General features: G+C 41.0%; 7 protein-coding genes, 1 long non-coding RNA gene and 1 pseudogene across 11 annotated transcripts in view; 7 read left to right on the top strand and 2 right to left on the bottom strand.

Annotated features, from left to right (window-relative positions):
• The window catches only part of LOC131701697 (uncharacterized), an 8,552-nt gene extending 2,627 nt beyond the window's left edge, over positions 1-5,925 (top strand). Inside the window, exons 3-5 of the long non-coding RNA XR_009308954.1 lie at positions 4,745-4,850; positions 5,249-5,352; positions 5,532-5,925. This is a non-coding gene — a long non-coding RNA (uncharacterized LOC131701697). The remainder of the gene's footprint in view (positions 1-4,744; positions 4,851-5,248; positions 5,353-5,531) is intronic.
• Positions 5,926-42,018: 36,093 nt separating this feature from the next.
• LOC117430177 (xaa-Pro aminopeptidase 2-like) lies at positions 42,019-52,642 on the top strand (annotated as a pseudogene).
• A 5,559-nt stretch (positions 52,643-58,201) lies between these two features.
• LOC117430332 (SAM and SH3 domain-containing protein 3-like) lies at positions 58,202-71,910 on the top strand. The gene is made up of 8 exons (XM_034050280.3): positions 58,202-58,661; positions 63,259-63,354; positions 66,390-66,536; positions 67,393-67,534; positions 68,051-68,208; positions 68,312-68,518; positions 68,932-69,082; positions 69,902-71,910. Exons 1-8 carry the CDS (start codon positions 58,605-58,607, stop codon positions 70,075-70,077), a joined length of 1,134 nt encoding a protein of 377 aa, XP_033906171.1. The 5' UTR covers positions 58,202-58,604; the 3' UTR covers positions 70,078-71,910.
• A 4,019-nt stretch (positions 71,911-75,929) lies between these two features.
• On the bottom strand, positions 75,930-94,413 carry LOC117430785 (palmitoyltransferase ZDHHC9-like). Its single transcript, XM_059000656.1, has 9 exons — positions 93,272-94,413; positions 85,331-85,491; positions 84,164-84,322; positions 83,504-83,641; positions 82,396-82,442; positions 81,656-81,760; positions 79,298-79,401; positions 78,299-78,392; positions 75,930-77,804 (listed from the first exon to the last, which is right to left on the bottom strand). The coding sequence occupies exons 1-9, from the start codon at positions 93,436-93,438 to the stop codon at positions 77,613-77,615; spliced, it is 1,167 nt and encodes a 388-aa protein (XP_058856639.1). The 5' UTR covers positions 93,439-94,413; the 3' UTR covers positions 75,930-77,612.
• Positions 94,414-99,101: 4,688 nt separating this feature from the next.
• Positions 99,102-102,627, top strand: LOC117430509 (tRNA wybutosine-synthesizing protein 2 homolog). The gene is made up of 7 exons (XM_034050585.3): positions 99,102-99,427; positions 99,769-99,937; positions 100,404-100,602; positions 100,703-100,853; positions 100,944-101,053; positions 101,174-101,331; positions 101,634-102,627. Exons 1-7 carry the CDS (start codon positions 99,366-99,368, stop codon positions 102,102-102,104), a joined length of 1,320 nt encoding a protein of 439 aa, XP_033906476.3. The 5' UTR covers positions 99,102-99,365; the 3' UTR covers positions 102,105-102,627.
• Positions 102,628-103,433: 806 nt separating this feature from the next.
• LOC117430803 (synaptotagmin-like protein 4) lies at positions 103,434-114,651 on the top strand. 2 transcript variants are annotated; one of them, XM_034051292.3, is made up of 17 exons: positions 103,434-103,642; positions 106,888-107,218; positions 107,607-107,822; positions 108,276-108,385; positions 108,648-108,753; positions 109,369-109,479; positions 109,585-109,693; positions 110,042-110,135; positions 110,354-110,475; positions 110,624-110,710; positions 111,043-111,221; positions 111,497-111,599; positions 111,947-112,108; positions 112,455-112,554; positions 112,925-113,030; positions 113,323-113,531; positions 113,758-114,651. In XM_034051292.3, the coding sequence occupies exons 2-17, from the start codon at positions 107,100-107,102 to the stop codon at positions 113,895-113,897; spliced, it is 2,073 nt and encodes a 690-aa protein (XP_033907183.3). In that variant the 5' UTR covers positions 103,434-103,642; positions 106,888-107,099; the 3' UTR covers positions 113,898-114,651. The 2 variants fall into 2 exon arrangements, with proteins under 2 accessions (XP_033907183.3, XP_058857054.1); XM_059001071.1 differs by lacking the exon at positions 103,434-103,642 and adding an exon at positions 103,773-103,915.
• A 98-nt stretch (positions 114,652-114,749) lies between these two features.
• LOC117430804 (sushi repeat-containing protein SRPX2-like) lies at positions 114,750-127,364 on the bottom strand. Of its 3 annotated transcripts, XM_059001073.1 has the most exons (12): positions 127,278-127,364; positions 125,820-125,944; positions 125,327-125,438; positions 121,268-121,336; positions 120,806-120,997; positions 120,112-120,288; positions 119,196-119,322; positions 118,575-118,696; positions 118,055-118,234; positions 116,687-116,820; positions 116,251-116,372; positions 114,782-115,778 (listed from the first exon to the last, which is right to left on the bottom strand). In XM_059001073.1, the coding sequence occupies exons 3-12, from the start codon at positions 125,394-125,396 to the stop codon at positions 115,598-115,600; spliced, it is 1,374 nt and encodes a 457-aa protein (XP_058857056.1). In that variant the 5' UTR covers positions 125,397-125,438; positions 125,820-125,944; positions 127,278-127,364; the 3' UTR covers positions 114,782-115,597. The 3 variants fall into 3 exon arrangements, with proteins under 3 accessions (XP_058857057.1, XP_058857056.1, XP_058857055.1); XM_059001074.1 differs by lacking the exon at positions 127,278-127,364 and having other exon boundaries at positions 114,750-115,778; positions 125,327-125,420; positions 125,820-126,094; XM_059001072.1 differs by lacking the exon at positions 127,278-127,364 and having other exon boundaries at positions 125,820-126,093.
• Positions 127,365-127,876: 512 nt separating this feature from the next.
• On the top strand, positions 127,877-136,397 carry LOC117963445 (tetraspanin-7-like). Its single transcript, XM_034903588.2, has 8 exons — positions 127,877-128,199; positions 131,129-131,317; positions 131,532-131,606; positions 132,220-132,315; positions 133,208-133,363; positions 133,767-133,850; positions 134,211-134,295; positions 134,531-136,397. The coding sequence occupies exons 1-7, from the start codon at positions 128,113-128,115 to the stop codon at positions 134,277-134,279; spliced, it is 756 nt and encodes a 251-aa protein (XP_034759479.1). The 5' UTR covers positions 127,877-128,112; the 3' UTR covers positions 134,280-134,295; positions 134,531-136,397.
• Positions 136,398-137,384: 987 nt separating this feature from the next.
• LOC117430361 (mid1-interacting protein 1-like) lies at positions 137,385-139,598 on the top strand. Its single transcript, XM_034050335.3, has 2 exons — positions 137,385-137,567; positions 138,692-139,598. The coding sequence occupies exon 2, from the start codon at positions 138,737-138,739 to the stop codon at positions 139,199-139,201; it is 465 nt and encodes a 154-aa protein (XP_033906226.3). The 5' UTR covers positions 137,385-137,567; positions 138,692-138,736; the 3' UTR covers positions 139,202-139,598.
• The last annotated feature ends 3,657 nt before the right edge of the window (positions 139,599-143,255 follow it).

The raw sequence follows: 143,255 nt of genomic DNA, 5'->3' as shown, positions 1-143,255 counted from the left end.
GCTTTTCCCATCTATAGATTGCAAAAACTACTGATTACCACCAAACCAGGGCTAGGAGTCTAGTCTCCCACTGAGACTTCATTAGACAGTCTAGGATGACAGACTCTAACTTAAGATTCCTGCTACAGTCAGTGGAATTAACTCTATAAGGTAAGGGCTCCGGTAATCACAGGGATGTGACGGGAACCTGCTAATTCTCCTTCTCGTTTCATTATTTCTTTTTTTGATGTCTTTTCATGCTTGCCCTACACTGTATAATGTAACAGATACACAACGAGGCAGATTTCAAATGATAAAACACCATACCCTGAGGCACACTAAACAGGTTAATATTTCAACACCTTCCTTTGCTATTTAATCTTGCATCAGTGCAATTGCTCTTGTTTATTCAGCATATAGACAAATGGGTTTAATCTGTCATAAGAAGTATGCCAAAGAGTAAATATTTCTAGTACAATAAAAGCCTCAAACCACTAAGATGACAGTTAAGGCGTTTAGTATAGACTTATAAACTGTTGTTATAGCACATGCATTATAATACACACTGCTGCATATTTATTTGCCAAAATCGTGACTCTTTTTTTTTTTTTTAAAAACCTAAAGGAAACCTAGTTGCAGGACTGTGTAGTTCTCTGATTTACAGTTATGACTCTATATATGATATAGTAATCTCAGTAAAAATCATATTTAAATAATTTATGAATTATTGTGCTGCCGAAGTCACACACCAAATCTACTGTACAGAATACTATATACTACAGAAATACACATACGACATTACACTTGTGGTTAGACTGCATCTTTACTGCATTATACCTGTTGCTGAAGATTTATTATAGTGATCTTAAACTGAGCTACGATTGAGCTACAGTGCTTCTGAACTGCAGTGACACTGTAGTCTAACTAAACCCTGTTCACAACCTCTTTCCTCAGTTTCTGTGCACATTTACATCTATACAGTGTCATTATTTCAAAGAGAGCAACTGCATAGCAAGTGGCTTTAATAGGATTTCATGACAGCAGAAACATCTTTAAAAATCAGACAAAAACAAAGATCAGTAGAAATTGCCTGTTGGTCATATTTTTTTATGGTTAACTATCATGTAGAAGAAATAACCCTTGTCCATCTATTAAACCCCATTACAAAAATCAAAGAGACCTTACACCAGTAAAAGCAAGTTAGGAAACTAAGCACTCAGTTGGAAAAAATACAATCACTGCACTGCAGCGAACGACCAGGTGCTGACACAGTGAAGTTTGCCACATTGAAGGCTAACCAGTCCTTGTAACTGATTAACTCCCAGCGCTTGGCTAAACCTCTGTTCTTAGAATCCAGAATGCATTGTAGCAAAGCAACAGAGCCAGAGCTCACTCACTTACCCCCACTGACGGAGCACAGCATGGACACCAAGATCAAAATCACCAGCGTAAAAATCTTCACATTCATTTTCTCCTTTCCCCTCTGGCACTCCGCTAGCTGTGTGGTGTAAAACAGCGTGTGTGTGTGTGTGTGTGCTCCTGAATGGCAAGGGATATATATATATACAGTGTATGTATGCAAGCGTGACAGCGACACTCCGAGACAGAAGGCACGTCTTTCTCTGTGATCTTCCGAGGAGGTGTGTCTCTCTTGAGAGGCAAACCAGTGCCAAGTTCAGTAGAGCTGTGAATGTGCTGAGAAGCTGCCTGCAGCAGGTTTATGTATGCGAGCTGTTTGCCTTGGATAAGAACCCCAGTCGGTCATGTGGCTGATGTGTCAGGGACTCTGTGTGGGTTGTGGAAAAGGGGCCTCCCCCATTGACCCACCCACATGAGACACTGTAGAAAGGGAGGGGGGAGAGAGTGAGCGCTGTTCAGGGGTATTGTAACTGAACAGGCAGCCTTGTTAAACAGACTCTTTCAAAGTTTTTTGGGAAGCTTGTCAGGAATAAAGGTAAATTATGTATGGGGGGGGGGTTAACCCTTTCCTGCTTTTGTTTCCTCAACATCTGCATGGGAAATAGACATGTTTCTGCAGTGAATCACTTCCCTGCTCTCCAGAGGAGTTTTGTGTGCGTGTGTGTTTGTGTCTATGATGTGTGTTATATTCTTTTGTTAATTACATTGACCTGTAGGGTAATCCATGGCCAAAATGCATCAACAGTTCAGACAACCAAGCAACACTCCAAACCAGGAGCCTTTTAAATGAATTAACATTTTGGGTTTAATTTGAGATATTTTGAAAAATGACGATTTTAGTAAGCTTTGCTTTGGAGTTAAACTTATGTAAGTCTTGTCCTTTCACTTTATGAAAGTTTTTTTAATATAATTTACCGTACTTGGCTATTCTTTACAGTTCTTACCTGTGCTGTCCCATGCTTTCACTATGCTTTATTACACTTTGCTATGCTTTTACAATGGTAAACCTGTATAAGGCTTGTACCAGATACTGTGGTCAATTGTAGGTTTGTTTTAAATTGGGTGTGACACATAATTTTGTTGAAATTGTTTCCCACAAAATGCTTCATTTAGCTAAAGTCGTGTGAGTTTGAATCTTGTGTTGATTTTAGATGAAGAATCCACTCACAATAATAACCAAGTGGTTATCTCCCCAGGTGGGCTGTTCAGATAGTTGGACAAAAAAAGATACACAAGTTTCAATAATCACAGGACATTAAACGATATTTCCCACACATGAACACAAAGAGAAATCGAGTAATAGCTCAGTGTAAGAGCTGCAGAAGAGAATGATGAGTCAGTGCATCTTCAGACAAGCTTTTACTGAGGTGTCCGGGAACTGTATAATGTCCTTGAGAAAACGGAAGCTCTTGAACTACAAAAATGATAGTTCTTGGAAAACCTAAGGAGCATTTAGAAAAAAGATTTTTAACGTGTGCAAAATGCAAAGATATAGATGATGAACTTCCACAATTTTAATTTACAATGTTTTAGAGCAAGTTTTGTGATGTGCACTGAAAATGTTTTTTGGTATGGATGTATTACTTTATAAAACGTTGTAGTGCATGGGGGAGCACCAGATATATTCTACGTCACCTGAACTGTGTAGCACACGTGCAAGTTGTCCAGTTACTGTATTTTGGTATGTGTGAAATTAAGAAAGGTGACGTGAGTTTTCAGAGTGCACATGAAAGCAGTAACGTGATAAAAAAAAGTAGAGGGGGTGTTGGGAGTGTCTGTGTCAAAGGAGCTATTAAACAATGATGTTGTGCACATAATGCCAGCCATCCAACCAAAACAAAGCATAAAATGTGATCAATCAAATGAGGTAAAACGACCAGGACAAGGAAGACAATATCACCCACTTAAAAGACTGAAGTGCATGAGCTCCTGACAGGTTTCCTGTGCACTTTCAATCCCTGACTACATGTAAACTAATCAAGTACTCTCCAGGCCACTGAATCCCTCGTTAAATAAAGATGCATATCTCTCTGTTTGTTTAAAGCACTACCTGCAAATATGTGAGCCACATTAGAGAAACAAAGAGCTGGAGAGGAATTGAAATTGCAATGCTGGTTGTCGAATTAGAACAGCTTCTCTGCTGTTTTCAGCAGTCTGTCGCAGGCTTTTCTTTGTAGTGTTTTTCTCTGCTTCTCTTTGTTTCTAGCAGTGGGGTATGTATGTGTATATACAGTGTATATCATTATATACTGATTTTCAGTGATTTCTGTAGATTTTAGCCCCTTTGACGCTTGGGAGGCGGGTCTGATTAGTAGTTTAAATCATTGCGTTTAACTTGAGTTAAAATGATTTTCTGTTTCGACGGCATGTCGTTGAGAAAACATGCATTAACATCTCATTGCCATGTTTAACGCTCCATTTAACAGCAGACTGATCACTTTAGGATGTGCCTGTTTTGCAGGCACAGTTTCAAGGCTGTTTAACGGTCAGGAGTGTAGGAATGCTTGTGTGAACGTAAACGTGAACTTTTATCAGTTTGATCCACCATCAGACGAGCTTAGTATTCTTTCTCATCTTTCAACTCCTCTTAATCCGTGTAGGCATGTTTAAGCACGCCCCAAAATTCTTAGTTTTAATTGCAAGGGACATGCGAATGAATAAGGTTTCGTGAAAAACATTCTGTAGCAGGAAAGTTGTAAGTTAGAGCTCATCTGAAAACGTTTCATCCATTAAACTCATAGACAAGCCTTTTGGAAAGTGTCTTCAAGTGAAAGTCTTATTTGTGGTTTTTCAGATAAATTACAAGTGTACAGCAGAGTAAATTACTTGAAACACGTGCTAGTCTGTACTCGTTATAGCTGTTTGCATGTTCATCACGCGACACAACTCTAGAGTGGTAGAAGCCAAGAAGACTCTCTTATGCAAACCTGTTCCAGTTTCAACTCTGTGCACATGATTACCGACTTGATGTACAGTTGTAGTCATTTGAACTTGCACACATATTTTCTAATTCTGTGAACTGGATTTTATACATGCAGCAGAGCACATCAACAGGGGATACTTATTAAAATAATTGCATTTACAATTAGTATGTACTGTATATTCAAAAGTACACATCTGCAAGGTGCTAACTCTTGAAAAAGGGGAGGTTTGCCAAAGGAAGTGTTTATTGCTGCTCCAGTTCAAATATGCACAAATGTTTTTTATTTCTCTATTATTCCTGATGCAGAATATACAAATATTATTGCTTTTCTAAGGAAAATGACATATCGGCATGATATCCTTGTGCTATAAATCTTAGTGACCCAGCCTGGGGCTTTAGCAGTTACTTTCCTACATCATCCAGGATACCGCGACAGCTGGAGGAACGCAGGAAGCACTTGGATGTTTGCGGGAAACAGGGCTGTAAAATAATTCCAGCTGCCTCACAGTCCAGCCGAACGCTGAGACCGGTAAACACATTTTTATTGTTGCTCTGACTTTAATTTTTCCTGAATTGATCCCTTAAAAGTAGTCTCAACATGTGCCCTTCATCAGGAATTTGGCAAAGGAAACCAAGGTGTTTTTGTGTGCGTGGGTACAGGGCTGAAACGGAATAAGAGAACACCCGTACAGTGTATTTAAACACATTTAAACAGGACAGTTCCATTGTGTTGTGACATCTCTCATTCAAATGTGGCCCATCCTAAATGTTGGAAGTTGAAGAATCAACGAAAGTTATTAACGTCGATTTGCTTAACGTATCCCAGCCCAGATGTTTTTTTTTTTAATGTATTGGAATGTTACCAGCACACAATTGGTTTATTTTTAGCCACTTAAACCAACTCATAAGATGTTTCCTATTCCTCAGCTGCTGACATCTAATCAGATAAGGATCCCACGCTACAGTTTAATCTGAAATAGACAGACAGACGCTCAGAATAACTTTGGAATCACATGTGTTTCAATGTCAAGGTAATCAAAAGCAGGCACAAATCTGTTATTGCTTGCAGTAGAATTAAATTTCCAGCAATATAATTATTCCATATCCATGATCCAGAGGCTGAAGAATTCTCTGCTGATGTTTCGCTGTAACAGATCAGGCTTGATGTTAACAAGACTATACTAATTCATATACTTTTCTGTTGTTCCAGGCATCACAGTATGCGCACTTCTGGGATAAGAGTCCGGTCAATCCTATCAGTCAATCAGATGGCAACAAAAATATTACAGGGAGAATGGAGTTCATTTCTGAATCAAACCTGCAAAAAGACCCGTGTTATCGTATAGCAAGGTGGGAGGCATACTGTAATTGGGTAATAACATCATTCATATCTGCTTGTTCACTCAACACCCAGCAACATTTTTACATTACACATGATTCCCAGCTTTGAAAACAACCTTTCCCCAGGAGAGATATTCATTTGAAGTTTAGTCTGTGGACCTTAGAAATAACAAACTAGTGTTATCCCCCCTTTCCTGGAAGTAGGCAGAACTGGTCTGGCTGTGATTAGCCTGAAGGTCGCACAGGGAGTCCCCGTCCCCCCAAATCCCCACTCCAACTTTCAATCAGGGGGCAATATTGAAAATAATCTGCATTCAGCCCCAGCAAGATAATGATGTTTGCCCAGTAAAGTAATTATCCAATCAGAACTCTGTTTCTCGGGGGTTCTGTCAGCCTGAAATGACCAGAGAAGCAGTGTGATTATGAAGAAGAATGGGATTCCTCCTTGCCACCCAGTCCTGCAGTTCAGAGGGCTAGTGCAGGCATTGATTGGCAGTGCGTTTTATTTACAGCAGTTGCATGTTGGCTGAATTGTTGTATAGTAAGGGGCCTGTATTATGCGACTTGCTACCTAACCTGCAATTTTCTTTTTTCTCTGTGCAAAGCTTATATGATGACTTCCTTTTAACTGCCCCATTCCCCTCGAGTGTCTGCCTCAATTAGAAATAATAGGCGTTTACAGTACAGTCACGTGATAGCAAAGCGTTGGCAGCAGCTGTCTTTGTGGCCTCCATTAGCAGGAGCTTCACAAGTAGTAATTGCATGTTAGTTTGGAGGTTGCCAGCGATGGGCAGCTGTTGCTAGGAGGAAAGGATACATAGGAAAGTCACCACTGCAGTCGAAATGCAATCGATTGAGACTGAGTATACAGTATTTAGACTGCAGTTTCTCTGCACTGCCTGTAATGACAGTAAATTAAATTACCTCTCTGCTGCCTCAGTTTGGAACACCCTACTGTATTTATAAAGGTCACTGACACGGACTCTTTATACTATGCTTTGGCGAACTTGTTTGCCAAAGAAGCACAATCTTGATTAAGAAATAGAGGGGTTTTTATTAGATCAAAAGAGAGAAAGAAAACAGATTTTGCATTGCTGGGAGCAGTTCACTGATCCTTTTTCTTACTTGTTCTTTGACACTGTTGTTGTCCTTATCAGAAGTTCAGTCTTCAGGTTTGAAAAACTCTTGCCCATTCTTTTGTACACTGGCAGATAGGGAGGGGTGCACTGCACCTGTGCTGGTTCCTTTCCCATTGTATTTTCTCTGCTGATTCTGCAGAGGCTGCAGGTGAGGGGTGAGGTTTGGAGGGCTAGGACACCCAGACAGGGGCTGCAGCAGAAACACCGCTTTGTCTAGGCAGGTTCTTCTGAACTGTTGGGAGCAGAACACTGGTTATCAGCAGTTGAGTATCTGCCTCTTTGTATGGAAGCTTAGATCACTGATCTGGTACACAATGCACTGCTGGCTTTAAAGTTTTCTTTTTCTTCTATTTTTCTATTTGTACTTTAACTGTGGTTTTTAAGAACATCAGATATACCTCACATTTATCAAAACCAACTGTTGTGGGTGCCAGAAATGAGAGAGGGACCTGATCAAAGTGTCTGGACAGAGTGGAGAATGAATCCTGGAATATGGGGACATAGATAGCAGAACGTAATATAGTAGGTAACACTGTACATTAAGTGTCTCTAATTACTATGTTATTACATAGCAGTCACCTAGTAACTACATGTGTACTTGTGCACAATTACAATGTTAGTATGCATAGTTACAATATACTTAATGTGTACATTTTTTTTGCACGATATATGTAAGTACAGAATTGTATCAGAAAAGGGTTCGGATTAAGGTTGGAGGCATCAGAACAAATAACATCAATAGTAATCCACCCTAGAGGCACGGTTTAAGACTGCTAATGCACGCTACAAGCATGGGGATGATAGCCAGGCATCAATCGCTAATGCTCTCCACCCTGTTAAAAACACTTCAGTTTGCTTGCACTGTTGTGTGCTGGAGCAGAGCTGAGTCTGGGTTGATTTGGATGGTAAAGTGATGTAACCGAGAGAATTCTAAGTGCTGTATTTAAACCCAGCCCTTCATGCACTGTGCAGCACAGGGTGGGGATGCATTTCCCTTTATAATAATCAAGAACCATCGCTCTGTTTGCTGTCAATTCCTATAACATTCAGTGTATATATTTCTATAGTGTATTGAGAGCTAAGATTTATTAATAGTGTATGTAGATAAGGATGCAATTATGATATGGTCTTGTTTGTTGCAATATATCTAATATGTACATACAGTTTATTGAAAATGGTAATAATGTATTGAAATGATTTCGAGATCTAGACATAGATTTTATTACGATGTGATTGTCCTATCCAATGCACATATATCTGTAACATCTATCCCTTTCCACTATTTATTACAAAACTGAAGTTAATTCAAATGATTTATGATCCATAAATGTTGACACAGCTAACACCTGTTTTTTCATGGTTTTTAATTGTTTATTTTGCACATGGTTTATGCCACATTAACTGATTTAAGTTAATGAAGCTAATTGCTTAAATATGTGGATGTTTTTTTTATTCTGGTTGCACACTGACTGAAATGTTTGCACTTTGTTCTTTCTGTACAGTTTGTCAACTGTGTTAGCCTGTTTTGTAAATAAGTGACCTGTTGGTTTTCACTCGTCTTTGGCGTCGGAGCGTTTTCTTTTCTTCAGTGTGCGGATCGGTGTGAGGCTTATAATCCCTATATAATAACTAAAGTGACTGTAGACACATATTTGGCAATGGATGGGCCCATCATTGTGGCTTTCAGATATGTTACGGAGGTATGATAAATCCCATGGCGTACAGGGTTTGTTTTTGCACGTTCTGCACATTTCATAACCCTTTCTCGTAGCGCATCCATTGCACTGTAGAAGACTGAGATGCTGAAGGTGGGTTTTTGTATCCTACTGCTTTTCATTGTTAGATTGTGTGACTATACAGTGGTCTCGATGCTTAAGACTATTTACGCATGGGTTCAGTGAAAACTTCCTGCACCTGAATATATTGCAGCTCGGGTACTGGCATTCAGGAGATCTGAACATTTTGTCAGATTCTGTGATGGTAACCCTATGTCAGGGCTTGTTAATTTGGCATGGAAGGACCCATTGCTCGGTCATGATCCTTTGCCCCAGAAGCAGTCTTTTGATTTATTTATCAATGCATTGATATTTGCTGGTCCTTGCATCATCTTCTGGCATAATCTCTAAATAGAAATGAAGATGAAAATGATATTAAAAAGAACCCATATAAGATACGCTTAGCTGTTAATAAATAACCTGGCACTGATCTGTAGTTAATTACCTGTAGGGGTTATTGGATTTTGGAGACCCCATTCATGAAACAAGAGCCAATCGGTCCCAAGCCAGGTATAAACTTTTCCAGCAGCCTACAACTAACTAAAAGAACAACAAAAAAGAGCAATTTTGTGAATGACCCATAACCCTTAATGACCGTCTGGGAGCCACAAATATTAAAATCATAAATCACTGCTTATCTTAATGGAACCCGCCCCCCTCCCCACCTAGTGACCTCAGCCCTCCCTGCACAGGCACAGCTTCTAACAGGAGAAAACACACTGCTTTATTGCATTTTGGAAGAACTCCTGCTGCCTGAAGCTGTCTCCTAAGAGTTTTTAATGTGGCTTTTGCTTTCCTTTCGAATAAACAATACATTACTGTCTTTTTCTTACTTTCTGCGTGTGGCTCCAGTTCTGAAGTATAAATCACCTGACGTTATCAGGCCCTCAGCATGATACACCCCCGTGTTTCATTGTGCTCTTGCCAAGCAGCAGTGCGCTGGGATGCAATATAAGGAACTTTAGCACAAGCAGCTAGAGACTGTGACTTCAATTAAAAAGCTGATAATAGGGAAAATAGACGAGTGATAGATTAATATTAAAAGACAGTCGCTGGGGAGCTGAATATGCAGAATATTACAGAGTAAATGGTTGAAAAAAAGGCAGGGGAGAGGGGGAAAGGGAAACGAGCCAATGAAAAATCTGTTGTGCTTTGTAAGTTTGGCAGGTTAGCAGCGCTTGATAAATGGAGTTTAAGAAGAGCTTTTTCCTTAACACAATAACACTCTCCTCCCCTCACCCCCTCCCCTGTTTTCTGTAGCGTAGCAACTAGCCTATCAATTCTAGGAACGAGATTTCATTTCCCAAATTGCTGTCATAAAACTGAAGGTCAGCAACTCTATTCCAGGCTGCCTCTGTTTTTAATTTCATTTTAGATTTTAGGGGTCCCATTTCCAAATAACGCTGGTTCTCTCAACGAGTTGCGAGGTATTGCTTCATACTGCACCCCGTTAACCCGGTTCCTGGCCCTGGTGAATAGCCAGTCCTATCGGAGAGGGATCACTGTAATTAATTCCTGGATTTAACCATATTCCCTTGTGTCCGTCGCATTACGTCATGCCGATTTCCCGAGGTATTTGCTGTGCCACTAAGCTGTGTTAATTTCCTAACCTGATTAGCAAAGTTTAGCTTTAAATCCATGATCTTCTGATATAGAGAAGCAAAATGTAATTTTATGCAAAAAAAAAACCACTTCCTGATACCTGGCCAAGTTTCAAAGTTCATATTATAAAATCAAACCGTTTTTTTTTTTTTTTTTTTTTTTTTAATTCTTATCGGAACTTTATCCTATCATTTGGAAACATTTGCTGGAATAAAACGTCATGATCTCTTTAATCTACTTCTGTGAGTTGATAAAGAGAGTTCTTTACAACTGCGCTGATGAAATCTTTATAAGTGTTTTGGTTTAGGGTCTTGTATGGTTTGGCTGAACTCTGATGTGTTCATAATCACCTCGATCTGTCCCTAGATAGCTTAGATTGGTTTTCTGAATTAGCGAATGGATGAACTCCGCGTGCCGCAGTTAAAAATAAGACGAAAACTGTTTAAAGTGGTCATAATATTCCGCGAACTGCAGAAACATAGAAAATCTCTTGACAGTTAATAATTTTGTACTGGGATACTAAATAAGTAGTGCATTGTTATACATTTCTCTTGATCTGTTATGGTCTTCATTCTCTGAAGACTTACTACTACTAAAAAAAAAAAAAACACAGAAAAGACTTGCATGAATACTACTTGACAGTTAATAAGAGTTACAATTTAATAACAACAGCATAGTTTGCCGTTGGCAATCACAGCTGTCTCAGAGCACTGTTTGGACAAAATAAAAAAATGATGCCTTTGAACACTGATAAACTCTCCTGTGTCTCGATTCCAAATGCTGCTTAGGCCCAAAGCAATGCATCTGCTAACTCCATGGCCTCCACATTAATAACCTCATTTGAATGCATGAAAACAAACATTCTGTAGTTATTAGTTTTACTGCAGAAGCTAAAGAACTGTGATGGATTGTGGTGTGAACATTTTTAATAATAACGATGCATGGGTATAATAATAACCAGGTTCTCAAGTGATACTAAAACGAGTGCTCAGTTGTGCTGTGATGTGAGGTAAGGCTCTGTGGTATTTGCACATCCAGCATTGGTTATAAGCCTAGAATAGGAGGCACAGTCTCACTGCTGTGTCCTTCTGACTATCCTCCCTCTACGCTGGCCGTATGTTTTTTCCCAGCATTGGGTTACAGTAAACAGGGTCATGTGGCATACTTGCTGTGCCATGTCGATTGGAGCTACACCGCTCACCGCGGAAAGAAACTGGGCTTCACAGGGCGAAGTGTGGATGCTATGGAAACTATCTGCTGACATCACAGCCAGGATCAGCCTCCAGTCACGTCCAGGACTGTGGTGGGATCTCACGTAGGAACGCCAACTCAGGAGTCAGGACGGAGCTCTCCAGAGAACAAGGGACACCCCTGGACCAGAGCTGGCAGGCAGGGCAGGCATTAGATATGCAAACTCAAGAGATTGAGAGCCACCTTGAAATGCTATCACTCCTCGTGGCAGACTTGTTACACAGCAGATTGGAAGGGAATCTCCGCTCCTTAAAATATATTTAGTGGCGTGATCAGTGCTTTGGCAGTACACATCTCAGTGGCCACGCCAAATCCGTAACCCTTGCAAGCCCAATTTTGATAACTGAGCATCTTTGGAAAAAGTAATTCATTTTTATTGAGCTTAAAAATATTCAATTATGCAATCTAAATAGATGCATTATAATGTGATATGGCTTATTTATTAATTTGCTATTGTTATTTTTATTGCTAAGACATATGAATTATATCACCATGAATGTGATGTATATATTCAGCACGTAGGCTTTTGCTAAACCCTAGCCTCATTACCAGGTAGCAGTCAAATTTAGAAGCTTATCAACAGTTATTTCTGCTAAGCCTCCTTGAACTATTGAATAGCTCCGGAAACTGAAACACTGACAGCCAGGTCTGACCCAGACGTTTTTCTGTGAGGAGGGGGGCGGGGGGTGTTATATTAGGTCATACCGTCTTCTACAAGCACAGGCAACTGTTCCAGTGAAACAGCTGTAGGGCAATGAAGAGAGATCTGCGGAGAGAACGAGCTTGGAAACTCGTTCCCTCGCCAAGCCTCCTGAATCCGCTGCCAAAATATTTCAGCTTCCATTCGTCCTTTTCCTTATCTGCCTCATATTTGGCTGCGTTGAAATGCATCATCCTGGCACTCTCAGCTGGCATAGCCACCATAACCAGTTTTCCCACAGCTTGTCTTCACTTGTTTGTAATGTCTTTTCTATGAATTCCTGTTTGAATAGGTATATATTTCAAAATGGAAATATTTGAAAATTATGACAACTATGCCTGTGAATGTGGTTATTGGAGTTACATTTTAGCATATATGTGTATTGTAAAAATGTATTTTAAATCTAAAGTACCTAAAGTTATTAAGACCGCAGGTTAAGGAACAGGTTATCATGGTCTTACTAGAGAGCTGATCACAATGGAGGGAGATCCACCTGTAATCTCCATGTTGAAGCGATCTGACACAGAGGGGTCTTAGACCTTTAAATACAAACTGTTGGTTGAAATCTGAACAAATTCACTGAACAAGTTGCAGTATGTTCTGTTTTGGATGAAATAATGCAATTAAGGCAGAAGTTTAGACTTAAAAAAAAAAAAGAAATGAGAGAGGTGTGTTGCTTTTGAAAATGAAAACTATGAGAGCCGATGCAAATGAATCCTGAGCATGCCTGTCCCATGCTGCTTCACTTCGGGGTGAGAATCCGCACGCTTCTGCAGTATATCACATTGTCAGTTGTTACACCTCCTTTGGTTCCATTCTGAATGCCTTGCGGCCAGTAAAATCAAGTTGTCTGATTCAACCTGCCTTTGGTGTCACAAGCAGGAAATGGTGTGCTAATATATTGGCCGAGGGCATTTCCTGGGTTAAAGAATATTCCTGTCTACCAAAGTAACCCTAATCATGTGAACCGCTTCCTGTATATACTGCACATGTAGATATAAAAGAGAACGCTGAACTGCAGTACACAATTCAAAAATTAAAACTGAACTGCATCTATTTAGTCTGGAACAAAGAAGAATCAGAGGGGAGTTGACATTGTTAACCCAAACCATTACTTTAAGCACACTACAGAAACCAGGACCAAAGGACACAATTGGAAATAAAGTGGAGATAGACAGGACTGATTGAAGGAGACACCTCCTCACAGAGAGTGGGGAGGGTATGGAATGGGCTACCTGGTCATGTTGTTAAGGCAGAAATACTTGGATCCTGTAAGACCCAACTTGTCAAAGTTCTGAGATGAGTCAGCTACTAGGAACAAGACAAGCTTTGATGGCCCAAAGTACATTTTCTTATGTTCTTATGTTTTTGTAATGTTTGTCATCCTCAAATCAGGCGTGTATTAAGGATCGGTTGCTAACTGTAATTATGCAGTTCAGTATTTCAGGAATGACGGAATGGCTTGAGTGATGCTTCTGACTTCATCTTCATCTCAACCACTTGATCTCTTGACACCCATTGCTTTAAGAACGGTGTCAAGTCTCACAGTGGAGCCCCCTTGAACTGTCTAGGGATGAAATGATGACATCTGCTAGCTTTACAAGCCCTGTCAAAATTATGTAATGGAGTCTTATTTTTTAGTCTTGGTAAGGCACCTTTGCTCTCATCTTGAATAAAACAGTATCCCCTCTGACATGGGTTTGAATAGAGAAATGAGGACACATTGTCTGTGACTGCATTTCAGGTGGTGTGTTGGTGTGACCTCATTGTTAAAAATCCCCTGTTCTGAGCATGACCTCACACTTGAAAGTGAGCGGTAGGAATGGGTTGATTGTGACAAGGAGGGTGGGCTGAGGGAGAGCTGCCTGAATGGCTCTCTGTAGAACAATGATAAGATTATCATATGGTCATTTCATCTTGATGTATCCTTTGAGTAGAGCTTCTGCCTGCAATAAGTTTTGACACATTTTCAGAGTGCTGTTTGACACATTTCACCCAAGGTGTATTTTTCTTACTTTTTGTAGCTTTTGTTTTACTGCTGGCATTTCGATCTAAACTCAGTTGATGTCGACAATCGTTGATAGTGTTAAAAAAATAGCTGCCGTCTTCCAAACCAGTCCAGCACTGTCAATGCCAAATTCCCCGCTCCTTTGTGTAAAGCAGAGTTAAAGAATTTCAAAAGCAACCCCTGGCCTTTCTGTCTGGAGGTGTTTGACGACTTAGAAAAGATGTCAGAATCACTGCCTAATTTAAGAGGGATAAACCATCTGATTGAATACAGCAGTTAGCATCCTGTATCCCAACTAAATTAGATTGTAAAATATTAGCTAAGGTGTTAGACTAAAAAAAAACCTTCATTATTTTCCATACCTAGGTTTTTGTGAAAGGGGAGTAGGGTCTGGATTATGCCTGCCATATCCAGTTCAACTAGGACAATATGTGTGGCTGTGTGGTCCAATGGTTAAAGAAACAGCCTTGTATCCCGGAGGATCCCGGTTCAAATCCCACCTCGGCCACTAACTCATTGTATGACCCTGAGCAAGTCACTTAACCTCCTTGTGCTCCGTCTTTCGGGTGAGACGTAATTGTAAGTGACTCTGCAGCTGATGCATAGTTCACACACCCTAGTCTCTGTAAGTCGCCTTGGATAAAGGTGTCTGCTAAATAAACTAAACTAATAATAATATGGAAGTCAGGCTGGTTAACAATACATATTGCATATCCAAACCTGTAAACAGTGAACCTAAGCTAAAGGCTGAACTTAATGTTGCAAGCTTAGTCAGGGGTGAAGAGGCACACAAATGGAAAGGGACTTTACTGTGTGGAGTATAGGAGTCCCATATAGCTCCCAGACAACCCAGCAAGTGTTGTTATCCAGGGGCCTCATGTAAAAACAAGACTTACAAAAAGCAGGGAGTATATGTAAGTGATTTGGATTTGGTGTTTCTGGATAGTAAATCACTAAATGCCCATGGCAGTGGGTCTCTCTATCTTAAAAGTAACAACTGAAAAAGCCAGACAGCATTATCTGCTTAATGTAGCATGTCTGCCGGTGAGTAAAAAAAAATGAGACACAAAATCACTCCATCTTTGAACAGGAAGTAATTGCGCAGAATAAGGTACTTGGAGCAGTCAGTCATTTCAGAAAAAAGTGTATTTCTCCAGTTTTTTTTTTTAGCTCTTAAAATAAATGAAACACTCTTGTTTAGAATTGACAATCAGGCTGTATGCTGACTGTGTGGAGATAATCTTTCACTGATTAAAAAGAAACATTATCATTTGTTGGCTTGATGACTCCTCCATTTGGAGGAGCATCATTGCAATGCAGCTGTATAGTTACACGATCCAATCCTTTGCAAGCTGAATTTGATTATCTTGTCGTGAGAGTGCACTCTTTGCTTTCCTGGGTTTGTAGTGTACAGTGTGATTCCAGTGCTTCTCTTAAGTCAAGAATAACCACAGCTCACATTGAGGGACGCTGCCCTGTCATTTACTGCATCTCAAACACAAACCACACTGCACTGGAGGTATTCCCAAAGAGATTAGTGTTTTCAGTACAATTTCAAATGCAGCAAATATCTGTACATTGAATACAAAATAATACAAACAATGATTTGCCAAAGTTATCAAAATCTTTATTAAACTTTTGTTGGACCTTTATCATATGCATGGTTATTTTTTCTTCCAGTATGTTTTGGAGAATACTTAAATATACTAGATATCAAAATCACTGTATTAAAATAATGAATGCCGTATTGAGGATATGTTACACTGTTAAATCCATTGCACATTAGGCAGAAAAAAAGTTATTTGTAAATAATCAATATACCATTTTAAACTTTATCAGAGAGATGCTGCAGTACAGTCGTCTTGCAGACACAGATATTTGATAAGGAAATGAAGAATCACCTGGCACCTAAATACACATGTTTTACAAGTAGCGTCAATGGTAATACATCATCTGCACTGGCATTACTCTGTACTGTATAACATCACATTTGTGTTGCAGTGTGGAAACTGCCATTGACAGCTCGCTTGATTGCAAATACGAAATACAGCTGGAAAGGTAAAGATATCCCTTCTCTGGACTTCATGAGAATAAACTGCAGACATGGAATAGAGTTGAGGTTTGATTAATACTAATCCTTTTTTTATTACAGTTTTTAAATACAGTATACCGGGGACTATCACTGCTGAGTCAAAGATGAAATTAAAACAAAGCGACATTTGGTTCTCTTCCTAAAAAAAGGCTCTATGCTGAGTAAATGAGAAAGAAGGGGGAAAACCAGTCTGGGAGCAGTCCTTGTTTAATTCTGTCTAAAGCCATTCTCTTTGTAATTCAGCCAGAGACATCTGATTTAGTGGACGGGTGTCACAGTGAATGGGATTGCTGCTGGCTGATGCAGTGTGTAGTACATGAAATGAATATTAACTTGCAGATAAAAAAAAAAAAATAGCAGTATGCCATTTAGGTCCTTCTGTAATCGAACCAGTCTCATTCCAAAGAAGGCTTCTACAGTACAGTAAAACTGGCTTTGAATCTTGGAAAGGGGGCAGAGACTAAAGAAAAAGTGGGTATTCAACACTAGCCCCTGATTTTGTGTGAACACTTGTGGCTGCTTTAGAGTCTAGACGTTGCTGCCACTGTAATTGACAAGGGTCCATTGTTTTGTCTTGGATCCCGGGGTACGACGTGGAATCTGTGGACATGTGGGTTTATTGAAGAACAACCCATTGTTTTGTTACTATTTTTCATTTTTTTTTAGTATTTAGTATTTTAAAATTGCTTGCACAGAATTATACATTTACTGTAAATATCCATTGAATAATAACAAAACCACGAATGGACCACAGTGAAACAAGACTGTACTGTAGCTGCTGTAAAACTGAGCCCCCCTGCAACACTGCAGCCCTGCAGCCCCAACCATTTACAACTGCACAAGAGCACAGCTATCCGAAAACTGTTCTGTAAAGCCATAAACTATCTAAAGCAGTAATTACTGGCTGATTCATACAATGAGGCTAATTGTAGATTATTGGTTGCTGCTAAGTGGTTTAAGTATGTTGTTGTAAATGACATGTAGGATTAATGTCACATTGTGTGGGGATATGAAGACCACGCCCTCCTATATAGTTCCATACAGGAGCAATCAGATCAGTACTGGTAATGAATGAATGTTATTTAGATCTTGGCTTTCTTACACAGACTAAATGCAGTTGGTTCATCTGTGTCCCTGGCTGGTTCCTGTGGTTTCTTTAAAATTACATCTATTTATAAATGTAAGCAGGGATTTTGTTTTCCAAATACCTGGAATTAAATATAGTAAGTGGAGCATTTAGAAGTACTGAGCAAAGTCTATTCAAGAGCTTGTTTTCTGATGTGCCCATGCCTATTGCTTGAGACAAACCACTCAATTGGGAACATGGCTGTGTGTTCATTCAAACTGTAGCAGAATTGACACCCCACTCAAAACACAATGGACAACATGCTGTGTAAAGATATGTAATGCAACTATGGTGTGATCCCTGGGCATTGAGACACCCTTATAATTGGATAGGTTGCACATTAAAGGGATACTAAATATGGTCTACATTTTCATAAATTCACAACTTCTTACCTGTTTAGTATCATAGTATGTGTGTTCACTGTCATTCCTGCTTCGATTTATTATTTACCAACTAGACCTTCTGAAGATTTCTATATAAAAAGCTGCATTTCTGAAGTGAGGTGGTTTGAAAAATGACCATTAGGTGTGGCTAGCTGTAATCCTCTCTGCAAGGGTGAAAAAGTGACGTTACAGCACACAACACATTAATTATATAGGTTCTCAGTTTCAGCAAAAAATAGCTTTTGAAAAACAGTTGAAAAACAGAAGAAAGCGTGCATTATCTTGAGGCAGGGGCTGCTTGTTTTTGAATGGCGCTATCCCAGCATGCAAGCAGAGCGTGCTCCGCTCAGGGAGTGGTGTGTTGTGATCCGAGTTCTCTTGAAGTGGAATGACAGGGGGCTGACTCACAGCCCTGCGACTCGCACGCCCTGTGTTTCAAAGTGATAACGGGAACCGGAGGAAAGATCTTGACATGCACAGGAGCTGTGCGGCTAAAATTACTGCTCATTAGTTTAGGATCTCTAATTAGGAAATGGCCCCTGAATATGTAATCATGCAATCAATTTCCTGCCCTGAGGTAAGCTGAGTAATATCGCATATTGGTCAAACCCAGCTGCCAACCTGCTCTCTTCACACTGCAGGGGGGAGAAAAAAAAAGAGAAAGCTCTTGGACAGAATTAGGTTGACGACATTATTTAAAGGTTTTTCAATTATTCGGTGCAGATCAGACTGCTGGAATGAAGGACTGCAACCCAACTCTTAATGACTCGACTAAATTAGCTGTTCGCTGTTCCATATCCCTTTCTGCTTTATCAAACTGACATTCCCAAGGTCAGAACCATTGAATAGCACTTTCATACTTCCTTGATCACCCCCTCTTCCCTCCTTTCTTAGGGTTTATACAGTATCTCAATGTCTGTATCATATTAGTATTACGATCACTATTGCACAATGGTTGTACATTTTTACAAGATTAGCAAGAAGTTTTAAGATTTTTTTTTTAACCCAAAGGCACTTGTTTAAAACTTTTTAAATGTATGGACCCTTAAAGTTTACCACTGTATTTCTGCGGTTTTCCCGTGCTTTTCCCATGGTTATACTATGCATTTACCATACAATGCTTATCAATGCTTTCACTATGCTTTATTACACTTTGCTATGCTTTCATAAGGGTTGTAACAATTGTTGGATTATTAGATTTTTTTTTTTTTTTTAAGTTTTTTATTATACATAATAATGAATTTCACAATTACTGTATAAATATTTTAGGTTATCTCTGACCTACTCTTTGGAGGCTAGAACGTTTCAAAATCAGTAGGATCCTTAATCAAGCAGACCAATCTTAAACAATAAAGAGTGTTAAACATGCTGGTAATAATAGTCCTTGCAATTATATTCCAAATAATAATTGTGGTAGCTGAACAAACTAGGAAGATAAACATCAAGAAACTGAAACAAGTGTTGCAATTTACTGTGAATGGAGGCAGCCATCTGAAAGGCACGTTGTTAAAAAGCTGGCAGGGGGCCAGAAGCTTGTTCCATATGATCCCACTCTATAATCCGCTGAGCGTCTGATTTATAGTTGTCATTAAAGTGTTGACTAAACTTCCTGATGAAAATCTCTCCCAACAAGCAGAAAACCAGTGCAGCCATGCACTGAGTGCAAATCTGTGAAGAGAGCAGAGCAGCACAGCTGCAGGGAACAGGGCAATGCAGTCTGGCTCTTGTATGGAGCAGACACGTGTGTGTCATACATGAGCTACAGGCAAGTTCATTCAATCATTCCCCGCTCCACTCCACTCCAATCCACTCCACTCCAGACATCTGCTGATTGTTCTGCTTCTGGGGGTCATTTTCATTAGTGTTTCTCCATGTTGCATGGCCCCTTCAAGGTCCTTCAAAAGCCATTAACAATTCCACAGCAGGAGAGTTCATTTAGATGATTTGGCGTAATTACTGTACGTTTCTTATTCCGGAGGAACAATCCTGCTGGGTTCTGAGAGGAATATTTTTTCAGATGCCTGCTTTAAAAGCTATAAATTATACCTTTCTCCTTTTTGACTTGTTTGAATTTTAACATTACCCAGCCTGGACTGACTTGAAACCAAAAAGCTTTTTGGGGTTTGGGCTCAAACTTATCTGGCATTAGACTTTGATTATTTTAAACATGATTGCACAGTTGTGCAGCTCATTTTCATCCTAAAAAAAATGTATTATTACTTCCCATAAAATCTGTATCTGATACTGTAGTACAACTACATAGTCTCCCAATATTCGAACTCGATAAAGAAAAAACTTTTTGTCTAGCACGAATAAATTCATTATAACTGTACATACATGGGGAATGCATCAGCCAACGTTGACAGGCTCATTCTTGTATGTGGCGTGCATATCCCATAAGAAAACTATATACACATTGCTTTATTCTTAAAACCAACACATGTCCCTTAATAAAGGGTATGGAATAGGTTACTGAATTACTGAGATCCTTTAAAGACCCGGTTTTACAAAGTTTTGAGTTCAACTACTGTACTGTACAAGGAACCGGACGAGCATTGCTGGGCTGATTGGCCTCTTCTCATTGTTACATTTTCTTCAGTTTTTACCACAAGCTTTTTATTATCAGTTTTGATTATAGCAGGACCCGTATCCTATCTGCCATCTATTTAAACAGCTCTGAAACAAAAAGCGTTCTACCTGTGATGCCTGGTGCTTGCGAATTTGGGGGTCATGAAAGGTGAGGGGTAATGGCATTGGCTACAGTTGGGTGCAATACAATCCTCCCCTCGTAGCTCTGTGAGTGCACTTCATTACTGATCTGAACACTCCTGCCGTCCCCCACTCCTCTCCCAAGCCAGACTGACATCTGTACAGAATCGGGGGCTGGTTTCGTGATGCTAAGCTGAGACCACCCAGCTGATTTCGGTTGTAACCCGACACAGATTTGAACCCACACCTCCATGGATGAAAAGTATTTTTTTTTTTTTTAATTAAATAAGATAATAAGTTGGGTTCGTACCTGAACATACTTTGACCGCACATGTGTCACATGGGCTCTACAGGATATGTGAATCAACCAGTCAGTATTTTTTAATGCTTTCATGTTGGGCCAGTAAACCTTACAGTATCTGCCAATCACCTCTGTTTAGTTTGGAAATGAACCGGCAGACGTGATCTGATTTGCCTTGTGTGGGGTTTTTCCATACCAATGCACTGCAGGTGGCATGTTTATCAGCATCCAGTACCATGTAAACTGACTGAAAAGCAGTTTAGAAGATTTCGTCAAGCAAGGTCTGTAGCGTTGAAAGGAGAGTACAGTATATGGTTTCAGTCACGGGTAAACTATGCTTTGCCTGGATTACAGAACTTTAAAATCTTCCTGCTGCCTCAGACCTTAAAAAAAAGACACAACATAATAAGGGAGCAAAGGACTAACTACCTCAAATTGGAAAATGTGAAATGGCTGTTTAGTTTAGTTTAATAGGCCCCCCCATGTTAAATATCAAATATCCATCCGTTTTTGTTACCCTGTGCAGTTCTGCTTGGGGAATCCAGATGTTGTGGAGCAGGAAACAGATCTGGCGCTCGGCCATAGAGGAATGAGTGGAGATAGTTCACAACGGCTCCTGCAAATGAATTCCCAGGTGCTTCTAACTGAGGGATTATAGCAGACACAGGACTAGAAACCGCAGGCTGGTATCAACATGAGAGGAAAACATCAATAGCTGTGTCGCCTGAGCTCACATGCATTGGAATAAGAGGTCTAAAAACGGTGTATGTATTTAATGGCATGAAAACATTTCTATGAAGTCATCCTTCAATCGTCCTGTTGATTTTGATTCTACAATTCATCTGAACACTGCGGATTCATCAAAGAAGTCACAGTAAACCATGTATTTGTTAAAAAAAAAAAACAGTAAATAGATCTGCAGTGGTGTCTTACTGAAGGTAAGTACATTAGAAAGATGTAATGCACGTACAGTGCTATATTTATTCATGGGATACCAGGGCCTTAATAAATAACGTTGTCTTGGATCAGTGCCATTACTGTTGTTTACTGAAATTTAAAAGATCCATTACATCTTCATAATTAATTCAACGTCGTTCGACAAGCTTTTGTTTGAATCCAAAAATATTTTTAAACTTCTGATCTGATGTTGCCAAGACCTTTCTAAAGATCGCAGCGCTGTTTTAGAATCGCTAAACTCCTACCATCCTCCCTTGATTTTTTTCACTGCTGGGTTCAAGTTCCTCCAGTTTGTGAAGAGGAGGCATTAAAAGTTTAAAGTCCAACTATTAAGAAACCCCGGACACGGGCGGGAAGCATCCACGGGAAACAAAGACCCCTTCAAGATGAAGATGTGAGATATTCAAACCAAGCTAACGGCCTTCACAGTAAAGACCCACTTTAGTTTTGAAAACTTGGAATGAAAACAGCTCAAGGCGACAAGGGACGTTTTCAACATAAATAACCATTTCCGACAAAAAAGAAAAGAAGAAAAACTGCCACTCAGGTTTAGCATTGGCCCTGGAACAAAGAGCAGGACAGCCGCTCTTTTAACTTTGTGTGGATTTTCTTATAACTTTTTAAAGACAGTCAGTCTGAGCTGAGCCAGACAGATAGCCCTGACACTTGTAGCCGCTGTAAAGCGATACGCCTCAGGGAATGTCTTGCAGGGACCGTAATCTGCATTGGAACCAGGTGCTGGAATCCTCTTTCTCCACTGACCACCTTCATCACTGTAGCAGTCATGTTCAGTCAAGGTCACAGAAAGATACTGTATCAGCACTTTGCTCTGAAAAGAAAGAAATAAATGAATTCCAGGCGCAGAAGATTTTGGAAACTGTCATTTCTGGCGGATCAAACTTCAATTTTTCCAGTTGGGATTAGCAACTGAGGCTTTTGCTTGCAGGTTCACAATAAATTGTCCTGTTGATATGACCTCATGAATACAGAAATTAGGACTCGTGGGAGGAGCAGACGTTGCCAGATCTTCTACAAAATCTGCCAAGAAAAACTTGTAGCCCGAGGAAGAAAATCCCATGTACTCCCCCCAAGGCCAGCTTTGTCAGTCTCTTTTCCTTTTGGTGCCACTCCTGTTCACTTGGGGGTTGTTTTCCATGAATGTGTTTTGGCTCCCCAGTCCAGAAACAAATAGGAGCAGTAAGAGGGTTTGTTTTCCAATGCTAATCCAGAGTGGGTCAATGAAAGAATGTAATAACCATGCAAGTGCAGAGGTTCATTTGCTATTCAGTTTTGGAAATTAATTTCTGTCGTAACAGTACATGTTCTATCAGTATGTCTAACACACTCCTGATTTTAAATCTAGAAGGAATAAACAGGTTGTTCATCTTGACCCAACATTTTACTTAATCATCTGACCAATGATCCTTCTAGAGAATTGCAAGGACTGAACAAAAGTACTGATTAAGCACACTTGCTGCTCTGAGTGTACTCATGGCTGTTACAATAGTATTAGTCTTATTATATTGGTTTCACTGGTTGTGTTTTTCCTCATTCTTCCTCAGTCGCTTCAGCTCTTGTGTTTCTGAGTATTTCCCCACTGATTGGCTGCACTTTGGACTGCTCAGTAGGCTTTACCAAGTAGAATGAGTGTAGAATGATTAGAATGATTTTGACAGGCTGTACTAAAAATCAATCCCTCAAAACACTGTGACCCCCTTTTAATATATAAATTGTGATTGGTTGAAACTGATAACATGTCACAGTTCCGGGAAGCTGTTTACTTGCATCCTGCGGTTGATAATGTCTAGAGTTTGCTTGGTTTCTGAAGACGTTTTTCACTGTGCTTAATGTTCGCTGGGGAGGGGGGGTCACTGGTTAAGAGTTAGTTCCCATATGAAATCTATAACAAAATCAAACATGTTGATAATAAGATGCAGATGTTTTATTGGCTTACCCAATGCATACCTCTGTATTTGATTTGATCAAACATGGCATAACGTCCAGTATATTTCTATTTGAAATGCAGGCAGAAAGATAGACAATTCAGATAAATGCAAAGCTTATCTGTTGATGGCAGTGTTTGTTACAGTGTTCTGATTCCATACCATCTGTTTCACAGGCAACATGCCAACAGTATTCCAGCAGACCTGCATGCTGTAGTTATGCAGTGGTTTACATGGTAATTACGGCTTGTAATACAGAGGTCTCCTTAATGCATCCCGTAGACACACAGACAGGCTGTTTTAGCTCCTGGACTACAACCCAGATTCTCACCATTGATCTGTGTTTCCTAGCTTGGTGATCTCTGCTCAAAGTATTCCTGAATGAACACCTGTTTGGCAGCAAACTGTATTTATAATAATAATCAAAACTAAACAAAAATGGACAAACCATTCAAAGACTTGGGATAAACTACAGTACGTTAACACTAATTCTTATGGACACTCAAATGGACAGTTTGTGAGTACAATATATTGGACAATAAGCTAATATATATAAAACACATGACACAGATCATTCTTGTTGAAATTACATCATCCCTTTAACCTTTGTGTTAAACTTGATCGAATAATGAATCTATATTCCGCTTACCGAGTCTGTGCACAGGGTTAATTTGAGATGGTCTTGTTGTGTTTAATTGCCACTCACTTTGTGGTCTGCGCTGACGGCCCAGTGCACACAGCAGTGCTTTGCAGTGATATGTTGGACTTTTAGCTGCGCGACAAATCAGTGGGAGTGAGAAAGTGAAACGCTAATAAACTGGAGGAAAACATTCCGTGGGATTCCTGTCTCTCAGTTAGTGTGACCCGATTGGAATTCCACTTACCCTCCCAGTGTTTGTTGTTTCAGAAACACCATCTTATTTCTGTTTGTGTGTGTGTGTGTGTGTGTGTGCATGATATATAGTATTTAAACAACAGTGTATATTCTTTGTAAAGATGCTGCAGTTGCTTGAGCACAGGCCTCCCACCTTGACTGTGGAAATGTTCCTTTATACATTCAGTAAGGCATTGCTCTCTTGAAGCTAATGGTCACTGCCTTGACCCCCGGCACTTAAAATGAGATTTGAGAAACTGAGAAAAATCCAATTTGCTAGAGAGGGTCAGACTCCAACCTATGGATTTATTCATGTGGTTCTCAGTAGTTGATGTAATTGAGTTTGATTTGCAGGCCAGCTCTTACCCTGCTTTGCAGAGTTCATTCTAATTGCTTGGTTAATTAGGTATACTAAACGGATTAAAACCAGGGAAAGGATATTCCTTGCCTCGTGTTTTAAACATTTATTTTTCCTACTTGATTTGATTTTGACTGAAAAACTAAGACTGAGATCTACAGGAATGTAATTAGAACTAATGCTTTGAGGTAATGCTTACTTTGCACTGTAGTTGATGTAATTGTTTAGCCTCAAGTTTCGTTGTTTTTGCAACTTTCTCTTTCATTTGTAAGATGTTTGCTGTCAAACATCTGTTGCTCCCCATATTGAGTTCTTACTAAGAAGTTATTTCTTCAGTAGTTCAAAGAAGTTACTTTTAGAAAATATAAAGGAATCTTTCAATGTTTTGCTATCTGGGATTCGATTTGCCAGCATGGATCACTCTTGACAGTCACTGTTTATGAGGTCTGCTTCTGTGTCATATGGAAGCCATTATAGGGCTTTGTTCCCACCCTTGTCCAAAGTCTGGCTGCCCATCTCCTGGCTCCTGCAAGACATTGAACAGGATGGGAATTATCTGATGCAGAAGATCTATGTAATTCTGATTGAGAACAGCACGAGACGATCTGCATGTACTGAGGGAGGGGGTGGGTGGGGTGGGAGCACAGATGTTCTGTGTTGTAAACAGAAAACAGGTGCCCAGCTTTCTGAAGGGTTCATGGGGATCAGTGTTCCACACACATTGTAAAGAAATGCTAGCAGTGCTAATCCAAGAGATATTTTAATAATCCAGAGTGTACTTTATTACTTTAAACGGTAAAAAATAAATAAAAAAACATGCGCATTTAATATACACCAACCTGCTTTTTAAAGAATTGTGACGAATACATGTGCACTTTCTTAATATCTGTAACAACAGATTGGGGGGTAACGTGGGAGGGTGTATGTGCTGTGCACTGTTGATGTATGTGTGTGGCTGTTTGAATTAGCAATAGAAGAGCAAACATTAAAATAACGCTTTTCAGGAGAGAAGTGTTCTGGATTGCAATTTGACAAACATTTTAAAACTCCATTTTCACTGTAGGGATGCCATAAAACAAGTGTGTGACATCCAAGAGTCCTGCAGATCTGCATCTTGAGAGCCCTTCCCTCGTTTTAATGTCTGAAACACCAGCTGTTTAAAGCTACTCAATAGCAAGGCAAATCTGTTCATTGCTTAAGCTGTAACACTGTTGCATTTCTGCAATTTTGAAAGCTTTTGAAAAGTCTTTTGGTGCTTTTTAGATAATCTTATTTTGGTCTGAGTGTGTCTTTTATTAAGGATTCTGTTATGTTATTATAGTACTTTGTAGGCTTACCTCACCGGCATAATAACATTTGAACATACGCAGCACATGCAGTAACTGTTTTATAATCCCATTCCGGTGATAGAAAGCTAACGCAATACCTAGTCCGAAAGTCAACTATTTGTAAGACCTTGTGAATTAAAATACAGCCACATTTCAAATATGAATAATTTATTACAGGATACCCGGCTTTTAAGACCTCTTTTCACAGAACACCTGACAACAGAGGCCACTTCTCCCTGGGCCCCGAACCCCAAAGGGATATATTATTTTCCATGTAACTGCAACCTGTCTGTCCAGACTTCTTGTTAGGCCCAAAGGTGGTCTTTAACTAGCAGTCAAAATATGTGTACATGTCATCAGTTACACACATATGTATACATGTCATCAATTACACACATATGTGTACGTGTCATCAATTACACACTTGGTTTACTATTACCAAAAACAGCTCTGGAGGAAAGGGCTAAGTTACCAGTGTTCAGTCCCAGCGGACTACTCAAGGGTTTTGATCTCCCAGTGGACGCAATATACTAGTCCAACATTTCCCATTTACAGACACACTGCTGCTTCCTAGAAATCGCTAGCAAGTTAGCTGCGACCTTGCCAGGGGATGAGTAACCTCGCGCTGATTTGACCCGAACCCCAGCCGTCCCGGGTGGGTTGGTGGTTTGGAGACTGGAGAGTGGGGGAGAAGGATCTAACTACTCCCCAAGGAGTTGTCACCTGTGAATGATTTGAGTGTGTGAAAGACCCAGACAGCAGAAACAGATGTCAGCGTCTTCTATTTGTTTTTATTTTACAGGACATCGACAAGAGAAAAAGTAACATTTCTGCACTTAATCCCCTCCTACCCTCCTCACCTGAGAGCATGCCGTTCTGGTAATCCAGCCTGCCCCAGATGCAGCTTTCCCACCCGTTGTCTAAACTGGAGATCAATCAGTTGTCACCCCCGGCTGGACTGTGGCTTGGGCTCGTAAACTGAGGATTGGGTCTGCAGGTGAGAACTAAGCCAGCTACACAAGCGCCGTATTTAGGCTGGCCATGTTTCAGCTGTTTCTCAGCACATCTCAATCATTTGCACTGATTTAACTTGTTAGCATGCAGGCAGCTGCCTTATGCAGGTTTGACCTTCCGATAGGTTAGTAAATCAGGACCATACATCTCAAACGGTACAGGGCTAATCTAAAAAGGAGCCGTAGCTGATTCAACAGGAACTGCACTGTGCACAAACGTGAGAACCTCGGATGTTTACTTGCTACGCAGGATAATTAAAATCTCTGTTACCAGGATGCTGTGGAAAGTGACGTGGATTGTTTTGAAATGGTATTTGTTTGCATTCATCTTTAAACAAATATAAACGTACTGTTAATTAAAGCCGCTAGGATGCGGTAGCAAGGTTATTGGTATTGGAATGGAGTATTGGTAGTTCTTGGCTGCCTTTGTTTTTACCTGTATAAAGTTTCACCTCACTCAAGTTCTGTCTGGACTCCACTGGAAGATCCTTCATCTTACATTTGAAACTCTTTACAGCGTAGCGACTGTCTGTTTATGAGCCAAGTACCGGGTCGCAGCCTGCACTCTTCTGAGGCGGACCATCTCTGCTACCATTTTTTCTTGCGGCCCTCTTTGGATTGCGTTCTTTGTACTTCATTCAAAGGGACATTAACTATAGTGAGCCACTAGTTACTACTGTCATTGATTACTGTTGCTGTTATTATTTGGTTATTATTTGGTTTCATGCTGCATTTTCCCTCTTACATTGAGTATACAATGTGCTCAAGGATTATTGTTGAAGCCAAGTGGTTGGTCTCCATGTCTGACACGCTTGGAAATTAGTTCCAATTCAAGAGTTTATGCTGGTAAGCGAACTGTTATCCTATTGTAAATTACATGCTCATACTTTCTAATTTCATGTAGCAAGTGTAAAGTGATTAAAACAGCGACGATCATTTGGCATGACTTTCCTAAAGCAAGCCCCTTGAGAAACACTGTATCCTACTAGAACCTAATCTCTAAAAAACAAAGCCACAATAAGAGATTGTGAGATCTATTATAATCTGCTATCCTGACATAATACTGTTACACCCTATACAATACAATACAGTATTGCATTAGTATAGAAGAAGGCCAGTCCTGGATTCATATTCTTTGTAGATATAATGTATGTCAACACATGGGTTACTGAGAGTCACTTTCTTAAAATCAAAAAATGAGAATATATTGTTGTTCACCATGATGATTCAGTAGTCTTAATATTGTCATAAGCTCAAATGCATCTAATTTAGTTTTGTTTTTATATTGAATAAAGCCCTTTATTGGGAGCTGCTGTCGATATGTAGCCTGGGTAAGGATCTGCTTATCTTTATGTTTTAATAAACAGAAAAGCATAGAAGACCTGGAGAGTGGTTTACGTCTGCAATGTGGTGAACCAGTGGGGTTAAGAAACCATGTGGCACACTTCTCCATTCCACTTGACATGGATTCAAACCACAGTGGGATGCTGGTGAAAGCTGTGGCTTTAAGACCCATTGAGGGATTTTCAGCTCACAAGCAATCATGTCATTCTCTAGCAAGACTGTGGCTTATCAGGGTGTCATAGAATCCCAAGTAGTTATTTACTGCACCTTAAATGATAGCGTCCAAAACATAATATGGTAAGCATGTACTAGATCTGTACACTGAACATTAGGTATGGCAGAAAGAAATAATTCGCTAGAATATATAAAGTCATTTATTGTATTCAGAGAAGGTTATAAGGGTGTGAAACAGAATAGGATCTCTAGGATCTGTCGTGCAAAACAGAGGATCATGCACAGAATCTCGAGACATTTTACAAACACTGCCACTCATGGGGGGTCTATTATAAACACCTTAGCGTTTTAATATATTTAACTCTATGTTAATACGACCGATACACTCAGGTGATATATTGACCGCCTTATTAACATCACTAAACACCATACAAAATAGGTGAGAGGTCCACACAGTGCCAGGTTTATAGATAGGAGGGTGGTGGTATCAGGATCTGTCGCTGTGTGGATTGTTTAAATAGAGATCACGGAGTGACGGCCCACTGCTGTGCAGCTCCTGTACTTCTGCTGGTGACTTGTTCCATTCGTTTCACACCTGCACAATACACACAACCGCTTACTTTGTAGATGAATGCACATGCCCAGAGGGGGTGTTTATTGTAGAATTGCTGCTTCAGTGAGTCTAAAGGAATCAGTTTAGGGTTAAATCAGTGCGATGCCCATTCGTTGAATTATCTTCACGGAACATACTTGAGTGGAGAGATTGAGCAATTTGAGTAATTATGCTTTTAAATCCATCTCTGGCAGACACACTGGCTATATTTAAAATGTGATTGAACTCTTGGCAGACAAGGTATAAAAAGTCTTCTTTTACTCATGAACTCTACACTGAAAACAATTTAAGGATGCAGTGCAGTTTGGTTTTGGCTTTGGTTAGTCGTTCCAAACCCCCCCCCCCCCCAAATCCCTCCAAAAAGACCTACCCAGTATGTTACGAGATAAATTAATGAAACAGTGGTGGTCATTTTGTTTGACCTCTAATCTATTGACCATATCTTACCAAACTGGAACAAAAAGCTAAAAATGTGCCAGGTTTGGTAGTCAGTATGACAGAAACCCATTTTGGAGGGAAAAATTAAGAATGATGGGCCATATTTTCAAAGCGTTTCGTCCATTCTTTAATTATACAAAAACACCTTGAGAGCGATTAAAAGTGCTTGAAATATATCACTTAGTTGTTCCGTTCTAGTTTAGTGAAATTTAACAGTTTAAATATATTAAATATTTTACCTCTTTCAAAAAACAGGAGTTAAAGACTGCAGTACACTAATTTTGGATTGACATTGAAGATTCTCTGCACTTTGCTTATTTAAATATTTGAGGGAACAATTATAATTAGGGATACCAAGATGTCTAGCAGTGAGGCAAAACTTAAAATGAATATATTATGGAAAAATCTATGAGAAGTTAAATAATTGTCCATCAGCTGAACCCCAGATATTCATCAAGTGAACTTAATTCGGAGTACAGTATCTGACCCCTATAAATCATGCATTATCTTGACCTTCACATCCATACAGCACGTGAACAGCAGCAAGTCAAATTCCATTCCTATTGTCTTCTGCAAGAGGGGAAAGCCATCAGCAGAACTTCGATTTACTGGACATCCTTGGAAAGTTCATCTCCGCCTCACACCTGTTTTCTGGACCTTGGAATGCCTTTTTTTCGTGGTGAAGGAAGCGTCAGTAGGAAAATCTACAGTAGCATTCTTGACTGTCAAGGTAAAGGAGCGTTCGCAGAGGAAGCTGCCTGGAATGTTAACCTGGTCATCATTTCCTCTGGATTCCAACTGCCAAGAATTCAGCCATTGTTTATAAAAGATATTTATTTAACGCCTGCAAACTTGAGCTTTTTCTAATTGTTTTATTGTCTTGTTTTTTTGCATTATTCTTTTGGCTGATGTGCAAGAATTCAACTCCCAAGTTGGCTATCAAAGACCGTCAATGGTACAGTAGCATTAGCCTTGAAGTGTGTCAGTGATGTGCTTTACAGAATGTACATGCAGATGTGCTGAACTACAATTGCTTGAATACTAATTCTCTGCGGCACCGTTCCTTAACACTCAAACCTATCAGCTCTTGAGGCCTGGGTTTGAATCCGACTTCAATCATATACATTAAGTGCTTCACTTCACCTGTCCATCACTGCTTTGATGTTGATCTATTGGCTGGAGTTTGGCTGTTGTACCACTGGTTGATTTATGATTGCAATATTGAATATTAACCTAACTGGGGTTAAACAAAACAGATTTTAATGACCAATAAAGGGAAGCAGTGGGATTTAGTCAGTCCGGACAAATATGCCAGTGAGACCAGGGCAAAGCGCAGCTGATGAAAATTGAGTGTTCTGACATAAATTTAGTGCAGGAAAACAATGCTTGACAGCTGTTTTTATTGGACTTGAAGATGCAGGACAACAGTTCTGGAGATCTGAGAAAGATCTTTGTATGGAGCACAATGACAGAGCTTGAGAACAAACTGCCTGTGACGATGCAGGCTTGAATAGTGATGGCAGTTTTAGTGCTTAGTAAAGTTATTTATGACTGTGTCAAGGTCTATTGTGTAATTTAATACATGTAGATGTCAGGGATATCCAATCATATGCAATCATATGTTTTGCATTGGTGGCATACAAGTAAAACTAAGCTGGTGTTGCAACAGCACGTACCAGGCAAAAAAAAAATCATGTCGTTTAGTTCAGATACAAAGAAGTGGAAACAAGTTAAAATCTGACAAATTGCATTTGTTTTCGGTGTCTCGTTTAGCCCCCTCCGTGCTTCCACCCTGTCACCCTTGTGTTGAAAGCAGAGATAGCTGTTTGCTATTTGAGAACGTGCTGACATGTTATATGAGGGATCGCTGAATATCCTGCGATGGGTTTGAACTTGCTAAAAGGAGTGGGGGGCTCTTCATGGAGAGATTTAACCCTTTCCTTCTGAACCAGGGTGCATTCTGCAGTGAAAATTCTGCGTGCTGTATGGAGCGGCAGGCTTTTGAGAGCGTCTCTGGTTAAAGAAGTCTTAAATCAATGCTTTGAAATCCATTTTCCTGCCTTTTATTGGCTTTGTTAACATTACTAACCTTTGCTAAGAACTTGTGGTTGTTCACTATTTTTGTGTTCATGCAGGGTATGCAAATATTATTAAAAAAAAACCAATATACTCCTGATTGTTCTGATGGTAACTCCACCATTGAAGTGAGTTTGAACTTCAACACATGAAGTGGTTAAGCAACAGAACCTTCAATCTACAGCAACAGCCAAAGGTTTACCATCACCCTATAGAACAAACTCCTTTTGCTTCATAAAGTCTAATGAAGCCTGCTGAATAATGTTACATTAACATATTGAATTACATACTGCTTTGTAGTTTTCCATATACTTAAAAGAAAATGTGACCTTTCGAAATCTAATGTGAAATACTGTACTACTATTATGGTTTCCAGTAGACTTTTGCAATATCATTTTGTAGTTTCTTTGATTACATGATGTTAAATAAAAGATCTAATGTTCATATCATTTTTTTTTTTTTATGATGTCTAAATCCTAAAAGTCTAGGTCATGCTAAACATTTGGCCATAGCTGTACAGTGTGATCTTTTAAAGAACCAAAATAATTTCAACAGAAGAAAAGGGATATTTACTAGTGCTAGATAACATATATTAAACCTTGGTTAACACTCCTTAAGCAACTGTAACTTAGTAGACCACCTTTCAGCTGCCGTTAGTGAAATGGAATAGGCTAAAGTCAATATGAAAATGTTACAGGCGAGTGCATAAGAGGTGCCCCCAAGATCCACAACCCTCACCATCACCCTGTGTCCCGATACTTGTAATCTAACAATAGCCTGGTAATCAGGACCATAGCAAGAGAGTTCTTCCAAGGGTCATAGAGTGTGTGTTAACTGGGGATCTAAAGGTGGGGGTATGTGGGAGTCTGTGTGTCTGCGGTTAAAGAAAGGGGGTTCCAGGGCTGTAGATGTCATGAGACAGGGCAGAGGCTCACACCCCTGCTCCATTGAGAGTTTCACCCTTGCAAAAGAAGTGGGCAGAGCAATGAAAAGGGTGACTGTCAGGCTACCCTCGCAAGTCAAGAACCCAGCGGGGTCATTCTCAAAGAGCAGCTCCGGGTCACGAGGTCGCAAGTCATTTCGGAAAAGTGTTTTTTAAACTTTTTTGAGCGCCGGGTTAAAAGTGACTTCCTGGCTAATACCAGAGTCGCCTTTCTTAAGCTATTGTTGGTTCTCAAAAGATGAAGGGCAACATTCAGAAAGGTTAGGAGGTTAGCTTAGGCATTCTGCAGCTTCACTTCCTGCTCAGCCAATAGCAAACCGTGAACACAAAGGCTGTAGAACGGTTCTGGGTTCACTAGGCAGGCCAATAGAGTCTGAGCTGTAGGGTGCATTCAGCATTGATATTATGTTGTGCAAAAAGCTAGGATGGTCACAAATAGGCATTGGGTTGCAGGAAATCATCAGCACACTGAAGGTGATTTTTTGCTGATGGTGGCCCAGTTTTGTTTATCAAAACCTGTTGCATGTTGATTCTGGAAGACCTTGCTGATGATTCTTCTGAGCCAATGTGAACAACCACACATTATACACAACATAACTCCTGTTAACACACAGTTCAACAGAACATTTCCTACAACCCAAAGCGACTGTGCTAAAATGACGACAAACAAACACACTGCAAGAACTGCAAGGCATTTTTGTATATTTTCGTAAGTCATGTTCCATGAAACGAATGCAACACTGCTAATCTAATTGAACTCAGATTGGGTCCTGTGTAATTTAATCCAAATGAAAACAAGTGGAAGTACTATTGTAATTAATTTAAAAGCCTGCTGCCTTCCTCCACCTCTGCAGCAGGCTCTCTCCTCTGGGGCTGGCCTCACACTTGGCACCCGACTCTTTATTTTCACTGAAGCTAATGGGCAGCACCAGAATGCTCCAAGGGATGCTGCTGTGTGCCACACCTCTATTAGCATTTCTAATTGTAACTCTACTAAAAATCACTATTGCAACTTTACAGCTATTCCTTCAATGCATGTATTCATCAATCTGTATTGGGCTCAGTTATAGAAACACATTTCTTCCATAGACCTGTCATTTTGCATGCGGTACCCACACCTGGCAATGCTGTGCTTTCACTGCTGTTGCAGTAGGCTCCTGGTTAATGCCCATTCCCTTTCTAAAACTCTAAATTTTCTAAAATTGTCTGGAAAGTGTTATTCAAATGATATAGAATAAACTGCCATTTCTCATTCATGAATTATCAGTGGGATGCTGTTGAATAACCTGGGGAATGCGTCAAGCAATTCAGCACAGAGGTAGCAAGTGTATTTGTGTTTAAACAGCGGATCATTAAATCAGATGGTGCCCAACAGTCACATTCCTCAGTGGAGGGAAACATCCTATTCTGTTAAAGGACAAATTCCAGTGACTAATTAAGGGCCATTAATAGCCCTCTGCGGATAAAACACACACACAGGATGCTACTGTAGATGGGTGACGAAAAACAGCACGAGCGAGACTCGAATGGAGGAAACTGCGTTCAGAGTTAGGAAGCAACCCAGGAAGGACCAGAAAGCTGGGCAGACGCACGCTTGAACTTGCCCTTCCTGGCTGTGTTTTCCTGTTGACTGCCTCTGTTGTTTGTTTGGATGTTTTCTTTTCTCTCTGAAGACAATCTCCGCTCGGCGAGCCTCGGATGTTTGCCGAAGCCGGGCCTCGTTCCGTCGTTTATCCAGGATGTCATTAACCGCTCGGGATGTCGACCCCCCGGAACTTCTGTTTTAGCTGATTGTTTGTTTTGACACCCAGCAGATCTCTCCAGAGGGCTGCACATCGGCTCTCTCCAGACACACCGCTTCCCTCCCTAGCCTTGCTTCTAAAAACACAAAGGCAGCTAAAAACAGTAGCTTTAATTTAAGTACTTTAAAGGATTGATTCCTTTTCCTGTTGATGTTGTGTTCTTTGGCTAGTTGCCTGTATTAACTCTGAAACATGTCAACGATAAAAACTCTTTAAATTTGATAACTGAAGCAGTCGGTGCCAGCATGTCAGCTTTTCAAAAGCTTGCGAATACTGGAAGTGGCTTAAACAGTTGGGGTGAAAAGGCAGTTTCACGTGACAATGTATAAAACCCCTCTTGGCAGTATTTACAGTGTCAGGTCAGAGTAAGAGCCTGTGAACTGTAATGCAATCACAGCCTGTACAGAAACTTCAAACACTTTATTCCTTCAGAAAGCGAGACTCGTCAAGCAATGATTGAATAATGACATCCTCACGCTATGTCTTTTCATTAAAAAAACAGTGTTTTTTTTTTTTAAACGGTGGTATACCCAGGTAAACGCATGTACAGTAGTTAAGTCAAGCGTATTGGTAAAGCATGCTTTTACTCATAGGAAACTCTAAGTGCTGTAAACTCCAGAAGAGGCAATGCTACTGGCCTGCTGGCAATCTGCTGAGCCACTCATCCCCTCTGGACAGCCTATTAACACAGAGCCGTGTCACCTTGGCGCCCCATGATTGAGTTACTGCTGTTTTTTGGCCTGAATCCTGGTGGCCTCTGAACTGCTACTGCCGAGGGCTTCAGTGCAGGCCAGTGTCGGGAGCCAAGAACAACCAGCCCACGCGCCGTGCTGCAGCTTCCTGTGCGTTGTTAATCCTATTCAATTACACTTTGAATGGAACTGAAAATCGTACCCCTTGCTTTCTAGACAAGACAAGAGGAGTACCCCCCCTTCATAACGAGCAAGCCTACTGATGAGTCGAATTCCAAGATAAACGCTGACAAATGAAAGAGCACTGGAGGAGCATTGTCGCCTGTAAAGACAAGCGGCAGCGTTTAATTTCAGAGACAGACGATACTAGAGTGGAGTTTTCCTCTGATCCAGCCAATCCAGCGCAGGGAAGAAATGCTGGCAAGTCCTCCTCGGCAGCTGTATTGAGATGATCTATGGCCAACATTGGTAACATGAAAACATTTTACAGTGATACTAGAAATGCATATACCATTCGAAAGGAAAATACAACACACTTCAATAACTGAGTTGGAATCTAAACTTAGCTTGCTAAAAAAAATGATTCATGCAAAATATTCAATTGGGATTCTAAAATGAATCCAGAAAAGACTGCTAATAGAATGCATTATCAGTTCAAAACAACCGACTGAGATTAGGTGCAGGAATCTGGTTTATGATACTGTTATTTGTTTGTAAGCTGCACAGAAAGCTAGCTGTCACTGTTCCATTGTGTGCTGTGTAAAAGGGGCAGGGTGACTTAAAGGGAAGGGTGCATTATATTGCCTTAATATTGTAATACCTTTAAAACAGCCAACAAGGCCCTCATAGACCCCCATGTGAAATAAGTGCCTCTTGAAAGTGATACTATCCCCTGCCTGCCCTTGAGAGACTGGATTGTGTGGGAAGCAGTTTCAAACAGCACTGTGCCAGCTACAGCCCTTATAAAGAGTTTGACCCATTCAGTTAACTCCTCCGTTTCGACCCCTCGTGAAGTTCCACTCATGTTTTCTAGGAAGCGGACGAGGACAGTTCTTTTAGAATATTGATTGATTGGCCAACCTGTGGTTCAACAGGTTCTCAAAATAACCAAAAAATGTCGGCTCGATGTCCATTCTTTCTGCTCCAGTGCAAAGTTTGCCCCTTTTTGTTTTTTTGCTATTAGGAGAAAATCAACACTTCTTCAGAAAGGTCATTCACCTTACCTTGTGTTTCTGGAAAGAACTTCTAATTGGCAAAAGTTTTTTTCTTGAAATTGCCTTTTGGCTCTGTGAAACAAGCTGTGAGTGTTATAGCAGTTATATAATGAAATGTGGACCCTGTGTTTCCTTATGTTCAGTATGAACATATAATATTCCATTTATTATAAAATCCCATTCCCTAAGGGGGATTCAAGAGGGAACAACATCCCATGTTGACTTTGATACAATGCAGATTCACTGTGTGTCCATGCCAGATTCTGAGTTTGTTACCATATGTTCCTCAGACACACTGAAATAGTTGCTGAAAACTGTGGATTTCAATCAGCAAAACCCTGACTGAAGTGGTTCCCTAACCCACACCCGATTCATTCACTTCCCCACTCCCAAGCTGCTGCTAATAAAGACCTGGCCTTTTATCAGACACCTTCAAAGCAGTGACATCATCCATCAGGGACGAACGTGAGAGCAGTCAGCCCAGATGGATCAAGGGTGCCCGCTGGTTGGCGTCTGTTTTGTTTTCCCAGCATTCCATGTGTAGGAGTCGGGACGTTTCTTGAGGCTTCAGGTTGGATTCAGCCTATTAAACACTTCAATCAGAGAGATAAGATTCGTGCTCCAGCGGCTGGCATGTTCACTGGCTGGTTTATCTGTGTGAAGCTGTCTGATGGGATACCTGTGTGTATTTCTATTCACTTTAGAACCTGAGCAAATCACGGGTTCCCAAATCTTTTTGGCTGCCCTTGATAACATCAAGCATCCGCACTTAGGATCCCCACCAAATGAATCAGTAGAAATGTGAAACGCTTCTTCTCACAAGCACTTCCTTTTTGTTGTGCAGTGGTACAATACTGTTAGCCAGGCATTGGAAATGGAGATAATAAAGTTACTCTAGAACTGATGTCAAGATAGTTTAGTGTTTCATTTAAAAAATGTTTAATTAAATTTTTTTTTAAAAACATTCCACCTGCCTAGGGAAACTTTAGATGTTAGTGTCATTTGAGAGAGAATTTTTCTGAATTTGTTGTGGCCGCCCCATAGAACAACAGACAAGTTGTAAAAACAGTCGGCCTCTTTTGAGGGCTTAGTGGTGCCGTGATCTCACGAGACGTCGGTAATCCGGTGTGAGGGTTAAACGCCCGAGTGAACCATTTCTAAAGGTGACCTGTGAATTCTGTTTATTTTAATCTGAGATGAAGCCAGTGTGAATGAGGCAAGGCTGGGGCCTGGGTGTGTGGATTTCGAAAGTTCTGCTGAAGAACCCTTAAGGAAATCCTGATAACATCAGCAAAGCATCTTGTATCAATATTTATAGTGCATCTTTGAGGTAAGCACACACATGGAGAGGGCTTGCTCTTCACAGTGACCCTGTTATCTTGCTGTTCTGTCTGCTCTCCATTGTAGCGGTCTAGTGCATCTGAAAGCACACTAGTTTTTATTAGGAGAGCGATCAAATGATAAGTAATTTTTTTAAACCGCGCAATAAGTACCAGTTAGAAGTATTGTTACTGCAATAAGAAGGATTGCCCTTTTTCTGTGTATTACCTCCGCCTAAATCCTAACTTTAACCGAATCCTGTTTACCCGTTATCAGGAAAACTAAACAATTGCACAGAACCGCCCTGTTAATTCCTGTTAATTATTTCTCAATTAACAGTGTAGTGTTAAGTAGAATTCTGCCTGTCCTATAATTGTTATGGCAGGTGACGAAATATTTGTGTCCCACACCTGTATCTGACATGTTGGTGGGTAATTTATTGAGCAATCTGGCACAAGAGCTAAACATTGCTGTTATCAGCAAGGGACAGTAGTTTTCTAAGCGATATTGAATGTAGTGTTTGTGATAGGTCAGCTGTTCACAGACTGGGGGTCGGAAATCCCTGAGGTTGCAGGAAGGTTGTATTATTTATATATATCCTGTTTAGTCTAGATTAGATTTAGATATTGAAATCATTTAATAATAACAATATTTCAATGGGGTGGGGTCACGCTATGAAAAAGTCACTTTAAAAAAAAAAAAGAACTAAAGAAAGCTGAGGAAGTTGAGAAGCAATGTAATAGGTTATGGTGAGAACTCCTACCAGAGGTCAAGTAGGGGGGAAGAAAGTAACCAAGCTGGCACTGAAATAAAAGGCCAGATATGTCCCTGCCGGGTACAGTGTTTACTGTTTCATTGAATGTTGACCTGGCATTCATTTCCAGGTTGCAGCTCTTCACAGTACAGTACGTGACCACAGGCACAAATTCACAAAGTGCCCCGTGCTGTGAGCACCGGGGACATCAGTCTCCCATTGGAAGTCTTGACTGTTTCTTGCACTGGGCTAAAACACACACATTTCAGACCGGTGTACAGTGTGAGGTCTAAGCATCCAATGGAGAGGAATACTATAGAGCAGTTTTTATCTTTGCCAGTTACCAAATGGATTTCATATCAAAGCCTCATTGAATTTGTATAGAATGGGGGTTTTTGCATGCATGTCTTCTAAGGGCGTAGGTGTGAGGTGCATTGCTCAGGGGGGGGTGTTTGAAGACCTTCATAATGTGGGGGTCTGTGGTGGTGTTCCTATCCTTACTTAGGTTTATCAATTCTGAGTCAGTCGTATCAGCGAAAAGGGTTGCAGTTCTGAAACTGTAGTTCGGCAGCAATAAAAACCAAACTAAGCCGTGAGTCTTTAAATTAATATACATTCTTAATGAAAACATGCAAGTGCAGAGACAGATTCAGCCCCAAGCCCCATTAGCTTTTAAAATGATTTGATAATACTTAACTAGACCATCAGAAACACATGCTGTTTGGGGTCCTGCTGCAATAGCACTCCGTCTCCTGATTTCAATGTATTAAGGATTCGTGATGTAAATTTCTCCCTTTCCGACTGGTATCCGCGTGCTTTAGTGCATATTTTCATGAACAGTTTTACAGCTGTACAAATTCCAAGCTCAGAGGGGATGAAAGACATTTAATACAAAAATGAGCATATCTTAAATATGGATGGGTTATTTATGTAAACCCAACCCATGTGTGTTTCTATGATATCCTTCAGCAAGCTGTCTTCAGCCACCAGTGAATTATATCCAGTTGTAGTACAGGCAGGATTTTACTTAATTGTGATCAGCAGTGCTATGATAATACTAATTCATTGTAATATTAAGTTTATTGATTACAACAGTCAGCCTGTGCCATGTACTGCTGGCCCTCTTTGTCAAATGAGACTGCTGTCTAACACTGCCCCATACTGTTCACCTAAATGAATTGCAGTAGCTTATTTTATTTACTTGAATTTCGCAGTGGTTTTAATTGTGCAGGATTGTATACTGCAAAACACAATGCAATAATTTAATATTTGCCTGAATAATTAATTTTTTAGTTGTTAAACATCATGTGAAAATGTGGGTGTTACGAATTCACGCTTGAATCTATTTTGTGGAACAAAGGCACTGCCTTGTGGTACAGTTAGGATGTACAGGTTTTATCAGTCTGCAGTACAGTACATATCAGTGAGTCTGTCTGCCTCTGGGGACATGTTATTTTGTTCAGAATGCATTCTGAACTCAAGAAAAAGAAGATTAACAAGACTCAGACAGGCACATTCAAATCACAGTTGTATCAAGTGGGGTGATTTGTTACAGATTTTATCTTGAAGGTTGATGATTAGTTCGATATTGAAAGAGCTTCCACACTTCAGTAGCATCTCTTCTATAGAGAATATATCTGTATTCACCCTGCTGGGAGACTGAATAGCAATTTTGCAATCAGACACTGACTTGAAGTTTAGGATTAGGTATATTGTGGGGTAGAATTGTGTGGATGTTCCTGGAGCATTTACACCCAGAAGAATCTACTTTATAATTGGCACCCCCTGGTGGTAATAATTGTAATTGCATGTCGTAATTGCTTATCTTGAAGGAAAAGTCTGATTCCTTTTCTGCATCCCCTTACAGCAACCCGACTACAAAGAGGCTGCTGTCCCAGGAAGTCTGTTGGCTTGTTCTTACATCAGCGTGATTCATTATGTAGGCTTTTATGTAGGCTCTAATCTTGCTTCTATTTCAATCACGTATCATTATTCGGTGCCTTTGCGTGCGCTACACTGTTCAGATCAATAAGCTGCTCAGGTTTTGCCATTATAAGTTTCTGCCACAGTAGGCTGCTGTTGAGAGATTAAGTGCAAACATGTGGTCCAAAAAGTTGTTTTTAATACCACTGGCCATGTGATACAAGCATCTGTGCAACAGTGCCCCCTACTGTTCATATAATGCAGGTAAAAGATTGAACAACCTGCTGCACAGGTTTCATACTGTTTTGGTTCAGTTTGGCTTAGAATTTATGTTCAGTAATGCCTAGTTTTAAAAATGTAGCTCACTTTTAGAATGGGAGAAACAAACAAACAACATGACTAACAGAATGTTGGTCCAGTAAGTTTAATGTTACAAATGCATGCTTAGTATTTTTCACTGTATTTCAGTTTAGTTTTCTAACTGTTTGGTATTGAATAAGTCAATTTTTGTTAATCCCTTTGCAATTCGAATCAGACCTTGTCTATGTTAATATTTGATGTATATTTTGTAGTATTAACATTTCATAGGCAATGCAGCCTAGATGGACACTGCAATACTATACTTTACATGCCACACAATAAGAGAAAAACAAGTATTATTGACTGGTAGTTTACAAGGCTGTTTTTATTAAAATGCACAATACCACATTTGAATACATTTAAATACATTTACTAATCGTACTGTATCAGCCATTCCGTTGTACTGAACTCATAAAAGTAGGTTAACAATCTTAAAGGCCTGCCAGATTCTTCTGGAATTTCATTTTGAATACAGTTTACTGTTGCTTGCATGGGTGTATGTTTACCTTATTTGAACCTGGAAATATGATGATAATTCAAACCTGGTGGAGTAATAATTCAAACGAGAGTGAAGGTAGTTTTGAAAGAGCTGGTAGGGTTGGGGTTATTTCTTAGTCCTTTTTGTTGCAGAACAAAGTAGTGGAAAATGAGCGCCTGTTGCTTTAAGAAGTATGCTTTATACTAATAATGCAGATGGTTCTGATCATCCCTCCATCCAAGTGTCTTTTTTTGGCCTAATAAGGAAGTCTGTGTGATATACAGAGCGCTAATATTTAGTTGAAGAAAATAAGACACTTGCCGGTTTGACCTTAGGACTGCAGTTCAGCGAAGACAATAAATGCCATGTTCAGAGTGTCGAGCCACTGACTGTTCTGTTTGAGTACGTTACTGCTCTTCAGGAGACACACAAGCATTTGTGGAAGATACAGTCCAGATCCAGACTTTGCAAGCTGGGCGCTTGAGCCTTTTGGAGAGAGAAGAACGAGAGCTATCCCATTGTATTTCAGGGAGGGGTTGTTACAGCAGTGTTTAGCGCCACCCCTTTTCTGTGCACAGTACAGCAGGACTTGCTCTCAGTGTGGGGGAGAGGTTGCCCTTTACATCCCCTGGATTGCCCATCTTCCTGTCCGCGGGGAGAGTTAGCATGGGGGAGAGCGGCTGGTGTCGATGGGCTGTCCCATTGTGGATGTTCACGTTGGCAGGTACAGAATGTGTTTTTTGAGTGCACCACATTGGTAAACCGAATTTTACACAGGGTAGGAGTGCAGTATGTAAAGAATAGGTGTCAATATATATATATACAAATTTGCTTAGTAAATAGCACATTGTTCTTTTCTTTTCATTTCTGTCTTTCTAAGGGTCACTTATATTAATGTTATAAATCCAGCTATTTCTTATACTGGCTGCACCTCTTGGTAAAAGCTCAGATATTCCTATCATGTCATATATTATCAGATCATGGCTCAGTTGAGGGATTTAAAGAAAGAATTCCGACCCATTTGTGTTCAAAGGTACTGTAGCATTCACTGTATTCAGTTTGAATGTGTTTTTTAGAAAGGTTAGGAAAGTGTTGTCACGGAGGATAGTAAAAACAAAGCAGTCTGAGTTCTTGTTGAGTGAAAAGTTGAATAAGCATGTTTTCATGGGAAGCAAATTTAGATGTTACACTGTTCCCAGAGTTTACTGCAGTATAACATGGTAAAAACACAGTTTTAGATGCATCAGACTTTGATCTTTTGATCGTTTCGTTAGGGTCAAAGCTAACAGTAATTCATTAGCACATTGCATCTGTAAATTACACAGGTTAATGAATTACCATGGATTTGCTCTGTTTGTTTTCTTCTGTGTATGTACAGTATATCTATATGGTAACCTGTCACAGAGATTGTAAACCTGTTTCAATAGAGTGAGTGAGTGAAGTGCTCTCGTTTTCCTCTCAACATGTCCTTCAGGCTCTCTTAACTACCCACTCTCCTAATGCATATTGCTACCATGGAATTAGCTAATGTTCTTGTCTTTTACTATATCCAGCATGTCACCTTCTCTCAGACAAATGGATAAATGATGCAGTTAACACAGTTAACCTGAGAGGCGTCCGGTAGATGTCCCTTTATGACCTGTGTTTCACTCTTGTAATCACACTGCTCTTTACTGGACTCACTGCTCCACTGCAGCACTGCCTCTAAGCACCCTGTGGATGCTGGCTGCACAATCGGTTTTCTGATCATGAAAAGGCCAGGCTTCAGCAATGCAGCTGAATCCCAGTTCTATTACATTATTGGATCATTATGATTTCAAATCCAGGAAGTATCATCCCCTGAGGTAATACTGATCGTTGTTACGAGAAATTTCTGTCTTTAAAAGCGAGAATTCTTATTGGGCTGGTCAATGGTTAGCAGCCATGTGGCTGAGGGGGCGGGACTTCATTAAATGTGGTACCTTGTATTACATTCACAGAACAAGTCCCTTACAGCTCAGAAGTTAAGGCTTATTTCTTGGTTTTTAGTGTGTAGCAGGTGTTTAGCATGTGTGCTTTACAGATGTGTGCTTTTCCCATAGTTATGCCATTACCATGATTTTCCATTTTTTTTAACATGCTTTACCATACATCTCTGGGCTGTAGAATGCTTACAGTACCTGTGCTTTACCATTCTTTCACTGTGCTTTATTACACTTTGCCTTGCTTTAACTATGAGGAACCTATAAGAGATACATGAAAAGAAGCCTTTTGAATTCAGTTTAAATCCAGGCATGATCTTTGCCGAATGCTTTTTGAATCGAACAAATTGGTACTTAAGAAGTTCAAGGGTATTGTTTTTATTTTTTTCTTGAAGGATTTCAAGAATGTTAAAACGTGTGGTTTATTCCTCTTTGTGTTACAGTACCTTCCTCCAACCACCGTCAACACCACCAAGAGACTGGCAGACCTGCGGCTGCTGATGCCCGCTCACAATGTCAGCGCCTACATCATTCCAGCCACAGACGCACATCTGGTAGGTTCATGCTTTCCAGGTCCTCTTCCATGCAAGCCTGTGCAGTGTTGTGTGTAAGGAACCACTATATGAAATCATGCAAACCTTGGCTGAAATATAGGATAACATACTGACAGGTCAGTGAGATCGGTCCTGAACACTGTGTAAATCTATCTTGTTACATCTTTAGAAGCGTTATACAGTATATAGACTGTGACATGTTCACGTGCTTGTACTTGTCATTCCTGGGTACAATGCAGCTTTGCATTTGTAATCTGTTCATTTACTTTTTGATGTCTTTATTGCAGAGTGAGTATATAGCAGTTCGAGATAAGAGACTAACGTGGATTACTGGATTCACAGGGACCGCCGGTAAGGGACTGTGGTTAATAAAAGGAACATTTTTATATGAAAAACTGTGTAAACGTCTAAGCAGATCACAAGAATAACATTAATAGAACACCTTAAAATGAGAAGATATACTAGACATGATCATTCTGTTTTTGCACATTCAGAACTATAAATAGCCCTTCACAATCAAGGACAATAATGAATTTGGTGGTCTGCAGTTAACTAAGAGGTTCTTGTTCTGAAATATTTTTTAAACAACTAAGCCATTTTTAACTATATAAAATAAAGTTACCTTCTTCAATTTACAACCAAGTAGTTTCTTCTAAGATTGATAGCATTCATGAGATGTGCCGTTGCTTTTGCAGAGGCAGCTAAACAGGGCCCAAAATGTATTCAGCTGATGGCTTTTATTAAGATCAGGCCAATTCCCTGAAACCACCATTGATTCAAGATGAATTCCACACGTCTTCAAGTTTAAAGAGCTAACGAATCCCACTCCTTTGTGCTCCCCAGGCACAGCGGTGGTGAAGAACACCAAGGCTGTTTTCTGGACAGACAGCCGCTACTGGATCCAGGCAGAGAGACAGGTGGACTGCAACTGGGACCTGATCAGGGACTGTGAGTAGACAAGGCAGAGCACTCACGGCTGAATCAGGAAAATAGCTTAGCAGTTCATGTTTCGCATCTCCTGCCTTGAAGTGAAGCACAGGGGGAGCAGGTGGTTAGCTGACCACTAGGACTGCTGGTAGTTCTGATGCTGTGTGCTCATCTTGTTGTTTGTGTCTCTCAGCCTATGTCAGCAGCATTGTGGACTGGCTGATCAGGGAGATTCCAGAGGAGCAGCAGATCGGAGTGGACCCCTTCCTGTTCTCTATAGGTAAGTGCTGTATAGGAAGGAGCAGGAAACCAACAGTGTACAGCTGCCTGTCTCTTGAGTGTAGGTGTAACTTGAGACATTTACATTGGCAAAACTTATTAAAACTTTTTGACAACTCATTCAATGTAAATAAGTGCACTCAGTTATCATTGCTTTTGTTATTTGGCCCTTATAAATGCCACTATAAGGATAGCAGCACTATAATTTAAATGTAATCCAAGCATAATCCAACAGAAATGTTTCATGAGGTGCTCATGATCTTTACAGGATTCCGATGTTGTGTTTTTTCTCAAATGGAATAGATTATGCCACTATAAGGATAGCAGCACTATAATTTAAATGTAATCCAAGCATAATCCAACAGAAATGTTTCATGAGGTGCTCATGATCTTTACAGGATTCCGATGTTGTGTTTTTTCTCAAATGGAATAGATTATACACCATCACAACATTTACAGCCAATCAGATCGCGCCGTTGCCATTGGATATGTCACAATACATTACAGCTTTTGATTTCTGTAGTGTATGAAATAGAACAAGTTGAAGTCCTTAATTAAAATGCAGAATGTTTACCTCCTCGTAAATTATCGCTTGATTCTAACCATTACTATTCTGATGTGTATTTCATTATTTTTCAGATACATGGAATAGTTACTACCACCCCCTGGAACAAGCCAAACGGACTTTAATATCCGTCCCTCAGAACCTGGTGGATGAGGTCTGGACTGAGCGCCCCCCTCCCCCTTCGGAGGCCATCGAGCGACTCCCTGACTATGTGATAGGTATCATCGCGGGTCTCTTTGAAATGATGGGCATCCACTGATGAGCCATGGTATCCTAACTGAGGATTATCCCACCTCATCGCCATTGAAAGTCATCATTAGCATGCTGAAAAAGACGTCCTGTGTTAAATCCAATGCTATATGAATACAGCGCTGCATAAGCCCTTCTTGGCATTTCTACTTGAATAAAGTGCACAGAAATAGATTTGCTTGCTTTGCTGTTTTATGATCATGAACAATGGACTGTTTTTTATACTGCAGGTCCAAACTTCAACACTACACTTTGGGAAACCGCCCAGATCCCGGTTTATTAATTTGCAACTTTGTGACATCAATGTTGGCATTCACTGGGATACAATCTTTGTGAACAGAGCCCCTTTTGGGTTTATGACCCAATAGTACCACAATGCTAGCAACGCCACTGCTGTACCACATAAATATCTTGAAGAAATGGCACTGTGTGTCTCACAAGTTGTTAAACTATATAATGAACCACTCTCTCAAAGTGAACAGAGGGTGGGACTAAACCTATAAAACAAGTGTTTGAGTATAAGACCTGCCGACCTGTTTGCCTGTGTTTTAATACGTGTGCTTGTTTCGTCTCCAGAGAGATCCAGGCAGGATAAGGTTGAGGAGATCCAGAAGCAGATGATGGAGGATGCTTACAAACCGACGGCTGTCCTGCTCTCTGCACTCGATGAAACCACGTGTAAGTGTGTCCACGCTGGGCTCAAGAGCCGCTTCAGTAACAGCGCAGTCTAACCTGATTGGAAGCTGATACTGTGGGGCACTGTCTCAACCTACTCTGCATAAGGGACAAGCTTATTACAGTTTATTCAATAACAATGTGGGAGGTGCATCTGTCATAAACCTTTACCCACAACTGTATATTAAAGTTCAAAATCCAGCTGATCAGAGTGCGATGCAGACATCAGTCATGTCAAAGTCATGTCGACATTAAAAAAATCTGATGCAGCAATACCTGTCATTTTATACCAAGAAGATACTTCTAAATCTAAGTTTGTCTTGCTGATAAAAACTGATTGATAACACAAGAGGTTTGGGAACTGATCATTCTGCACAGGAGGCTCTAAAGGAGGCTCATGTAAGTACAGAGGACATAACTCACACTCCCCTTTGTCAGTCTGTTACTCCAGCGCTAAATCACAATCTCCTGAGTCTTCTAATACATACCTGCTGCTGTATTTAACAATCTGTATTGTACTGGAACTGCTGTGTAAGTGCAAAGCTTCATGTTTATCGATCCTCTTCCCAGGTGAGCCGAGATGAGTGCTGTTTAGTACTTTGAACCTGTTCTCAGCAGTAGCTCAGTGATGTGGTTGCATTATTTATACCACTACAGGTGAGGGATGCTGTCGCTGTCATCCAGCTTCTAGTCTGGCTGGAGAAAAGCGTCCCTAAAGGAACAGAGGACGAGCTCTCTGCAGCACATTTTGTCGACCAGAAGCGCAGGTGAGCGAGGCTGTCATCAAGCTGTATCTCATCAAGACAGACAGATAAAGGGGCATCACCTGATGTGTCCAAACGGTGCTTCCATTGTACTGGTAACCCTCATTGGGCTGGTGGTTTTAACATGGATTTAGAAGCTAACCGAATCCACCTTCTTTATTATGTAAAGCTATTTTTAAAATGGTTTGGGGTGCAACACCTTGGTGTACTAGGCTGTTGAAATGTACTGCAAGATGTCCATTTGTTTTGTTTAGTGCACAGAAGCACTTCAGAGGACCGAGCTTTGAGTCTATTTCTGCGAGTGGACCGAACGCAGCGCTGGCTCATTACAGGTATTCATTCATTTAGGTATTTATTAATAGAGAATGCATTGGAGGCTTGTGCATGCTTACATTTAAACTACCTTTTAAATGTCATTTTTTTATCAAACCAAACATCAGCATTCCTACTGAAACTTGCAAAGGTAAACATAAAACGCACTGATGTACTTTAGTAAAAAGAACAGCGCTGTGTCGAGTATTCTTTTTCATCAGATTGACCTTAAAATGCTCTTGCCTTGACTAAAAAAACACGCTCTGTCCTTCCTGTTTGACAGCCCTAACAATGAGACAAACAGGAAGTTGAGCGTTGATGAAATGTACATGATTGACTCTGGAGGCCAGTACTTGTAAGTATGTAAATGACTGCGATGATCTCTGCTTGATCATCCTCCTATCATCCTTAGAGCTGCTTCAGCCTGCCGAACTGCCTTTGAGCTCCAGCTTCTGGGTCTCCTGTGAGCCAGCTGGTGATCCATGCACACGCTTTCATTTTGAGCTGAATTTTCTGGTGGTTTCATGTTGTATTCAAAACCCAAGATTCTGGGTTTTATGTTTGATATATTCTTACTTAACAGAAACCAGTTGTTTCTATGGTGCAAATGGTGGTACATGCCATGAATGCATGTAATTCAACTGTGCAGTAAGTTGTGAATGTAATGCATGCTCCTGATTGGTTGCAGGGATTTGTATCCACGCTAGGCAGATGTTATAAACAGGGCAGCATGTTCTTTTAGCACTAGAATACTCCAGAATACAGAAACATGGAGAACCTACCGTTTTGGAGAGCTGTTGTTAACTACTGAATCAGATGTGGGTGGCTGATCTCCCATTTACCTTGTTGACTCCTTTCTTACAAAGGTAAATAGACAACACCTTGAGTGTACTAGGCTGTTGGAGTAGTGGTTAGGGCTCTGGACTCTTGACCGGAGGGTCGTGGGTTCAATCCCCGGTGGAGGACACTGCTGCTGTACCCTTGAGCAAGGTACTTTACCTAGATTGCTCCAGTAAAAAACCCAACTGTATAAATGGGTAATTGAATGTAAAAATAATATGATATCTTGTAACAATTGTAAGTCGCCCTGGATAAGGGGCGTCTGCTAAGATATTTTTTTTTACACAACATTGGGGAGTGGATTCAATTATATAGCATTGCTTTCACATGTGCAGTTACTCAAAGCCAGAGGATCCTGTCTGTCTGTTTCTAATACACAGGGATGGGACCACCGACATCACACGCACAGTGCACTAGGGGGTGCCTTCAGACTTTCAAAGGGTATGTGGTTTGGTAGGGTCCTGTCTGTTTCAATTGCTGTGGGTTGCACAGGAGTGTGTCAGGATAGGAAAATGTGAAGGAACTACCAGCAGAACTTTAGTGCAAGTGTCTTAGGGTTTGGAATACTTATTTTGTGGAATACGATGAATATATTTAGAGCTTGTTTTAATATATGTATGTGTCTTTAGTACAGTATGGGATGTGATTGGAGCTTTATGCTGCCTTTACTTCAATATAGGAGGCATTCACCCGTGTGCTGATGGGAAATATTGACCTGTCAAGGCTCATCTTCCCTCCTGGAACAAGCGGTATATATTACTTTTCTTTCTTTTTTTTCTTCTTTTTGTTTTAAGACGGAATGCTGATGTGTGGCAAGAAAAGTCCCTTAACAGTCAACCACATTACCTAAAAAAAAAAAACGAAATCTGATTCTTGTAAACATATAATAGTTGGCCCACATGGGTTGTTTTTTTAATTGAATACGGTACAAGGCTCCCCATTAGGGGCCACTGTTTCCCATTATACTGTTTGTTTCTCAGAAGGGAGGAAAGCTGTCAAGCTTTGTCTGTCTGAGAAAATAAATTAGTAAAAAATATTTATTTGTTTTCAACAATTTCCTGAAACGCACACTTATATTAGAGTACAGTAGGCACCCATCTCAGATAAAAAGAAGATGTTCAGATTTTAATATGGAGAGTGGGGATTGACAGTCTCCTGTATTACGATAATGTTTCTCTAGGCTCAGGAGCAGTTCCTCTTACACCTGGTTCAGTCTCTGTTTCTTTTCAATCACAGGTAGAAACATAGAGGTGCTGGCCCGCAGAGCACTTCTGTAAGCACGAATGTAAGCAACCGTTATTTTTTCGCGGTTCTGTTTTGCAGTCAAGCTACGAAAATTGCATACAATCACATGCACACGCAGACCACACAGAAACTCATACTTTACAGTATTTCTCCCTTATTGGTCATAGGCATCTATCTAGCTGAAAGGATAGGACATTTCAAATATTCTTGAGTTTATAAATACTGGAAAGCAAATTTTAAAAAGGTAGAAATAATAGGATGTGCTGCAATGGGGTGTCATGTGCCCTGGGTCATGGACAGTGCATGAGAAGGCTCAGATGCATATGCACACACTGTAAAGGAAACTGGATTACTGTCAGCAAACAAGTCACGCTTTGATTTCCCCTGCAGGGCCTGTGGGATTTCAGTCTAACAACATTGCATTGCAGGCAGGAATGTTCACCTCTATAGGTAAGGAACGGAGTAATGAAATCGGAGAAACCGGAAAGCTTTGGATGTTGACTCTTGAAGAGTCTGTTTAATTATGCCACAAGAACAGTGCATTCAGAGTTCTGTAGCATGCTGGCACTTATTAAAGAATTGCTTACCATACTGCATACATGCCACCATGTAGGCACAAATACGTTTTTTTAGTTCTTCATGCTATCTAATACAGAGTTATCAAGGTCTTAACATTGGAGTGCTGTCGTGCCATTTTACGTAGAACGCTAATCAAGCTGTTCATGTTACAAAACTCTTGTTTTTTGTTTTTTATTTCCTCTTTGCTAATCTGACGCCTGCAGTCTTGATGAACCCTGTGTTTTTCAGAGCCTGGATATTATCAGGAGAATGATTTTGGAATAAGAATTGAAGATGTTGCTGTTGTGGTGAAGGCAGATACAAAGGTAAGAATTCAATTTTATGTCCTTTTCTTTTTAACCCTGTTTATGTTTTTTTTTGGTTTTTTTTAGCACAAGAAGGCTTAGAAGTAGAATGCAAAGGCTCCATCATCTCCGTGTCCTTACTGGCAGAGTAGGAAAGTCTAAAGCTGATCTTATTGAAGAAATTCATAGAAGAGATACCAGTGCGAATAGCAGAACACCAGCATGAATGGTTTGGGTTGCACAGTTTGAATCAATGAACTAGAAGCATGCGTGATCCTATAAAGAACCCATCACCACTGTTGCAATGGTAAGAGGTCCTCTTTAAAATATGACACGATCCGAGGTGTGCTCAGAGGGCCTCTTGGATTAAAAAAGCGTTTTCTTTCTTCTTGCAACATCAGTTTGGAGGGAAGCATTACTTGACTTTTGAGACGGTCTCGTTGGTCCCATATGACAGGACGCTAATCAACACTGCCCTCATGAGCAGAGAACAGGTAAGGGGAGCTAAGAAACCTGATGCTTCATAGAAGATGAAATCTGCATAGGAAGGAATCAGGTCGTATCCTGAATAAAACAACTCGATTAAGGAGTAAGTAGTGTCGAAATGTCATTTGAATTCCCCTCCCATTACCATTTTTCTCTAAATATATGTTGAGTAGGTTGGGCTCTGCAAATATATGTAAGTAGCAGGTGGCAGAGTTGAAAGGTCACATGACTTAAATGGAATGGGGAGGCTGTTCCGTGCTGGCACTCAGGATTCTCCAGATAAACTCAAAGCAGCTCAAAGACAGCCAGAAACATGGGAATAACAACATTGGAGCAACTGAACCCTGAATCACTCAGAATGACAGCAAACATCATAAAACAGCAAGCCAATGTCCAAAAAGCAGTTAAAATGACATTTGAAACATTCAGTTTAATTAAAGGAGCACTCTGCTGTTTCAGATTGAGTGGTTGGATGCGTACTGCCAGAAGATCCGCAGCGAGGTGGTCCCCGAGCTGGTCAGGCAGGGGTTGAAGGAGGAGCACAGCTGGGTAATGAAACACACGGAGCCCTTTGTCTCAGGAAGCATCCTGGCGACAGCCTCCTCGCTCACACTGACCGCTGCGCTCCTGTCCAGTACCCTCCTCCAGCGCCTGCAGTTCTAGAGCCCAGCAGGGAGACTGTGGGATGGATTACCAGGGGCGAAAGAGTCTGGATAACTATTGACTCCGCAATTTCCCAAAATGCTTTTTCCTAGCTAAAAATGAAATCAGGCCCCAAGGCTACAGTGAAACTGCATGAGTCAGAAAATCAGTTTAAAATGATCTGTATGGCTATGCAAATTCTTTTACATTTTTAGGTCCAGTTTTCATATGCGTGTGTGTGCTCACAACCGATATGCAAGAGGAAGTTTATTTTTTTAACACAAAACAGCTTGCTTTCATTCTGAGCCCTAGGACATTATTTATATGCAATAAAAAAGAATAATTAATTCTGAAACAGGAAATTGCTCAAATTGATACCATCCCGGGAGCATTTTTTAATGCAGTATAATGCTTTTGTTTAAATATATATAAAAGACTTAACAGCTGAAAATATTTTTTTGACATTTCTTATCAGGATTGTGAATTTCATCAAATGAAATGTGTTTCTGTGAATGCAGTGTTGTCATAACTGTCACATTAGGAACATGTGTAGCAATCTGCTTTGTCCATGTCTGTGAGGCCTCAATAAAATGAATCCCTTTATTGATTGTTTGGGCTGAAAATCTAGGCTTCCTTAGATGTTTGTGTAAAACAGTTCTTTTACCATTTCAATAAAAAGGGACACTATTGACTTTGGTATTTTACAAGCATTGGTATCAAATGTACCATTGATTTTGACATACAGTATTAAAGTTGAGTTGTGTATCAAGAAACCAAATAGTAAAATACAGTACAAATTACAGGGAAGTCCTTACAAATGAATGTTCAAAACAAAGCAGGGAGTATGTCCCTGCATGAAATGTATTGCTCTAGTTGCCATGGTTCCTGTCCTGAGAGGGAAGTGTAGTGTGCAAACAGGAAATAAGATGATGCCATTAGGGGAAGATGACATCACAGATCAGGCTCCATGGTGCTTATTAATAACAGAGCTACTCACTTCAAACAAAAGCTTGTTGACTTTTCCTATCTAATAGTCTTTTGTATATTGCATTGCCCTACGATATTGTAATATAGGAGCCTTATCTGTAGAGTACATATTAACATGTGCATCCGGTTGTAAATTAAAAAAAAAAATGCAGTGAAAATGTTTCTTGTATAGCAACATTTAGTCATTTCTGCCACAGTTACAATTCCCTATAAATTACCCCATTTATAATCGTGAAATGTTTCAAGATTATATATTTTAGTCACTTTAAAGATTATGTTACTTGATGCAAATTTGATCACAAATCATACTGTCATTGCATTTGAATTATTCATCCCTATTACAAAAAGTACTTGTAAAGGCATACATATCATTTTTCTCCTTGCATTCCTAAAACCTATTATGCACATTATCTTTTATATTTGACAGAGGATTTTTCCTTGCATGACTTCTGAAATCTCTTTAACAATATATATATGAATGTTGTGGGTGATAGCTGTTGCTTGCTTGTAAGTGTTGCAAGTCTCTCTTCACACCCCGATGCACCCAGCTAGCTTGTCTGTCTCCAGAAAATGCTTGTCTGCCAGTACAGCAACAGGATATCCTGTCATGAGCAGTCAGTCAATGTGTGTGCACAGCACAGGTGCACATCTTTTTATAAAAAGTTAAAGCTATATCAATTTTGCATCACAAAGAAATGCTGTGGTAGGTTAGGACCCCCAGGGGGTGCGGTATTGGCCTCTGCGCTGCAGCGGGTTTTGGCTGAACAATCGTCTGAGTTTGCAGAGCCCTACTGGTCAGACGCCAGTTGAGTCCAGGCAGAGACGCCTTTCTAAAAGCTGTGGGAACACTTTCCTCCAAACAGCAAGGTGGGCCCACAGAGCTTTCCTCCAGAGAGGAATTGTTCCATTGCCTCTCTCCATTTACTTCTGTCCCAAGCAATTCCAATAACCTTGTCCAGTTAACCAAGACAGCGTCGGAGTGAGAAGACGAGACCAACGCTTTACTTTAAGGACACAGAGCTACGGTTGCCTTTTTACCCCTTCCTTACGTGTTTATGATGTTTTTAATGATTCTGAATGGGTCCATGTGCCTGCCGTTTGGTTCCTGGTACATCAGAAATCATGTGATGTGATGATCTTGGAATTTATTGTGGCGCCACTCTCCTTGCAGTACCCAATAACAAGACAAAGAACTCTGATAAACAGAGTTCGTGTTTTGTGACAGCGTATGCTGTGCACTGCGGCCTGATTGTATACACCTACAGTATATCCCAAAAGATTAAGTTTCAACTGGATTTTTTTTAGAGCATTTTACAGTATGAGAGAATCCACCTGAATTGCTTCAACAACTTGATCAAATCAGCCCATCACTCTCTTTAGTTGTACCCTAAACAGTTTATTATATTCTGATGAAACCTCAAAGTATAAGATCGGCAGCAGTCATTTAAAGATGTAGATATGCAATTACAATCATGCACTTATAGCTCCAGAAAGGGTGCTTAAAGAATTGCAGTTTGCAGACACTGTTAATCTCTGCACTGGGGAGCCAAAGCTGTACATTATGTCTGGTTTCACGCAATCCGATCAGCACCAATCTTGGACCACCTTAACTGAAGCAACAAATTGATTTTTTTGAGTTTTTTCTACTGTTTTCTTTGAGGCTCGAGTTTTTTTTTTTTTTTAACAAAAGCGTTCAAGGTTTTATAAAAAAATGAGCAAGCGGATGCTCGTTCTTACAAGCCGTGCTGCAATAAAACTGCTCTTGCCATCTGTGGGTTCTGTTGCTAGGCGACTCAGACGTCGCAGGCACGGGAAGGTATGTGTGTGTGGTTTCTCACACTATTGTAGCGGTTTGAAGCAAGTCTCTTTCCTACACGCTTAGTGTTGCACAAAAATTAAACTGATCAGATAACAAAAAGAACTAACCAGTATGCCTTTAGTTAAGGCTGGCTGGGGATAGGCTCCCTCATTGCACTTCAGTGATCCCTGTGACTGCCTGTTGAAACAGTTATTTTGTCATCAGGCAGCCACCAAGGGCCTCACTGTGGTGAGAGCTAGTGGTCTCCAAAATGTTCAAGAGGCAGGAGACTGTGTCAGAGTCACACCATAGCTCTAATTAACATATGTAGTACCTCGACCTGAGACCGAAATGTGAAGCCAGGTGGGTGGAGAGAGAAGGATGATTCAGCAGCTAGTGGCCAAGGTTCACAGGCTGTTAAAAGGTTCAGGACAGAACATTGCTGCAGGTCTTTGAATGTCATTTATGACACTTTTTTTTTTTTGTTTACATTTCCCTTATGTTTGCAATCATTGTGAGTGGTTCTGTGTTCCGTTGCTCCAATGCTGAGTTCTTGTCATTTTTCTCCATTGTAACTGCTTTGAGCTGGAATCCTCAGTGCTTGTACTAAACACAAGTCTTCTTTCCATTCAAATCAAATCAACAATGTGAAGTTCAACTTCCACTGCCCCACCTACTCTCTCTCTGTATATATGTACAGGTGGGGCTCGTAGATTGAAAGGCCAGAGTGTCACGTGATTTGAATGGAAAGAGGAAGTCTGTTCAGGATTCTCGAGATAAAGAAACAGCTTATAGTCATGCTTTTACCATGGTATAGTGGAGTAGATTCTTCTACGTTCATGAGCTCTGTGTTCACCGCTGTCTGTCGCTCAGTTCTGCAGTGCTGCTTCTGAGTGTGCACTAAGCACCTCATTTCTACCTGGTTATTTCCTTCAGATCAGTGAGTACACTCCCGTAGAAGTAATCTAGATTATCTTCAACCTATGTCATGTAACTCACTGCACTAGGGAAGTTCCAGGCAAACCATTCATTTGGAGGGGGTTTCCATGCTGAGAGTAAAGTTTAAACTGTATATAGATATACAGGTAATTTATTTCATGAATATACAATATATAAAAGGGTCATTTTTTATATGGCACTTGTAGAGAGCCTTAATAATGTACATATCTGAGCATCGTTTGGATTTAGAAACATCATTTTTTGTGCTCGTTCCTAAATTTGGAACCAGTTCTACTTTGCATTCGACTTTGTCTCACATTCACTGGTCATGTTGCTCACAAAATGACTAACACCAGCTTTAGTTCCACTGATTAAGTTTCTTCCTCAAACTGAAAGTTATCACATAAAAATGTCGTTTTTTTTTGTTCCCTATTGGAAATTTCAGGTTGTTTTTTGGTTTAATTTTATGACGTACAATATCTTCAGCAATGACAGCTTGGGTCAGACGTCTGCCAGTAAGGGGGTTTGTGTTTTATAACAAAAGCACCTGGGCAACGGCAGGCTGATAGAATATCTCCCCCTTTGATGGTTCAAATGTACTGTAGTTATGTACTGATCGAGAGTTTCCCCGTGGCTATCGTGCATGTGGTTATGTGTGCGGGGTATTAGCTTGTATGCAGGACTATTTTAGAAAGAGTTCAAGAGAAAGCAAAAAGTGAATACTACAGTGCTTTAATGTGGTCTTTTATCAGTGTTACTGTCGCAGCATACCACGCTGGTGTATAGCAATGCACATTGAGCCCTCACACCTTGCATTTACATGTATCTTCGGCTGCAGAGACACTTATACTTGGAGATATACATGTACGTACAGACTTGTATATGAAAGCAAACAAGGAACCGTGTTTTCTCAGAAAACAGTGTATACTCAAGTGGAAGCCCATGTGCCTGTTTGTATGATTATACCCATGCAAAATGGAATTCCAGTGCATGCCAATTCATTATTGAATTATCATACTCCGTATATTATTGGGCAACTCAGTCTTCACCAAACACCTTGTGAAGATGGGCTGGGTCAAGTTCTATACACAAGGTTTAGTGCAATGTGAATGCAAAAGTACCGAGTCCTTTAGTCCAGGGGTTTTACATGATGAAAGCAGTATTAGGTGCTTGATCGGGAATGTTTTTGCATTCCTAACTGTTCTATGTGAGTTCCCCAGCCTCTACGTCAATGCTTTGCCCTTTGCTGTACTGTCTCCATATGGTCCCCTTTTTTTGCTGATGAGATGTTTTTGTACACAAGCTCTTTCTTCATCAGACAGTGACATTACCATGAGCTTGCAGTCTGGTTGTATGAGCTTGCAGAATTGTCTGATACTAAAAACAAATGCAATTAGTTTCCAGTAATTCCACACCTTTGCAAAGTTTTCATGTTAAAATACAAGGGCAGTCTCTTTTTAGTGTGTAAAACTTCAGAGTGAAAGGTGGACAGAGGATTAGGGTTGTGGTTAGGGAAGGGTTGGGGTTAGGGAAGTCCTGTTATGAGTCAGGTGTACAGTAGAAAGTACAGCTAGATAGGGTATTCTGAGGTTAGGTGATCTCTGACCACATCACCTCACCAGAATGTACGCCAAAAAATGATAGGTTACCAAAAACACATATGAAGGGGTGACAGTATTTCGCCTGTCACACAGTCAAAGATGTGTATACCATTTCTACAGTCTTAACCAATCTTAGAAAACTGTACTGTGGTAAAAGCATTGCAAAGGATCATATAATTATAGCAAATAAAAGTGAAAACATGGCAAGCACATGCAAGCATGGTGAATCACTGGGCAATACGGTAAAACATTGTGAAAACCTTGACAAAATGGGGTAAATGAGTAACACACAATATTACCAAGCAATTATACTGTTGTGAAGTTTTAGGGTTAATGATGTGATGCGCTTCATAGATTTCACACTTGAACCTTTTTCTCTATAAAATGTTTCTTGGTTCAGAAAAAAAACTAGTGTGTTAACCAATGTGGGAACTGAAAGGAAACTTCTAAGAAGCTTTAGCTGACACAGAAATAGCATTTACAAGAATCGCAGCATAAATACACCCAGTGTCAACTGGGGTCAAAAGTAAAAGCGATTGGAATTAGGACGACCCAACATATTTCTGGCTGGAAAAAGGAGAGATCTCTTGTGGTCGTTTAGAAGTTGAGCTCAACAAGAATCATAGAATTCTAATTTACCCTTTCGCTTGATCATGAAATAAAAGATAACAAAAGGATTGACTGAATAAAACCGTTAATTTGAAGTTCTGCTACTGGTAGAAGATGTGTGGTTTAAGAATTATCAGCTCAGTATTAGAACCCTTCTTGTAAAGAGGATGTTGCATATCGGTGTGGATCTATCCAACATCTCTTCATTTGCCTTAAGACTTGCAAACCAGGATCCTAAAGTGTCAAGTCTTTAGATAAGATCACATGAAGAGCTACAATGTTGTTCTGGCTTTGGAAAGCTGACTGTTCTAGACATGTTGCGTCACTTTCTTTTGTAATTGTATTGCATTATTTAGAAGATTTGTTTTGCAAAGACTAGTGTGCAGCAGTTCTTGTTTTCCAGTCTGTGGCACGCAAGAAGGGCCAATAGACAGCGTCTCTACAGCAGCAGAGAAGCCTAGTCCAAATGCACCAGCTGATCATTCCATTGATTGGACTGAGCTCTCCACAGCAAGGTGAGAGCCACTGGGCTAAATCCAACTGAAACAATTCAAGAAACAGCAACTTCAATCTGCGGATTGCTGCTCTGCACAAAGACATCGTGTTTGAGGGACTTGTTAATTATCGTGTTGTTTGACTGTATCTATTAAACGCTTAGGGACATCTAGAAGTGTGACACTGTTTAAAATGAGGTGTTTTTATTCTACAGAAGACGAGAAAAATCCCCTCCCCCTGTCTAAACGCAACCGTAAAAAATCTATGAGAAGACACAAAGAGGTGCAAACTTCCTGCTTTGTCGAATAGCACGGAACTGGCCATGTGACTTCCTCCCTCCCTCGCAGTGCTCAACTCTGTGCTGGGCTGACGGTGGCTTATCTATTGCACAGGATACCAGGCTGCCAGCTTTGTACTTCTGTCAAACTCTACCTGGTATTTTTCCAACATACATATGTAAAATGTTACGTCGAAAACCTTCCAATGCTTCGGAAAAGGAGCAGGTGCAGAAGAAGAAGGTAAGCGAGCGTGGCTGGGGTGAGAGCGGGGTACCCTGGGAGGTGGGGTGGGCATTCTTTTGACCCAAGAAAACACGTAAAACAAGAGAAAGGGGGTGTAAAACAGTCAGGGAATGTGATAGAGGATACTCCTGAACCAAACAGCAAACGTACTGATCGCTCAATTCATGGGTTTCAGTTTGAAGAAAAGTGCTCACAGGCACTAGCTACATGCCAGCATTGTAGAGAATGCAGTTAATGTCAGTGGTGTCGTCTGGTGCTCCCTTAATAGACAAAGCCCTCTGTACACAGTTACAAGATTAATATCAGTGGTGTGGTTTAAAAAATGCCGCCTTCTGGTCTACATTCATGTAAAACTCAAGCTAGTGTGGTGTACTAGTAGTGTCTCTTTGGGCACTGTTTAGCTATACTGATACAGCTGAAATCTAATAGAAGCTTTTCTGTTTCTTATGTTTTTGACAATGTGCTTGTGTTGTGTAATGGATAACTCCCTAGATTTTATAATATACTGTGCATTAGACCCTGATATTGAGCCGTCAGAAATGTCTTTGTATCGTATTGCATCAGATTTCAGCTTGTGTGGTTGAGCACACTGTTCTATAGTGTGTGTGTGTGTGTGTGTGTGTGTGTATCACTGTCCTACTTGCTCTCTGCTGGTCATCTGTTACACACAATGACAGTGTTCAGCATAACAATGGGATTACTGAGGCTTCCCCCCTCAATCTTTCAAGATATCTTCTCTGGGGAGCTTTAGGAAAGGTCCTGGGAGCTGAAGCAATTACTCTAAGTGGTATGTTGCGTGAGCTGAACCCAGAACCCAGCAGAGAGCATGGCTTTCAAGTCTTACCTGAAGAATATAACCTTAAAACCTTTTATATAATGCTTGGGGGTTGATTCTTCCATTTAAATATGGTTTACAGTATCCTGGTTTTCTAACAAAGCATGTGGAAAGATTTAAGTGTATTCAATTGGCAATAGTTAATCTGGGGTAGCCCATGCAGTTGGCCACTCACTTAGCAGTTTTTATAACCTTTTCTTTACATTGTCTTTCAATGTGCTTAGATGTTAAAAAGCAAAACGACAGCTTTCAAAACTATACTACAGCTACCCACAATCGTACTGGACATAGTTGCTTTCCTAACGTATATTTCATCCTTAAACTGTCCCTTATAAGAGACTTGCAAATCTTAAGAGCAGTTAGTCTGATTTGCATAAACCCCAAAATTCATAAACAGGGAAGAACGATAGACTATTTGCAAGGTGCTTCCTGCCAAACTCTTGCAGTAGTTGGCTGGGCACAGTCACCTGACCAAATCCACTTCCTGTGGTTCAGCTCAGGAGCTGAGATGGTGTTACCAGATTAAGCAAAGTGAGGATGCTGTGTGACTCTGAGATACAGTATGTTTCTAACAGGTTCAGAAGCAAGAGACACAGGACCTTATAAACAATACAGAAACTTCACATGTACCTGGTGCTGCTGCTGCTGTCATATTGGTGATTAAAGGGTGTAGGGATACCTAATGTTTTAGTTACCATTGCTTCCTCGTATGACTAAGTAACAACCAAAAAAACAGAAAACAATAAATATGTGTTGTATACTTGGGATTACCAAATAAATGCAAGACAAATGAAACCTAACCAGTTTCACTTCAAAACAGAAGATACTGGGTAACACCTTACAGGAAGTGTCTCTAATTACTGTGTATTTACATAGTAGTTAATTAGTAAATACATATGCACACACATAATTACAATGTTATAATGCATAGTTACAGTGCACTTACGTGTAAATATTTTTACACAATATAATCCAAACCCTTTTCTGATACAATTGTGTACTTACATATATTGTGCAAAAAGATTTACACATTAGGTACATTTGAACTCTTTGCATAATAACATTGTATCTGTAACTACACATGCATTTACAAAGTAACTTCTATGTAAATACACAGTAATTAGACAAAAACAAAAGCTGTTTTAGCTTCCCTTTTCCAGTAAGCTTTGTACGGGGCCCTTTTCTTAATGTTTTCTGCAAAATGACACCAGGGCAAGCAAAATTCACAAATTGGACTCAAAATACTAAGCAATGCAATACATATTTGAAAAGGAAACATCATTGTTTTGTATGTAGCACAAGAATACACAATTCAGAAGTTTTAATGGCTTTTAAATTAATTTGATTTTCGCCTTGATAGTTGAGTCGAAAGAATAGAACTGGAAATAAGACTTAGAAACTAGGAGCCAAGATATTTGAATTAAATCTAATTTAAAGCCATTATAAATCTGAAGTCAAAACAATTTCTTACAAATACTTAAAAAAACAAGCTGACACTGTAACATGCACTTAGGAGTCTTGTTGGAACAGTCCTATAAATAAATAAAATGGTACAAAGTTAGTAGTGGAGCTAGATGTTTTAGTGTTTGATTATCCGAGCACCTCTGTTATCTAAACAGCCCCTTTGGTGACCTGTACTGTTGTGTGCATTGCTATTCTACCCTGGTGTCATATAAAATGTGCTAGTCAGCCCTCGGTCTCTGCTATTTACACAGCAGTGTAGTGTAGCCTGTATGATTTATGCTTAAAGATATAGGGGTAGTATTGTATCTGAAGAGGTTTCTTGATTGGGAACATCATATAAACATTTGTAATTTGATTTTAATTCAAAATGATTACTGGTCCCAATTAGTTTGTATGATGGAGGTTTGACTGTAGTGCTTTAGAAGCATGTCCCAGACTGCCACCTGCTTGAGAGTACCTGTCCCAACCCCAGAGAGCATTCCTGGGTGTTTAGTTTAGTAATTAATAAGCGAATAGAGCAGGCAGTGGAGGATACCTCTTTCCTGTGCTTGTTAGAGACAGAAATAGCAGAGATAGCACAGCTGTGAACACACCAGACCACCAGCACACACTCGAGAGATGATTCTTTCCAGACCACGTTACCATCATCCAGCACACACTCGAGAGCGACGATTCTTTTTCGGATTTCTAACAACAGAAAGTACAGTCGAAGGCTTGGAATTGTGCAGAGACAGGGGTCTGAATGTTTCAAACAAAAGAGACACTTGGAAATATAAAGTCCTTGTGGAAGCCTGTTGTTCACTTTTCCCCCGTCTCTGTGTAGTCCCTGTTCTAATGCTTTATTTGCTATAACTCATTAAAATGAAATCTTTCAAAACTATGAGAAATGTCAACCAAGGTAAAACTGTCCCAAACATGAAAAGAAACCCTGGAAGTTTTTATTTATTTATTTATAGAAATGTCAACCAAAGTAAAACTGTCCCAAACATGAAAAGAAACCCTGGAAGTTTTTTGATTTATTTATTTTTATAATTTATTTTTTTAGCTATTGCATAATTTTAGAACTAACATTTTTTAAACTTCCGGAAAACACGTTATCTTTTTATCCTGATTTAAGATCTCCTTCTGATGAAACAGCAGGTATCGGGTTTTACAGATAACATTGCATGCTAATGCTTTTCATTTTATTATTGGGTAATCTGGTTGAACACTCAGACTAAAGAACACAGATACACAGATCTCTTCTGGGCAAGTCCTATTCTTAGCTTACAGGTCTATCACTGTTCCTCTTAATTAGAATCATTCTGATCCTGTCCAAGCCCTGCATGATGCAATCCAGTTCACCAGCCCGAGGTAGTCTGGCCTGTAAAGACAGACAGTCTGGGATGAAACTGTGCTGCAGTAATGCTGGTCCCATGTCTGAACTCATCCTTGCATGCTATTCGTGGTTTGAGCTGCAGACACACACATCCTGCCTGTGTTAAAACACTGCAATATTAATACACTCGGCCCCAGCAGACCCTTTGAGATTATACATTGTCCACGGGTCTAGATCAGTGCATAGGCGCTGGGTTATATGGGACCGTGGTGCCTGGGCTCACCAATATTCTGCAGCGTGGGTCCAGCAGCACCAATGTTTGAGCTGATCTAGAATAATTGTACGTACCTTTTGATGGGAACGATATCTTTATACACAACATGTTTTTAAAATTCCACCTCATAATGTTAAAATACATGAGAAACAGCATACCTATCGAATAACATTTCACATCGGATTAGTTTAACAGGGAAATCGGCGTTATTTCTCCTTCGTTAGGAGTGAAAGTTCTGAGCCCTAGTCACAGGTGCAAGCCTTTCACAGACCACCGGCTCTCACACAAAGTGACGAAACCAGAAAGGGGCAGATTGTGTCAGAGTCCTCTTTCTTTTGCCATTTCCATATTCATTATTATGTTTGTGTATTTTATTTTTGTATTTAATATTATGGTAGAGTGCTGTTATTCTGCCTACCAAGACAAAAAAAACCCCCAAAAAAACACTTGTGAACCACTATGTATCTGCCAATGTCCTGTCCATGTGACGTACCCAACACAATAGGGTATGAAGCATGTGTTTGCTGTTGTTTGCTGTTGCTATGCCAGCTATCACCCCCGTTAAAATGATTATATCAAACAGAGACAGTGGCAGCAAAGACTAGCCCTGCTGCAATTGTAATTAGAATTTGAATTGATTTACACAAGCTGCAATTGACCCATAGGGTCTATTAAATGTGTCTGTGTGTTCCTCTCTCTCCAGCTGTCCCTGCAGAGGTCGAGCAGCTTCAAGGATTTCATGAAGCCCAAGCCCTCCTCTCCGGTGGTGTGTGAGAAAGAGTTCACCTTGGATGAGAGTGTGAGTATCCCAGCTGGCACGCTCCTTTCCAAACAATCCCAATCAACACAAGGCTTGCTTTTCCCAGGAGGCCATGAAGTTCTCTGTCCGCATCCTCGCTTTCTTTTGCATCTTCCTCGGTTGACCTCAACAGAGGCTGCCTTCAGCTGTGTTCAGTTAGTGGAAAATAAAGCATGTTTAGTTGGTACCAAATCAAATTTAATTGTAATTGTGATTGCGATTGCGATTGTAGTAAACGTTTGGCAGAGCATGACTGATAACGGAAAATGTCATTATTACTCAACCCTAGCTGTTGTCTGAGCTCAGAGAGTCTGCATAGAGGCTGTGGGTTTGTGGTGAGCGCAGAGAGCTGGGAACAAAAAAACAACAACACCTGTCCTATTAAAAACCACCTTACTGCATACTGGAAATGCAATGCAGTTTGGAGTAATTCTAAAACACAACGTGTTTCCTAATATTAGAGTGCATAACAGGCTCTTTTATTTTCACAAACCTATTATTGAATTGTTTATAGCAACTGTACACAATATGTCTCTCAGCATTACTTTAAGAGCTCGACAGGAAACATGACGTCTCACTTGAGGCATAAGAGTATTTCAATATAGAAGGGCAGAAAAGGTAAGAGGCATTTTGCCATGATTTGACCTCCAGCACACATCCAACAAAGAGTCTGGGGATGCGTGTGAGGCTGCAGAGTTCCGTATTTACAGAGAAGCCTGGGAGGTGTGTTTTGTTGGCTAGGTTAATAAAAGAATGGAAGGGCACAGAAAGGGAAGTGGCAATTTACAGAAAATGTGTGTTTGTGTTTAAGTATAGAGTTTTAAACAAAAAAAGGAGAAGAAGTCGTCTTTCTCACATGGAACAGCCGGTTTGAAAGAGGCAGCTGGCAGGAGGGGGCTGCTGAAAGAGCCAGGCTATTAATTGCCAGAATGCAGGCTTGATATATAACCAGAGATACGGTATAGAAAAGACAAATTGCAGTGTGTACTGGTGTCCACTAGGGGGGTGGGGGTTAGAGCACAGTCAGAAGTGTGTATTACTGGCTAGGAAAGTTTGAAGTTTCCAAAACCTAGTGCTAACTTTAAAAATAGAAAAAAAACAATAAACCCCTACTGGTAAAAAGATATGATTTCATAACATCCTGGTTATGAAATTGACCCAGAACATGTGCAAAATAATCATACAATTATTAATAACTTAATAATTATAAATAGTGTGCTTGTTAGGAACTTTGTAGCCCAGTTTGTATGATAAGTTTATAGTCTTCACATAGGCACCGAATCAAGGTTTGGCAGCTTGCGTGTTTGTTTGATGTCAGTGCGCTGTTCCATAATATAATATAATATAATATAACCTTGACAAAGGTTAACTTGGGATGGTACAGCATGCAAATGCCAACGATGCATCTTTGTTGGAGGATGATTGAATTGAATTTTGGAGTGATAAAAGAATAAACAAAAGAAAACAAACAAAAGCAATCCCCTCCAAACACCGAGCGAGTGATGATTCATCAGAGAAGAAGTCTGAGTCATTTAGCAATTAAATACTCGTCTTGTGTGGGGCTGCTGCAGTGTTCTTCATTATGTTAGTGTGCGGTGTGCTCTTGCTAAGGTGCAGAGAGTGTAGGGTAACATTCAGCAGAAACCACGGGTGACATTCAACAACGCTGGTGACTCATCATGAGAAATCTAACTTCTGGAGGTCCAGTTGTGAAACTTCTCTTGTGAACTGAACTTTACTGGGACTCGTCCACCTCAATAAGAATTCACTTTGAAAGCCTCTCAGAGCGCAGTAGCATTGGTCAGGACTCACAGCAGCATGTATAGTGTATGGGGCATCTATTTTTACAATAGGGACACATCAGTGTGGTGAGATTACAGTTGAAATGCACTCCGAACGTGTCAGGACTAATTTGAACACTTTCATTCTAACACTTTTTTTGCACAATATATGTAAGTGTGAGAATGTATCAAAAAGGGTTAGGGTTAGGGTTATATTGTGCAAAATACATTAAGTACATTGTAATTCTTTGCATACTAACATTGTAATTATGTGAAAGCACACATGTATTTACTAATGAACTACTATGCAAATACACAGTAATTAGACACACTTAATGTAACATGTTACCTAATTTGGCAAATAAAGTTTAAAAAAAAGGGCTTTAAATTTCACCTAAAATTCTGCACAAGTTTGCAAAGCTGGAACAATAAAAACCAGCTCCCTTGTGGTGTGTCTCTGTGTAACGCTCCTCAGCAGCAGCACACAGCTCCCTTGTGGTGTGTCTCTGTGTAACGCGCCTCAGCAGCAGCACACAGCTCCCTTGTGGTGTGTCTCTGTGTAATGCTCCTCAGCCCTCTTTAGGGGTTCATGCTTTCCATACAGACTGTGCGTCAAGGCAGTTTCCAGAGACTAGTCTGAGCATCAAATTAAATATTTAAACACAAGCTGCACATCGCACTGAGCTTTCTTGCACTCAGGCAGGAATTGCTCTCGTCTTTCATAATACATACAGGAATAAACCCAGTCAAGCTTTCCATTTCGAAACTGCCTTTAAAACTATTATTTAGTTGTACAAAAGCATTTTATATATTTATGCTTATTCCAGGAAACTCTTGCAATATAAAATGTTAATAGTCCCTGTTTATCTTTTATTTATGCCCATGTAAAAAACAAAACATTGTACTGTATAATTTAGATTAAATGAATGTGAAATTATACCACAGAGTCCAAGCCTGGGTGCAGCATTGCATATTTGATGAATAAACTCAGTTTTGCTCCAAACCCAGAATGCAATTGGCTTGGCACACTTGACCTTTCTAAAAGACTGACAGCTCTTGCCAAAAATATGAATAATGGTTTTAAAAAAAATTCAGATCAGCAGGATTAAAACATTCTCATTCCTTGCCTGGCTCCACACTCTCTTCAATGTTCTTTGTTCTAATAGTATTTCTCTGCTGTAAGCAGCTTCAGTTTGTTGTTACTTCTCCTCCATGTGACTTGGCTTGAATGTTACTGTGGTTCTGTCTCCCCAGGCGTTTGAGGGGGACGGGCACCAGCCAGGGGTGGACGAGGGGGGGAAGAGTGGTGGCAAGCTGGGGAAGAAGTGGCGAGCAGTCATCTCCCGAACCATGAACCGCAAGATGGGAAAGATGGTCCAGAAAGCACTCGCTGAGGAAGGGGTGAGTGCTGGGAAACAGGATGAGCTGGCATACAACGCCCTCTACAGGGGAAAGTGGAACATAAACTAATGGGTTTAGTGTGTGGCGTGTAAGTTGAATTTCCTGCCACAATTGCATTAACTCATAATTTCCCTTTGCCTTTCAGCAACAAAAAAAATTAAATAATAAACATACGTTAATTGAATTAGGAGTTAACCAACCATATGAAAAGACTGTATTCAACAGTAACCTAAATTCATTAATATTACATACTGTAGGATTTGGGCAATGTGACACATACAGTACCCTATATTGTTTAGCTTCTTTTCATATAAACTGCCAGAATGTTTTACTGTCATCCTCTATTATTATTTCTTAGCAGACGCCCTTATCCAGGGCGACTTACAATTGTTACAAGATATCACATTATACATTATTTCACATTATTTTTACATACAATTACCCATTTATACAGTTGGGTTTTTACTGGAGCAATCTAGGTAAAGTACCTTGCTCAAGGGTACAACAGCAGTGTCCCCCACTGGGGATTGAACCCACAACCCTCCGGTCAAGAGTCCAGAACCCTAACCACTACTCCACACTGCTGCCCTTAATTTTGACTTTACCTTAATTTCCCTTAATTTCCCTCTCATTAGAACTAATATTTACTTTCTGTGTTTTATTCTTTACAAATGTTGTTTTCAATTTGACTTGGGCGAGGCCAGTTCAACATGTCCTTGACTGAGTGTGAGGTTCAGGCCATATTATCTGCTGCAAGTGAGTTCACAGTGTGGTGATAGGAAGCATTGGCTTCCCCCCAGTAATTGACAATAAAGCCTGGTAACAGCTCTGACTATCTGAGTGGCCTGTGTTTCAGACGGGGAGTGGGGAGGAGGCCTCCATGTCTCCCATGGCCTATGATGACATGCCTGACGGACGGGCGGGTGAGAGGACCTCTCAGTGGTCCTTCGACTCCGAGGACCAAGTCCACAGCCCCCTGGGCCGGCAGCTCTCTGGCTGTAAGTGTACAGAACCAGGTCCCCTCAGAGGCACAGCTGAGAGCATGCCAGTGAGCTGGGGGACTCTCCCTACTGGAGCTCCATGTGTATAACAAGGCCAGAGTTGTTCTGATGATGTCCTGAAGGTCCTTTTAGACCACTTTCAGTTTTAAGCCCATTATATCTAGCACTATATATAGCTTTACCAAACATCACGGGAAAACTAGGATTGTCCCAGTTTTCAGTCTATTTGTGCTCTCAGCAAGTTAACTACCAATTGGTAGTTTTAAATGCTTTTTTAATAGATAAATGCCAGGTGTCCCTTGGGAATTCCTAAAGTGGATGCCTATCCCAAGTATGTACAAAAGTCAATATTGTATCTAATGGGCTATCCTTGGAGACACACTTTTAAATAAATGATTACCTTGTTGCGAGTTTCACTGAATTGCTAATTCGCAGGGCATTGTATGAATCAGGCCTTCAGGATAACCTTGGGCTGTTGTACTGTGACTGAGTGATGCTCTCCCTGCCTTTCAGGTGGAGACAGGCAGAGTTTGGACAGCGGCTACAGTAACAGAGATAGCATGAGGCTGGAGGACGCCATCCATCCCTACACAGGGCCCTTCTGTGGCCGAGCGCGGGTCCATACAGACTTCACTCCCAGCCCCTATGACTTGGACTCTCTGAAACTCAGGGTAAGGCCATAAGGGCCTGAATATTTCTTATACCTCCGGGGCTATTTTGATGTATGCTTGTGGTGCAGTGTCTGATCTCTGCTCTGCTGTTTCGAACACACAGAAAGGAGACATCATCCAGATCATCGAGAAGCCCCCAGTGGGCACCTGGACTGGCCTGCTGAACAGCAAGTTGGGCTCCTTCAAGTTCATCTACGTGGACATCCTGCCCGAGGAGACGAGCCTGCCCAGGAGGAAGCGCTGCCACAGCAAGAACAGGAGGCCCAAGCCCAAGACCCTGGAGGAGGTTCTGCAGAGGAACAACCTGGAGGTACCGGCTTTACTCAGGCTGCTGCGTAACCGTAGTCACTGGGAAAGAATGATCAACGGATCACAGGGTAGCAATGGCTGTATGGAGACTCATTGGTAGGAGTGGCCATAAAAAATGAAAAGCAATGCAAAAGCTAAAACAATGAATCAATCTCATGACCCTTGTGTGGTCATAACATCCAAACCTGCTCCATTCAATCATGGTCCATTGTAGCATGGATTCCTACTGAAAGAAATGAAGAAAATCGTGCCTAAAATTTGGTAATTAAACATTAACAGGACAGGACCCATTCTGAGCTCCGCAACACTGCTCATGCGTATACTGTGAAATCAAAAAGTGTAAAAATAAGGGGATTAACCAATTCTATCCACTCTTTATCCTCCTGCCCCTCCCTGTCTTCTCTTCTTTGGCAGGGACTGAACTCCATCCTCTCCATGCACGGCTTCAAGAGCCTGGATGATTTCAAACAGCTGAGTGAGTCGCACCTCAACGAGCTGAGCATCACGGACGCAGACCAGCGCTCTAAAATCCTCAGCGCTGTGGAGCAGCTCCTGGACTACGACAGTATGTCTCTTATCAATACTGCCCTTTAGTACCCCCTAGATATACTGCATGTACGTCGTCATTTCAAAGAATACAGAATTACATTGTTATATCAAGATCAGTATTAGCACAGTCTTTGCCTGGGAAGCGCTGTCTCATAAACTATAAGCTGCTTAAACACAAATGACATCCAGAACCACTCGGTGATAATGTATTGACTGTGCTTGAACTCCAAGAGCCACATGTAGAAATGGACTGCACAAGACCTTCAAAGCGATGCTAACGTGAGCCTTCTCGTATCTGTGGAGAAAATAACTGCGGTCAAAACCATTGTAAGCCTTTTGCCCAGTGGCTTATTGATCGCCTTAAATAATAAATGCACTGAATGCGTTTGTTGCTACTATATGGACTAGCTCCATCACCCAGATATTAAGTGCTGCGGTACAGTAAATGCATGCGCATGGGCACAGATTCAACCAAAAGAACTTTTTTGCCGCTGTCGAGAGTACACTCACACCCACACCCACATGATTAAACGACCACTTGTTTTTCCAAACAGTCCTAAGCCGCACACAGACCTGCATTCTTGTTTGATTTCCGCTTCTTGATACTTCTTTAACTGACATGTAAAACACTTTGCCATACCGTGGTATGAAAGGCACTCTATAAATAAAATACATTTAAATAAATTGAAATTGAATTGAACCAGTAGGACAGCATTAGCAGTAATAGGTACACTTCCAGTCCAGGCTAGATTTTCACGATCTGAGGGTACGCACAGTATGTGCTGCATGTAAAATTAATAAGATTTGTATGTAATGTCTCTTTCCTCTATCCCAGCTGGGAGCGACACTGAAGGAGACGAGGAGATTGGCTCCCAGAATTCGGACTTGAAAACAGACTCGGGCTGCTTCGAGAGCTCCGATAACCTGGAGAACGGGCGCGAGGAACCCGAGGCGGCGCCAAGGCCCATCGAGGAGCAGCTGCAGGGGCTGTCCATTGAGGAGAGCTCCTGAGAGAGGGAGCAGATGCTGCAAGCACAGAACCACCGCACAACCTCAACGGTTTGAAGCGTATCAAAAGACAGAGGCTGGATTTTATTACGTACTGTAGATTCTGGGGACAATGCAAATCAGAGACAACGTTTTTTTTTAATGGAATAATAATTTGTCACCAGGTTCTCAGTGCTTAATGTATTCAGTTGGCAGGCTTTACTGAATGCAGCTATAGCTCCAAACCCCCCAGCGACGCCTGTGTGAGATGTTAGGAGCTGCAGGCTATACACTGCTTCCTATAATGATATTGGAGTAAGATGATCAAGGACCTTTTGAAAGTACTTTTAACTTCTACTCTGGCCTCTGCTGTCGAGCAATCAAGACTAAAACAACACAGATCGGTCGATCTCCCAGAAAGGGAGAGATGGCTGCAGATTAGTTCAAATTTCTATCCATGTGCCACAGATTTACAGTTAAGAATATAGATATCCAACAGCTGCATGCTAGGAAGCAATTGGTCCACAGTGAACTAACTATAACACATCTCCAAGCAAACCAACGTGTGTGTGTTTTTTTTTTTTTTTTTTTTAGTATAACCCAAATGAATGTCAGAACGGTCATTTAAAGCATACAGAAGGCTAATGACCACATGCCTGGTAACCTAACAAAGGAGTATAGCTGTTGCTGTATCAGACTGATGAAAGGGGGCAAAAACTGTGATGTGACCAGCATGGTTTCACTGCTATTGAAACCCAGCGAGTATGCAGTAATAACAGTAGCTGAATAGCTCAACTGTTACTGCAGAGACACAGTGCTTTAGCTTAGCTGCCATGACCGGAGTATAATTACAGGGAAAGCGGGACATGCTTACATGCAGTACTTTATTATCACAGCCCAGCACAGCACACAGCTAAACACAACTGTATTAGAGCTCACAGCAATGTGATATTTCAACTGGGACAGGAACTGAAACTATTACATCTGGCTGTCATGGAAATGTAACGGAATGTATATATATATAGAAAACAAAAAGGTAAGCTACAGAAAGTTAAGTTGATAGATTTTATTATAGAGCTTGATCTATGCCACTGAGTAAAAACACTTTTTTTTGTCTCTTATTTTTTAACTTTTTTTATGTCAACGATAGCTATAGACTGCTAAGATGTTGATGCAACACAAAAAAATATAAAAGTAGCATATTGTGTGTTGAGAGGACATTTTATTAATAATAATAATAATAATAATAATAATTATTACATAAAAAGGTACACTGGACAAGATTGGGGCTATGGCTCCAAAGCAATGTTTACACCGTTTTTCCTGAAGAGACAAAATATTAACAATAATAATCTTAATGTTTATTGTTACTTTACTCGCAGTTTCCCCTCCATTTAGAAAGGGTGTATAATTTCACTGAAACAAAAGTAAACCTGACACGGTGTTCTGTAGTAAGCAGGGGTCTCCCGCCCTGGTCCTGGAGAGCTACAGGGTCTTCTGGTTTTCATTTCAACCAAGCTCTCACTTACTTAATCAAACCAGTTCTTGGTTTATTTAATCAAGATTAACAGGTGTTCCATTGATGACACAGACACCTCTAAAACCTGAGGATTTGGGGCTCTCCAGGACCACGGTTGGTGACCCCTGCGTAGTTTGTGTTTTAATTATTTGTATGTGTTATTCTTGTGATTGTATTTTTGTTTTCTTATTCAGAGAACCTTTTCAATAACTTTTTTTTACATTTTTGCTACCTTGAACTGTTTTATTGTTATTGTTTTATTTGTTCATTTCCTTTTGAATGTAGTATTTTTTATTGTAAATAATATAAATAAATAATAAAAAAACAATCACTCCAAAGAGGCCTTAAACAACAGCTAGTAAGCTTGCACATATCTAAATGAGTGAATGGTTTGGATAGCAACTAACAAGCAATGCCAGTTTATTACAATAACTAATTAAATACTTAGTAATAGAATCAATATTTATTAGTCAGATTTATACCCAGATGCAATCCGAAAGGTAAACAGAGGCAAAGAGAACAGAGAATTCAAGGCAGCTATCGTGTTCACTGTGGAGAATGTGGCAGACAGACATGCGGACATGATCACTACATTGAAAGAGGACTCCAATTACAAGCAACATTATCATCCAGATATTACTGCCATTATTGCTATGGAGACCAGGGCGATGCAAAGCCAGCTTACGGTTTCAAATGTGACGCGCTTCTGATTCTGAGCTTCAGTTGTTTAGTCAAAGGAGAAATAGGAGGGCTTTTCCCGGATCCATTACCCAGAGTTGGGTCCTTTTTGTTCCCTGGGGACAATGCTGCCTGGAAGGTGTACTGGTTGTAAATACCTGCCCGTTGCACCGCCCAATGCTAAACAAAAACTCTTCAATTATATTGACAGGTATTAACATGACATGACAGTTGTACTTCCTCACCCACAGGGCGGCAGCATCGCTAGAGAACTACAGTTCAAACGACTCTGAAGCCCTTCTTGCAGACAGGATACGGTTTAGTTTGTTGTGTTTTCTTTGGTTATTTCGAAACTGACTTTTAAAAAAAATATTACCGATAGTAAAACAATTCTTCACGAGAAACATGAAAATATAACATGTTTAAGATACTGATATGGACACCTGTACTGCAGCATTATTGTTAACTTTCAAATATGTTTTTATACAGGAGCGCACGGTTGACAGCTACAGGGTCTATGCAAATTACAATATGTAATGTTTTCACACAGCAGGTAGCTGAATAGCTCAGTTGCTAGAGCATGGGACTCGGATTCCCAGGTTAGTGGGTTTAAACCCATGTTAGGGGCATGTGTTTTCTTTTCATTTTCAGAGACTTTTTGACAGGTGTCAGTGGTCTGAAGCATGAAAAGAATAATAGAGGTTGATATTAGCTCTTATAGGCAATGCTAGATTCTTGCATGGAGCTGAGTGGTGCAGTATGATAATTCACAAGCATACTGTACTGTTCTCCTTGGAGTACTGGGTTCAAATCCTGGGATTCCTTCCTTTATTTTACACTCTCCTCCCTTCACAGGGCAGGTCTTCTTCTCCATCTGTGGAAACACAACCAACATCAATATTTATCTCAGGAACTCACCTGATTCAAACTGCCGTCTTCAGGGAGAGGCGGCCATGGGATTAGTTCACTGCACCACCAGCTCCCTCAGGAAGGTTGTGTTTCACACTGATTATATGGCAAACTAAACAAATGTTCGAAACAAAAAGGAATGAATTGCCTGGATTGAAACCTAGTGTTTCACAATTACGATAAGGTCAATTAACCCATTATTTGAAAAAGAAGGAATCACTCGGATTTGAACCCAGTACTCCAAGGTGAACATCACAATTGGCTCATGAATTAGCCCACTGTGCCATCTCACTTCCATGGAAAAGCTTGCTTTTCATTGAGTATAGGGGACATGAATCAATTATTTGAAAAAGAGAGGAATCAGCTGGATTTAAAACCAGTCCCAAAAGGACCAGCACAACACACTAATCAACTAACCCACTGCAGCACCTGTCTCCTTGAGACAGTCTGACAGGCTAGCAGTCTAACCTTGCATATGAGATTAACTACCCTTTTCAGAGACTGCACATTTCTGGAATTGAGAATCGTGAATATTATTGCACAATTGTAGAAGTTTCATGCCACTGAAGAGACGAGGGATTATCAAACCTATAACACATTAGGTCTACGAGGTAAATACCAAGGTATATGCTATGAGTGTTAATACTTCTATATATGAAAAAATAACCGTGCTAGCCTCTATCTATTTTTTATATTGTGTCCCTGATCAAGCTGTGGCTTCTGAAGCTGCGCAACAGAAGCAGTTCCACTTCTAGCTTGCAATGGTTCTTGGAAATATGCTGGATAGCCTAGAAATTGAATTTATGCCGTAGCAAGTGACCGACTTGATGGATCTTAGATGGGATCAGGTGGCGGCTGCTGCTGAATACTGGCACGAAACTGCGCTCATGCCTACACCTAGCGGACAGCCATGTTTTCCTACACTTGCCCAGTTTGACATTAATATATTCACTATGCCACACAACACTGCAAAAATTAGAAACAGTTTTTTTCTAAGATGAACCTTCTAAAAGCAGATGTAAGAAATTAACTGTCTACAGCCATACTGGATTGAATTCTGACTGCTGTTAAAAACAGCACCAGCTTCCAACCAACTAAACAAATGATCCAGTCTGCAACTGTGTCCATGTGTGGCCTTAAGAAGTAAATAAGACCTAAAGAAATGCAAGTACATAAAAAGCCTATTTTATAACGTATTTCATTGTTTCAGTGTTTTTAAATATCTGTAAAAATAGGAAAAACTGCAAGGCTGGAAAGCCTGCCGATACTCTTACAGCTGTAGAGTAGAGAAGACATTACCTTCTGCTAGTTGACTGCATTGTGAAGTTCAGAGCCTCGGCCTGGGTTGAGTTTTAACCACTTTCAGACTAGTTTCACATCAGCATGTGTCTAATAATTTACAGTTAGTAAATGAATGCCCTGATACAGGCTTGAAAACAAAAAAGATGCCAGCAACCCATTTAACACAGATTAAAGACAAGAGTATTTTCTTCTTTTAATTATTTAAACACACATCAATGAAATGAATCCTTCATTTAAAAACAAAAATTAAATGCAAGTGAGCTGTAAATAAAAAATAAAATATTAATTGTATACATAATCACAGTGTTATTACAAAGCAAAGTGAAGGTAAATTATACAAGTGATTTTTCTCTCTCTCTCTCTCTCTCTCTCTCTCTCATTTGCTTTAATTATAAATAACAAAAAGAATTACAAACCCTTGAATTGTTTGCATCGAGACTTGATTTTGGTCACTAGCACGTATATTCTACACCTGGAACAAAAAATCCTGAGGTATAGGGTTCATCCTAGAGGGATGGCTTTAGAGGGTGCACACTGTATTCACACTAGAAGAGTTGCCAGTGGCCAAATAGGCCACTCTTTTTAGTAACTGAGCAAAAACTAACTAGAGTTATGGGAGCAGTTTTCAATATTCCTGAAGATACCTGGTAATAAGGCTTAGGGTTTGGTTTTTAAGGTAGGGAAATAAAACATTACATTACTTGGTAACAGTGTTAATTATTGCCCAGTTAATATCCAAACCTTGTGTCTCCCAGAAAAGCAATGAAATCTTAGCTGCAGCCTCCAAAACAGCTTCAGTATTTAATCGGATTGTCTTTTTGTTTTTTGAAATTCTCTCTTTTAAAAGTCTGTCCAGTTATGTACTCATTTTGGTAATTTAAACTCTGCTTCCACCATCTGAAAATACTGTCCTAGGATTTAAGTGTGATGAAAATTGACCCTCCCTCAGTTCAAACCGATATGATCTTGGGCTGATGCAGATGGAAACAAACTCTGTCTCACAGACAGAAATGAGGCTCTCCGGTTCATGTAATCGATCCCCCATCCCAAACGTGATTACTGGTCTAATTATACGCAATAGGATACGTGCAGGTAACCCCGCTAAAAGGTCACCACAACACTCACAGGAACAAAAACCCTTGTGATGTTCAATTAACCGTTACCTGGAAAGTCCCTTTGTCACGTTAAACCGCTGTCTCAATACACAGCTGGTTTCTAGCAAATCAGTTAATTTATCAAATAACTAAGATAAACTAAGAATGTAGCAACATTGACTTGTACACCATTTTTAACCTTGCTTGACAAAAATAACACTGCTAGGAATGGCCCAGAGCCAGTCTTGCAAATCTTTTTTCGGTTCAGTACGAGGACAAAAGACAATTAAACCTGTTCTCTAAACAGCACATTATTCAGGCTGCATTCCACCCAGATTACAGATAGCTCAGCATTTCCTGACCGGAGAGGTCTGATTTATTTATTTATTTATTTTAAAACCGTCATGTGTAGCATGCAACAAAATTCCACATTTATTGTTTGCCCAGATCTACACTATAGATTTTACATCCCTTCCCTCTGCGACAAAAAATGGCTTTTAATATCGAGGTCATGCTGCCACCAAAGAAACGTTCTCCGAGGGAGTTCCAAACAACCCCCAGATTGAACTGCAGAGGCTTCTTCAGAAATGTTCTAACTGTGTGAAACATGGGATAGTGCAGCTTCAAATAAGGCACAGGTACAAACATATAACATACACTCAAAACAAAACCCTCCTTGTTAATGCGCCCTTCTGCAAAAATGCTGGTGCTCTGATTGAATGAATAGCATACTCTTGGCACCAATAGGATCCAACAAAACTTGGGAGTGAAAATGCTAAATTGGCCCTTCAGGATTAGAATACAGAAATGTAATAAGGCTGAAGTCCTTGTTTTTTTGCTGTTGTCCTTCAACTTTGCAGAGGAGTGAAACAGCAAACACACAAAACAAACCAGCCCATCGTAGTTATGTAGCAAAACATTGTACAGTATTGCAATGAAAACTATGAAAGGTAACCTCCACAATTACAACACTAAAACACAAACCCTATTGTCCATAACCAAGCAAGCTACAAACCACACAGAGATCAGGATTGGAAGTCAAAGAGTTGACCAAAATAAAATAAAACGCACACATAGTGCCACAGTTGTCAAATACCTTAATGGTTTTGCATAAGGGAAAGAAGAAAATGAGGGTAATCTTCTTGCAAGTCCAATAAAAATATCAATACATGTTACAGCAACACAGTTGTCATTGGAAAGTATTGAAAGACACAATCGTGCTACTTTAAGGAGACTGGATGTGCTCTCCAAGGTGACTTTCTCTATAAAACACATCGCCTTCATTAATGAACTTACAAGAGGTGCTACTGTGGCATTATGCCATGCACTCCCATCACTGCTTTGAAAATGTAATCTTATTCTGTGCAAACAGTGATTCAGGTATTTCATTAAGTTTTCTTAGCAAGACTTTTCTAGGAGCAGATGACCAAGTACTGTACTTCATGTCAGGTATGTTTTTAATTTTTTTTTTTTTGTATAAATTCATATTAAGAGTAAACCTGATTTCACCACATATCTCAATAAAGTAAACAGATCAAAAAAGACAAACAAACAGAAATAATTAACAGCAACAACACTTCAGAACAAGCCATCGACTAGCAGTTGTCTGCAAAGCTGTCAGGATATCTTCTGCCTTTGAAAGGGTTTGGAGTTTTTGTGTCCCGTGCATGGATGGAGTTTCATTTAGCCTCTGAGGTCATATCCTTCAATCTATCCCAAAACAACTGTCGGGCCCCCAGCTTGACCAAAAAAAAAAAAACACACCTTCATTATTTCTCAGTGACATAGAAACCTGCGCAATGCACCGAGAGGATAAGCAGGAATGCAAGGCCCCACTGATTGACGGGGACTGGCCGATCGGGCGGAATGAGAAGACGAGACTCACAAGAGTTCTTCGGTTTCCCGTTTAAAGGCAGAGTTGCAAACGAAGATTTTTTTTTTTTTTTTTTCGTGTGTTCGTTCACTTCCACAGAATGAATCGTTATTGTTTAATACTGCAGGAGAAATCGTTCAGGGCATTCCTGCCCTTTTGGAGACTGGCCAAGCCCAGCCTGCTGTTAGAAGGCCTCCTCCAGCACCGCGGTGGTCTCTGCCGGGTCTGCTGGGGGCGGTGTGGGCGGCTCGCTGGGAGGGGGCTTGTTTTCCAAAGGGGACAGCTTTTCTACCACGTCCCCCTCCGTCTCCGGTGCTATGCTGGACTTCACATCATCAGGGGTGTGCTCGTTGGGAATCAGCGGTGCCGTGGTTTTCTGCAGAGAAGGAACACATATTAGATTAGCAGGCCTGCATAGTATGGTCTATTGTCTGAAAATAACTGCCAGAAATTCCCGCGTTCAGCCTCCGCTCTGCCCCCAGGTTACCGTATGTGAAGCTAGGCCAAATGTGTCTCCTTGTTTTAACTACAAAAGTCAGTCATAAAATCTCTCCCACAACCAAGTGATTTATTTTTTCTACCGTAACTGTTTAATTCCTCTCTGCAAGTTTGCCTTTGCTTTAAAATAGGAGTCAGGTGTTGAAATATTAGGTAGATCAACACGCAGGGATGGCAATAAGACTCCCATTGCATAGTAGTCTGATCCATTCCTGGTTTTACTAAAGACACACCTTAGCTAGTTACTTATACAATGTGGCTAATCAAGCTCGTAGTAAAACCTGGCATGGGTGACACTGCTGTGCAGTCCCTGAACCCAGTCAAGCAAACAACCATGCTCTTCACTGTGACGGACAGCCCGGGCTCACTTACAGTAGTTTGTGGGTTCTCCTTATTGTTCTTGGAGGCTGGTATTGGGACAGGGGCCAAGGCCAACTCTATCAATTCCCCACGCCGGTCCAGAGCACTACGAAAGAAAGAAAGAAAGAAAGAAAGAAAGTTCAAGTTGCAGTAATAGATTACTGGACAATCAAGGCATTTCAAAATACCCATCCCAAACATACAAAGAAAATTTAAAGTCTTGAGACAATACATGTATTAACCATAAGATATAATATGATATGATGAAATCTCCGATCATATTTATTTTTCATAAGCCTCTCAATTGTTATAGCATATATAGGGCTCTTCACGTGATGTCCCTATAAAGTTATATTGAGCCGACTCTGTTTCTTAATTAAACTCTTGGAAAAGCATTAATCGTGAAACAAGATCACTTTTGTTTCTTCTCACGTAACTTGAATGAGACTATGATTCTGTTTCATTGACAATGTACTAAAAAAAAAGAAAAAAAAGGCAGCTCTTATTTTTAATTCAAGACAAACACAAAAAGCGAGTTCAGTTAAATTGCTTTTCCTGGATTTAAAATCTTAATGACTCGTTGCAAAAATCTTAACTTGTTTTGCAAATAATAGTTTCCTCTTAATTACGATTTAATTAGAATCAATGTAACTTCACTCGCTGTTTGCGATTGGTTTGAATTGCAAGTGATCTTGTTTTACAATCAACACTTTTCCAAAAGTTGAATTGAATGGAGTCGGCTCAAAAAAAAAAAAGGTTAGAGCACCTAAGCTCTAATACCAAAGTAAAGCAGAGTTCCTCTTGTTTTCCAACAGCCCCATACCAAGTGTATTACTGAGCTGGTTCAGACTCACTACAGAAGGTACATCTTCCACTGCAGCCATACCAGACACAGGAATGAGACCGGGCAATACCACAGACAGACCAAGTGTTTCAGACTCCCTTACCTGGGGTGCATTGGCCCGCACAGCACCTCACAGCAGTTTTTCATGATGTTTCAGACTCTCTTACCTGGGGTGCATTGGCCCGCACAGCACCTCACAGCAGTTCTTCATGATGTTTCGGTGGCTGTAGGGGTTCTGCACCCGGTTCTTCCCTGACCACGAGCCTTTAATCTGAAAGAGCAAGCAGAGCCTTGCAATAGCAAACAGCAGCAATGAAATGCAGTGAAGAGAACAAGCATTAAAAAGATCACGCAATTGTATTACTATTATTATTTCAACTGTCTTCATTTACGATCCAACGAGAACACAAGCTCATTAGAGTTAGTTATTAAGCAGTGCTTCAGGCTGAATTTAGTGCAGTGGCTCTCGATTGCAATCCGTGTATTTACTTCAAACAGCACACAGTGGCTGCTGTGTTCAGCTGGAAGAGAGGCCGAGCCAAACATTTGGTTTTCAATGAACAGCAAGGCTTTACAATTATTTTTTAATTAAGCAAGAACACCAGACACCTTGGGCAACTCCTGCCAGAAAACTGACTGTGAAGCACATCAAGACAAAGCAACTAACTTGTAGTATGATGAGACCAACGATCGAGCGGTCTCAGGTATTGTAAAACACTACAATTGTTTTTGTGCTTGAAGATATTTCTTAATATTTTACATTCTGTTGTTGACGTTGTTAGAGTAGTCTGGAGCACACAAGGCCACAGCGTAAGCATTATATAAAAGGGGCTGGTTGCACAGACCTGGAGTAGAACTTAATGTATCTTGGACTAGCTTATGTTGCCTTGACGTAGTGCAGTGGTCATTTACAAACCATGTATTACTGTAAAAAACATTTATTACCTCTGTAAAAGTTATGATTTTAGGATTAGCAGTTATCTAATGGTTTAGACCACAGAATCTGAAGTTTATTCGTTACTGTTAATTCCTTTTTTAAGGTGTATTAGAGCTGTGACCATCTGAAGGTGCCCTTTAGTCCAGCGTTACCTTCAGAGTTGGGCCATGCTAACTGCAGGAATACAGGCAGCTATTGATTGATCTATTAATAGAGTCACAAGAGCTGGACAGGAGAGCTGAACAAACACACAAAAGGAGGGGGAGGGGGTAATATTTGCACAATGTGTGTTTTCCCATTCCTAATTATTTCCTTTATTAACAATAGAAATCTTCAGGGCAAAGTCCTATCAATCTTAACCAAGGAACATCAACATTGAGAGCCCAAACAGTATTTAACAGACGGTACTGTAGTGTTTGTTACACCGCTGAGTTAATGACATCAGCAGACTTGTCAACTCTCCCTTATTTGCCGGGACTTCCCTGTTTTTTTTGGACACTTCTCCTGGGTCAGATTTTCTCCCGTATTTTGTGGTCTGTGGTTACTGCAATTTCAAGCATCGTTGGGCAACCACTTTTCTCAGATAATCCTAAGCAACGTTGGAAAAAGGCAGACTTTCTGTAAACTATGCAGGACTGATTTTAACAGTGGGACATGGGAGCAAGACTGATGTTTCTGGTAAGCGCAAGAGATTACAAAAACACCAAAAGGCCAGCGACACTCATGTGTGCAGTGTAATGAATAACGTTGCATACCCCGCTGTTGTGTATTTTGGCTTTTTTTAATATATTTTTTTTAATTTAGAGATTTTTTTTCTTGTTATAAAGTAGGTGCCACAGCTCGTCCTTTGATGACAAGGTCAGTGTGCACCACCAAACTCAGCCTTCGGTGTGTTGCGTAATGAAAGTAACAACGCCAACTGTGTATGATTTGCGGTCGTGCAAAATCAACTGCACTGAACCTGTTTACAAAGCATTGGCTGCTGCCAAATCAACCACCTGCAACCACAGTACAATAAGAACCACAGGGGCCAAGAGAGAATCGGATTGGGAAGCATTGCATGGTTGTTTTTCTGTTTGATATTTTTCCTTTTAAAAAGCAATTTGAAGGAGCAGCGTATCAGTCTACCAGGAATGGTTGTATGCCTTCGTCTTATGTAGGTATTCACTTCAATTCAGGCCACTAAGATTTAGGTTTACAAAAGCTCCCTTATTTTGAAAACTCAATGTTGACAGGTATGTATCAGACTAATGTGGAGATGGGTCGATCATAGTGTCATGCAGTTTTCACTATGTGTTCACTACAGTAACGTTTGTTAGTAAGCTAGTTCCAGACAGTTAACTGAAAAAAGTGCCCCTTAAAATAAAGCATGAAACCGATTACTTGCCCATTGTAACAAATGCTACATTTTTCTGGAATGGGCCCTATAGTACTCTTGCATTGCTTCAGATACCGATTTCATGTAGAGCATTTGTATAGGACTAGTGTGATCAATATTACATTAGGAAACAGAACCATTACTAGGCATTGTATCGTGCCAACAGTAAAACAGACAAGAGGTTTCATCAGCAGAATTGAAAGCACTCACGTCTTCGTTGGTGGTTTGATTGAGCGACACCAGGTAGGTATGAAAGCCTGTGAGTCCCACCACAGACCACAGCGTGAAGAAGCAGACCACGACCTCCAGGACAGTGGGGGGCAGTTAAGGGAAACAGTCATTAAAAGCATTAGGATCTGGGGAAAGCAAAAACAAGTCCTACAGAAAAGCGGATGTAGCTCAATTGGTCTGGACGCAAACGTTTAAGGAACATCCGCACATAACCCTAATCCTAACCTTCAAAATCACAATTAAACCCCAAACCAACAACCTGCTCTTGGCCGAATATCAAGCGAGTCGTTCAAGACGGCTCTTTTTCCTGTAACAGGAATGTTAAATACTTCTGATGGCTTAAAATCACCAGAGGAGAAGCTCCATGTGGTCAAGGCCATGACTTTTGGACATGCATCTATGTCACAAAAACTACACTTTCTCCACCCCTCTCCTCTTTGGCTAAAGCACTAGTAACGACCCCTCCCCCTCCCCCTCCCCCTCCCCCTCCGCTATTTACAGAGCTTGGAACCAGACACAACATAGACAAAGTTTTCTGTTTTTCTGCCAAATAGGAAAATCAATATAGCAGGAGAATAGAAGAGCCTTCTGGCAGGACAGCTTAAAGCATGCAAGGGAACAACACAGCCTGTCTCTTTCACGATCTGTCTCAAACCTGCAAGCACAGCAAAGCCCTCTAATAAAAGGGATTTATTACACATATCTGTTAAAGGATATGTTCCAGGGGTGTCTTTGAGGGTGTTGACAAACCCAGAATCCACCGAGCCTGAAAAACAAGCAGAGTGCAATCATTTAGTGATGCAAGTGCACCATAGTAAAAGCATAGCAAAGTGTAATAAAGCATAGGCAATGCATGGTAAAACATTGTTAAGAATAGGGGGGTATGGTAAAGCATATTACTAAACATGGCACACAAGTGTAAACTATGGTAAATGCACAGCATAACCATGGGAAAACTGCAAAAATACTGTGCAAAAATACCATGGTCAACTTTAACAAGGGCAGGCAGGCACACCCACAGTTTCAATCCCAATCTATTCCTTCTCAAGAGACTGTGATGTCCAGCGATTCAGAGATATGCAGATTGGGGTTTCAGATTAATTGCAAGGAACACGTGTCTAAATTAAGAATACAGGCCCTAAAATAATTAGCTTAAACTAAAAATAAATGTCTTGAATAATAGACAGACTCATACAGAGACAAAAACGGTTCGATTCAGATGTGGACCAACACAGAAAGGTCTGGAGTACAATGGTGGAGCAACTCCTGGCTGCAGGACTTCTAAACACATGCACTGCTGAAGGAGCTGCTCTTATCAGCTGCTGTTGAGCTTGTCCATTTACATCCCTTGGGTTCGATAGGTATCTATGGTGCACCGTGGTTTAGCTTTTCTTTATTTACCTGCAATGCAAATAAGTGGTTTCAAAGCACCTGCTTCCTGTTATAGCAGGCCTGGCGGTAGAGTGTACGCTGGGGGGGGAGGGCTGGCGGTAGGTGATCCAAGTCATACAACCTCTGAAATCTTCCAGAAATAACGCATACTATAGTTTCACTTTTGTGTTCAGCTTTACTTATTAATGATTTGGGATCTGAACTGGGGGGGGGGGAGCACGACCCCCTAAGGCCCCCCCTTGGCGTCGGCCCTGTGTTACAGTATATTTAATGCCACATGTGTTTTTTTTATTTTACTTTACATGAAAGAAAGGGCAAGGAAACTGAATTCAGACTTTGTGTTTTTTAGCACATCAGTCTGTAGTGCCTCTGCCCACAATGTATTTGCTTGCAGATTTATTCATGACACAGTCGTTAAAGGAGCCCTGTACTCACGCAGCACCACGTGGACGATGTCGAAGGTGAAGATGTAGATGGTGAGGAGGGACAGCGAGAGTGTGAACAGGTAGAAGTAGCGGTAGTTCCTCTTCCCAACGCAGTTTCCCACCCATGGGCAGTGGTGATCAAAACGCTCTGACAAACACAAAACTTTAAAAGTTAGTATGGGAGACATAAATGCATAATGATCTCATATGAGGATGCCACCCACCATATAAAGCAATGGAAAGAAATTGAAAAAAAAATATCAATGAACATATGTCCAAGACTCCTTTTTTTCATGAAAGGGTTAAAAGGCACAGCCAGGAACAGATGAGGAATGAGTCACTGGGGAAGTAAAACAATACTATAAAATGGCAGCATTTGTTGTAAATTTGATGACAAATGCAAAGTCACAATGACAATCTGGATTATCCAGGTTAGAAACAAAGAGGGCTGCTATTCAGCTTTTGGCCACAGGGGGAAACAAATCCCAGAGACAATGTACAACAACAGACTACCTAAAAAACTATTTTGGTTGCTTCAGAGGATTAGGAATGGTGTCACTCCAGATTGTGACAGCCGACTACAATACATGCACAGCAGCAGTAGAAGAAACCGGTTCTCCGGGTTCCAGGCCCGTGACGGAGGCGGTCGGCTCTGAAAGCTACGACTCACCGACACAGTTATCACAGATCCCGCAGTGGGAGGCGCGGGGCGGACGGAAGATCTTGCAGGTGTAGCAGTACTTGAGCTTCACAATCTGGTTATTGATTTGAACGTTTCTGATCCGGGGAGGCGGGCGCTGGCCAGCTGGGACGTTCCCATTGGCTGCTTCTGTAAGAAAGACACACAAACAAAACACGGTTCAGCCAATAGGAAGACATCCGCTCTGGTAAAATGGTTTGTTTGTTTTACATGAGTATTAAATGTGTACCATTTTCACGTCAATGTTACAAATTTCATAAGGAATGGAAATATTATCAGTGTGTTTTCTTTTAGGAAAACTTAAAAGTGGTACCAAAGATGCATTCATGATGCATTTCACCACTTCAAGTTGGGCCTCTCCAGTCACATTTGATTGCTAAATATTTGAATGATTAGAAGGAAAAATAACTTTCCCAACAGGTGTTTCACAACCATGTTTTTAACACAGAAATTCCAGGAAGTCTTTTAACTTTAGTTGCACTCTGTACCCACAGAGCTTCAGGGATGGGCCGGACTCATAATAAACACAAGCATGCTTTACATTCTGCTAGTCCAAAGGGTACAATTTGATTAGCAGTTACGTCACTGCAGACATTCATGCAAAACTATAACCCTGTCACCTTGAATGACTCAAATTATTGTTTGCCCAAGCTCTGCTGTCGGTAGAACTGAACACATGACATATTTACCAGGAAAGTACTGTTCAGTGTTATGACCACCATAGATAACCACCACTAAATGTGAACACCCCTAAAATAAGGACTCAAGACATAATTAAAATCTCTTGATATAAACACACTACGTGACTAACCCCCTCTGTGTTTCTGCTGATCAGCAAGTCAGCAACCTGTAAATTATCAACTCCTAAAACAGACCCTTGGCCTACTGTACACAGCTTCCCAGAGGAGATGGGCCCCAGCTGCACAACCCATGGAGATGGTGTGATTCTGTGGAGCGTTACCTGTGCATGAAGGCTTTGACAAAATCTATTACTCTGCCAATCTGTTTCCTCTTGTTGCCATCCATGAAGAAGTGCACACATTATATTGCGAGGGAGGTGACAACAGCAGCTCCCACTAGCTCAGTGTAAATGAAACTGCATCAGATGAACCCGCCCTCCTCGGAGGACTTGCTTACCGATCTCCATCTCGATGAAGGTGGCCTCATCGGGCAAGGCTCTGGGCAGCACCCCCGGGTCACTGAAGCTGGTGCGCAGCAGCGTTGCCATGACAAAGAAGAACAGGACGATGGCAAAGACGGGGATGGCTGGGGACAGGTGAACTGCCAGGTATGGACACCTGAAAACAGGAGAGAGAGAGAGAGAGAGAGAAACAGCTTGAAACCAGCCCATGCAATACACAGGAGAACACCATCAACACTCCTCATTTGCACTGTAATATTAGTGTATATTCATACTCAACTTAATTAGGGAATTCACTTAGAGACACTGAATTAAGCAACACTAACACCTTCGTGTCCTGCTGGTTCAAAGCAAGTATTTAAACAATCTACTTGTTATACACAACCCAATACAGCACCTTTAATTTTGATTTGAAAAGTACTGCTCCACCTTAACAATAAAAAAAACTGCCTTTTTGCTCTGCTGAAATCAGATCCTTCAATGTTAATTGCATAGCAGCAGCAAGTACTGGCAGAGCAGGCGATTCTCTAGCTAGAAGCGGCAGACAGATGGTGGCTTTGCAGGTTGCTTGGACCGGTCCCAGTCACCCACTGCATGCCAGACGGGCAGCGTCATGCCAATCAGCATTGCGCAGGGGCAAAGCTGCCCCCTGCACGGGCGACCCCCACTGTTCCTGGAAACACAACAAGAGCCCACAAGGCTTCCCAACTGGAGGAAATAAAACAGAATATAAAAGGATACAGGTGCAGCTCCCCTCTGAATGTACCTACTGAAATGGAGGGGGGGAAGGGTCAAACCAATTCCATATTATCCACAGAATCGTTTCTCCCTGATTAAAAGGGACCTCGATTTGTTATAATTTTTTTTTCAAGGATGGAAATAATACTCCAATTGCATTGCAGTTTCATCCATTCCAGGTTTTAACATGAGCTTGATTAGCCACAGTGTATAGATAACAAGCGCAGGCGTGTCTTATTAAACTCGTAGTTTCAGTCCATCAATTTTCACAGGTTCTTAATATTGTTGTGAAAATGTATTTTGCCAATATTTGTCAACCGGTTGTTTTGTAGAGCGTTTACATTTACAGAATGGGTTTGCATGTGGAATGTGAAACAGAAATCACATTCCACATGCATGCAAACCAGACACAAGAAAACAGCCAGGACAAATGCCTAAAATATCCTTGACTGTGGCCTTCAGACGAATCCCTGTCTGTGTCAGAGCTTCGGTTTTGGCTCTCGTCCAGCTCACCCTGGATCCTGGCAGCGAAGAAAAACTCGTTGCAGGAAAAAAAAAAAATGCTGAACTAAAGGATTTCAGCATCACTGCTTCTGAAAGGGAAGGTAAAGTACAGGCCTTGCTTTTTCAGGTAATTCCAGTTACCACACTGACGGTAAATGAGTTACAAAGCCCAGCGCTTCCCAGAAACCCCAGTGAGTCTGGGCAACTTGTTGAGTTAAGTGCTGCAGAATGCTGCTGGACAAGTCCGGCAACCATGTGCAGCTATTAGTGCAAGGGCTCGATGGTGCTCAAAAGCATGCTGTTTTCATCTTCAATAAAATCGATTCTGATCATACTGCACATTACTGACAAGAAAAATAATAATAATAATAATAATAATAATAATAATAATAATAATAATAATAATAATAATAATAATAAGGTCTTAGTCTAGGGATCTCCATTCCTCTATATAGTGTTCTCAGGCCACTGTGCATACCTGGATCTAGTGTTGGGATGACTTTCACTTTCAAATATTACATATTTATAGCATTACATTATTATTATTATTATTATTATTTATTTCTTAGCAGACGCCCTTATCCAGGGCGACTTACAATTGTTACAAGATATCACATTATACATTATTTCACATTATACAGATATCACATTATTTTTACATACAATTACCCATTTATACAGTTGGGTTTTTACTGGAGCAATCTAGGTAAAGTACCTTGCTCAAGGGTACAACAGCAGTGTCCCCCACTGGGGATTGAACCCACAACCCTCTGGTCAAGAGTCCAGAGCCCTAACCACTACTCCACACTGCTGCATTTGTGGGCATACGTGTAAAAAAGACGAGCCATGCTCTTTACCCGATTCAGAAAGACGGGACAGCGTAAAACTCTGCAACATTCTTTCAAACACATGAAATGTTCTGTTTGAGTGATTGCTTGTTCGAGACCACTGTGCCACACTGCTTACAGCTTCTCCTGTGTGCTGTTTTCATAATGCCCACTACAGTAAACATACTGATAGCGAGTGCGATCACTTCTGACACTTCCACCTTACCTTTCTTAATAAGAGCATTATCCATTACTGTTAAGTTATGTTTAAAGTGTGTGTTTGGCCTGTCGTTCTACAGCTATGCCCATTTTTGTTTAGAAATTCAGGAGAAAAAATAGACTTGTTTTCACAACAGAAGACCCTAAACAAAATGGCAGTTAATACATAACCTTGCTTCTAAAACTCGTTTTACCTCTCTCTCACAGTGGTTCATTTTAATAGGAGTGCCAACAGTGGTTTCTGTTGGGGCTGAATCGGACAGGTGCAGGAGCACAAGGCAGCTTTCCATAAGTGTCAACTCAGAAAGGCTTCTTCACGTGCAATTCAACTGCCCTTCCAATGTGCATCTTAGTTTCAATATTCCAGCCCAGAATTTGTAATAAAGTCCCAGATTATTCTTACAGGTTTTAATGACTCTGAATTTGCATTAAATATATTATTTTGTATCTGCTTAATATCCCACTTTTTGGGTTTTTTAAAATCGAGATTTAATCCGAATTCCACCTTGTTCAGGTTTGCTCAAAGACTGCCCCCAAAAAGGTCAAACATGCCGATTAAACATGGCAGAAATGATCGAAAACAGAAACAGTCATACATGATGATCAAGGACACAAAACTGGATAATAAACACTTTTTCACCCATGTGTTTTCACCCATGAAGTAGTTAATGCAATGTCAATTAGGTACTGTATTAGGCATTTTATGGTAACGGTCACCCTTGTGTGTAATAAAATAATGCCCCCATCGCCCCAGGACACTGTTATAAAGGCGATGCTTCCCTAAAAGGCACTTCTACCCTGTAAACTTCATCAGCAGGTCGTTTCTGAGCTGGTCTGCAGCCTTTGTGAGGGTTCTATTAATGTTGCTATGGTTACGTTTTTGTAACAGGCACGGGGCTATTTACCTAGATAAGGCCGAGAGGTATAGCACCATTCAATGCTGCTCAACCAAAAGCCTTTATGAATTGGGAGTCATTTAACCACAGCCAACCGAAATAACAGAAAGCAGTTGGGAATGTAAACGACTGCTGAAATGGTAAGAGTGCTACCTGTTTATTACATTGCAGGGAGCTGCAGTGAAGAGACTATCTGTATTCCATTTTATATAGAATGCAAATGGCACATGGGGCTCATGGGAGCCATGAATCTGCATTTTAAACGTATAACAAGGAAGCACTGTAGTACTGCAGTGCACGGTGTATCGAGGCAAAAATAAACGGTTGGCACTACAGCTTCCTTAAGAGTCGCTCTGCATCAGCCAACTGAACGGCTTCCCTTCCTGCCTGCTGGGCAGCTTCGTCTGTCTCACCATGCAAGGGGACAGATTCAGGCCAGGGAATTATTACAGAGGGGCTGGGCAGTCACATGGGCGTTTCTTGTAGGAGCTGTCAGCAGGGGTGGAGAGCCAGAGAGGGCAGGAGCCACAAGAGACCTGACCGTTTCTGTGCGTCAGACAGAATATACAGCTAGAGCAGCCGAGCAATGCTGGGACTCAGCCGGTAATAAACAGGACCCATCGCCGCTGAGCGCGAGACACAAAACCAATGAATGAATTAGCATTCCGTCAGGGGTAGAGGAAAGCAGAACACAAGCAATTCAAGCACGTTTTGTGGAAATAATGGAATGCCAGTGGCTGCCACAGTTGCAATAAAGCTACATGATTCATTACAGTGCTAAATGAGCTGATGCAGATCAGTTCCATATTGCATAAATTCAACCAACAAAAATGACAACGTTGGTCTAGCATAGGAGGCTATGGGGTCCATCTGTAGCCAAGTCTAAATTTCTTTCTGTCTTTTTTTTTTATATAAACAAAAATTGGCAAATTGCTAGTGCAAACAAAGCTTCATTACTTCAAATCTGCTGCTTATTAAAATCGCTGCTCTAAACAGCTGCGGCCGGTTTGTGCTGAGAACACCAGTTTTACAAATCTGCATGCAGCACATGCTGTCCTTTGGCAGTGCACAGTTGGATTTAAACACCAACATGTTCAAGTTTGGAAACTAGTAACTAGCAAAAAGAGCTGTGCAATAAATTGAATCCAATACAGGTGCCATACTTACCTACCTACTAAACTTAACTCATTCATAGCGTGTGAAAACTAAATAGGCAAGTACCAGATTTAAAAGACTTCTCTGATAGACAATATTTAATTTCTTGTCTGTTAGTCACTATGCAACTGATATAATAGCCAGTCTGATGAATATTCTACCCAGTACACTGAAGGATAAAACAGGAGTAAATATATATTTAAATTTTTTAAGCAAGTAAAAACTTTGAATCGAAATGATTCGGATTCCAGAAATCAAGGCATTACTCTTGTATGACAGTTGCGGACTTGGTACGCAAGGTGCAATAAAAGTGTGTGTTTAATAAAAACTTTGTACAGTAATTGGGTGATCCTTCAATTCGGTGTGCAATGGACTTGGTACTAGATGGCACTATGCAGATCTTAGACCATCGCCTCACTTCCAGTGCTCAGGGCTGTTTGATTTTGAATTGGTAGTGGACAGGATTTCTACTGGCTTGCATGAAATTAGTTTAGACTAAAGAGCTTTAGTGCACTTTCATATGCAGAGGAAAACAAGACGTGCAAACCTCAATGCGTTCTGATGCACACAGATTGAAAAGACAGCTTGTGTGTGGGATTTTCATGCATAAGGTTTTACTTGCTTCGGTCAGGAAAGCGTATCCTGATGTGTTTTTATATGTAATCACTGTTCTTCCACCCTGCTGCCCTCTGGCTGCAGGGTTAGATAACCAGGTCCCATCTCCCCTCATTTCAAAACAGGTAATATTGAAAAGAGCGACAGATCGAGCATTCCTGTCCCCGGTGCTGCTGGCTCTCCTGCACCCTGCTGACCCTAATCTAATAGAACGGTGCTGACACACACAAAGACACGCTCTGCTTGCAGATTGCCGCAACCTGATTTAAAAATCATTTCCTCGGGGAGACAGGGTGACACACTGCCCTTCGCCGTGCAACTTCCAGGACTCGGCTGCTTCTCTGTTAACCGCTTCGCTGCTAGGGAAATGCGGAACAAAGGATGTGTTCATTGAAGAAACAGTTCAAAATCTTTAAAGGCAGCCAGAGAGGGGGTAAGAACCTGTGATCATACGACACAGGCTGAAAGAAGCCAGTATGAAAGGGTACCGAGGCCCCATCTCTCAAGCAATCCTTACAACAACAAAAAAAAGATATAAATGTTAGATAAGCTAATTGCATTTGTAGAGTGTATGTGGAGTGAATAGGAAAACTCCAATTGCAACCACCCTCTAAGAATACATGTTGGCAGCTACATGTAGTTTCTGAACCGTACTGGAGCAGTTATAGAATCACACGCCTATGCCAAGGTAAAGACTAGAAGCCTCTATTCATATTTGTATCGTTTCCATTTGGTGCTGCTTTTTAATGTTATATCCCGAGCCTTACGGAAGTTCATCTGCAAATCTCAGATCAGCAGATCCCTTCACATGGAATCTGCACTACTTTAACTTTCACATCTGTCAACATCTGTGCTCAGCTACTACTGGACAAATTCAGCCTTCCCCAGAAACTTTGCTCATTTAATTTGCAGCCGCTGTTGACGTCTTCTTTTCTCCGGTTCGAAGGCTCCCATCCAATTCAGAGGGGGAAAATGAAATCCCTTGCAATCCCAATTTGTTTATTCCAAACGCGGCTGCCAGTTGGGACTTCATGCAAATCAGCTCAATTAGAGGTGCATAAAGAGGGACCTCAATGTGGTTTTACCCTCCTTGATGACAAACTGCATTTCAGTCATCTAGCACTCATTTTAGAAGGTGTTAGTTGTTTAAAACACCCAAGGCTTTCACACAGATAGAGACTGGACCGTGTAAACCAGAGTAAAGCAATTTACAACAAGGCATGAGTTAAATCACCAAGCCAATCTTAACACTGCTTGACATTTAGTTATCCCAAACCTCCATGCACGTGATAACGAGTAAGCAGATGTCATTTTAATTGCTCTTTTACAGTTCCCTTACAAATCTGCCAACCCTAACTACTCCCTGTCTGTCTCTACATGTAAATTCTAAACCTAACCTATCATCACCATTCAGGAAGCCTCACTGCCGGCAATAGCTGAGAAACATTCAGATAGAACAATTGCAAACATCATACAGAACGATTGCAAACATCATACAAACTCTCTCTCTGTTAGAAAGGGAATTCCACTGGTTTGAAGACATGGTCCAGTAAAGCACTGCAGACCTAAAAACCAGACAGCAGTGCGGCTCTTCATTTACTGTGCAATCTACCAGAAAGCTGTCATTACTGTACAAGTAGTCCCTGATTGGCCACTGAGTTAATGGACATGATGCATCAACTGCACTGGAGCCACAAAGGACAGCTTTCCGAGGGGCAGGGCTGAGGCAATTAGACAGAGCCCCAAGGTAAATCCTGCTACAGCTGCAAGGGACTTCAGTCTCTACTGATGTCAGCGTGGCAGCTTCCAAGAGCACTAATTAAACTCATCCCCAAAATAACAATGAATTCTTTGATCACCAGCCCCTGTGAGACTGTTAGCGCTGTGTTCCACATAGAGAGGATTCTAATGCACTGTACCCTGGGCTATGAGCCCGAATGAAGGGACTGGCTGATACTACCTTTGTCCCCAGAGTCTCCTACACTGGGGCTATCCATTTGTTCCAGTAAAGGAGGCAGATTCGCTGTTTCTAATACACAAAACATATACCCAACTATCCAGGGATGGAAATAAGACTCCTATTGCATAGCAGTTTCACCCATTCAAGGTTTTATTACAGACTTGATTTGTCACAGTTTATAGATAGCAAGTTCAGGTGTGCATTACTAAACCCATACTGAAACCAGGAGCGAAACAAACTGCTAAACAATGGGAGTCTTTATTTCCATCCCTGCTGTCGCCTGGTAGCCAATGAACACATATAGTACCTCCATATCCATGACCTTTGACCCATCTGGTCTTACATTATCCTGCTGCAAAGCAATTAATCAACATAGCACTAAATCTGCTTGAAATGTGTTTATACCCACAGCAGAGCTCTGCAGAATGCTTTACAAAACCCTCATTTTAGACAAAAGTGCTAAACTCTCCACACCCTGCTGTTTGAATTGTATGTAAATGCCTAGGGGAAGTGGAGTGACATATCACAAAGGGTGTATACCACAGACACGTTATCAATTCCTTACGGTGAAACCAAATTAAAACACACTGACGAACAAGAAACGCGCTAACTAGACTTATAAACAAATGCAATGCCAAATCTGGCAAAGCTAAATCTGGCTTCAATGGGAACTTCCTGAATAGATGGAAAAGGGTGATTATACAGCGTTTTCCAGATAGGTAGTATTTTGTTTTTTGTTTGACAAAACTGTTGCACAACGTCTTAAACTGTGGCGTCACAGGGTGGTTTATATTATGTGTTCGCAACAGCAACGTCATACATACCGCATGTACAGGAGCTATGCTAAAAGATATAAAAAATACATGCATTACCATAGACAAAGAAAGAGATCAATCAGTACCTGTCATACATCAAATTAGCGTTGCCAGGGGTGACGCCCCTCACCACACAACGCTATCACGCTTTTTTTTAATTAAGTATTAAATACAGTGGCTTAGTTGAATAAAATTCGATTCTACTTACTCGAATGCGAAGAACAGCGCGCAGGTCCCGACAATGAGAAACAAGGTTAGATAAAACACGCCTTTCTGCCGTGCCATCATGACCCTCCCGTCACAGCAAAATGTGTTTTTCCCAGGGAGCTTTTCCCATTTTCGTAACACCTTCTTAGATACCATTATGGCTGACATTTTCTTGCCTTTGTGTGAATTGTTTGTTTCTTTTTCCCCCTTTTTTATTAAAGTATTTTAAATGTATTTGAGTCACGTCAAATGTTCCTTTAGTTTTCTACCACGACTGTACTGTGCTTGTCCCACCGCCAGGGTTTCACATTCCACTTGTCTGTCACCTCAACAGCCAAATCATATATTGTTTTTTCATATTTAAACAAACAAACAAACAATAATCCTTCTGCAATGTCTTCTTTAAATATACAGATATATATATTTCCTTCCACCGGAGCACTGCTGGTAAACAGATTATTCACGCTGCTCTGGTCTTTCACAATCCTTGGCTTTATGGTTGCATATTATTTTATTTATTTATTTATTTTTTTACCCTTTAGAATATTTTAGTTGTTACTTAAAATACATGCATCTGTATCTTTTTAAATCAGGTTTAATCCTGTGGTAAATGTTTCGATATATTTTCGAAATTCCACCATTTAATTCGGATCATATCATTTTAGGAAACACGTTTATTCAGAGAAATCCATTTTTTCCAACCCGAGTGGTCTTTTGTTTTTTCCACAATCCACACTTGCTGTACACATCCCCTTATTAAAATCTCGATAACATCCAGTCCTTGCGCAGCAAATTCAGATTTTTCACCTATTCAAGAAAAAAAACACAATTCTTCTGTCTTCACATGGAGGTCCCCGGGAATGCATTCAGTTCGTTTTGCAATTGATTTTTTCTCATGCCGACGCGTCTTCCTTTCACCTTTCTCAATCGCGAGGATTAAGATATATGCGTGTTTCTTTTCTTTTTTTTATTATTTTGTAATGATCTTCTTGTTTGAGGTGTGACTGTCGTGCTAAGTGAGGATGATTTCTGGACACGGCGAGCGTTAGCCTGATTTCTTTCCCCACTCTTCCTTGTGACTCTCCCCGCAAGCTCCGTGAGTGCGCTTCATCAATGGCAAGAAAACACGCCTAGGAGTCAAAGAGCCCTTCTTTAAAGGCGCAGCACACCCTGCAATCACTGCACTGAAAAGAAACGACAGCAATGAACAATAGACATGGTTAACATTTCTATAAACTCTTATCACAAGGGACATGGGCAACACACGCCATACAAAACAACAGCAACGATACCAATAACAATACTGCTAATAACAATAACAATAAGAAATCTGTAGTATTGTATTGTTATATAATACTGTAAAACAATATATAACACCTATTCATGTACATTATTATTATTATTATTATTATTTATTTCTTAGCAGACGCCCTTATCCAGGGCGACTTACAATTGTTACAACATATCACATTATACATTATTTCACAGTATACAGATATCACATTATTTTTACATACAATTACCCATTTATACAGTTGGGTTTTTACTGGAGCAATCTAGGTAAAGTACCTTGCTCAAGGGTACAACAGCAGTATCCCCGACCGGGGATTGAACCCACAACCCTCCAGTCAAGAGTCCAGAGCCCTAACCACTACTCCATTGAACAGGGTAAAATAAATAAATAAATATATCTGTGTGTGTGTGTGTGTGTAATTATTTTATAAAGAATTGTAGAAATATAATTTAAAAGATTAGAAAGCAGAACAACACTAATAATATATATATATATATATATATATATATATATATATATATATATATATATATATATATATATATATTGTATATATAGATATACCCGAATCTTACAGTATGTAGTTTTAGCGCTCCCTGCCGCAACGCCTGTGGTTTATATTATTCTCAATTTGCACATTACTCTAGGCAGAAGTATAGAGTGAGTCTGTAATAATGCTCTGTATTGCCCTTGGCAATATTCTATTTAGGCCTCATGGGCTGTGGGGAAAGTACCACAGACATCTGATTAATATCTAAACCATCGCCTGCCTCTAAGATTTACACTGGAGGAAAAAAAAGCAGATATTCTCCCCTTCACCCCCAGCGGAAACACTGAGAAAGGACTCACAAACCAGCAGAGACCTGGCTACTATGCATTTCCATAAGGGATCGTATCTATTTAAATCTGCTGTGGACGGCCTCGGCTTATTTATGGCTTGTCAGAGCTTGCCAAGGTTCGACCATAAAACTGCAGGTTCATTATTTCTGTGCTATAGCACCCCTGTCAGACATGCAGTCAGTCAAGCTGCTCATACTATCAAAAGGAAAATACAGGGCGATTATCAAGGTGGTCAGTATCTGCATGTATGTCTGTGTGTCCCTCTGTGATGTCGTGATACTGTCCTTTTCATTTTCTGTGAGGTTAGAGGTTGAGGAAAGGCAACAGGGGCAAGGAAAGGGTATCAAGTTATTTCTGAACCAGAAGCTGTGTTTAAAACCCATGGGACATGAGACCTGCAAATAGTGAAAACAAAATGGCAATATACTAGCCTGTAGCAACCCCGCAGACCTTGTGGTGAGGTGTGGAGCTGAATGAGTTACTATTAACAAAGGAAGATCATTTAAATATAGCTATCAATTATTAAGCTATTTTGTAATAGTTAATATGGCCTTAGATTTCTCCTTTAAGGATAAGATAACAGAGCTAATATAGTTAGGGTCTATATCAATCCCCAGTTGTGGGATAGGTAAAAAGATGACCATCAAAAGAAATCTTCCCTGAGGAAGACTGTGCTAAATGATACTGAGCCCTCCAACACAGCCCCTCAGTCTTTCTTGGATTTATTTTTAGTCAATTTGCACTCACCCATGAATTAATCTCACTAAGACACTGTGACAGCTTGGAGACCACCATCTGCTTTAAAAGAAAAATGGGTAGCGTATCAGTGATTATACCTGCTAATGATCGTCCCAAGAGATAGCATGTACGCGCTGAAGAGCAAGGGAGCGAGGACAGAGCCCTGCAGAACCTCATACTACCCATCGCCGGGTTCGGAGGTGCATTGGCCCAGTGAAATCAAACGTGCTTGCATGAGTGTTTGGTGGCTACCTGTAATCAAGCTGAGCGTGTATTTCTCCTCGCTCCCTCTTTGCTGTGTCAGGGTGGCGGGTCTGTCATACAGAGGCAAGAGAAAGTACATTTTCATCCTGATTAGATGCAGCCATCGAACACTTTGAATGCTTTGTCATTGAGTGCAGATCTTCACTCTCAGCGAAATTAGAAGTGCAGATGCCACTAATAGGGTCCGATGGGGATGTCACTTATAATCAATAGATACAGTAAGAGTCAAACCATTCCCAGACAGTGTCTGAAATGCCAACTTGGCACAGTCTCCATGAAGGAGATGACATACTTCCCTTTCTCCCAGTCACCATGGAGAGCAGCATGAACCGTGCCTTTAGAAAAGTGAAACCCTGACCATTATTACCAAATAAGCCTTCATATCAACCGAAACACACAGAGGTATTTGAAGCATCGGCCATTTGATGTGTGCGATTGCTTTTTAAAATAAACCACTGAATTCAAGCTAAATGCTAATGTCTGAGAATGCGCTGCAGTGCTCTGCTGTTTATTATTTTTCTCACACTGGGGAGAAAGAGACAGGGATCTACGCAAGTTCATACTTTTCCAAGCAGCTATTGGCAGGGATTCAGCAGAGCAAACAGCGTTCCTGTTCTGGCTAAGTGGGTCTCATTGATTTAGGCTTGGTTCTATCTTGAGCAGTGGGTGGGGGGAGCAGCAAAGTTTTAAACACATCACTGTAATTGATTTGTCCGGACCTTTTGTTTAATGTTATCCATTTGCAAGCAGGTTCCGTAGAAGGCGGCTCAATGCATGCTGGATTAATTTGAGGATATTCTCATGGGGGTGTATGCAATTGATCTAAAGTGTGTCTGATCTCAGCAGAACTGAAATCATTACACTGTCCAGTGACAAATACCTCTCACAGTGCTAGTCTCTTTCTTTGGTGTTAAGACCTGCCACTGTTAGATCAATTGAACAGCTACAGATTTTTCATTTACTCTCCAAAGGGGTGTAAAGTGCTGATACTTCCAGTTACCATTTAAACAAATGTTGTCATTTTCACTGACAAGGCACCATATGTAAATAGGACACATTCTCACAACTTGTTAACATCTCAGAATGCGTGACTGACAGTTTGGAATTAACAGCGAATTGCCTTTCAACTTCAATCACTTGATCAGCTGTATTGGAAAAAGAATGTTGCTGAAGCTCATGTAACACTATAAAACCTCCTGGTAATATTCTATAGCAACTTTTCAAACAGCTAGTCGTTGGGGACATTTTTAAGCCTCTCCGCTCCGCCTGCACTAGAAGACTGGCTGTACCTCCTCTACGCTCCCCTGCCTCCAGAGCCCGCTCCTTCTCCACCCTCGCCCCGCAGTGGTGGAACGACCTTCTTACGGATGTCAGGACTGCCCAGTCCCTGACCACCTTCCGGCGCCTCCTCAAGACACACCTCTTCAGACAACACCTGTAAAACTCAACTCTTCCCTTCTGGACTATATAGCACTCTGCCTTTAATGCACTTTAACTTATCTGCTAACTATTTTACTGTATTTAATCCTGCACTTAACTCAATCTGGAGTATTTTGTATTTCACCTGCACTCGTATCTAACCCTAATGTAACTATCAGCACTGTTATCTGCTCTTGAACTGCCCTGATATCAAATCGTACTGTGTTTTGTATTTGCTCTTATTAGAACTGAAGTCATTGTATGTTGTATCTTGCTCTTAAAAACTCCAAATTGTGCATACAATGTACCTTTATCTATTCACATGGTGTAAATTAGTCAGAAATGACAGCCCTGTGAACAAGATGTTACATGAACTGTATTCAGTGATTCAAAAGTGTTCATTCCAATGGGGAGGTCTGTCCTTTGTGCTATACATGTTAGTTACCAAATGCCCTACAGGAATGGAAATAAAACTCCCAGTGCATAGCAGTCTGATCCATTCCTGAGCTTGTTACCTATACACTGTGGCTAATCAAGCTCATAACCTGGCATGGGTGAAACTGTGCAGTAAGGAGTCTTACTTCCATCCCTGTCCTAGCATGTCAACAACACAATTAGAATCAGAGCTCACACACCTTAAAGGGGATCAGACTGACCACCTGCTTTTATTGCAGGCCCCTTTCATAAGAAATGCAGCTCTAAACAGAATCAAGTTCTTGAAATGCACAGCGATGATCAGATCAGGCTGTGTGGTGTTTTTGTATAGATTTTGAAAGCTGGTCATCCTATGCAAATGTTGAAAATCCGAGAGAAGGCTGAATGGATATTTTATTGTTCAGATAATATTTACTCAGCACCAGCATGTCTGCACTGAGCGACAGCGTGCAATGAGACAGAAACGACTGCCACCTGGTGTCTAGCTGGTGTAGTTCTTCCATAACAATTCTCTATTTCTGTTGTATGGGTAACTTACCTTGTACAAAGTACTACTATCAATTGAAATATGACATCTATCAATTATAACAATAACAAAAACCACTACACTCATGCCCTTCAGTTTAACTAAACACGACCATTCTGCGTTCAATTATATTTTAATTTACGTTTAATGTTTAACTTGATTATTTTTTTTTTTTTTTATCTTGGCTGGGAAATGTGAGTTATTTGCCTATCAATTTGCATGCTATGACGTTGTAAAGTCCGTCAATGCTGACCAGGGAAATTCGACAGCTATTCTTGTCAATAAAGTTCAGCTGTTGAAATAGGCACGGCATCTTTATTCTTCCGTAGAGGAAACAAAAAAGATTTACGTTGAAGACCAGAAAACAAATAGATCCGCTGTACCGAGGGTAGAATGCTGCATGTCGAAAGGATATTTATTTAGTACTTAAAATCCTAACACCAAGACGCCGATTTACATTGGTTATCTGTGCTTCGTTTTAACAGTTAAATATGGCTGTGAGGTCTAGATGTTGTGTATATTGATCTATACAACAACCCCAAAACATATCATCTTTTCCCCTGCCTAGTTGATTTTGAAATGCGACGGGACGACAGTATTCCGGCAATAGCGACACAACTGCGGTACGCACAGCTCTGCAGGTGAGGATTCAATACTGTGCCCTGCTTTTTAAACTTTTTACGTCTATTTCGTACTACTTCTAAGCGTTGGCGCCTTTTGTTGTGAAAAACATTGAGTGAACCCGATACAGTATACACAGCAGAGGATGTAATTATGTACCAGAGTCAACAGCCGCTTTTAATTGTGGAGATGCGTATTTGAAATACCGTTATCTGCATGTGACAAATTAAAAACAGACACGATCTTCAGCGCAATAAAAACGGACTGGTCATATCAGAATCACGCTTCAAGTCGTGCTGATTGGGGCTTGTGATCCTTTGGATAATGTATGTTAACAGAGTGACTTGTCTTTTCCATACAGAAAGCATTTGGAAGAGAAGGGGATACTTGACACGAGGTTCCGGCTGCAGAAGCTGGCTGATGCCACAGTGGCATTGCCTGTTCTGTCTGCCAGAGTGCCAGAGTTAACCCTCGGGGTCCTGCAGCACAGTGTGGCCCCTGGGAGCACCTGCACCATTACACACATCCAGGTATAGTGGTACTAGGAACTTCATCCAGACGTAGGGATACTATAGCACTTTACCATTGGTATACAGCCTGTATTTTTCAGAACGTACAGGGTCATGTAGTATTGGTTATTTTGCAATGCTCTTGTGGAAAAGAGCAGAGCAGAGCAATGAAATATGGTGCCTGTGCGTGTGCCTGGAGCACTGGAGTTGACACCTGTTATACAGTTAGTGTTGTTATTACTATTAACTATTTAATACATGCCACGTTTGCCTTTTGTCAGAAGACACCTAAAGTAAATACAGTTTAGCATTGTATATGCTGTTTCCATATTTGCACACTATTCATCCCCTGCTAGCAATCTGGACTGAGCTGAAACTGTGTAAGAAACCATTGGGGATTCCTGCTCTGATGATAGCATTGAGCTGCAGTGTAAATCATGACTCTGAGTGTTTCAGTGTTGTCTGACCTCATTTTGTTCTGTGTCAGAGCCCTGTTCCCTCAAAGAAGTCAAGCGTGAGATCGTCTCAGCAGCAGCTTGAGGAGGCTCTGCGGGGCTTGGTGGAGCTCAGAGGGGAGGTGTGGAGCGAGGAGCTGGGTCGTGACCTGCCCCAGAGCTGGAAACGACATGGAGATCTGGCCATTCTGGGAGAGGCCACCTTCAGGCAGCCAGTCTGGAAGATACTGGGTAAGCTGGCATGAGCAAATGTCCACAGGGATGGAAAGAGACTCCCATTGCACCACAGCCTAGCAGACACAACGCTCATCTGTTTTGGATTTTTTTTCAGAGCCTGAGTTATGGGAGACAGTAGCGTCAACCCTGGGGGTGAAAAGGGTGGCTAGAATGGGGCGAGTCTCTACAGACAGATTCAGAACTCCCACCGTCACTCTGCTACAGGGGCAGGACGGCTGGGTGCAGCATGTGGACAATGGGATCAGGTACGAGAATGTCAGACATAGTATTGGGAAGAAAGAAAAAAAAAAACTAGAGCATTCTCACAGACTCGTATTTTACTGTCTATATTTCAGGTACGAATTTGATGTGACAAAGTGCATGTTCTCATCGGGAAACATCACTGAGAAGCTGAGGATCGCCTCTTTTAACTGCAGCGGGGAGACAGTGGTCGATTTGTATGCAGGTATCTGTCCTTGCCGTTATATATCCTGATCCAAATATCTAAATATGTTAAAAGGTTTACGATATGGACGCCATGTAACAAAAGTGCTTTTAAGTTGCACGGTGAGTGCTGTTTCCACAGGTATTGGGTACTTCACCCTGCCTTATCTGGTGCATGCTGGTGCTTCCTTTGTCCACGCTTGCGAGTGGAATCCCCATGCGGTCAATGCATTGCGGAGAAACCTGGAACTCAATGGAGCTGCCCAGCGCTGCCAGGTCCACCAAGGAGACAACCGGCAGGTATGGGGGTCACAGCCTCTTACTACATCTGCACATTAGGGTCCTGTGGCATCGAAGGCTGTCTCTGGTGGGGTCAAAGTAAACCATTGTTAGGCTTTGGCTTCAACCACTCTGCACTAATGGATGGATTTTGATGGGATTATCTTTCACCTCACATTGCAGCTGAAATAAATGAATACGGAAAGGATTGTTTGCAATACTTCCTGGGCAAATACCGTGCAGTATAGTTTAAAAACAACTTTGTAACCTTTAGTACGATTAAGAACAGAGTGTACTAACTAATCCCTGTATTGGTTTTTCAGCTCTCCCTGTGTGATGTTGCTGACAGGGTGAATTTGGGATTGATCCCTAGTTCAGAGGAGGGCTGGCCCACAGCGTGTCGTCTATTAAAGTGTGAGACAGGCGGTGTCCTCCACATCCATCAGAACGTCTCCTCTCACCCGCAGAAACCTGACCCGGCGCTTCTCTTACAGAATCTTTGCCTCCAAGCGGTATGTGACCCCAGCAGCCCTGCAGGGAAGGCGGCATGTGACTCGGACGCTGCAGACAGTAGAGAGTCTGCTCCGGGGCTGCGCTGCAGAGACTCCATGAGGACAACTGTGAAAGCAGAATGGCAGGCATGGTCGAAGGCTGCAGCGTGCCGTATAGCTGCACTCCTCCTGGAGATCAAGGGACAGCCGTGGAGGACACACGTCCTACACATGGAACATGTCAAGTCCTACGCACCCCACGTCGATCACATTGTGTTGGATTTGGAGTGCAGACCCACCTGAGTGGTGTGATGGGCACATGTTTATATACTTGTCTTGGAAACAAAGGTTAATAGCAATTGAAAATGTACTGGAACAAACTGTTCCTGCCCCAAACCCTCCCCTTACACAATAGCTTTTTACAGTACAATTGCATCAGTGTGACTGCATGCTATCAAGGGCTGTCATTATCATGTATCTTTGAACATTTTGACATATTTAACTTCACAAAGTAGATGTTGTACAAGGATAAGGCCTCCTATCTCAAAGTAACAAGCCGGTATGAGAACGATACCTATAACTGGGCTAAGCTTGGTATTGTATTGTATTGTATGTATGTATATATATATATATATATTTGGCTCTTTGAGCTAAAAAAATATATATATATATAAACTTTGTTTTGTACCAGCCAAGATGCAGATATTACTGTTTCAATCATGCACTGCATGATAAATCCTGATATATTTTATTTGCTTGGTGAATATATGTGCATTGTTTTCTCCATAGGTAAGTTGATTTTACAACAATAAACAGTTTCATAAAGCTTTTGTCTTTACTCAGTATCTTCTTTTAATATATTAAGTGATTTGTTTTTTCAATGCAGTATTTCATTTCCCTGTTCTATCTATGAATACAAGTGTCTACACTGTCACAAATGTGAGTGTAATATCATGTACTTATAGATACCAACCCACTTACAAGGAAGAAAAAAAGGAATATTCTGACTGACAGGTTCAAAACAAACCTAGAGCTCTTATCAGTGCTGATTTGTTAACATGAGATTATACAATAAAAAGTGCCCTACACCTTCAAATGTATCGCTGTTAAAGAAAATACCTGTTTGGGATCTGATAGCTATGAAAAACGACCTGCCCAATTAGTAAATATTCAGCCGTGCCATTGTTGAATAGGCACTTTGGTCTTGGTGGATGAAAAATAAATAAATACAGACCTGGAATCCAGAACATCCTGTTTTACTGTAAAATCCCAGTTCAGCCGCTCACTTATTTATTTATGGCTGTTGACCGACTCTTGAGGGGTGAGGGGTGTGCTGATCCTCCGGCTCATACTTCTCACTGCCTTTAAGAAGTATTTATCGGCAGGTAAATTTTAGCATCATTAACAGATTTTTAAGTTATTCAGCAGCGTTTGCCGCGTGCGGGAGACAGCAATTCAGAAATGTACAGAAAAGTAACTAAAACTAAATAGCATGTAAAGAAATACATAAACTGTTGATTCTTTGCCGCGGCGAACTTTAAAGTGATTAAAAATACGGACACCTTTGACACTGGATAGAGTATTTTAGGGAAGTGCTGAAGAATTATTATTTTCAAGGTATACAGTGTAAACACACGTTGAATTTCTTCTGCAGGTGTAGTGCGGCTCCTTTAAAATAACTGAGGTGCTCCCGCGGGCATAACAAAAGAAAAAAAAAATAGTGACTTTCTTCCGGGATATGTCATTGCTTTCCATTGCTTAGTGAAGACTGTGGGAAGAAACCGAGAACTGGGACAGCGAATGCCAGGAGAGCGCTTGTTCGACCTGCTTTGAAGAAAGACGTAAGAACTGTTTATTTCAGTAGTTTTGTTGTTCTGTTCTAACAAGACGTTTTGTTTATTGCTTCCATACATTGCTGGGAGTGTGTTTTCTTAATTCTTTACCATGTGTTGATCTTGTGCGTCAACAGGATACAACATCTCAGTTTAAAGGGCTCTGTGTGGAACTGTGTCGCTAGGGGAAAGATTCAATTTAACAGCGTCAGATAACACCAGTTCGGCGAAATCTTCAGTACAACGTTACTTTTGACGCCCCTATACACTTTTAATATACCGGTATAGTATATAAAGTTGTTTAAAGTTTGTTCAAGCTTATATTAAAATGTGGAGAGTTGTTAAATAGAGAAAATGTGCTTTTCCTCCTTGCCGTCATGTTTTCTATGCAGATTCTAATGTATGGGGACACTTACACCGCGGTTTAGATGTAGTGTAAGTTTTAAAATTCAATATTCATTACATTTTTTCAAATGAAAATATTGTAATTGAAAACGGAAGGCACAACGCTAGAGTTCTTAAGTGGTGTTTAAACAGTAAAAGCACATAGGTGTGTGTGTGTGTGTGTGTGTGTGTGTGTGTGTGTGACAGACCTGCAATAAGTGATCGATTGCTTTATACATTAAGTGGCATAAGGGATCGATCACATTTTTACACAATGCTGACTGATTACTTATTGCACGCCAAAAGAACTTTTATTAAAGATCATTATTTATCAGAAAGTCGTAAAGTAAATGCAAACCGGAGGTCCCCGGTTCAAATCCCACCTCAGCCACTGACTCATTGTGTGACCCTGAGCAAGTCACTTAACCTCCTTGTGCTCCGTCTTTCAGGTGAGACGTAATTGTAAGTGACTCTGCAGCTGATGCATAGTTCACACACCCTAGTCTCTGTAAGTCGCCTGGATAAAGGCGTCTGCTAAATAGTCAAATAATAACAGGATATAGATCGCAAATCTTCTATTGCACATAATACATCGTTTGCATATGCGTGTGTGTGTGTAAGTGGCGTTTTAAATTCCGCCTGTAGAAATGTGCCTTTCTGACGTAATGTATTGTACATAATTACTTAAATTGTCTGTCATCCTAGCCCCCTAGTTTTTTTAGCTTGTAAAATGCCGAGTCAAGTACAGTATGCTCCTGGCTATTGAGTTCCTCACCCCTCTGCGCTGAGATTAACACAGATATCACAGGGGTTGGGTTAAAGAGGAGTCAGGCTTCAGTAAATCCTAGCAATGTGGAAGAACAAGACCCCTGTCATTGCAGTGTCAGCCTTGTCTACTCTTTCAGGGTGCCTGTCTGCAGGGACATTCCAGCTGAAATGGAGCAACTTGTTTTGACCCTCTTACTTCAGTGGCTTCATCAATTTGTTATTTAGTTGCTGAAAATCCATTGAAAGCAAGTTATTTCTCTTTATTTATTTATTTATTTATTTATTTATTTATTTATTTATTTATTTGGCAGACGCCTTTATCCAAGGCAACTTACAGGTATTACAGTGCAGTGCAGGGTTGCAATGCAAGATTGCTATTTAAATACAGTATAGTTTACAGTAAATAATACTAATAGAATACCATATGAAACAGAATGCAACCATTTAGGATTACAACAATTATATGTACAACATAGTGGTGCAATAGTGCATTAGCTGAGGATCCAGTAACACTGTGCTAAGGTCAGGCAAGTCCAGTGATAGGAGAGGTAGATCAGGAGATTTACATGTGCAGTCTAAACAGAGGGTCTTTCTCCAGTAGCTGGTCATCCTCATTTTACCTCCTTTTGACCCTTTCTAATCATGAGTAACTCCATGCAAGTGAATCCTACTCTGGAGCACTCTCCCTCTTACCTGTGTACTAGCAACAGCTCCACAGAATGGATTCCCCTTGGGCTGCAATGAGCCCCCTGCTCTGCATACATTTCATTTCTGACATGCTTTTAGGAATCGCCTCACAAAGATATGCCACTGAACAAGTCTGCTGACAGTGTACTGCAAAACAGAAATATATATCTAAATACCGTACAACCTGAAACCAAGAAAAATGTGCACAAACCTGCTAAATAAATAATAATAATATCTTTATTTTGTATATAGCACCTTTCATAGTGGACCACCATCACAAAGCGCTTTACAGATGTAGGCTGTGAACTGTGCATGCAAAGTCACTTCCAATAGGACATTGATTTAACATCTCATCCGCAGCATGGAGCACAAGGAGGTTAAGTGACTTGCTCAGGGTCACACACAGTGAGTCAGTCAGTGGCAGACTTGGGATTTGAAGCGGTCTTTTCTGGTTACAAGCCCTGGACTTTAACCACTGGACCACACTGCCTCCTTTTAGGTTATTGGTTTTGATGAGGAGTCTTTTGAATTCTGTCATGCATTGCAGGCAGAACAGACACTGCAGGCAGAACAGAGTTAGTAAATCTGTAATACAGTACATGGTTGCAGTACCAGGCTTGGTCCTTTGTGTGACTTTGAATCCTATGGGTGACGTTACAAGGTTTTAAGGATTATTCTTATTAATCTTAATCTTATTAGTATTACAGGTTGCTATTATTATTATTATTATTAATAATATTATGGATATCAACAGAAGGCTCTGTCACTGGTATGGGATCATTTTGAAAAACGTCTGCACAAAATACTGCCTTTTGAAACACAACATCAGTGTAGATTCCATGTTTGTAACAAATGATGCTGATCACATGTATAAGACATGAATTAAAAGATTATTATTTGTGATGTTAATTCCATCCAACTCATCCTGCTTAAGTATATTAATTATTTCCTGTAAAATAAAATGTAATAAAATATAGTTAATTTCATTTCCATAAGACAAGAAAGAACAATGTAATAGTGATGTTGCAGTGAAGGCTAGGACTGATTTGTTTGTCCTTTGGGAGTTCAGCTTTAAGTAATCAGGGTGGTGCAGCAATTCTGCTGCCAGCCATTCACACCCAGCACACAACACACATCACATTGTGACAGCCCAGTGATTCTGTTTGAAGAGCTGGCGTGGAGCTTGTTCAGAGGCCAGTGCTAAGGGAATAGATTCTTTTCCATGTGCTGTGGGTCACGATGACCTCATTATTCTTCAGAGTGACACCTGTAAAGTAGCGTTCGTGTATTGTTCAGCAGTTTCTTATTTTTTCTTTCTGGAATTGTAAGGCAGATTGTTTGCTCGGGGGGCTGTGCAGTGAATGTGATCCTGCTAGTCAGACACTGCCTCACCAGTTCTTGTGTTTTGTTTGCAGTGCTTTGTGTGTTGGAACAGCTGAAGAAGAGCAAGAGGAACTGGAGGATGAGAAGCCGAGTAGCGCTTGACAGAGCACACAAACCGGACCAGTTCAAGGACTGGAAACCGCTATAAAAAAAACACAAACTCAGAATTTCAAACCCCTCTGTTGGCTGTGCCCTGCCAGATCAGTCTTCCCCGGTGTTGTGCTTCATTTCCTGCGTGCTCAGAATGTCGCAGGACTCGGAGGTGATTGATGTGGAGTTCCTGACGGAGCAGGAGCAGATGCTGATCCTGCAAGTTCTGCAGCGCGATGCGGAGCTTCGCAAGGTTGAGGAGAAGCGAATCCGGTAAGTGCCTGAAATCTGCTCTCTGATTCCCCCACAGAACCACAGCTCCTAACCCAGAACACTGGGCTTCCAGTAATGCAATCCAGAGATGGGAAAAAAAAAGACTCCATGGCAGTTTCACCCATTCCAAGTTTTAATACCAGCTTGATTAGGCACAGTGTATTGGTAACAAGCTCAGGTGTGTCTTATTAAACTCCTAGTAAACGGGTCACACTGCTATGCAATGGGAGTCTTATTTCCATCCCTGCAATCAAAGAGGGCTGAGTCCAGAAACATTGACAGCTTGAGCTCCAGAGAGGCTAACGGTGACTAAAACAAACAGCGTGTTGCTCTTAATGTTCTGCCCGGATCCGTTCTCAGGCCCCCTCTCTCTCTTTGTCAATTTTAGGAAGCTGAAGGCCGACTTGCTTGATATCCGGAGGAAGGGGGCCAAGCGCGGCAGTAAGAAGTACAGCAACCTCACCTGTGCCCGCTGCCAGCAGAAACTGGGCAGGCTGGGCAGCAACACCAGCCAGTGCCGCAGCTGCAATCACCAGGTGTGCCACAACTGCAGAGTCGTCTACCCAAACGGAGCCTGGAGATGCAGCGTCTGTGCCAAGGAAGCGTGAGTATCTCGCCATACACATAGACTCTGTGATACAGAACTAAAACTACTTAAATAAGAGTCCCTATCAGGGCAGCCTGGTTAAGATTGTGGATCCAACGCTTTCAATAAAGCGCCGTTAGAGATGATGTCCAGTAGATAACAACCAATTCACTGCCACGTTTGTTTCAACGTCAAGATGTACAGATGTTTTTCAAATATCCATTTTACTTCATTTTTCCCTTCTGATTATACCCCAAGGCGATGCTTTGTTTTTGTTTCCAGTTTTCAAGAGGTAACTTGCTACTCAGGGGCTCTCTTCCTGTCCGTATACAGAGTTGAAAGGTGTATGCAGTTTTGTAATCTAATACAGCATGCCACACTTTCTGAAACATTGAGCGAACAAAATATAGTAAATCTTACTCAAGGACGGCATGTACCATCATAATTTTTCTGGGTTTGTTTTTTCTCCAGAGATCTGAAGAAGGCCACGGGAGATTGGTTTTATGACCAGCGGATCAATCGCTTCATCAATGCCCCCGGATGTGAGCTTGTGCGAGCTTCGATTAGGAAGAAACCTCCAGGTGAGTACAAAAACAACAGCAGGTTCACTTTTAACACTCTCGTTTTTAATATTGTTACGATAGCTGTGATTGAAAACATACTTCAGGCTTAATAACACGTCTAATTAACTTCTAAGCACGTTGAATTTCTCGATACCTTTCCGATATGTGTTTTGGTTCACTCTGTTCACTCTAGAGCTAGATTTGAACCTAGACCTTTGAGAGAAAAAGACTGTTAGAGTGGATCTGCACTAAACGGCAACTTACCTCTCCCCTTTTTCAGCCAATAAGCGGCAGACAGCGGCTGAGGTGCTGATGCATAACACCCAGCTGACTGAGAGCAAGGCTCCCATCGCCAAACCCAGAGCGAGGACAGAGAAGGACAAGGGGTGAGCCAGAACCAAATCAACACCAACGCCTGCCTTTAACATTGTGTTTTCATTTAAAAAAAAATAAAAAAGTTTCATTGATTTTTTGCATTTCTAATTGTTTTATTATGCTAAGCGCACCGCTGTCCAGATTTGTGGATTCCTGTGTATTTCAAGCTGGCAGACAGTACTAGCAGAGGATCCAGTGATACTTGAACTGCAGCAAGGGACAGTCACATCTGAATGATACGCTTTCACTTTCTGCTCCCAGTACTGAATCTGGAAGGGCTTGCTTTGTGATGCTTTCTGAATGAAGTAGTGCTATTTCCTCCGTAATTATAAAACACCCAATAGTGCTAAATGAAGACATTGAAGAGATTGAAAAAGACTTCCAGTGGAAATGTTTGTCGTTGAATTTCTTTAGTTTCTTTTAGTACATGGGTGACCAAAGCTGGTCCTTCCAGACCTGGTCTTTATTCTAAATTGTTAAATTGAACCAATTAAACCTTCATCCAGACCTTAGTTAATGATTTAATTTTACGTGTTAAACCTGGAATGGAATGGCCCTCCAGGACCGTGACTGGACATCCCAGTTTTCGTGTTTCTTGGTGTTGTATTTCCCTGCCTGTGTTTCAGCACCCAGTCCCAGGCTCCAGAGAAGCAGCACAGCGACACAGAGTCTGTGGAGAAGGCCAGCCTGAGCAGCTTCAAGACTGAGCCCCGCCACGCCACCCCTGTCCTGGAACGGTGAGGCAGAACGACACCACTCACAATCTCATACTGTTCGGACAGCTTGAGAAAGACAAAGGGCTGACTCATTTTATTTTATGTTTTGTATCTATTTATTTTTAGGAAGGATGCTGATGGGTCCACAACCAAGACCAGCACTTTAGGGCCCACAGTGTCCACCCTAACTGTCCCCGTGCCATCCACAGAGGGCCCGACCTCCAAAGATGAACCGGTGAGGCAATGACAGGGAATCAGGGTCACCTAGTGGTTTGGGAGGTACTGGCCAAACCAGTCTGTAATTCCCAATGTACAGTGTCTTATTGCTGTTGTTAATTTTTTATTTTTAGCAAGGATGATTATGTGTTAAGAATTACAGACAGAACAAATGTTCTTGAAACAGTCAATCAGGATGTACTATTTTTTTTTTTTTTTAATCTGACCTGTTTTTTATGTCCTCCTAGTTTAGTTTACTGTTTTTCCACAAGGTGGCATCAGAAAGTCTCCTTTGTTTTAACTCTGTGGCTTCTGCAATCCCAGGTGTGGACAGGTGAAATGTAGTGTTTTCTCTGCTGTTCTTTAGGAATCTTGTGTTAGGAGTCAGAGCGGAGGGTCTGCTTTTGACGACTGTGACACCTTGTTCAAGAAGAATCCCAGGAAAACATTGAGCCCCACGGGTAAAACAGATTCATGTATTTCATTTAGTTTGCTTTGTGCAGTCATCTCTCTGAACGGTGTAATAATATTTTTACAGTCTAGCATTTCCATGAAAATACAACCTGGATGGCTACAGTGGATACACCTCAGTATCAGACTACTGATAACCTTGGTCTGATATTAGTGACTTGGCAGTGTAACACCTGCACCATTTACAAGGAAAGGTCTGTTTCCAAAGCTTTTTCAGATAAGCCCAGTAGGCCCAAGTCTGTGCTGGATTTGCGTGAGAATACACCTGAAGCTGAAGATGGTTCCATGGGAGACAGGAGCAAATCAGTGCCAGGACTCAATGTGGAGCAGGTTGGTGTTGGGTGCATTCTGTAATAAAACTCTGGACTGGTGTGCAGGATGTTTCCATCAAAGAGACTTGGTGCTTACTGCTGTTTGGTGTTTAATTAGTTGTTCCTTACTGCCCATTGTTGACACTTTCCATATCTTACTTTTTCAGGAGGAAGAGGATGAAGATATAGATGATCTTGTGCAATTCCACAGGAAGTCAGAGGTTCGCCACAGTCTTCGGAGTGGAGGGTCTTCGGTAGGTTAGAAGAGATTCCAGTGCCCGAAAGAACAGGCGTCACTGAGAATACAATGTCGAAACTTTGTTCTTTTTAAATATTAAATAATATGGATCTGTGATCTGTTATTATGGTGTTGCACCTCTATTTTCCTCGATTGTAATCAATGTTGGGACGTTTGGGAAACTGATCCCGGAGGCAGCACCCAGTAATGGAAGTAATTGTATTATAAAATAGTCAATGCGCTATATTAGCCACATGATCTGGACTTTAAGAATACAATGAAAATACAAGTTTAAAAGTAATTCCTGGAGTATCCAATCATCTTCACGTTGTCGTGATGGTTTTGCAGAGCACAATGGGCAGCATGATGAGTATCTACAGTGAGGCTGGGGATTACAGCAATGTGGAAGTTACTGGGGAAATTGTATTTTCACTGCGCTACGATCAAAGCGCCCAGGTCCTCTCTGTCTTCATCAAGGAGTGCCACAACCTTGCGTATGGGGACGAAGCCAGGAAGCGCTCCCACCCGTGAGTCTGCCTTTCCCCTTACTTTATCGAGCCACTCGAGCAAACCGCTTGGGTTACCTGTTGATTTTTAGCAACGTAAAAGGCATTTGCAGCAACTGCTTTAGATGACATGGAAATATGGAAAGTGGTGAAAAATAGTAGAAAGCCTGTGTAATGGTCATTCCAAAAACAAAGCAGTTCTGTTTTGCAGTATTCGTTCTTAGATTAACTGTGCTTAAAGTCTTAACAGCTTTTCGCAGCTTCAAAAAATGTGGTGTTGTTGTTCTTAAATAAAGGTACGTCAAGTCCTACCTGCTCCCAGACAAATCACGGCAGGGCAAAAAGAAAACAGCGGTCAAGCGCTCCAATACCAACCCCATCTACAATGAGACCCTGAAGGTAAGGAGTCGTCTGCCCTTACTGACTACTGTTGATGACCCGGGTGACACAGTTTCATACCCAGTCACCAGCATGGAAAACAGTAATGGAAAACAAACCAAATGCAAATGTATAACATGCATTGTGTAACGGATCCCTTTCATTTAATGATGTGAACTGTGGCAGTTAATGACTCCGCCAGATCAGTTGACCCCACTGTACGTTATGTAAATCAGTGGGAGATCCCCACAGGTAAAACCCTATACTATTTAGTATTCTTTTCTCTCCAGCCTTAGCCCTGGGGTCAGTAAGGTTTTGATAAGCAGCTTTCCCACACCACAGTAATGCTGTCTGTGTTTCTGCTGCAGTACAGTATCACTCAGTCCCAGCTGATCATGCGGACTCTGCAGCTGTCTGTGTGGCACCAGGACCGCTTCGGACACAACGCCTTCCTGGGAGAGGTGGAGCTGCCTCTGGACTCCTGGAACTTCGAGGCCACCCCAGAGGAGTGCCTGCCCCTCCACGCAAAGGTACTGCAATGCTGTTAACATTCCACCAGTGCAGGGTGTTACATTGTCCATTACGTATAGCGGACGGAGCAGGCAAGATGTACAGTACCGCATGCACCAGTCCTCTCCTCCCGTGTGGGTGTGCCTTCGAGGAGGTGTGTTACTGCTTTACTTGCTAATGTCGTGTTCCAGGAACGCAATGAAATCCGTCCCGGGCTGAGACTCCACAGGCTATCTCTACTCTGTTAAAGGAAGTTGTGTTGTACGGCAGTAAGCGAATCGACCCGCTGGGCTGCAGTGCAGGCGGTCACGGGTCAACGCAGCTGTGAATGGGTTCTGCATTTCTCTGTTTGTGGTGTTCCTGCAGGCTTCTTCACAGTCCAGTGCCTATTCTCACTATAAAGGAGAGCTGGTGATTTCCCTCAAATACATCCCTGCCAGCAAACAGGTCTCAGACAAGCCCAGAAGTAAGTGTGACAACCAGTAACCACATGGTTAATCCAGTAAAGGCTATTGCAACCCCTTCTCTTGATGGAGATGCATGTACCTTTGGCTTTGGGTGGGGTGGAGGGTCTATAGTCCTGCAGTTGTGCAGAATGAGATTTAGGTTGATTTAACTCCTGAATGTTTTGCAGAGATAATGGAGTCTCTGGGGGGTATCGGGATCTTTTTTAAACTGTCTGATTTAGCTTTTTCAGTGTTTTAAAGTTAAATGTTTCTTGTGTTTCAAGCTAACAGGTTAGGTTGGTTTGTTTGTTTGTTTTCTGTTCTGTTTGTTTCTTTCCTTTTGGACTGTGTAGTAGCAGCAGCAGCTAATTCTGTGTACCTTTTTTACAGTAGGCAAGAAGAAGGAGGAAGGAGGAGAGCTGCAAGTTTGGGTCAAAGAGGCCAAGAATCTAACCGCAATGAAAGCAGGAGGCACTTCAGACACGTTTGTAAAAGGGTGAGAACATTCATTTTCTTTTCTCTTCCTTTTGCCTGGTAATGTTTTGAAAACAGACTAAGGTAAATGGTATAAGCACTCATGCTAGTTAAATATTAAAAACTCCAGTAAAGGCATTGCTGTGCGAGTGCAGAGGAGTCATGCGATCATGCGATTTGATTCCTGGTTGTGCTGAGTTTCCAATCAAACCACAATTATAGTTTATCCAGGGATTAATCCAGCTACTGTCCAGTATAGACCTATACTGCAGTCCACCTCACTCATTCCTTGACATTTTTTTTTACTCCTGTAGGTATTTGTTGCCAGTGAAGACCAAGGTGACTAAGAGGAAGACCCCGGTGATAAAGAAGACTCTGAACCCTCACTACAATCACACCTTCGTCTACAAAGGCATGAGTCCCGAGGATCTGAAGGATGTCTGCCTGGAGCTGACCATGTGGGACCGGGAGGCGCTGTCCAGCAATGACTTCCTGGGAGGGGTCAGACTGGGCATGGGCACCGGTAACATACATTTCCTCTTGTGTCCCAAAAATAACTTGCTGGCTGTTTTTCATTCTTGCATGTGAAAAAATGATGTAATTTATTGGAGGGCAGGCCATGAAAGGTCTGTAATTTCCAAAGTAGGACAGGTGCATAGTTTGTGCCTGGATCGGAATCCCACATGGTAGGGCTCCAGACAGTTAGGATGAAGGTATTAAGCGCTTGATGTGTTTATGTCTCTTTGCAGGCACACACAAAGGAGAGAAGGTCGACTGGATGGACTCCACAGGCGAGGAGGTCAGTCTGTGGGAGAAGATGATGCAGTACCACGGCTCGTGGGCAGAGGGCTCTTTACTGCTCCGCTCCACAATGGGCAACACCAAATGAACACCGTCGCTACGGCAACGTGAAGGAGAGGTGGGAGGCATCTGTGGAGTAGGCCCAATATTCTGTGTGTGAATTTTATTTTTTCCTTTTTTTGTGTAAGTGAAAGCACTTAAAAGGACTATAAAGCTATGTCAATTTTTTACATTGTTTGATCTGGAGCTACAGAATACGCATACAGACACATTTCTAAACACTGCATACACTTCACATATTAAAATACCTGCCAACGCAGAGGTTAAAGAAAGGGAACACTCCTTATTTTAATTTATTTGTTATCACTAAACTTATAGCAAGGAAGTTGTATATTACGTAAAATGCACTGTCAAACAACGAAGGTATATTTTAGTAATATCATTCCACTGATATTCTTTGAGAAGCACATAGATGTTGGGTTCTGTCTTTGTCTATCACCACACAACTCTTCCACGTATTAGAGGGATGGGGTTTAGTTTTAATTAAAATCCATATTAATCAATGTCACAATATTCTGGGCGGATGATGCTAATCAGTATAGTACAAAGAAGGTCTGTTATAATGTTGATAGGATTGTATACGACTTATTCCTTCGTGTCTATATATGGGTCAATACATTTGCTTTTTCTTTACACATCTACACAATGACAAAAGCACTGTACTGCATCTAGTGTAGCTCAGAAAGGAATATGGGAAGTGGATTTTAAAAAAGGTTGCTTTTCTATTTTTAATATAATCAAAATGTATGAAATATATATAAATATATCCCAATGTTATTAAAGCTGGGCTCTGTTGTCTCTGTGTTTCTCGTAGGGCTTCAAGTGGAACTAGTGGAGGCAGGTCATGTTAATCACTTTTTATAAGGACCTATTTCTTAACTATGAATAACAGTTCATTACAATAGCTTTTTTATTGACACTTTACTAGTGCAAAGCTTAGTGTTCAGTAATTAGAACATTTCTAAAAATGCCTGTTCTTCTAAAACGTATTTAAATAGTCTTTATATCATCCAGGATAAACACATACTGTTATATTGGTTATTGAAAGTATCCATAAACGAAGGGTTTACACAGTCTTTGTTCATTCTGATGGTAATTCAGAGTGTAAAGCAAACTCCACCAATGAACATAAGAGCTTCACACAGCCCTTTTCTTTTGTTACACCGGCAGCATGGCTGTCCTGCTACATAATTACATTTTGTAATTGTGTTTATTGTCATGTGCTATGCAGTGTTTGCCAGCCACAAGAATATATCGAGGCTTAGATGTTTATTTTAAATAAAGGAGTTTAAAAGACTAGTGTACAACAGGTCACCCAGAGATTATCCTGGCATGTAGTTTTATCATTATTATAAAAACAAAATGTACAGGCTCCCGAATGCAATCACGTACAAATCCAAGTACTACTTTTTTTTAAACCCAATTAGGTTTTTAAAAAAAATATGGTGTGTCCGAGAGTCTGGGGCTTATGAGGTTTTGTACCTGTATTAATCGTAGATGTTCCGCTGTTTTTAAGTCTGTGGTTACACTTTAGTAACATGTAGGAAAAACTACTAGTGCGGGTAACAGTCTGTCGCTTGTGGAGACGTAAAAAGGTAAGAGAGGGTGTTTCCAGTTCTGAAGTTCGTCACCCGTTAAGTGTAACGCGAGTCCTGCACTGAAACGCTCTTCTAGTCTGGTGGAGCTCCCCAGAGAGCTCTGTGCTCCTGTGATCTCGGTCTCGTCCCGTCAGTCGCAGTGGTCCCGGTTGTTCTCCATGCGCTCCCTCTCCTCGGTGCTCAGCATGTAGGTGTCGATGTAGGAGAAGAGCTCGTCCGAGGTGACGGGGTCGATGTAGCGTTCGCGGTCCATGCCCTGCTTGTCCACCAGGACCATGGTGAAGTAGGCTTGAGAGATCCTCATCGCCTGCCTGCAGAGACAGAGGAGTACCGTTAGTCAAACACAAACTTGCTACAGCCACACAGAAAGGTGCATCTCTGAAATATCACACCTACAAATGGAGATATATTGCATACATGCAGGTACTGTGCATCCCCTTTTCAGTTTCTTGGCTCTAGGATCCCAAGCAGAGCCACTTGCTTTGAGTATGCTGGAGATTTATAATTAAAATGCTTAAGCAATAAGTAACAGGTATATATACTTGAAGCCATGAGGTTTTTGTTCGATTTGTGGAGTGATTGTTCTCCTGCAGCAGATAAGCAAGCCACTGACAGTAGTTCTGGAGGTATGCTGTATGTAGTTCATGTACGTATAATCTCTTAGCCAATCAGAGAGCAGGATTTCTCCCCACTGTGATTCAATCAAGCATCACTCGCCATTCTTGATTTTAACCTGCTTTTCCAGACAAGCAGCCAGATTGACAAGTTTGCCACTCGTCTTACCTGAGCTCCTCGATGACCTCGGAGGAGAGGCGATTCTCCTTGATCCGGCCCACCTCTCGGGGCGGGAGACCCAGCAGCTCGATCACCGTCACCTGCCGCAGGTCCAGCCCGCAGCCCGCTCTCTGTAGAGGGGACACGATGACAGGGCTGCCCAATCCTGATCCAACAGCTGCTTCCCTAACAGGGCTTTCGCACCACTATGCAGTGCCTTTGTTTCAAGCAGCTAAAGTGGTTGTAGCTATCAAGAGTTGTAGTCTAAACATTGTCATTGAATGTATTTAGTTTCTTTCAGTATTACTTTTGACATGCATTTTCATTTGAAATCATGACATCTGGTACTCTACTGCTGTTTGAAAATCAGTAGAATTGACATTGATAGAAAGTACAGAATTCTAGATTTACACCTTGCTTTTTTTTTTTGTTTTTTTTCACTCACCTGTACCATGATGTTCTGGAGTTTATAGTACTGATTGGAAATGTCAGGTGTGGAGACGATGAGTATCCTTCTCTTCTCATAAAACTGATCCAGGAGTGCTGCAGCACTCCTCACGTCAGTGTTGATCTGAATCACTGTGAAGAAGATCCCGTTAATCAGACCCGCTGCAGCCACACAGAGCTGTATTGCTCAGTTATCACACCTGCATACACACAGGGCATCATGCCTGCTAATGTGCTTTATTTTCCAACGTCCGCTATTTTAAATTTGCAGAGTTCTTTTCATTGATTTTCCTGGCCACTACTCCAGGAATTTGCTGGCTCTGGGATGCCCGTAATGAGCTCCCTCAATGATATTTGTTGGATTGAAGATCCCAGTACCGGGCTTTGGCTAGGAGATTTGCTGGCTCTGGGATGCCTGTAATGAGCTCCTGGGCTTTGGCTAGGAGATTTGCTGGCTCTCATATCCACAGCACTGAGCTTCTTGTATGCTGGCTTTCAGATACGCAGCTTTTCCAACAATATTTCCATTGGTTTGCATTCAAGTGATCTCTTTCAAGCCCGTGCCCACAGGACTTTATCAACCTTCTATTCTTCTCCCATCTCTCTGTAAGCAGTGTAGCCTACAGTGACAAGGGTGGGCTTGCTCTGACAAGCCTGCCCATGCAAAATTAATAACCAGTCTGCCTGTGTCTCCATGAAAAAATAATTAAAAAAAACATGTAATTCAGGCTTGCCTGAGGTAAGACTTTCTGATGAGGCAGTAAGACATAACTATTTCATTCCAGTTCCTGACCGGTTGCATTGAACCCCCCCCCCCCCCCCCCCGGAATCTGATTAAGTCTGTTTGATCATCTGTTTGCTGTCTGGAAGGATGACAGCTCCATTTTCATAGTGTTCTGCTCCACTGCACAATTTGAACTGCAGGATAATTAAAAAAACTTTTTTGGACTGCACCTACAGTACTTTCTTTTTTAACTAGTGCATTCCACTAAATTGAATAGCAAGTATTTCCTTGTGCTAGTAAAGTTCAGTGAAATAGAAGGGGGAGAAACACATTCAGCAGTATGTCTTCAGTGTCTGAACTGTCTTCATGTTTGTCTGTTTTTTATACTAGCTTGTTTACAGATGCATCATTCAAGATGCCATATTTTTCTTCTAGACTAAAATACACCATATAAAGCCTATTTGTCAGTATGCATAATGCAAACTTAAAAAAACATGAACCACGACAAGGCAATCCCAGGAGCCCATACAGCTGCTATTGTTCTAAACCTCAGCAACGCGACACCACAGGAGTCTGGGAGGATGATGAGGAGGAGGAGGAGGAGGAGGAAGGTGTGCATGCACATGTTCCCAGTATACTCACTGACACACACAGGAGCGGCTCCAGCCCAGTTCCGGTTGAACTGGCACACCCTGGACGGGACCCCCCTTCGCTCGTAGCCCCCATCGCACGAGTACTCACAGACAGCGCCGTAGTTATTGCCCCCCGAGGAGCAAGTGATGTATCCGTGGAGTGGAGGCTTCAGAGCAGGGCATCTTCGCACTGAGCCCAGCAAGACACAGAGAGAAAGAGAGAGGGCATGTCAATGGCAACAAAAGCTGTCTCGTGGTATCTACATTTTAAATTTAAAATGTATTTATTTAAACAGGATAAAACCCTTGAGATCCGCAGCTCTTCATATTTCTAGTATTAAGTTCTTCCTTTTAGTCCAAATCTTTCCATATTCATTTTGCTGGTTTATTTTTCCTGGCCGCAAGGTACCCACCACAGTCCTGAATGAATTTGCTGGCTCTAAGATCACTGCTGGGATCACTGTATTTACATTTGCTGGCTCCATAGCCCTGATTTGTCTGTATTTTGATAGAGGTGTCTGTTGAATCACCTTCCACTCGCACAATGAACTTGCAGGCTGCTTTGTTCCTCGCCTGATCGTACACCAGGTAGCGGATAACGTGCTCCCCCTCTGGGAAGATGGAGCCTGGCCCCGGCCCCTTCAGAGTCACACTGCACAGGAACACAAGGTACAGGCTCACAGTACACACAGGAGTGCACTCACGCACGCCATTATGTACGTTATAAACACACAAATGAACATGTTTCCCATTTCTTTGTACGTGAATGAGCTAAGGATTGTTTGCAGTACCCCGCACAGGTACTGGTTTTTCCTGTGGACCAATTCTCCCCAGTATCTAAGCAGCCAGCAGCTAGTCTAGTGTACAGTATCTGAACCTAATGAAATGTTAGCAGCACTATTGTCCATGCTGTGGGTCTGTGACAAGGGTCATGTCATACTGCATACACTCCTAATGCTAGGCTAGACTACCACTGTAGAACCTCTTCAGGGTGGAATGCATTGTATATTGTACAATAGACCATGGGGGATCTGAAGAGGACATCTCCAGGTTAACAGGTGAAGTCTAGCCCTGGTACTGATTTATCTAAATAAGCAAGACCCTCATGTAAACTTCCAGAGACTGATAAAATAGCCCCTCTGCCCTCTTACTCCGTCAGCGTGGGGTCTGCGCTGTCCTTGATGATGGGGGGGTCCCAGTACACTCTGGCTGCCAGTCTGTCTGGCTCTGCCACCTTCACCCGGGACTGAGGGCACTTGATCTTCGGAGGCTCGTTATCTGAAAAACACAGTGAGCTGAAACAGATTCTGTTTCACACGTCTGACTAAAACTGAGAGGACAATTTACGATATCTTTTAAATAGCAAAAGGGAAACACACAGGCAATACATCTAACTCCCCAGGCTACTAGGCTACAGCTATACCAATCAACAACTGGACCTTTCAAAACCTTTAAACCTGGTGCTCAGTGATTGAACACAGACCTGACTTCTGAACATTAAAGAGACACAGAGCTGAGCATGCGTGCTGTTTGGCAGCACACTGCACTGTAATGTGTTTTATTAAAACTTATTCAAATGCTGTGGTCGGCTCAGCGGTAGGTAATCTTTCTCATTGTAATCTGCTTGCGGATTTAGCTGTTTGCCTGAGCAGCTTATACAATGAAATTACAAGATATTTTGAGAAAGAGAATTCAATGAGAAATAAATGAGACAGTTCTGACAGAGCTGTGAAGAACGAACAACATTTTGCAGAAAACGCAGAACACTTGATAGTTACCCCCTTATTACAATGTTATTACATGGTTAGGTATAGCCCATGAACTACAGTTCTACCAATAAATCTGTAACTTCACATTAGAAGAAGCTTAGCCAAGCCAGTAATTTCGCCAAATGTCTTCATCGCTGTTAAATAGTGTATTTGTCCTAAAGGAATTGAATTGATTTCATTTGAAATGACAGTTGGGTCGGTTGGTTCGCTGTGACACATGGGTATCCAATTGATTTGAAACAATAAGTAATCATAGAGCTATGCCTCCTCAAGCTGGGCATGCAGGGGTGTGATTTACCTACACAGCTGGGCTCAGTGCCGCTCCAGTGCGCCTCCTCCAGGCAGATCCTGCTGCGGTCTCCCTCCAGCTGGTACCCGGGGGCACACGAGTAATCGCAGCGCGAGTCCACCGTCACGCTCATGCTGCAGGAGTAGGAGCCATAGGTCACGGCAGGCAGCACGTGGCACCTGATTTCTGGAGGGACACATTCAGAGGTCATGGAAGATTATTATTATTATTATGACTCCAGGTTTTCATGTGGATTCAATCACATTTCAGTCAGTTCCTTGCACTTGAGCTGTTTGTCACCTGTAACTATCAGTAACTGTTAACAGTTCAATGTGTGTATATCTGTAGCATTTAAATGTAAAACAATCTTAATTCTGATTACTAGTCTGATACTATGCACCATGTACAGTGTGCCTCTGTAATATCTGGCTATATATATTTCAGGTTTCCATGCCCAATACCTCACATTGCTGGCAGACAATTGTAAATTATACACGTCAGTCCAGCTTTTTTGGAGGCCTTCATGGCAAAAATAAACCGAATGAATGTGTCTAGACTAGAATAAAACAGCATGTGAAACAAGTGTTCATTGAGATGCAGGATGACACAGCTACGAAACCAAGGGTGGACGGTATAGGAAAGCAGCCAATGTAACCTGGTGTTTGGACAGTGCTGTCCCTCAAACAAAACTCTCGCCACTCACGTCGACAGTAGCCGGTTCCAGACCAGCGGCGGTTGGGCAGGCACTGGACGAACCTTTGACCAATGAGGCGGTACCCGCGGTCACATGACAGTTCACAGCGCGTCCCCATGGTGCTCCTGTAATTACCACCTCGAGGAGAGAAGCAGATAGCCTCCCCATTCAAGAGCGACAGAGTGTAGCACCAGCGGGGAGCTGGGAAAAGGGGAGCAGTTGACCCAGTCAAAGAAAAATCAACAGCAGATTACACAGCAATTAAAATCTCAGAAACGAAGGCTTGTAAACTAGAACACTATTTAATGGTCTTAGACAGATGTTCTTTGTGTCTAGCTGATTTAACATGGCAAATATATAGATGGGAACTAACTGTATAGTAGTCTAATACAATTCTTCAGCTGCTGGGTTACCAAGAATAGGTGGACGAGGCTCATTTGAGTGAATGAAAAATAACTCCTGCACACTTACTTTTGTAATCTAGCTGGGGAGTGCTGTAGGACACCTCAGACTGGACTTCATTGTAGCTGCTCCCAGAACCTGAAACCAACAGAAGAAGCCTTCTGGTCACCTGCACAGCAGTGCCATAGAGAACACTGGGATGACCAGAGGGTGGACGGACAGGCACCTCTGCCAGCCTCTGTCATGTAATGCTTTGCTGTGGGTTTCACCAGGCTTTACCATATCTTTCTTTCATCAAGTATTCCAGTGCTCTGTCACGCTTTGCTAGGCTTTTACAGTGGGTAACTGTAGTACATTTGTCATAATGGTGATTCTCCAGTGTCTGCTCAAGAGCAAGCCAACTTCTCCAGATGCGATGATTTATAACAAAACACTCCTTGTCTCACCAAACAAGTCTCATTTAAAACCCTGTGATTATACTTTCACAGCAAACAGACCAGTACTGTGGGATCTGGAGTCGAGGAACTATGCAGAAACCAGGAAATAACCACCAACTACCTCTGTGTGACATCACTGTCTGGCTGGTAGCCCCCTTACTAAGCCTTTATTAAGTGTGACAGGGTTTTTTCAACTCCAAGTCATGGGAGCCTAGGCTGACACAGATGGAAATTCAGTTTATAACTTCATTGTCGACGTGCAGTATTAATGTTAGGAATTCAAGCTAAACTCCTTTCCAGAACCACATCACAGCTGAAGATCCATCACTGGCTGTTGTTCCACTACTGGAGACTGACATCTTCCTATGGTGGGGCCACTGTTCTGCTAAAACTGTTTGTGATGCAATGATGCAATTGGGAGGCAGGACTCTAGGAGTGTAATAGACACTTAGTTACACCGTGCACAGCGCCATGCGGTGGCAGAATGTTGTAATTACCGTTTTAGTGTGATTTTCTGCAAAGAAAATACAAGCTACCCAAAGGCAGATTGTTGTATTTATGTTTAACTGGATTTTTGCACCAGGGGTCAAAATAATGTAATTGTGTGAAAGATCACGGTAGATTAACAACAAAATAATATGCACACCCACAGTCAGTAGCATAACCCTAACCCTAACCCAAGCCTTAAGAAAGAAGGCACTACAAATTACCTTTAAAGAAACATTACAGTGTTTCTTACTGAACAAGGTATGTATTGGTGAGGTCTATGTTACAATAACAGAAGCCATTAGAGATGAGCTGATTCAAATTGCCAGCTTCGTGTGGGAGTACAGGTTCTGGGAGGCTATGATGGTCACCCCTGCACATACACATGTGTGAATGTACCACATACAGCTTCATGGATCAGCACTTCTATCCGCTATCTTAAAGGACAGTTCTTAATAGCTGGCTGCCAGCCACAGGATTACCACCTAATAAAGGAGTTGTAAAATACGTGGATTTCTTCAAGGTAACCTGCATGCAAACTGAATCCAGACACTCTTTGTGCTGCTGTGGAAGGTTTACTGGAACTGTTTAGTACATAGCTTTAAACAATGACATCATTAAATGTTTGCTAAATGGATTCAAATATCTGCGGTTAAAAGTATTTACAGAAGCCTGGTTTCTGGTCCTGTAAACCTTTCCCCAGGCAGCTCTTACAAACTTCAAATCAGTTTTTTTTATTTAATTATTTTATTCCATTTGGAAACCATTACTTTCACAGAGAGGAAAAACAGGAAATGATTTTGGAGTTGTGGTATTCATTTTCCAGTTTTCAGGTCCTGAATTCTTTGTGCATTCATCTGCTTGAGGCGGTTGTTAAACTACTAGATGTTTTTTTTTATTTTTTAAATAATGCAGCCCATAAACACATGAACACACGTTGCACAAAAATAAGACTGGCATGCCTGCACATTATGGTGATCTACAGAATTATATGTTGCATTTCAAAGGCCTTTGAGTGATCGTGGGTAAAATATTCTATGCTTTTTGCTTTATTATTGGTAAAATGTAATATGGAATAAATACTGTAACTGAACAGTGTGATTGTTAAATGCCATGAGGCTTGCCTTTTTCTGCTTCTCTTTACCCGTCCCGCAGGACAGTCTCAGCTATGAGCTCATTCTTCCTTCTGCTGAAGTGTTTGAAGTTTATAGAGCTGACACAATAATTCTAGTAAATCTCATCTCATATTAGTCACTGTTATTTTGTAGGTCTCGTGTGTTCCTGTATAAAAAGATGCACACATTATGGTAATTTAATGGTGCTTTATTTCAAAGCTATTAGCAGAATTCACTGACGGCTTCCTGGGATATTTAATTGCTGCACTTGCAGCACATTACACTCGCACAGGGGAACACAGAGGCAGACTTTACAAAAACGTGTGCTTCTTCAATCATGGAAAATGTGAGATCTATGAAGCCACGACAATACATACAGGTATTAGGTCATAATGACTGGGATTCGTATGTTAGATATATTTAATAAATTGCAAAAAATAAATACTTAAGTAAAAGTGTTTCACTCCATCTCTCTCATGCTGTCTGTGAGCAGTTTGAATTCCCAGAGCCTGGAAAGTCCTGGTTCTGACGATTCAGGAGGTTAGGTGAACGCCATATATTCGAGGTGCTTAATAGTTAGGTATTAGCACATATATCAAAGGCTTACCACAGCTGGTGTACACGCTTATAATTATGCAGCATTAAGCACAAAGGAGTATCTATTAGGGGATTATGACAGGGAGTTCAAACAAACAGGAGGGTCACTGATTATACCTCTTCTTCAAGGTCTGTGTTTAGCAATTTGCAGTCTGTGCACATGAATAAATCATACAATTGGAATGTTATTTAAAGACGGTTATTCACGCGTCAATACCTGTGTAGCCGCTCATAACCAGAAAAGATGATCTGTTACAACTGTGGGTGGGAAGGGATTTCATGTTTCCCTATTATAAATCAGAAACAGAAAATCTCTATAACAGCATTGACTTCTGACAGCACACTCCTCCACCGGATTGACGCTCCACATACACCTATCCACAACATCACAGCCAATCAATAAAGAGCATGCCTCTGTAAACCACTGCCTGTGAGTGCAACTCTGTGCATCTGAAGACTATGATCCAATTTCTCAAACTGATTTAGTAGCTCTTTTAAGACCCTTTGTTCCTTTCTATCCCGAAAGTGCTGATTCTTACTATCCTCGGCAGAATGACATAGCATTCCAATGAGTGTGTGCTCTTAGTGGTGGCAGTATTGTCTCCGGTCTCTGCCCACGCTCCTATGGTATAGTTATGAGTCAATGGAAACTAATGAGTTCCTTAGTCCTGGTTTTGTATTTTTAGCATTGTGGATAGACCGAACAGGGCAATGGTTACCAGTCATAGATGTCTAGGTTTAAATGGACACAATCCAGAAAATAACTATGTTAACAGATTAGCAATAAACACAAGTTTTTTGGGTTTTTTTTTTTCACTCAAACCAATAATCTAGGTAATTAAATACTGGGGTTTGTTACCGGATGGAAGTGAGTGAAATGTAAAGAATGCTGTTAACACGGGTCATGTACACACTTCAGCTGTGCGTTTTAGTTTTGTTATTAATTCCACATAACGAAGCGACGTTTTAAATTAGGGAGTTATTAAAACCATTCCCCCCAAGACCACTGCATTTAACTTCATTGGCAGTCAACTGGAAAACGGTGTAGACTGAGATTGTTTATATACATACACACGCACACACAAGCGCACACGCACACACGCCGTTTAAATGACTGTCTACTCTGTGTTAAAGGATAATAACAGCTGGTTCTAATGGAAACTCTTAGTACAGTAGCAGAGTGAGATCCGGAATGCATTAGCGTCCCGTATGACTGCAGTGATGGTAATGCAAACAGAGCGATGAATGGTAAAACAAAAGGACCGTTGTTTAATGCAGCTTGATTCTCATTGTGATCCTCTTCAGCAGTAAAAAAAAAAATCATTTTAAAAACGATCTTCACATCTCACAGACTTCCCTAATAAAAATCTATATCTTTGTATTTTTGATAAGCAGGTGAGTTGTCAGAAGTCCTTGTCCGTTGTGTAGTCCTCCCATTGGATTTAAATCGACTGATTTACCTCCAACATCCTCAACACAAAAACATAGCTTACCTTCGTAAGAAAGTCCAAGAAGCTCCGCTGTTATAGGAAACAGCAGCAGCGACAAAGCGCTTCTAAACATGTCACCTCTCCCTTTGATTCACAGCTGAGAAGAAATACAATCCTGCAGTAAGAAAGTTAAAGTATTGAGCTGTTTTCCTCCACATCCTCCAATAAAAGCAGCAGCTGTAAAGTCCACCAAATATCATTGCAAAGTCCTTAGCACTTGAGCGCAACTAGTAGATTACACACAACAGCTACAGTACTAACTACCAGTTAAACAAAGCGCTAACGTATTATTTATAGGTCCTGTCAAGTTTTTACCAAACTTGGATTTCCGGACTTTTTTTAAAAAAATATATATAACAGACATTTTACGTTTGCGCAATACATTCTACATGTTGAAGCGCTGCTGAAAAGACGCATCCTTTTTCTACTTCAGTAAGCTAACAAATACCCGACATCCACATTCACAGCTTCTAATGTACTTTAAATACAAGTTTACCTTTTTAAAATCCTAGTGTGTTGGACTATCTCTTGTTGCGGTGCAGTGTGCTCACTGTCTTTGTTGCCAGAGACTTCACTTCTGAATGATTTGCCAGTAGTACGCTCCGCTAGCTCTGTCATTCGCTTTAAAGAAACCCAGACTCATTGCTTTAACATTCAGATCGTGTTAAGGTTGTCAGACACCTCCTCGGTTGTGACGCGGTTGGTACTGTACACATTGCCTTCTTATAGTGGAAACCATTATGTCTTACATCCTTACTGTAAATTAAATACAATGTTAGGCTATACGTGTGTACCGCATGCACTGTAATTGTGTGAACTGTTTTTTTCAATAATTAGGTATGTCTGCTGTGTTCCTTCATCGTGCTCTGTGATCAAATATGTACTAGGCGTAACAATCATATAAATGGTGTTCTGTATTGTTATGTTGGTTTTGCGATACATATTCTGTTGTCGATTGAGTGATGACTACACTTTAGCGTCCACATATATAACCAGCAGGTGTAAACTACAGCTAAACAAATAAATCACTTTAAATACATCTGGGGTGATTTTTTTTTTTCTCAAATAATCCGGATAAGCTCTTTAGCTGCGGATTTGTCATTCTGCGGGGAAAGGAAATTCTGAAAATGTGTTTTGATTGCACCCGACTCGATCGGTGGGTTGTTTTGTGGCGTGCCTCATTCCTATGCATTGCTTTTCCGTTTTTTTCAACTTCTCTGTAACGTCGCCAGTATATTTGTGAGCTGGTCTGTAAACTATTTTGCATCAGATCACAATCTAGGTGAAATGTACGTGCTCTAGTTACCTCTGTTTTGATTCGTTTTTTACATACCTGGAATCAGATAATTACTGCTAGCCTCAAATGTGTTCAAAAACATCAAGTGAAATGGTCATGTAAGTGTACCACAAAAAATAGCAGGAGTGTGTCCGAAATCTGCACTGTAAATCAGTCATCAACGAACATTAATCCTACAATATGACATTTTTTTAAAAAATGTGATTTAAATCAAATGAGTTGTAATGTGTGTATTTTCTTACACAGAATGCAGATACTGCACGAGTATTTTGCGGTACGGGAGGTGTTTTGTGCTGTCCTTACAAAGGTAACACGACATTCTCCTGTCAGGACACTGCACTTTGATTGGCTATCATATTACTGTTAATAAAACAATGAATAATCCTCTCCCTACACCGAAACCCTTTAAAAGTGACCGGAGGTGTTGGTTTCCTCAGTTGTCTCGACAGGAAAATTTCGTGGTGCCTTTGTAAGCACTGCTATCAAAAGTAGGCCTACTATCATTCAGTCATACATTATTCAGCTATAACTTCTACAGCACTCAAGATCTACATTATAACGATAAAAATGCCCTTCTCCAGGGCCCCCGTTGGGGCGTTTGGCCCCGGGACATCTCCCCGCCCTCTTAGTGGGCCTCAATGAGCTACACTTGCTTACCTTGCTATTCTGTAATAATTGCTTGCTGTTCAGGTTAGGCGCTGCAGTGCTGCATGCAGAACAGCAGGTGGCGCTGTGTTGGAACACAGGTTATTGGGTGAGGTTTGTGTTTTTAACACAATCATTTGTGAACATTTTGTTGGGATATTCATTCTGCTACTTGCTTAAATTGCTTACCTTGCCTCAAATAATTGCCCTTCGTCTACGTCAGACTGAATATTAAACTGTACAGTTACTGAAGAACAGAAGGCAACTGACTGTGTCCATTTTTTATCTCCTCAAAAAACAGTCTTCTAATCCCATTAACATAAGATGCTTCCTGCTGCTATATTAAAATTGTTATTGATCAATTAAGAAATCAATAATTACATAAAAACAATATTAATTTATCAGATCGGTCCTTAGCCGATAGTGCATTAATTATTGTAAGAAACTAAGTCGCAGATGGAATATCACCTTGGTATACATTAATGATATAAAACACATTTTAGTATGCTGATAAATACAGGTTTAAAAACTTATTGTAGCGATAAGGTCTGTTTGTATTGCACTTTGCACTAGCTTTAAACCACACTGTCATTATCTCGGACTCTGTCACCCCACACTGCCACATGGCACCCCTCTGCGTGGACCTGAGGAGACGAGATGGATGAAAGGCGGAGAAAGAGGAAGAGGGAGTTTTTTCACCGGAAAGCAATCTAGTAGAACGGTGATGACGACATTCCCCTTCTCCTAGCTGCTTGCGGGTGCAGAGAATTGAACTACCAAAAAGTTTTAAAAAGGATTTCGGATATATTCTCAATTGGAATAAAAGCGTTACCCCAAAACAGCCAACATGTCTTCTCCGTCAAGGAGGTTGCAAACGAAGCCGGTTATAACCTGTCTGAAGACCTTTCTCATCTCTTACAGCCTCATATTTTGGGTAAGTGTTAAGTTCGGTTAGACAAAACAACCCAAGCCGCGGTGCGGACAACTGGTGCTATACTACGACTAGCAGCAAGCGTACCATTTCATTTCTCTGCTCAGTAATCTCAACAATTGTGAAATTGAATGTCAGCCATTCTGTGTGGTTATGAATCCCCCTATTCAATTAAAATTAATTATCTTTAAATAACACTAGATTAGCCACAAAAGAAAGTTAATCGTATTTAATCACAAATTCCTAACCGAATACCACATCCTACTGTATTGTATGTAAGCAGAAGTTCGTTTTTTTATACATTAGTTTCAAGAGGCATTATAATTAAACAAGCGTTTTGCGTGTTTTATGTATCTAAGAGCTATTCCATACAAACAACAAAATGTTTTTACTGTAAGATTTGTTATATAGTGGTACTAGCCCTAGAACGCGCAAGTTATAATGTAGTTTAAATATCGACAATCGTCTAGGCGTGTCCTGCGATCTTTATTGTTTTTAGTTTAAAAAAAAAAAACACGACACACGTACGATTTTAGTTAACAAAGGAAAGACGAACAGCCTTTGGCGTTTGTTGCATAAACAAAAGGAAGTGTTTTCTAAACTTTCCGAAGTGTAATCTAGCAACGCGAATGATCGATACCCCGCTTAGCACAGTATTTGTATAGCTAAGCCTTTGTTTTCCGGACGCGTTTAATCGTTGATAAAGACACGTTCATTCCAAAAGCATTTCAGGGTCTGCTTCCATTCTGCTTTGGAGTGTTTGTATCAGCGCTTGCGGCAAGGAGACAGGCGTCTGCACAAACAGTTCTGAATCGAGCATGGATACAGTTTGGAAGTTGTTTGCTTGTATGTTGTGTTTTCAGAGCAGTCTGCGATCTAAGGGGCTACGGTTAAATACATTTAAAAAAAACCTAATGGCAGTTGCGTTTGTTACCAGGGCATGCTATAACTGCAGGTTTACTTTTCAGGAAACGTCCACAAACAGATCAGGACATATTATCAATACAATGTTTCCACTGGCCCAGTTATATTCTGGCTTGGACAGTTCAGTTCGGTAAGTAGTAGGTGTTTCTAGAATTGATAAACTTTTTTTTGACGCTTATGTTTCAAAGCACAGACGCCCAGCTGGGATACATGATCACAGAACACTGCTTGCGTGTAATGGACTCACGTGCGTTAATCAGCAGGAAGAGACCAGCAGCAGATACAGCTGCTTATCTTTGTTGGTGTAGACAGTGTCCACACATGTTGTCTTCTGTCTTTGCTTGTGCTATCTGAAGTGACTGCTATTGCATACCAAGGGCTATTTTGCAATGTGACACTTTTGTATTGTGATATTTTGTAACAACTGTAAGTCGCACTGGATAGGGCGTCAGCTAAGAAATAAATAATAATATTTTAAATTAGGCAATGTGCTGTTCTTGTCTGAGAACCCATGTTAAAGTTTATAATGATTTTCCCCGTGGTATTTCATGCTTTATTAAAATCTTTACCCTACTTTGCAATTTACTATACATAATATATGCAATTACCTGAATTCCTCACGCAAAACATGTTTTGCCCTGATAATCATGTGCTTTTGGAGAGTTGGAAATGACTGTATACTATAATCAGGACACACACCCAAAACCCAATGTACCCAACACAGAATACTTTTTTATTGTAAGCAGAACAGTTATCGGTTCAAAGTCTGACATTGCGATATGCAGGTATTCTGTACTGGTGTATTAATAGTAAAACCAGTATTCCGAATTCAAGATCGTCAACGGGTTTTTTTCTGATTCATTTCAGCTTTTAAATGAAAGCTGTTGTGTTTTGGAACAAAGCTAGAGTCTGTCTAAATGACACAGGGTTGCTTCAGAATACTGGTATTATTTAAGGGGCGTGGTTATCTCTTATGGGGTCTTCTCTGTCATTATATAGGTCGAACGCATGGGTGGTTGTGCAAAAATCAGACAGAAACAAGCTGATGGGGCAAGTGAAATGACCTGCTATTGCAAATTGCAATGTTGAAAGCTTTTAAATAAAGTATTACCCAGTAATATATGTCCTGCTTCAATAAATGCCTGGTATTGGACTTTAATACCTACCCCTAATTGTTTTGCTTCTGTCTTCTGCTGTTTGGGGGGGAAACAATGGAGTTTGGAGATAACAGGAGATAAAACAACATTATCAACTTTATTGCTACTGAGATTTATTGCTCCACAGCTTGAAATGAGATTAGTGGAGGTTATCGCTTTTCAGAACTATTTACTGTACCGCTATGACCCCGCTGCCATCGTGATACTGTCTGTAAAAGGTCAGGGTTTTATTTACAGCATTGCGGACTCTCCTAACCATCTACTTTTAGGGGTAATCCTAGGACAGCCCATGGATTGGGTGATGCAGTCCAGGGTGACACCTCCCTGCTGTAAAATCCTGAAGTGGTTTATCCCAGCAGGGCTGCAGGTTGAACTTCAAAACTGGTGTTTCTGGGGCAGTTTTAAGTCTCACTTTATTCAGTTACTGGCAGACACTGAGTTTAATTTGGTGTCATGATGTTTGTTACAATTATTTAACCTTGCTGATAAAAAACAAACAAAAAAAAAGTTCCCTCTGTGAACGAACCACAATATAGAAATCACATCCAAGTTAAATAAAAAAAAAGCAGAGCACAAGTCTCTTGAGCGACATTCCACAAAAATTAAATGTAATATTTTTTTTTTTTTTATTTCCCCTTTGGGTATTATCTCCCAACACAGCTGGGCACACAGATATTCACAACATTGAATTGACCTAGGCTCCTCCAATGCTACTGCATCGTGGAGCATTTTTACAGCAAACCTGCTACTTGCTGCCACAGTGTTTTTGGCTCAGCAGGCCATCTGAGCTGCACTGTATTGTAACCAGGCTGCATGCCCTGTGATGGCATCCTAACTCCCATCTCTCTCAGTTCACAGGGGTTATTCTCCTCGCTGTTGGCGTCTGGGGGAAGGTGAGCCTGGAAGCCTACTTCTCATTGGTCACAGAACAGAGCACCAATGCACCGTATGTTCTGATTGGTACCGGCGCTATCATCGTCATCTTCGGCTTGTTTGGGTGCTTCGCGACGTGTCGGGGCAGCCCGTGGATGCTCAAGATGGTAAGTGGACCCTGGCCTGTGTGTTTCCAGCTCAATCTCTGCTTCTTCAGTCACTGACCACGTGGAGTAGAGTCTGCGGAAGTTAGAAAGAGGCAGAGTTGCATTGGTTTTTATAAACGTTTGCTGGTGATGTTCGTATTCCGATTGAATCTGCAATTTCAGTTACAGCAGTACAGACCAACATTATTATATACTATCCTCCTTGTCTCTCCAGTACTCAATGTTCCTGGCTCTGGTGTTCCTGGCTGAGCTGGTGGCTGGAATCTCAGGCTTCCTCTTCAGGCACGAGGTAGGAGAGTCCAGACCCGGATCGATACTGTGTGTTCAGATTGCTCCGAAGTGTCGTGTCTTCTGGGCATTAAGTATATAGAGGGGGGGTCTGAATGGGGCAGCTACCTCCAGTTCAAACTTGATTCCTAGGCCAAGGTTCATGAGTCGATCGCTTAAATAAATAATCATATATCATCTTTTTTGTTTTTAAATTGCAGTTTGTGAAATGTGCTGGAAGAGGCTTCTATTGTTTGTGTGTGAGGTAGAGCTGCATGAACAGATCTGTAGGATCAAGCGCTCCAGAGGTGAGGCTCACTGCTGTTGATTGAGCTAATTTACCATTCCAGGTGAACACACTGAAGACACAGCTGCTTGGACTTGTGTAGATGGCTGTGTTTTTACAGCTGTGATCATCACAGTTCCAAGCAGCTGATTCTTCACTGGATTCACTTTGCATGGTAAATTAGCTCAATCAACACCAGCGACCCTCGCCTGATTTCTGTGGAGAAATGTGTGGGGTATGGTTTGTTTAGAGACTGTGAAAGTCGTGTGTGTGATTTATTTTGTATGCTTGACATCAAATTAATTAGATTTTAATAATTATAATTAGACTGGCCCTTTCTTTCTTCCAGATCAAAGCAGTATTAAGTACTACCTACAAGGATGCTGTGAAACACTACAACGAGACAGGACCCATAAGCAAGGCTGTGGACAACATTCAGAGAAACGTGAGTGAGCTTCATGCTTAATATCCTGAGGCTTAGAGCCAAGGAAATAGTGCATTGCTAACACCAGAAGACCAGGTTTATAATGGGACTAGTTCCTTTTCATTATACAGTTCTTAAAATATATATAATATTAAAGCTTGCAAATACCATGCCATTATTATAAAGGGTAATATAATGGTCTAAATACAGCCGCCCTTTAACTCTCTAATCTTTTTTTATACTTTTTGTTCTATGTAAAGTTAATTCAGCATATTCCTTCATACTGTAGTAGATTCCTCTAACCCAGTGCTTCCCAGCCCTGGTCCTGGGGACCCCCTGTGTCTGCTGGTTTTCATTCCAACTGATGTCTCAGTTGCTTAACGAGACCATTAATTGAACTGATCATTTGCTTAATTAGACCTTTTTAATTGTTCCCAGCTTCTCAAGTTGCAGAGTTCAAGTTACTTATAAAATGTTACAGCTAACTTGACATCTGCAACTGTTTAACAGCTGAAAACAATTAAAAAGGTCTGATTAAGCAAATGATCAGTTCAGTTCAGGGTCTAGTTAAGTAATTGAGAGCTCAGTTGGAAAGAACCAGCAGACACAGGGGGTCCCCAGAACCAGAGCTGGGAACCACTGCTCTAAACATTCCATTTGCTCTGCTGCCCCCTGCTGGACCTAACTGGCATTTAAGGGGTCAGTGAAAGCTAATTTGGTTGTATACATCAACCCTGCTGACTGTAATCTCTGCACAGTTAAGCATAGATGAATATTTGTTTAATATAAACTATGAATATCACTCTTTATAATTAAACAGTAAAGGTGTTTTTTTTTTCAAGGGTGAGGCAGTAATGTTTCAGGTACATGTTTTAAAAGTGACCCTTTGCTTGTTTTCCTGCCCCGTGTACAGCTACATTGCTGCGGATCAGACAATTACACTGACTGGGGGAGCACAGAGTACTTTAAAGAGAGAGGCATCCCGATGAGCTGCTGCAATGACTCGCTCACCTGCACACCCGAAGCAATGAAAGACCTGAGCAAGGCTGAGAAAGTGGTGTATCACCAGGTGAGGGACTTCACCCCCGCTGGGGGAGCACTGGGGAGGCACCTTAACCGGCTCATTGAGGGTGCTTGTTTAGGGTGCTGGCTTATGAACCGGGTGCAAACACTCAATCCAGACCTTGCTTATGAACCTTTTTCCACTTGTAGCCAGGCCTGCCAAAATGTCTTTAAGGTAAGAGCCAGCGCCATCCAGAGATCTGCTGCTTTGGATCACGGTTGCTTTTGTCTGGCTGGCAGTACACTGCAGTTCACTAGATGGTGCTGGTGCTTACTAATACAATACACTGGAGCAGAGAGAGTGCTGGCTGTAGTTTGAGAGGTAATGAAATGCCAGCCCTGGGAAAGCCCATTCTTTACAAGGTAGGTGTTCAGGAAGAGACTTTCTAAAGGGTTTCTATTTCTCTTAGGGCTGTGTCAAACTTGTGACCACGGTCATGGAATCCAACCTGGGAATCATTGCTGGAATTAGCTTTGGGATTGCCTTCTTCCAGGTAAGGGTTTTGAATATATGTAAAGCAGCAGTCCTTCCTGTGACCGATGGAGACCAGGAGGCTGCAGCAGCTTCATCTAATACAGTGTTTCTGAGAGATCTGCATGTTCTACAATTAACATATTCCAAGTGTAAAATGCAAGCTAAGAACCGAAAGACCGGCAGTAGTGTTAAGAGTTTTTAAACCCGGTTTTGCATGTTGGTCCTTGTGTCCGGACTGCATGAGATGATGTGTGTTGCTTCTATGTCCAGTCGTGAAGCCAGTGGACAGAACTGTTTTGAAACACAGCTTTAGCTACCTGATTATGTCTGTCTCTGTCTTTTAGTTTTATTAAAGAATACTTTTTCACTTTCTCCGCAGGTCATTGGAATCTTTTTGGCATGCTGCCTGTCCCGGTATATCACAAACAACCAGTATGAGATGGTCTAATGGCAAACAGAGAGAGGTATGAGGTCCTGGCAGTATAGCCTCTCTGATGCACCAGCACGGATATACAGATGGCTTTGGGAAGAAAGTTTGTTTCATTTTAAGGAAATGGATTATCTTACAAAAAGCACTTATTTTTCAGTAACATTTGATTAGTTAATCTTGCATTCCTTTTCAGTAAATCTAAATGCCTGGGTTGGTTTGCACTCGGACTCAAACACATGACAATAATAATGTGCTCCTTATCTTTTCAGGGCATTTTCCAGACGTCTGGTGCTGTATGCTCGTGGGAAGATGACACAAAGGGAAGACTTCTCAGATTTCAAATTCTTCGGATTCTCCTTTTTTTTTTTTTTTAATAGACTGTTTTAACCAGGGTGTGGAATCTAAAAAAATAAAAATAAAACTAGGGGCCAAATGACTACCAGCTCCATGATGTGGCCAGCACAGTTCCATAGCAAGTTGCCAGGTAGCGTCACAAGGACTAGAGACCAGAGAGTTTGTCTTGCTTGCAATTCTTCAGGGTTATACAGTATGATCCCTGGTTCAAAACCAAGTTAAAACGTCATTGTATTATTCATTTAGTAGTTTAGACATTGTTATTTTGATCTTCATTCATTTCAATGCAGAGTGCTTTTGTTACACTAAGTGCTGTATAAATGCTTTATTTTTAGTAGGTTTTAGTAAAGTCTCAGCTGCCTTCTGAAGAGAATTACAAAGGGATGGGTTTTTTCATGTTTGATTTTGATACTAATTCAAATGGCACCCCAGCGGCCTTAAGTACTGTATAGTATGTGCATGCTTTAATAAGGAAAGCAGCTTCTTAGCTGACAGGTTATAGACTGATAAGCTAGAGGGCACAATTCACTGCTGCCTGTAACCACCATGCAATGAAGCTATTTAAATACAGGAACTGCCCCACAACATCCCCATGCCTGCTGTCTCAGAGCTGGTGGGGGAACTGAAAGATTCACGGGGGGGGGGGGGGGGATACAGGTTGTACAGGTTGTACAAGAATCCTGATCACTTAACATTTGTTTGGCAGTAAGGTAGCGGCCCATCATGTTTGTTTGGTAGCCCAGGTGAGTTAGCATTTCATCTTTCAACCAGGTGAACAATACTCTGAAACCAAACCTGCTTCAGGTCTCTGGTTCTTTCAGGTCTCCTGTTAATTGTTAATTGTTCATTAGTCACAGTTACCAGAACCCCGTGCACACTACCACATCCGAGGGATACAAGGACGTCTTAGTTATGTGTTTGATTGGGAGGGGGGGAGTGAAGTTTCATTTATATGTGTGTGTTTTTAAATTGTAATCACGATTTCTTAGGGCTTGGACTAGTTTTGCTTCATGTAAAGGATGGGTTGTAGATCTGAGTGGGAAAACTGAATAAAGAAATGCTTTACATGTAGAATTATTATTATTATTATTATTATTATTATTATTATTATTATTAAGAAGGATCATTTAATACTTTTTTTAACCCTGTTATTGACATCTGTTATTATGCTTTCCTTTAAGAGTTAACAGTGAATTGGTTTCCTATGCTTTCCTGTGGGATGGGAGTGTCATGTATTTCATCTAAATGTTTTTTTCCTTTTCAAGAGAGTAGCTAAGTTCCTGTGTAAAGTGTAGCACACAGGCTAATCCCTTGAAACAATCGATCATGCCTTTCACAAGTTCAGTAAGACGTCTCTTTTTGCATTGCTTGAGGGGGGGTGTACCTGCTACATGCAGAAGCAGTCAAGTGGTTAATAAATGCACTGAACTAAAACAGATGCTGACTTTAAGAATAAGGGCATAGCATTCCGGTCCAGGCGAGTTGTAGACGGTCAGTTACTGTGGGCTAGCTTGTCTGTACCCTCTTGGATAGGCAATATTAGGAGGCAGGCTGGTCTGTTTATCCAGTCCTGGGGAGACCACATGCGCTGAACCGTCTGTTTTGCTCGAATGCCAATAGTAGCTCAGTGCAATAGATACCTTTTATACTAGAAGATATTTTCTAAATGAAATATGCTAAATGAGAGGTAATCAGTGTTAAATGCTGCCTGTACAATTACAGTAACATGCAGAAACAACATGTAAAATAAATACTTGTAAAAATAAACTACCCTCTTCTTCAGTCTTTGTGTGCTGTGGAGTTATTTTGTGCTGTAATTCACAAAGATTCTGCATCGTTAATTCTTGCCTGTTGTCTCCTGTTGTTTTTTTGTGGTAAATAGTTTTATCCAGTAGGTGGCGCCACTGTATAATGCATTTCCTCCGACGAATTTGCAAAAAATTCAAGCAGCAATCAAACTTTAAAAAAAGGGTCGTTTGTATTGTTAGCAAAGTAAAAATGTGCCCAGTCTTTCTGAAAGGAAAGCGACATCAACAATTAACAACATTGTTTGATCTTCAAAAAGAATGACAAACGGACCTTGTAAAGGTGATTTTTCTAATAACTTTTTTTAAAATCTCATGACATGTTAAGGTATTGAATTATATTGTGCTGTAGTTTATTTGTGCCATTGGATACATTCTATGGTATGTTGTTGGTTTGGGAATTTGATTGCAGGTCATCACCTGGTTCAGAAACCGTGAAGTTGCACACCACTTTCCAACTGAACCCGCGGAGGCACGGTATCTTCATAAACTGAGCAAATTACCACACTGCATTTTCCTGTCTGTAATGGTGGTAAAGTCAGAACTCATTGGAACACAACCTTCTTCAAAGTTACTGTGACTTCTACTGTAGTTTCAAGTACAGCAATACAACACAAATACTATAACCACGGAAGTATGCTTTTATCAAAAGGTCGAGCTTTTAAAAACAACATCTATTCGTTTTTACTACAGTAATAAACCTAAATATGAGGCAAATACTTGACAGTCTGAAGCTGAGCTCGTTTTAGCAGTCAAGATAATTGCATGGTAGAGAATTGCTAATAACGAGATGCAATTGAAATCATACAATGCACTCCCTTGAGTCCCGATAGTCTGATGCTGGGCGCAGCCGGTCGTGCCTTTGCCGAAACAGTGAGGGGGCGTGTCTTGGCTTAAATCCGAACCCCCGATAACGAGACATTTTCCTTTTCATATTGGTCGGTGGCGCTGTCAATCGAGACGAGCAGCTGCGTCTTTTTATGGAATTTGCAGTCGGTGGGGAGACCGGGTGTTTTGAGGCTGGGACGCAGTATATAAGGAAGACTGGCGGTGCATTCGGTTACTGTTTAACAACGGTCACTTAGAAAACCCTCCAAACAATTCACCCCTGACAACAACAATCGGAACATCCCCCTAGAATACCCAGGTTTGTGATTGTTTATTGTTGTATTATAATCTGGTATTATTTGTGAAAAGTATGCTTGCAGTATTACGTGCATGTTAATGCGCGTTGTTGAACTTGATCATTTCAAGATAGCTGCAGCTGGTGGCGCTTTTTGCTGTGATAGTTAATACTTGTAAAACTAAGAGATTAGTTAAACGCAATCGTTAATACTATAAGCTTTATAACCATATTTTGTTTCTTAACGTCAAACTAACTTGATATTTAGGTGTTGGGTCTTCATATTAGGATAAGGTGAAATTAGGTTAATAGCCTATAGAAAGCGGCTTAAAGTGCAAAGCTGTGCTCTTGTGTTGCACTGTTATTTGCAAAACTCCTTTGCAACAGGTAAAATGAATTGAACTGGCATAATGTACTGTGTAAAGAACAATAGCGCGTGTTTTTTGAGTTGAGCTACGGCGAGTTCACTGATGCAAGCCTTAATAATTGGCCACGTATAAATGGCGTTGATTCACTGCAATTTCGTGACACGCGTTTTTATTGTCTGGCCTAACTAAGCTCGAAGGCGTTTATAGGCTGGCTCGGTCTTTCTGTAATGCGCTCGAGACGGTAGAGTTCTACAATGAGTTTATGGAAGCTGGGTCGGTAGGTACTGCGGGTCTCTGGTATCCCAGAAGCTGTACTGCAGTATCACTGAGCTTGCTTCTGTGTGTTTTATTTAACCGGTGCTTATCTCGCAAAGCAATGAGCCGGGGAGAGATTGTCTTCTAGCCGCACCGTGCTTACTGTGATAGTTACAGTAACTATTGCATATGGTCTCCTAGATTAGAGTTGCTGTATTATGCAACCGTTTCTACACTAGTATCATGAATACTAAAGCTGTGGTAATCTCCAGGCTTTAACTAAGAGGGTGAAGTAAATCTAATCCTAACCATGAAAACTACTTGTCTTGCTTGAGTTGTTTGACTGTGGGTTTGTTTTAAATCGGTACTTTTTTTTTTTTTTTTTTTTTTTTAATAAAAAAACAAACACGTTTTTATTTAACTGAATGGTTTGTCTAAGAAACTTCAAGGTGTAACTTGAATAAATTTTAAAGGCAGAAATATTACCAAATATGTAATTGGTTGAACACTCTGTGTTTTTTACAGGTTTCAGCCCATATATATTTTTAAAGCAACATAAAGCCTCCCAAGATGATGATGATGCAAATGAACAGCGAGTGCATTAACCCCAAGCACTCCCTCCTCAATGTCATGAACAAGTTCATCGCCGCCACCAACAACATGGACGAAACAGTCATGGTTCCCAGCCTCCTGCGGGACGTGCCTCTGGAAGAGGAAGACCCCAAACTCAACAACAACATCATCTGCCCCAGCAAGCAGGGCGACATGTACGAGCACTACCTGCTGCTGAAATCCATCAAGAGCGACATGGAGTGGGGGCTGCTCCGCAGAGAGATGAACGGGGGAGCCGGCTTCCTGGAGATGGCTGTCAAAAGCGGGGAAGAGAATTCTGCTGAAGACGGAGCTGATCTGGAGCAGCAATTCCATTACCACCTGCGGGGGATCTTCGGGGTGCTCTCCAAACTGACTGTCATGGCCAATCGCTGCACTAACCGCTACAAGCGTGAGATCGGAGGCAGCGGTTGCATGGCTTAGCGGGACAGGAGGCTGGCTGGCTCTCAAAAGGACTTTGCTTCTTTGCACGAGTGGTGAGGCTGATGGCGCACTGACGAAAGAATCGCTTTCCAAGGGTGATAGTTGATGTGGTGTGAGGGGAAGCTTGTCTCGATGTTCAGCCCACTCCCATAAGCACCGTAAACTGCACTCCTACCCACGAATACATTCCCGGTCTGAAACCAGACCGGCGCAGCAATGGACCTGCAGGATTCTTTTTCTGCATACCCGTATAAAATATGCTGTAGTACTACCCACAATCTTAAAGGCTGTTTAGTACTCTGGTGTATTTCAAATGGGCAGCTTGAACTGGTATGGTTTTGTTAAATTTATCCAATCAAATTAATAAATAAATGACCCCAAAAAACATAATTCCATATTATTGGCTATTTGTGTGTATTTTATATAATGTAGTAATTATTTTTTAATAAAGCTTTGATCGGTTTTAATTTGTTCTATCACGTAGGACCTTCTTAGAAGTAGGTAGCATGACCCTGTATAAAAAGAGACCTTTGCATTTTTAGACAAAGTTCCAAATTTAAGCCGTATAGTCATTCTTAAGTGAAGTCTCTGTAGGCAATGTGTAATCAGATTTAACAAAATGTAAACTGGGAAAAGGATCAGCTCCCACTGGTCTCTAAAGCAACCTGTACTGACATCTTCTGATGTTTCCCAGTGGAAACTGGTTTTGTAAGGGCTAGATACGCCTCCTGGAAAACATATAAAAAACACAGCAAAATGATTGGCACACAGTGCTTGTTGGTATATAGTGTGTGTTATTTTTCTATTTTTAGTTTTCCAAGTTTTAACAATACTTCTTAACTGTTTTATATTTATATATACACATGAAAAAAAGTTCTACACTGGACTCAATGCTGAATCCATCAGATAGCATAGAGAGCATGCTCCGCCCCACCCCTCATCTGCTTACCATAGCAACAGTCCCAAAGCTTCAGCCAATAGTCTGGAGGTTCTTTTCTTTTCCTTCAAAATGGATAACAGTGATTGGGTGGCAGAAGAGTAGTGGAGCGTCTCCAATAGGGAGAGCTGGCAGTGTGACAGTTGGCAGGAGTTGCAGTGAGAATTGTTTGGGATCTTTCAATACCCACTGCACTGGATATCAAGGTAAAGAAAGAAAGAACGGTGCTGGTGGATTGCCAAGTGGAAAGTTTGAATCCCTTTTTGTCTTTTCATCTGCTGAGGTTCACTCTGTCCCTGCTTTTACACTGAAGTTTGACCAAGAAGAACGGCTGTCATGTCGAATACCCCAAGCATGATTATGCCCCATAAAACACACATGCTGCCGGTATTGTAACCCCATTCACTTACTTCAAAACCGTGGCTTAATACAATCATGTAAGAAAAGACTCACTAATACATAACCCTTGGGGTGGTTTCACATACTAATATTGGAATATCTTACCTAATGTTACATTAGGTCAGTCCACGATTAGTGAGAACTTAGGTAAGACCATCTTGCACTACCCTATATTACCTTAAGGAAAGGTAGTTCAGGATTAGATGCAGTTAGAAGCCAGGATTTCAATATTGGGGATCCTGACACTCCTTCAGCCCTTATAGAGATATCCGTATGGAGGAAGTTACTCCACCCCTGCCTCTCGGAAGAACAGGATCTTCTTGTCACTGGAGAACCCAGAACACACCCTGCCTCTGCTCTATAGGAATCCAGTATGAATGCTGTGAGTAATGCAGACACAGTTATTTTAACAGAAGCCTAACCCCAGCATCTCAATTTCTTCAAAGAGTGAGCGTCATGCTTGAGCCTCTTGAATTCAATTTTGATAGTGCCGACAGCCAGCAAAAACATTACTGGAAGTTATCAAAGACAGAGGGACAGTCCTTGGCAAGCTCCTCCAAAAACTCGGTGCTAGGAGTTTTGTGTTCGTACGCTGAAGGCTGCGTTTTATGTGAAATTCTCATTCCCGAAGTGCAAAGGTACCATAAAAAAAAACAATACATATTGTAACTCTGTCTTTGTAGACTTTGCTTTTGAAAACTCACCTACCTTTGCCCCGTGCTGGCACACAGATGTGCTAAAGTGTGTTACAAAAAAACACAGTAGCTATAGTTAAGTATGACAAACTGCAAAGTTATGTAAATGTGAATAGAGACATGGTGAAGGAGCCTGCTATAAAATGCTGTGCTGGCGTCTTTCCCCTCGTGGTAAATGTTTTAATTTGAGCAGGAGCACTTTAATATTGCAATGTCTTATTTACAGAAGTTCTCTGAAGATGGCTAACTTCAGAGGTTAAGCATGTAAACTGAATAAGGATTACACACATACAGTGCATGCTAAATCACAGAAGGTGCATGTAGAAACTACATCCATTGTGTTAAACTTGTCGGTTTTTGCCTAAGGGAGAGCTGCTACAATATGGGTGGGGTGCATATTCTGTAAAGAGGAGGGGGTGGGGCTGAGTAAGACAGGGTCATCCGATTTTTAAACCCCACCATGCATAATATGTATGCAATCTCTAAATCATTAGAGATTAACAGTTGTTGTTATTCAAGCAGCCATGTGGCTACAAACCATCTTGCAGTTCTTCCCAATTAAACTATACTGTAGTAATCATCACCTCCGTCAGATAAATGTTGTGTAGAGCCAGCTGCTGTCCTCAGAGGACCTCGGATCGCTCCTTCGTGTTCTTGAGAGAACTTTTTTTTATATTGTTACTTCTTCTTTCACAATCTGGGGATACGGATCCAACTGGCCACAGAAAACAGGAACTGAAATAAATGGGGCGGGGCGGGGGTTCATAAGCAGCACTGCACACAGATGGCCAGAAGAAAAAGGGGGTTCAGACGTTAACAGTCTGGGGGCAGCTTTGGGACTGCCTGTGTCGAAGCCACTTGGGCATCGTCCTTGGCAGAGATCACTGGCTGCTCCGTACACTTCATGTAACATCCATATACCTCCTGCGGAGTCTACAGTCCTATCTGTTGAACTCAGCAATAATTCCTAGGCTAGGTCCAACTGCTTCCAAGGTTCATTAGCTTGGTAACGCTGCTTGATTAGGCTTGGCTAGACAACAAGTACCAAAGTTGAACTTGAATCCTCCCGATCCGTAAGCGGGTCCCCATGGCAAGGCGACATTCAAATGTGGCATTTAAAATTGTATAGAAAAACAATATGAATTGAAAATATATGGCTATGGTAAATGGTTATTAGAAATATTGCATCATTTAGTTAATGACAGTGAAAGCACAGTAAAGCACTGGCTTGTTCAGGGAACTATGAAAAGAGCATGGAAACATGGTTACCCTGGGGAAAGAACAGCACATTCATAGAGTAAGCATCATAAAAGCGTGGTTATCTGCAAAATGCAAATGTACTATGAGGAACTTTTGTAATATTTGGGTTTTGATTACACCATAAAGGACTGGACTTGAACCCAGGTCCATAGGGATAACAAGCAGACAACACTGTTGACTGTCAGCCAATGCCCTCAGTAAGCCAACGTGGTAAGACGTGTCAGACAGTGCAACAGCTGCACTGCGGTTACAGACACTGATTGCAATAAACCAAGTCTGCTTGATAAGGTGCTTACAGATCGTGCCAGGGTAGACACACAGTTTAACAGAGACTGGAGTGAAATTAGTGCTGCAGGTGCTATTGTAGTGATTGTAAAATGCATGTAACATCATGAAACTGCACTATAATAAGGCATGCAGATGTAACAGCTAAATTAGGGATTGGATACATTTTAATGGCACTTGTATAAACTTTGCACTGTCATACAAGCAGACCAAGAGAATTCAATCTACATTTGAATGAATGTGAAAGAGATTTTCAGCAACTGAGATATGTACAGATAATGTTTGTACGGTACGTGTTTTCAGACACTTCCCACATGAAAACAACTGTGGTTAAACAGCATTGAAAATGCAAAAAAAAAAAAGGAAATACAACTGCAGTCAGGATCTTGTAACTGTTCATGTATGGGTAGTGCAGATAAACTGTACTTACTGAAGTCATGTGGGTCAAATTATTACACTTGCCCTGCGGTTTGTAGGT

This window comes from Acipenser ruthenus, chromosome 26 (genome assembly GCF_902713425.1).
Source record: "Acipenser ruthenus chromosome 26, fAciRut3.2 maternal haplotype, whole genome shotgun sequence".
NCBI classification, from domain to species: Eukaryota; Metazoa; Chordata; class Actinopteri; order Acipenseriformes; family Acipenseridae; genus Acipenser; species Acipenser ruthenus.
Note: the sequence above shows the minus strand (reverse complement) of the source record. Positions and strands in the feature narration are given on the sequence as shown.

Excerpts from the sequence above, each read along its gene's own strand:
- LOC117430803 (XM_034051292.3), top strand. The coding sequence starts at position 107,100 with ATGTCGCAGGACTCGGAGGTGATTGATGTGGAGTTCCTGACGGAGCAG. Across the intron at positions 112,109-112,454 it reads GCCTGCCCCTCCACGCAAAG|GCTTCTTCACAGTCCAGTGC; the intron begins GTACTGCAATGC and ends GTGTTCCTGCAG. Across the intron at positions 113,532-113,757 it reads CAGACTGGGCATGGGCACCG|GCACACACAAAGGAGAGAAG; the intron begins GTAACATACATT and ends GTCTCTTTGCAG.
- LOC117430804 (XM_059001073.1), bottom strand. The coding sequence starts at position 125,396 with ATGTTTAGAAGCGCTTTGTCGCTGCTGCTGTTTCCTATAACAGCGGAG. Across the intron at positions 120,998-121,267 it reads TCCCCAGCTAGATTACAAAA|CTCCCCGCTGGTGCTACACT; the intron begins GTAAGTGTGCAG and ends CCCTTTTCCCAG. Across the intron at positions 119,323-120,111 it reads CACTGAGCCCAGCTGTGTAG|ATAACGAGCCTCCGAAGATC; the intron begins GTAAATCACACC and ends TGTGTTTTTCAG.
- LOC117430332 (XM_034050280.3), top strand. The coding sequence starts at position 58,605 with ATGTTACGTCGAAAACCTTCCAATGCTTCGGAAAAGGAGCAGGTGCAG. Across the intron at positions 63,355-66,389 it reads AGTTCACCTTGGATGAGAGT|GCGTTTGAGGGGGACGGGCA; the intron begins GTGAGTATCCCA and ends CTGTCTCCCCAG. Across the intron at positions 68,209-68,311 it reads TGGACTCTCTGAAACTCAGG|AAAGGAGACATCATCCAGAT; the intron begins GTAAGGCCATAA and ends TCGAACACACAG.
- LOC117963445 (XM_034903588.2), top strand. The coding sequence starts at position 128,113 with ATGTCTTCTCCGTCAAGGAGGTTGCAAACGAAGCCGGTTATAACCTGT. Across the intron at positions 128,200-131,128 it reads CTTACAGCCTCATATTTTGG|TTCACAGGGGTTATTCTCCT; the intron begins GTAAGTGTTAAG and ends CATCTCTCTCAG. Across the intron at positions 131,318-131,531 it reads GCCCGTGGATGCTCAAGATG|TACTCAATGTTCCTGGCTCT; the intron begins GTAAGTGGACCC and ends TTGTCTCTCCAG.
- LOC117430509 (XM_034050585.3), top strand. The coding sequence starts at position 99,366 with ATGCGACGGGACGACAGTATTCCGGCAATAGCGACACAACTGCGGTAC. Across the intron at positions 99,428-99,768 it reads CGGTACGCACAGCTCTGCAG|AAAGCATTTGGAAGAGAAGG; the intron begins GTGAGGATTCAA and ends TTTTCCATACAG. Across the intron at positions 99,938-100,403 it reads GCACCATTACACACATCCAG|AGCCCTGTTCCCTCAAAGAA; the intron begins GTATAGTGGTAC and ends GTTCTGTGTCAG.
- LOC117430361 (XM_034050335.3), top strand. The coding sequence starts at position 138,737 with ATGATGATGATGCAAATGAACAGCGAGTGCATTAACCCCAAGCACTCC.
- LOC117430785 (XM_059000656.1), bottom strand. The coding sequence starts at position 93,438 with ATGTCAGCCATAATGGTATCTAAGAAGGTGTTACGAAAATGGGAAAAG. Across the intron at positions 84,323-85,330 it reads CTTCATCGAGATGGAGATCG|AAGCAGCCAATGGGAACGTC; the intron begins GTAAGCAAGTCC and ends TCTTTCTTACAG. Across the intron at positions 78,393-79,297 it reads TGCGGGCCAATGCACCCCAG|TGCTCTGGACCGGCGTGGGG; the intron begins GTAAGAGAGTCT and ends TTTCTTTCGTAG.